This window comes from Citrus sinensis, chromosome 3, assembly GCF_022201045.2.
Source record: "Citrus sinensis cultivar Valencia sweet orange chromosome 3, DVS_A1.0, whole genome shotgun sequence".
Lineage (NCBI taxonomy): Eukaryota > Viridiplantae > Streptophyta > Magnoliopsida > Sapindales > Rutaceae > Citrus > Citrus sinensis.
Window position 1 is genome coordinate 30,422,764 of NC_068558.1, and position 127,679 is coordinate 30,550,442.

Here is a 127,679-nt window from a genome sequence, read left to right on the forward strand (position 1 = left end):
CCTATTCGATATCATCTCTCGAGTAATATAAAAAATACCCTCAAATATTAATCTCTTATATCTAAGGACAACAAAATTTGGATTAGGTTTCGAAAGTAAGTGCATTTGAATCCATATCCGGATTTATATTTTGAAATCCGCATCTGCAAAAACATATGCAAATATGGATGCGGGTAATAACCATGTAAATTACGGGAAAAGTTTTCAAATATTCGAATCTGCATAATGAATTCAAATATAATTTAAAATTCAATAAATTTACCTAACAAAACCAAATAAAATCCAATCATAATTCAGCAATCAATCATTCAACACCTAGAATAATATACAGCAACATCATAAATCTACAAATAAAAATATCACAACATAAATCAAACATAAAAAGTAACATAAATCTAAGTCTAATATCACCACAAATCCACATGGGTTTGATTTTTTTTTCATTTGACTTACATATTTTTAATTTACTAAATAATTTAATTAAAAAATCATGGGAATTTGGATATCTGCAGAATCCCGAATCTTCAATTTTAGCAACCGGACCAGTATTTTTTAATGTGCAAATTCAGATTTTTTTTTAAATTTATATCTTCTAGTGGATCTGGACTGGATCCGAATTTTTTTTTCATCTCTAACTACATCTCTGTATGAATTTAAATATGATAAGGTTCATTAAGTTTTATGGAAATTCTTAGATAAAACTGTACAAAACATGTCGACGCATCTCTGTCTTTTGTTCAATTCATGTCATTCATTACATAGAGTAAAAACACATAAAATTCCTCTTACTCTCATTACATATCCTCAAATCATTCAAATATTCGCTAAATATTTAAAACATTAAACACAATAATAAACACTCAATTGTGGAATAGTAAAACTAAAAATAACACAAATTTATGGAACTAAATCTTTGTAGTTAGGCTACATCATAGCCCTAGCAAGCAAAATTAGTTCATGGAATATAAAGAGAATTTATAGACATTTTATGGAACTTTCAAGCAAAACAATTAGAAAAGGGAAATATAAACTCAAGAAAATACTATTAGTGTCTTTTTCCTCCAAATTGCTCATGTTACGCTTGGTTTTGTTCGAGTTGTTGCTGCTTCTCTTTTCATTCCTTCTAATGCTTCAAGTAATGGGCTCATAAATAGCAATAGTGCTAGCCGCCTTTTTTAATTCCTAAGCTTGTAAGGATTTGAAATAATTAATTAAAAAGCATGCTTCCCTTCTAAAGTTGTGCACATTCTTACCACTAAAGCCACCGTCAATATTACTACATTAACCAAGGCTTTAGTCCAAACTCTTTTGCTTCCCATTTGATCTTCAATACATTCCATTAATCTTTTATTATTCTTTCTTTAAGCTTTGTTTACTTGAATATTTCCAAAATATACCTACAATAAAAAAAGGAAAATGATATTCTCACAAATTTGTGCACAAAGCGTTGTACAAAACGGTGAGTTTTGTGCAAAGTATGAAATGTCTCTTCTGAGGCGTGGGACACCTCACACACGCAACAAACGCACCCAACAGTCACCTTCACGCATTTGGCTCTTTCCTTTCTCCCTCATCACAACTTTTTCTCTCTCATCTCTAAGATGTCAGCAGGTGCAACAAGCTCCACCGCAGCAATCCTTTTTCTCACAACATAATCACAGTAGTGTTTCAAAGTGATTTGACGACTCTTTCTCTCGCATCTGTGATTCAACTCTTTAGAAGTGATTTCACAAAATAGCTTTGTATTTATTTTTTTTACAAGAATGAAGAATGCGGTAGTGCTTTTTTTTTTCCTTTTTTTGGATTGTATTACTTGGTGCTATGAACAAAATTAATTTGTTTACTAAGTTGTGTGCTTTTGCTTAACCTTTTCTGCCCACTTAGATTTAACTTTGTTGAATCTGCAATTCACCTTCAAAGTATCTTGCTAAGGAACACAAAGAAGCAAATTAAAACAAAACACAAGAAGAGGAAGAAAAATAATTAATTAAACTACATAGTCGCTTTAAACACTACAAAAATTACAAAAAATGCTTCACTTTAACTGACAAGCATGGGAAGTTTAATCAAAGTTACAAACTCTAATTTTTTTATGGCAATAGTCGGCAATAAATTTGATAAAAAAAACTAGAACAATTTGACCAATATACATAAAGATCTAAGCTCAAGAGGATGCAAAGTTGATGAAAGAGATAGATGGCGAAGTCAAGAACAAAAGCCGAGAACAACAACGACAAAGGCTCAGTGATGACATTATTGTTAGATTCAAGCTTTTGGAAGTTGGAGTGAACCTTGATCGCCTTAAATGACTTCTTCCTAACCCACCTTCAAAACCCAGCTGATGTTAACAAATCGATTCATTGGATGAGACAGTTGTGTATTTAAGGGTATGAGAGTGAAGAGACTTCTTATTGTACTATTGGGAATGAGGCAACTGCGTACAGATGGGAGAAAGCGACCGTTGCGATGGAGCTTATGGCAGCGACTAGCAGCTTGGAGATGAGAGAGAAAGAGTTGCGATGAGGGAGAAAAGAAAAGCTGTGTAATGAGGGAGAAATGAAAGAGCCAGACGCGTGAACTTTGGGCGCGTTTGTTGCGAATGTGAGGTGCTCTTTGCACCAATAGAGACATTTTATACTTTGCACAAAACACACCGTTTTATGCAAAATTTTGTGAATATCGGTGTTGATATGAGGAAATAAATTGCTGGTCAACTGCTGGTCGTTGGGTTTAAATAGAAGATTTGAAGAAGTCTGGGGGCATTGTGCAGATCGACTTCAGCTGGAGGGGTCTAGTTGAAATATTAAACCTGATGTGGCAGAATTCGTTATGAATACGTTATGGCTTCTCAGAAATACCAGAATATAAATACGTGTGTTTTAGCCTCTGATATGTGATTGTAATCTTCTTTATTTCTTGGTCATTTACCTAGCTATTTGGTTCTTGGTGATCCTTGCAATTTCTTCTACAGAATTAGCTTGTAATTCGTTTATTGAGATCAATAAAAGAGTAGTTTTTTCCTTTTATAAGTTGTGTGCTTGAAACTGTGTTCTGTTCAAGTTCTTTTCTGATTCTTTCTTGATTAGCTTGCTTTGATTAGTTCTTTCTAGATTCAGTATGTTAATAGGGTTATAACAACTGGTATAAGAGCTAGTGGTGGTTCAAAAACATGTCTCTTCCAAAACCCAATATTGAAAAGTTCACCATTGGTGGTGACTTTTCACTTTAGAAGATGAAGATGAGGGCTCTCCTTGTTCATCAAGATCTCGAATCAGCTCTGGAAGAAGATGATCTTGGGGATGCTTCGAGTTCAGTCTCTGATGAGAAGAAAAGACAGATACAGAACAAGGCTCACAGTACCTTGATCTTAAGTCTCAATGACTCAATTCTAAGGGAGATTTCTGAAGAAAAGACTGCCCTTGGTATCTGGAACAATATGGAGGCCCTGTGTATGAAAAAGTCCCTGGCACATCGATTGTTCTTAAAGAAAAGGCTATACACTTTTTCTATGAGAGAAGGGGTCTCGATTCAAGAACACATTGACAACTTCAACAAGATCATTCTTGATCTTGAAGGAGTTGAAAATGTAAAAATTACAGATAAAGATAAAGCTTTCTTTCTACTGAGTTCATTGCCTAAAATCTATGAAGGATTTATAGACACCATGTTGTATGGAAGAACTACTCTCACTCTAGAAGATGTGAAAGCCTCTTTGAACTCTAAAGAAATCCAGAAGAATAATGGGCATGAAGTTAGTAATGGTGAAGGCTTATTTGCCAGAACAGAAAAGAAAAATTAGAAGAAGAAAAATAAGAGTCAAGCTAAAAAGGATGATGTATCTGTAAAAGAAAAAATGAAGAAAAGAAAGTGTTTCTACTGCAAGAAACAATGTCACTACATCAGAGACTGTGTTGAGAAAAATAAGGATGAAAAAGAAAGAACAGTTGATGCAGTAGTGGCCTCAAATGACTCTTTTGATGATGGATACCATAGTGCTGATTTGTTGGTGGGTTCAAATAGCAATATCAAAGGTTAGTGGGTTCTTAATTCAGGCTGTTCATTTCATTTGTGTCCTGATAAAAACCTTTTCCGTACATATAAACCTGTGGATGGTGGTAGAGTGTTGATGGGTAACAACAATGTGTGTAAAATTATTGGAATGGGGTCTGTCAAAATAAAGATGTTTGGTGGGATTGTTCAAACTCTAAGTGATGTAAGGCATGGACCTAGGCTAAAGAGAAACTTGATCTCTTTAGGCATGCTAGATAGTATGGGATATAGCTTTAAATCTGAAAATGGTGGTTTAAAGATTATGAAGGGGACTGAGATGATAATGAGAAGAGTCAAGACGAATGGCTTGTATGTGTTGGAAGGGTCATCAGTGCCTGGGGCAGCTGCAATGCCTGCTGTTTCTGATGTTAATAGAACCATGCTATGGCACCTTAGACTAGGCCATATGAGTATTAGAGGAATACAAGAGCTTAGTAAGCAAGGGCTGCTGTGTGGTGATAATATAGATGAGCTAGATTTCTGTGAAAATTGCATCTTTGGCAAGGCATACAAGTCCAAATTCACAAAGGGCATGCATGTATCTAAACAACCATTAGATTATATACATGCTGATTTGTGGGGGCCTGCCCAAGTACCATCCTTGAGTAGGGGAAGGTATTTTATGTCAGTCATAAATGACTACTCCAGGAAAGTATGGATCCACATACTGAAGACTAAAGACCAAGCTTTAGAGAAGTTCAAGATTTGGAAGACTTTGGTGGAGACTCAATCTGGTTTCAAGGTGAAATGCTTAAGAACAGACAATGGACTTGAATTCTGTAATAAAGAGTTTGAGCAATACTGTCAGAAATGGGGAATTAGGAGGCACAAAACAGTAAGAATCACCCCTTAGTAAAATGGTTTAGCTGAGAGGATGAATAAAACACTTGTTGACAAGACAAGATGTTTGCTGATAAACTCTAAGCTTTCTAGGAATCTTTGGGCAGAAGCTGTTTCTACAGCCAGTTACATGGTAAACAAAAGTCCATCTGTAGCAATTGGCTTCAAAACACCTGAAGAACTCTGATCTGGAAGACCTAGAAAATATGAACACCTGAGGGTATTTAGATGCCCTCCTTATGTCCATATCAGACAAGGGAAGCTTGATGCAAGAACTATAAAAGGGGTATTTGTTAGTTATCCAGATAGGGTTAAAGGCTACAGGGTCTGGTGTAGAGAGGCTAATAAGTGTCTAATCAATAAAGATGTCCAGTTTAATGAAGTGGCTATGATCAATAACTCTGATCAATCTACTTCTGCTAATGACATCACTATAAGTGACACACAAGCCATCACAAAAATTGATCAAGGTGAAAAGATTGAGGTGGAGTTGTCTAAAGACTATGAAGATGAAATACAACTAGATACTGTTAAAGCTGAGTCTCAAGATGAAAAAGTGATAGAAGGTGAAGTACCATAATCAACTGACTTACAACAATATCAGTTAGCTAGAGATAGAGAAAGAAGACATACCAGAGCCCCAGCAAGATATGCGTATGCAGATATGGTTGCATATGCCTTGATGAGTGTAGAAGATGTTGCAATTGAAGAGCCTAATAGCTATAGAGAAGCAATGAATAACAAGATTAGCAGAAACTGGATTAAAGCTATGAGGGAAGAAATGGATTCTCTGGTAAAATCAGACTTGGATTTTGGTCCCAAATCTAGGGAATAGGAAGATTGTCAACTGTAAGTGGATATTCAAGAAAAATGAGGGCATTCCAGGTGTTGAAGACTCAAGATATAAGGCAAGACTGGTGGCAAGAGGGTTCACACAAAATGAGGGGATTGATTTCAATGAAATCTTCTCACCAGTAGTAAAACACAGCTCAATCATAATCTTACTTGCTATGGTGGCTTTGTTTGATCTGGAGCTTGAACAAATGGATGTAAAGACTGCCTTCCTACATAGCAACCTTGAAGAAAAGATATTAATATCTCAGCCTGAAGGTTTTGAAGAAAAGGGACATGAGGATTATGTGTGTCTTCTTAAAAGGTCTCTATATGGCTTGAAACAATCTCCTAGGCAATGGTATAGGAGATCTGACCAGTTTATGATCTCCAATGGCTATCACATGAGCAAATATGACAGTTGTGTCTATCATGAGATTATAAACTCAGGTAGAAACTCAGGTGGAGCAATGTATCTTCGCTTGTATATTAATGACATACTCATTGCTGGTAAAAATCTCAGTGACATTAAAAAGCTCAAGAATTTGTTTAATGGGGAATTTGAAATGAAAGATCTTGGCAGTGCCAAGAGGATTCTTGGGATAGACATTGTCAGAGATAGAGCAGCTGATACCTTATTTCTAAGCCAGTCAAGGTATATCAGCAAAGTGCTGGAAAGATTTCAAATGATGGACTCGAAACCAGTACTGACACCTCTGAGAGCTCAATTCAAACTTTCTGAAGACATGTCTCCAACATCAAATGCTGAGGAGGTAAAAATGGCTAATATACCATACTCACAAGCTGTAGGAAGCTTGATGTATGCAATGGTTTGCACCAGAGCAGACATAGCTTATACAGTAAGTGTGGTGAGCAGATTTATGAGTAAACCTGGTAAGCTTCACTGGGATGCTGTGAAATGGGTCATGAGGTACCTGAAGGGGACCTTAGATTATAGTCTGATCTATGGTAAATCCAAGCATGAGGTCTGTGAAGTCAGAGGGTATGTTGACTCTGATTTTGCAGGTAACTTGGGCAGAAGAAAATCTATCTCAAGATATCTGTTTATGTTGGATAGTTGTCTCATAAGTTGGAAAGCTACTCTACATCACATAGTAGCTTTGTCATCTCCTGAGGCAGAATTTGTTGCTGTAACAAAGGCGGTGAAAGAATCAATGTGGTTGAAAGTGCTGCTAAATGAACTCTGGTTGAAACAAAAAACAGTGGAAATTTTTTGTGACAATCAGAGTGCCATCCAGCTCATCAAAAACTAGGTTTATCATGAGAGAACAAAGCACATTGATGCGAAGTTGCACTTTATCATAGATGAGGTTGCAAAAGGGTCAGTTGCAATGATCAAGATACATACAGATATCAACCCTGCTGATATGCTAACCAAAGTGCTACCAACAGCAAAATTTAAGTTTTGTGTAGACTTAATTGGTGTTGGCAGCAGCTCTAGTTCCTGAAACATGTGTTTTGAAGGTTTTTTTATGCTACTTACTTGAGATGATCAGCTGAATCGAGTCTGCAAGGTGGAGAGTGTAAGGAAATAACATGCTGGTCAATTGCTGGTCGTTGGGTTTAAATGGAAGATTTGAAGAAGTCTAGGGGAATTGTGCCGATCGACTTCAGCTGGAGGGGTCTAGTTGAAATATTAAAGCTCAAGTGGTAGAATTCGTTATGAATTCGTTATGGTTTCCCAGAAATACCAGAATATAAATACGTGTGTTTTAGCCTCTAATATATGATTGTAATCTTCTTTATTTCTTGGTCATTTACCTAGCTATTTGGTTCTTGGTGATCCTTGCAATTTATTCTACAGAATTAGCTTGTAATTCGTTTATTGAGATCAATAAAAGAGCAGTGTTTTCCTTCTACAAGGTGTGTGCTTGAAACTGTGCTCTGTTCAAGTTCTTTTCCGATTCCGTCTTGATTAGCTTGCTTTGATTAGTTCTTTCTAGATTCAATACGTTAATAGGGTTATAACAGTTGATAATAAAAACATAAATTAATGTTAAAAAAGCACATATTGCGTACAAGAGAGTTGCACACTTAGTAAATATAAGTCAAGGACTAATCAACAGTGTCAGTTAAAGGAGTATGTGAAATCAGCAAGTTTGCTAAGCATACCTTACATTTTGTTTTAATTGTTAAGCTTACTGTATTATGTTTTTATTATATTAAGCTCCGTATAAATACTACTGCAACTGTCATTTTGTAATTAAGAAATGAAATAAAAGTTCAAGAATACTCATCTTCATTGTCTTAGCTTCCAAATAAGATTTACAGTTCTTTTTAAGCTTTCAAACATGGTATTAGTGCCGAACAGAGCAAGCTCTAGTAATTAGCAAATAGCTTCTAGAAATTTAATAGCAGTAAATGCAAATCAACAAACTTAAATCAATTTTTCTTTCAATACTTCAATCAAGTTAGATCGATCGAACTATTTGCTATCGCATTCACAAGTCTTAGCCTCTATCATAGGCGATCGATTGGAAGGTTTCTTCAATGGAACAAAACCAACACTTGAGAAACATCTTCTTCTAGATGGAGCTAATGGATCTACTCAAGAAATTGACAATCCTGAATACTCAAATTTGGAGATTACAGGATCAAACTCTACTTGGATGGCTGTTATCATCGATTAGTGAAGGTACTCTAAGCCTTGTTGAGTGCAATCTGAGGCTAGGGTTATTCAACTCAGATATGAATTGAAGATTATTGTATCAAAATGAAATCCATAACTGATAAACCTGTTACTTGCTAGTGCTGGAAGTTATATAAAAGAGAAAGATCTTACGTTAACAATACTTAATGGATTAAGACCAGGTTATCTTGATATAGCTACCTTTATAACTAGTTCTAGAATGGAATATGATGATGCATATGCACTGTTGCTGACACTTAAAGCCAAATTAGAGCAAGAACATGATGAAAAGATTGTGTTTAATGCACATTATGCTTATGCATATTATTCGAAGGCTTTCTATGCTCAACTTAGAAGAAATTTTAGAAAAGGGGGACATATTGGTGGTAACTTTAGTAATGTTAGTGGTAGAAGTCATGCCTTTGGTATAGGGAATATTATTCATCCTCAAAGAATGTTCAATGGTAATTTTAGAAGTGGATATCGTAGATGACAATCCTTTGGTCGGAATAGTCTCCATTCTTTCCAAACACCCGGGAATCCATCTCTATTTGCTATATGTAGATTTGTTGAAGTGAATGGTTCTCAAGGATCTCCTGGCAATATAAAAGAATTAATCTGTCAAATTTGCTTTAAAAGTGGTCATACTACTTAGGGGTGTTCGCAGATCAAATTTTACGGATTGGGCATCAATCCGTATCCAATATACAATTTTGCGGATTATAAATTTTCAATCCAATCTAATCCACGGATTGGTAAAATTCAATCCAAATATAATCCATACGTCTGCGAATCGAATGCGGATTTGACCCAATCTATATCCAATCCATCATTTTACGGATTGGTTTACAGACTAAAAATTTTTAATTATGTCCAATGCATGAAGTAACTAAATAAAAAAGTTTAATATAAAATAATTTTACTGCCGATCAAATTTAAATTAAATAAGATTTAAATAAATTAATTGTTTAAATAAAGTTAGAAAATACATTTAAAGTTTCAAAATATAACACATCAAAAAGAAGAAAATCTCATTTGTTTAGATTAATATATGGAAATTAAATATTTAGGAAGCTATTTTTTATTTAATTATTGTTTTTTATTATCATATATGATATAATATAATGTTAACTATATTTTAACTTTTTTATTTACTAGTAAGTACTAATGCCATATTTACAAGTTTTATTTTTTTAATTAAATAAATACTATTTATTTTTTTATAGATTCGCGGATTTTTATGGATTTATAGAAGTACATCTATCCAATCCATGGAATGCGGATTATCAACTTTTCAATCAAATCCAATCCACTAATCCACGGATCATATTTTTACGGATCAAACGAATTAAGCGAATCAGATTGGATTCTAAACACCCTTTATTACTGCTAACATTTACTGGCATATTTTGTGGAATATTATGTTCCCGTTTCAAGGGGTTTTGGTAAATGCAAAGGACCAAGATCTTAACTTCGATGGTTTTGCTTCTTCACATCAGAGTTAAGATGACTATGACACTTTCAATTACATGCCACCAAACTTTCATCCTGCTTCTAGAACCAACCATTACTTTAGAATTGATGCTTATAGTCCTCGAGCAGCCTATATGGCTAACTTTAAAGGAGCTGCTGATGATGGCTGGTATTTGGACAGTGGAGTAACTCATCATCTGACTAACAATATGGAGTGACTAACAATATGGAGAATATGCATCTCAGAGAAGAATATAAAGGTATTAAACAACTCATTATTGGAAATGGTTAAGGTTTGTCTATTTCTCATGTTGGACATGCTTTTTCTATTATTTAGAGCTTCAAACTATACCCCCACACACACTACCTTAGCACTTCAAGACATGTTACTTATTCCTTTAATCACTAAAAATTTATTAAGTATTTCTAAACTCACCTCTACTAATCCTCTCTCTGTTGAATTTTGTGGAAACATGTGTTCTGTAAAGGACATGAAAGGGCACATTCTTTTGCAAGGCCTTACTAAGAAAGATCTTTACAACCTGTAGCTGAAATCTAATCCTCTATCTTCACCACCTCCGTCCCATCAATCTCAATTTCAGTTGAATAAACTAATCTTTATGCTGTCTTTTTCAAGTATGTCCTCTGCTATTCAAAACTGTAATGTCTTTGTTAAGGCTTTTTTTTCCCCAAAAGGTAAGGGGATGGGCCAAGCTTAAATAGTTTTTATTTTTTTCCTTACCTCCCCCACAAATTGAATGCGAGTGGCCAACGACTCATTATTTATTGGTTACCAACTCAACCATGTCCTTGAAGGCGTCTTTGCTAAGGATATATATATATATATATATATATATATATATATATATATATATATATATATCTGTCTGTGTGTGTGTGTGTGTGTGTGTGTTTGTGTTATCATTCTGTTTTAAATAATTATAAGAAAAAACCTAATAAAATGACTTTGTTGCATAAAAGATTCAGTCATCCAAACTCAATAATATTGATGCATTTGCTTAAGACTTATAAACAGCTTAAAGTCTCTCATTAAACTATCTTATCTTATATATATCCTATGTGTAAAGCTTGTCAGTTAGGAAAAGTTCATAAACAACATTTCTCTACAGTTAAAACCAAAACTACAAAGGTGTTAGAATTGATACATACTGATCTTTAGGGATCTTCACCTACTGTATCTAGAAATGGATACAAATACTACATCAGTTTTATTGATTATTATAGTAGATACACTTTGATTTACACTTTCAAACTTAAATAAGAAACCTTTGAAGTCTTAAAACTATTTAAGCTTCAAGTAGAAAACCAATTCACCGCAACAGTCAAGTTATTATAATATGACTAAGGGGGAGAATATAAAGTGTTTACTAATTTTTTGAATCAAAATATGATCATTTTTAGACATTCATGCCCATACACTCATCATCAAAATGGTTTAGTGAAAAGGAAACACAGGCATATAGTGGAGCTAGGATTGACATTGTTAGCTCAAGCTAATCTTCCTTTCAAGTTTTGGAGGATGTTGTTCATACAACAGTATATCACATAAATAAGCTGCCAACCCCTGCACTAAAACTTGTGTCACCCTATGAAAAGTTGTTTAAGCACAAACAAGATTACAACTTTAGTAAGTGCTTTGGTTGTTTTTACTATCCTTACTTGAGAGACTTTAACAAACACAAGTTTGGTTTTCATACAAGCACGTATATCTTTATTGGATATATTCCTTCGCATAAAGGTTAAAAATGTCTATCAAGTTCAAGTCAAGTTCACATTATTAGACATGTTATTTTTTATGAAACAATATTCCCATATTCAACAAACAATGTCTTTTCTTCTTCTAAAAACATCACATCACCTGAAATTCTAGTGTTAACTTTCTCTAACAAGAAGTCTATCATCATTCAACATTACTCTTATCTAATAGAAGCTTTGAAGACATTTACTCAACAAGATCAGTAAGACATAAACAAATACCTTAATTGTCTACACATAAAGATATCTCTCAACAAGAGCAATCTAATCACTTTATCAGAATCATCATAATCTCATATACCTTCTCAAAATCCAAATCTTTTTCAAAGAATGGTTACCAGATCAAAGTCTGGAATTTTCAAACCAAAATTACACACAACCACCTTAACCAATAAAGAACATGATATAGTCCAATAAGCTCTTAATGATCAAAACTAGCATCAAACCATGAGAGGTGAGTATGAAGCCTTAATTAAAAATGAAACTTGGTTATTGGTACCACCTTCAACCCAGTGTAAAATTGTTGGCAACAAGTGGGTGTTCATAGTTAAATAAAACATTGATGGAATGATAGCTAAATATAAGGCTAGACTAGTTGCAAAGGGTTTTCAACAGACTGAAGGTGTTGATTATTTTGAAACATTTAGTGCTGATGTAAAGGCTTCTACAGTGAGAGTTGTGTCGAATTTGGCTGTAATGTATAAGTGGATGATAAAATAAGTTAATGTAAACAATGCTTTCCTAAATGAAGAACTAACTGAAAATGTTTACATGTGTTAACATGAGGGATTTGTTAATTTACAAAGGTCTAATTATGTGTGTAAGTTAAAGAAGGCATAGCATGGATTAAAACAAGCCCTTAAAACTTAGTATGATAAGTTGAAGAACTGTTTGGTTATAAATTGAGAATTTCATAACTCTAAAGCTGATACATTTTTGTTATTTAAGGAAAACAAGATTCAATGATATTGGTTTTGATCTATGTTAATGATATATTGATCACAGACCCTAATAGTGATGAATTAGAAAAGTTTACTCTGGAGCTCAGCAAAGTGTTTGGCTTAAAAGACTTAGCGGAACTATCATACTTCTTTGTCATAGAAGTTTTTTATGCTAAGGATAGCATTTATCTATCTCAAATGAAATAGATTAGAGATTTGCTAAACAAAGCTGATATACTAGAATGCAAAGGATGTGACACTCCAATGGTTATAGGGTCAAAACTTCATAAAGAAGTTAAGGATTATTTGGGTCAATATTTTGAAGATGCATCAAATTATAGGAGTTTGGTTAAAGGTTTGCAGTACTTAGTTTTTACTAGACCAGAGATTGCTTTTGTAATACACAAACTAAGCCAATATGTGGCAGCCCCTACACTTCAATATGTGGCCAGCTTATCACTCAAGAACAAAACATATTGAATTGAAGATTCATTTTATTAGAGACAAGGTGCTAGCAAAGGAGTTAGAAATCAACCACATTCCTAGTGAAGAGCAAATTACAGACATCTTGACAAAGCCACTCTCACATTCATCCATTTCAATTACTTCATAGCAAAACTCCATGTGCATCCATGCCCCTTGAGTTTGAGGGGAGCTGTTAAGGAAGCACATATTGCATCCAAGAGAGTTGCACACTCAGCACATGTAAGTCAAGGACTAGTCAGCAGTGTTAGTTAAGGGAATATGCTAGCTCAACAAGTTTGATAAGCAAGCCTTACATTCTGTTTTAATTGTTAAGCTTGTTGTGTTCCGTTTTCATTGTATTAAGCTCAATATAAAAACTAATGTAGGTATCATTTTGTAAGTAATAAATGAAATAAAAGTTTCCAGAATATTCATCTTCGTTTTCTTAACTTCTAAACAAGATTTATAGTTCTTTTTAAGCTTTCAAACAATTAAGATAAAAACTAACAATAAAATATAAATTAACATAAAATTAAGTGAGGCAGCAATAAAATAATTATACTAATTATGAACACATCAATTTTAATCTTGCAGAGAGAAAAAGATAGATCCAAATATCTCTCATCTAAAGAGAGAGAAAGAGAGAGAGATTTTTGGAGAAGTAAATGCTCCATCGGAATAGCTAAAATACATTTTCTTGACTGATTCTATTAATTTTCTCATGAACCAAATGCTGATTTTAGCGTCAAAGTGCCTTTTGTAAATGAAAGATTGATGCTCAAAATTTTATGAGCTTGAACACGAAGGGCAAATTAGACATATCCAGACATAAGGGATTTTCAGCTCTTTATATATATATAATGAAATATTGAAAAATTGTGTCGTGCGTTTTTTAGTGTTCACTCTTTCATTGTTTTTAAAGAATCTGTTTTTGAACTTGGTATCAGAGCAAACCTTTAAGCTTTTCCAGAACATGGAATCAATTGATCCAAAACATGGAATGATCAGTTGAGGTCACGCCTGTGATTCAAGAAACACACGCACAAAATGCTGACATAACATCTCACACAAGTTGGGGGAAAAAAAAAAAAAAAAGAACACCATGCACAATTGGATAGTTGCATCAACTCAAGGCACTCAACCTCTAAACACTTGTCACCAATTGAGTTCTTTGCGTTCTCATTGCCTATTAAACGTGACTTAACCAACTTCATTATTTTATTTGGAAAACACAGGTTCTGCCAGCCATACGTCGCAATATGTAGGCTAGAATTATGGTTTCATAAATTGAATCAAGAAAGCACTGTAAAATTTCTTAGGTTAGTTGATGAACTACAAAGTGTAATCACTGCTGACAACCTAGAATGAACTGCAAATTGTAATCACTACTGACAACCTAGAATACATCATGTGGTTAAGACAATACCAATTACAGTTGGTTCTCTGTTATCCAAGCTCCTTTGAACTATCGTCAATGCTTGAAAGGCTGTATTAATTACTGTTATGGTCATGGCCAGAACCAAATTTCTGTAATTGCAACTTCGAACAACCAAAAAGAGCTCCATGTCAGCTGTTGAGTTCTTCCTGAAAATGAGAACTTTATGTGTTGAGTTAGTTTCAGCTGGAAAACCATTCCTTGAAGAGAATCTGGTGAATTTTGTTGAATTTTGTTCTCACAGGATTTGTACAAGATTTTGAAAACATTGTGGTTAACATACTCGCTAGACCAGTCGCACCATAACTAGGATTAAATGATTCATCTAACATGGCATATTAAATGGTATTTCTAATACGACATTAATTAGAGGCTAAGTACCATGTTCCATTTTTTATGTGCAATTTTTTCCCCATTTTCGTACTCTTATTGGCAGTACAAATTTATGCCTACTGATCCCTATTCGAATTATTTGAGATTCAAAAGTAAAAGAAATCATTTTAATTGATAGGCATATATATATACAGGAAAACACATTTCTCACCGTACGTAGTTGTAGATATAAATATTTTAAGAATCTACTTATACCAAGGTTAACAATCTTTGATGGGTGAATGTGATAGAATATGTAATAATGAGATCACTATTTTAGTAAATGATGCCGAGTCTTGAGTGATTTTAATTTTTAGACCGATTGATGATGCGACAGTTTCGATTTTTTTTTTTTTTCTGTGAGCAAGGTATTGGTTATTGGACAAAATTATGTTGCTCCCGGCGCAACATACTCCAAGTTTTACTTTTTTTTTTAGTTTAATTACATATTATAGTCCCTCTTGTTTTCTGAAAATTGAAAAACAATAGGAATTCAATATTTTAACATACAAGTCCTATTTCTTATTATTTTTCTCTCTTCTTCTATCCCTCTTCTTCTCTAAGTTTTTTCCATTGCTCCAGGCCAGGCTTTCAAATTTGTGATTTCAAGAATACCAAATTGAATAATTGAAATGGGTGTATCCTCTTATCCCTAAAAAAAAAAGAGAGAAAGTCTATCCTTTTATACTCATTAAAGTGGTGTTTGGTTCGGGTAGAGGAGATGGGAAATGAAAGGAATCATCATTCATTGGAGGGGAAAAACTAAATTGCCAAAACTTTATACGACTATTCTAGCATTAATTTTATTGGTTATTTTTCAGATATTCAAGATTTTTTATCAAGATCGACAATTTTGGAGCATGTTGACAGTTTCACCTCCCTCACAAACTACATTGACCGACCGGTGCAGCCGGCAGCATCTCCAGCCACGATTTTTTCCCTATTTTTTTATTTATAAAATTCATTTCATCTATGTAACATCAAACTAGGTCAGTGGACCTAAGTGTAAATATTTGAAACAAATTGAGTTTCTTTAGTTTTTATCTTTGTTTTCAGATATTTACACCAGGTGCAAGGTAGCCGGACCCTTCCTTATTTCGGTATGTTTTCGGGGTTTTCAAAACGACAACAATGGTTTGTAAGGTGCGATTAGAGTTGCTGGAATAGGACTGTGAGTGCTTTGGCAACCAAAGAACTGTTTAAGGCTTAGGTCAGAAAGATCTAATACACTCTCATGGCGCTTTGGTATAGAAAGGTCAGGTCAAACCTTCAAGACAGTAATGACAAAAAAAACCTCACCCTCTCAACTCATCTTTTTGACTTTTTCCTTAAGCTGGGGTTTCTCTAAAATCCCTAGCATCACTTTGTACCCATCAATCATTGCATTTACTGATTTGACAGTCACAGTGTTGTCCCCAACTCCCGCTGGCGTGGCCTTCTAACAGCTTTTTCTTTGTTCTCTGGATCTTTCTCAACTGGGACCTTTTTAAAAGCTTAATGACCATGTAATATGATGGCTACCACAATAAAGTTCTCTGGTTTATACCTTTTCAGTAACGTTGCTTAGAAAATCACGCAAGATCATCTCTTTTTATAATCACAGAAGGTAAATTTTTAAATCTTTTAGTTCGTTTTTCACCTAACAAAAAATGACCTAAAAAAGCTATCTTTTTAGTTAAAAAAACAAATCTAGTGAACGGCAGCGCAGATTGTATCAGCATTAAAAGAGAGAGAATAAGACTTCCAAATAAAAATAAACAATTTAATTAGTTTGTTTAGCAAATATATATAACATGGACGAAAGAAATTACAAGATTACTCTTATTATTATTCTATTTGGTGGATTGTTTTTGCATGAAATCCCTCACCTCGTTGATCATTAAAGAGGACTCCAGCACTTCCGGAAAAGTATAAAAAGAGTGAAAGGCATTCGGATACTCAATCAAATACGCTTCTTTCCCGCACTTCTTCAACCCCTCGTAGTATCTCTTTTGCCGATCTTTTAAAGGATCAATTCCCCCAACAATCACAATCGTTGCCGGAAACTTCCGCCCTGAAATATCAACAGAATTCGGCCCGAAAACGTTAGCCGCCGGATGGTCTCTGTCAGACCCTTCCGGCAAGAACGCCTTCACAAAACAATCCAAAAGTCTGGGGTCAAGAAATGGTGCTCTAACAAGCATGATTTCAGATTCAGTCTTTTCTTGTCCGAAAAAACCTGGCTGTATTGCTATCACTCCATTGATCTTCAAATTCGTAAACTCTTTGTCACAAGCCTTGACTGCTACGTGATGAGCTATGTTGCCTCCTGCGCTGTCGCCGCCGATGAAACAGTTCATCAGATTGGCGTTTCTCGGAATGCCTTCAAAACTAGGGTTACATTCGATGAATGTAAGCACTTCGAAGCCATCTTCGTATTGACATGGATACTTGAACTCAGGCGAGAGCCGGTAGTTTACTGAGATCACAACAGCACTTAGTTCTTTAACTAATCTCCTGCAGAGGGTATCATAAGGCAGTGAATCAGCACTCATCAACGCAAATCCGCCGCCATGAAAGAATATGATAACTGGCAAGCCGGAGGCATCGGTTGGGGCGGGGACGGGGACGGGGGCGAAGAGGCGGAACCAGAGGTTGCGAGAGGCGTCAACGATAATATCATAGGTTTTGACGCCGTTAAGGGGTTTAACGGATGGAGGAACTTTGAAATCGAGGAAGTTCACTAGACGGCGGTTGACGGTGCCGTCGGAGCGGCAACAGAATTTCATGACTAAGTTGGTAACGAAAACGGTAAGCTTCATTTTCCATGTCTTCGCAAAGTCTGCGCATGTTGATGGTTTATTATTAGACATTCTTTTCTTCACACTCTCTAGTTCTAGCTGTATGACACTAAACTTACTAATCTTCGTAATTAAATTGGGTTGTGATTCATGGGTGTCTCATTCAGTTACTAAACGAATAGTGTTAAATTTTTTGTTTTGAAAATAAGAGATGTAGATTTGAACTCCGCCACATACGTAGAGAAGAGATTAATTTGTTATTATTTTAAATAGTATGAGAAAATAATGAAGAAATTGGACTCTTGTTAGGTTAAATAATAATAATAAAGATAAATTATTGTTGTTATTATTATTATTATTATTATTATTATTATTATTATTAAGAAAAGTGGTTATAAAGTGTGGTATTAGGTAAAATTTATGATATAGAATTGACAGAATTATTAAAGAATCAAATAAAATGTTAGTGAATAGTTTTATTGTTAAAAAGTATTTAAAAATTTAATTTTTTAATATTAATTCCACAATTATTGGAAAAGTGGAACCCATATGTCGCTAAATTTTTTTTTAACGTTAATCCCACAATTATTGGCAGAGTGGAACCATATGTAGCTTATTTTTAATTTTTGACGCCAAAAAAAGTTACTTTTTTTAAATCTACTTTTTCGTAGTTCTTTATGTTCTGAATTAATATGACATAATATTACAAGAAGTTCCTGTGAACGCAATAAATCATATTTTTTATTTTAATCATATTTTACACTTCTAAATTTTAGCATATTTTATATGCATTACAGAGTTAATTGACTTTAATTAATTGAAGTCGCCGAATAGATTAAAAGAGCAACAATTATATATGGCACGCCCAAGGGGTGTTATTTAACATTTTAACTTCTTTTGTTGTACCACTTAGCATTTTTTTTCCTAAAAGTAAGAAAAGTAAGCAAAGTTGAAATTAAATTTTTATCTCTTTTCTTTCTAAAAATTCAGTCAAATAAAAATAATTATTTAAAAACCATTCATCAAAACTGGCCCTGTAGCCAATTTGCGGTCCTCACGAGTTTGATATAAAATCACAATGCATGTCACAAAACACCATATTATGACAAAGCCTAATTAACATCAACTAATAATCATACTCTTTTGCAAGCAACTTATGCATGAAATTTAAGAAAGAATAATTCTCAAATAGAAAAAAAAAGTCGAATTAACGACAAAGAGAATAATTTGAAATATTATTGATAAAAAAGATTGAAGGTGTTTCAATAAACTGTGAATAACAAGTGTATATATATTAGTATCCTAATCCTTCTCAAATAAGACAAATAACCTAAAATTCTAATTAGTTTAGAAATTATAAATATAACTTAAATAAATTTAGTAAAACAGATAAATTCTAATAAAAATTAAAAACAAAAGATAATCTGGAGGATAAAACTCGTAGTGAAGGAGTTATTGATCTTGTAATGTGAATGTGTGGCACTTTGCATCAACTTTTATTGAAAATCAAAAGTATCAAAACTTTAATTTCTTCTTACTTTTTAGTATGGCTCTTCTAAAAGATGCAGACTTGTAAGAAAAAACTATTAGAAGTTCTCTTTGAACTTTCTTCTTGCTTTGCTAAATATGCTTTTCATTCAATTTCTTCATTTGAGCTAAGTGTTCTTCAAGTAAAACTTTCTTATCTTCAATACAAATAGGCATGACCATATCAATTATCTCAAGGTATTCAAGAACAATTTGCTTAGCTTCACAAGTAATTGGTAAAACCATATCAACTTTATCATCTTTAAGAACAATTAGTGTCTCGTCACCTTCAGCTTCTTGCAGAATTTCAACCACATCGTTAGATATAAAACTCAAATCAAGAATGGATTGTACCTCTTCATTTAAAACTTTAGTCTTATTTTAAATATTTTAAAAAGAACTTTTATAACATTCTTTTCTTCCAATGATGAGACTGGTATGACTTGTTCTTCCATATTTACATCTTCAACTTCAAAATCTTTGATAAACTCTTTGTCACTAACGAGTGTAATGGTTGAATCTTGATTTATCAACACATCTTTAGTAACTTCACTTTCAAGCACAACATTTCTTTCTATATTCAAATTATCAACCTTAAGAGTGAAAGAAATTTGTTTGTCGGCAATTGAATCCTTTGATGATGAGATTTGAACTATAGAATCTTGCTTCGATGAAGAACTATCAAGCTTAGGTTTTGGTAGAACATGCTTGACTCTTGATCTTCTCTTCTTTGATTGTTACGATGCTCTTGCATTCATTCAAATCTCTTCAAAGGCTTGCTTTCTCTCTCTCTTGACTTGAAATTTAACTTCCAAAACAATTTTAATGACATCCCAATATTCATGAATAGCAACAATTAGTAACAAAACTCATTCCTTAATATCAGCACATAATCCTTTCACAAATCTTGAAATTGTATATTCATCATGTTTAGAAATATTCACATGAGAACGATAATTTCGTAGTTGAGATTCATAGAATCAAATATAGTTCCTACTATTATTGACATTTATCAAATTTACGGCAGATTGTTTGAAAATATTCAAGAAGAATGAAATAAGATTTTATCTTCCTTTTCATGCTATGCCAAGTTGGAATCTTGTCTCTTCTATATTGAATTTGTGTTGCTTGTAAGTTTGTCCACCACTGTGATGCATGTCCCATTAATTTAAAGGACATGTACTTGGCATGTTTCTCCTTTCGAATATCTTCAAGAGTATCTTCAATTTTGAAGATCTAATAAAAAATATCCTCAAGATTAATAAATTTTTCATAATAGAAAATATCATCATCATCTCCTCTATATCTCATTGAACTATTTTTTTAATTCTCCTTTTTTGGGGTTTTTTATAAGAACATAGAAAATAAAAGGGCAACAACGTAATTAAAATAAAGTATTAGGTGAAATTGTAAATAAGTAAAAGATGTGGTTACCAGTGATGGTGATCGAGAAATTGGACAAGACAGTATGGATCTGGAAGATTTGAGGTTGGTGAGTATGATGGTGGTGGTGATTTGACTTGGATCATGATGGTTTGATCAAAAAATTAAAATGAATTAGCGGTTGGGGGTTTGTTTTTATTCCAACTGTTAAGACTATTAAGCCTTTAATCTCAGCAAGACTCACGAATCTTGATGAGTAGAAATACCAAGAACACAATCGAATCAAAGATTCCAGAACAAAGAAACAATATTAGAACAAAAACAGAGACACATACTAGCAACCTTAGAAGGAAAATTTACTCTTTATTATTGATCAAGAACTAATCCAAACACAAGTGATTTTACAGAAGATTATGCACATATCACAAAGGAATAGATTCTATGCATAATGATGAACAAATGAAGACAAAAAAGACTCTATAATAGGCACCACCTATCAGCTCTGTTATATACTGATATACTGAACTCGTTATAACAGATTATAATGAATTCATGCCACGTCAGCAGATAATATCTAATAGACCCCATCAACTGGAGTCAATCTGCACAACAGCTCTCAACTTTTTCATATTCTTCATTTCAGTCCACATACACATGTCTTCACATTCTCCCCCTTGCATTTGATTCAATTGATCCCTTCAATAACACAGCACCTAAAAACCTTCATTCAACTACAATTCACGCATGAATTTGGTTAGGTTTGGGCAAGATGCCCATCAGATTCACACATAATTCAAATTTTGCAGTGGGAAGTGCTTTTGTAAAAGCATCAGCTGGATTCACACTTGTATAGATCTTGGACACAATTACATTTCCCTTTCCAACCTCATCTCTGATAAACTAGAGTTTCACATCAATGTGCTTGGTTCTTTCATGATACATCTGGTTCTTTACCATGTGTATGGCACTTTGGTTATCATAGAAAACCTGAACAGTTTTCTGATTTAACCATAACTTATTAAGCAAGCCTCTTAGCCATATGGCCTCCTTTACTGCCTCTGTAGTTGCAATGAACTCAACTTCAGTTGAGGATAAAACAACCACAGACTGAAGTGATGACTTCCAGCTAATCAGGCAACTGTTTAACATAAACATATACCTTAAAGTTGACTTCCTTCGGTCAAGATCTCCAGCAAAGTCAGAGTCTACAAATCCCTTGACTTTATTTATGTCACTCTTAGTCTTCCCATACAATAAAGTGCCAGCAGATCTGTCTCTTGTAATGTCCATCCCAAGGATTCTTTTGGCATTGTCGAGATCCTTCATTTCAAATTCAGCCTTCAGCGGATTCTTCAACCTCTCTATCTCCAACTTGTATTTGCTTGCAATTAACATATCATCAACATACAGAAGCAAATAAGCAACTCCACCTTAATCTGATCCACCAAAGTGAACACAGCTGTCATATTTGCTTTTGTGATAGCCTTTTGAGACCATAAAATCATCAAATCTTCTGTACCACTACCGTGGGGATTACTTGAGTCTATACAAGGACTTATGCAGCAAACAAACATAATCTTCCTTTCCCTTGCACTCAAAGCCTTCAGGTTGTGCCATCAATATCTGTTCTTTAAGATTACCATGAAGGAATGTTGTTTTTACATCCATTAGCTCAAGCTCCAAGTCAAGTAAGGCTACCATGGCTAATAAGATTCTTATTGAACTGTGCTTAACAACAGGGGGAAATTTTCATTGAAATCTATACACTCTCTCTATGTAAACCCTCTAGCCACTTGCATTGCTTTATATTTGGGAGGTTCAACATCTGGAATTCTTTCATTCTTCTTGAAGATTCACTTACAACTGATCAACCTTTTAACACCTGGATTTGGAATAAGTGTCCACGTCTGATTTCTTTGAAGGGACTCCATTTCATCTTGTATTACCTCAAGCCACTTATCATAGTGCACACTTTCCATAGCTTCAGAGAAGTTAGCATGCTCTTCAATTGCCACATCATTAGCACACAATAGTGCATAAACAATTAAGTCAGCATAGTCATACCTCACTGGTGCTCTGACTTCCCTTCTAACACTATCTCTTACTAACTAATAAGTCTGCAAGTCAGCTTGTGGTAACTCTGATGCCTCATGTTCCTCAACTTCAACTATGGTCCTCTCTTTATCATCAGTTGTGTCTTTTTCATTACCTTTATCTCCAAACAGCTCCACCTTAACCTTGGAAGTTCTAGATTGTTTATTAATTGTTGAATCATCTTGTAGTCTAGTAGCATGTTCTGTATTTTCTTTCAGTAATGCAGATTTATGAAACATAACATCTCTGCTGACTATACATTCTCTTGCTCCCTACACCAGATTCTGTACCCCTTAACCACATCAGGATATCCAACAAAGACTCCTTTCAAGGCCCTTACTTCCAGCTTGCCTTGATTGATGTGGAGATAAACAGGGCACCCAAAAACTCTGAGATTTTGGTAATTTGCAGGTTTTCCCTTCCACAGTTCTTCTGGTGTTTTGAAGCCAATTACAGAAGATGGGCTTCTGTTAACTAAATAACATGCTGTATTGACAGCTTCTGCCCAGAAGCTTCTTGGAAGCTTTGAATTTATCAACGTACACCTGGTCTTATCTACCAAGGTCTTATTCATCCTCTCAGCCAAGTCATTCTGCTAAGGGGTGAACATGATTGTTTTGTACCTTTTTATGCCATGTTTTTGGCAATATTCCTCAAATTCTTTGCTATAAAATTCCAAGTCATTATCAGTTCTCAAGCATTTGAGCTTGAATCCAGACTGATTTTTTACCAAAAATTTCCATACCTTGAACATTTCCAAGGCTTGATCTTTGGTCTTAAGTATGTATATCTATACCTTCCTTGAGTAATCATCAATTAGTGACATGAAATATCTACCACCACTCAAGGATGGGACTCGAGCAGGCCCCCAAATGTCAGCATGTGCATAGTCCAAAACTTGCTTAGACATATGCTCCCCCTTGTGAAACTTGGACCTGTGTGCTTTGTGTTGTGCAAATTTTATTGAACTCGCAAGTGCACGAATCTATTGTAGTATAGATCAATGGTGACAAGTGTCGATCCCACGAGGAGGTAGATTTTAATTGTGTGTAGAATTAATTTTGTAAATGGGTGATTGGATTTGTGGTGGAAATGATTTGGAATATGCTAAAACTTAAATTAAAATTGTGAGAATAAATTCTAAAATTGGAATTGAAATAGCGAGAATAAATTGAAGAGAATTCTATTGAAATGACGTACTTGGGTACCTGGATTCGTATCAACATGCATCATGGGCTAAATAATCCTTATTAATGCCAATTAAATTATGAGGGGAGAATCCACACCTCATGAACCACGCTCTAATCAATATAGTGCTAAGGGCTTATCGTGTCAAATAATAATAACCTTGTACTAGGGTGCCGGTGCAACCAGGGCGGTATCTAGACAAGATCAGTATTATTTGTGGACGAAAAGTCAAATCATCCACAAAAGCTAGAGGGGAAGAGAAAGTAAATTTACCAAATAAAGACCATGACACATGTTGAGACTTCACCTTCAACCTAAGCTTGAAAGAAAATTAGCCACTCATAATTGAACTAGAGGTAAAATAGAAATTTATTAAAATATGTAGAAAATACAAGATGGAGAAGGAATTACAGAAAATGGATCCCAAAAATGGACTCAGAGATATCAAATTAGGGGAGGAAGGCCCTCTTTTTATAGATAGATTGAGTAACTCATGGCCATCGGATTAAAAACAGTTTGGACGCTCAGGATTGCGCCACGTCATCAGTCAACAGTACGCGGTTTGACCACTCGGATGAACAGTAACACGGTTTCGTTGAAAATAATCCTGTGTGATGCATGTACCGTACGCGAGATTTTTAGTCCACTGATATGCTGCCACGTCACCATCAACAGTACATAAGAATTTTAGTCCAACAAGATCGTGACACCTCAACAGTCAATACCACATCATCGATCAATGCCATGTCATCGATCAGTCTATGTGAACAGTGTCATGTACAGTAACGTAGACAGTATCGTACACATGAATAGTACCGTACATGTGAACAATGTCATTTTTCCTTTTATGCTCCTCCTAAGGTTTTCGACCGTCCTGAGTTTAAAAGTGATGTCCGTTTTGCCGTCTGATCTCTCTTTTATTGTGAAATGACTATAATTCCCCTAAAATACATAAAATACTTAACTAAAATAAAACACACATAATTAAATCACAAGAAGGTTAAATACATAAAAGTAAGGGTTGTTAGTAAGATTTGAAATGTAAAATGACGGTTTTCTCCTTTATAAATATGCATTTTCTAACACTCAACACACCCCCCAACCAGCTTATTGCTAGTCCCTAGCAAATAAAGCGAAAACAAAATTCAATTTCAAAATGATTTTTTTTTTAGAAACACTCGTGTTTATTCAATCAGATTAATGATAGCAATCAAATAAAAATATAAGCATTATCTCCAGTCTAAAGCAACATCACACCCACATCAACCATCTACATGAATTAACCCAGTAGACTTTATTATAGCTACTTCCAAGAATGACATGTCAAACCCCAAAATCTCACTGGAAGTAGTGACACTCTCACAAAGAAATTAAACCCAATAAAAATAGTCACTTCAATGAATGGTAATTGAGATAGAAAATAATAAAAAAGTGATATCACATGCTCTCACCAAGATGAAATAAATATGCCCTCAGTTTAGAAATAATACGATCTCAAGTCAAACAAAAAAAATGCTAGTTAACCCAATTTATTTATCTTTTTTTCTTTTATTTATTTTTTTTTATTATGCACCACTGCATCTTTTTAGCCCACATAACTAGCTTCTACTTCATATTATAGTTCCCTAAAATCAAGAAGGACTTTTATTTGGATGTAACGTAGGTTAGGGACATGGCTAACAAATAAGGGAAATAAGGAAAACAAAGTGTATGTTTGAGAAAAATGCAGAGATTTTTTGTTTTTTGAAGTTGCAAGGTGGATTTCACCTTTTATTGCTATTATTATTATTTTCTCTCTTTTTTTTTTTTGAAACAACAATTTTTTTTTTTTTGCTTTTGCTTGGCACAACGTCACTGAACAAAATAATTATTTACATTTTTCTCAAACATAAATAGGTGATGGAACTTATAAGACATCGAGTAATACTCCAAATCGGAGTTGGTCAAGATGATAAGTTTAACAAATAAAAGGTTTTTTTTTAAAGGCTCAAACGGATAAAAAATGGCCTTTCCATCGTTTTTTAGGGCTCTAAATAACCTTACATATCTACTAGTTAGATGGGTCTCCAAATGTAGCAACACACATTTTTTTTCTTCCTTTTTTTTTAATTTTATAATTTTTTTTAAGGGTTAACTCAAAAGAAATCTAGAGATCGTGTATACAATAATAAACTACTAAGCTGTATAAAGAATGGGCAAAAGGGTTACTCTCCAAGAAAAATGATAAGCTCAAAAACTCACTTGGCATTTATTTATGACATGTTCATTCCTTCAAGCAACTCATATTTGTTTCCGACATCAACATGTAAAGTAGCAAACATAGCGTAACATCACTTAAGACCAAAGATAATACAAATACTAAAATTTGAAATTAATCATGTCATCCAATGTTAAAACAAATCACACAATTTTTTTTTCAAACAACATCCTACCCCCAAACCTATTCGAAACGTGAAAGGAAAATATGCATGCAGAAATGTGAAAATGATGCAGAAAAACTAATTAGAAAAGTTACACTTAAAAAGAAAATGGTTTTTTTTTTTTAATTAAGAAGATGCGTTTCTAGAGTCACTACACTCTATATTTAGTCATCTTCAACACAAAAAGTTAGCAACAGTTAGTTTCTACAACAAAAAATTAGTAAAAACTTAACCAAGATTCCACAATTGTCGACTATTCCCTCCCCCCAACCAGAACGAAACATTATCCTCAATGTTTGAAAGGAAAGAAATAGAGTTTAGAAGACATCACCTGGGTGGTGCAACACAGAAGAAAATATTTACAAGCGGAGAGTTAAATCTAATTTGTACTTCTTACTGCGGCTACTGTTACCATCATTATTTGGACGCTCCAACACAAAGGTCCAGGGTCTAGCTCCGGTTTATAAGCTTGTAAGAGATTAAGTAGCTCATTAACAATGTAAGCACAAATAAAAAGCTTTTTGGCATTGGAAGGAACGAAATAGTTTTTTATTGCATGGTTAAGAAATGCGATAAAGCCATCATAAAAATTATTAACATTAACAAACCGATGGGTTTCTGGTGAATGTGCAGATGGGCCCAAGATGCTAGTGTGATAAGTGCCTCTAGTGTTGCAAGATCTCCTAGAAGGAAAATAAAAACATCAACATGATTAAGCATTTCAGTTATTCTTTCTTGCATACCTAAGACAACTAACTCTTCTCCAGTCGGTGAGTCAGACAAACTTCCCAAAGGTTTTAGGACTCTTGGGATAATGCATAACATTTGCCTTCCTCTAACAAAAGCTGATTTTGAGACCATTTTTTATAACCCTCGATTACCTCCTCCATACACCAAGTGTAATTTTCTCGCTGCTATGCTTCAACCAAGATCTATGGCTGTCTCAACGAACTCTTTATGTTGCCATAGTTAAATCTAGAAAGCACACAAATGTTCTTGAATTGTCTATTTGGAGTAGCTGCCATTGGGATACTTCTCAAAAACAATTTGTGAGTACTTAACAAAAAGTCATATTTAAGAATCTTGGTGACAGTGGGTCACAGCTGTGTATGAGGTAGCATGTCGGTGTCAAATAATGGGTAAAGCACATGGCTCGCGAGTCAAAAAGGAAACAATAAAAAGCAAAAACCAAACAGTAATAAAATTATTAAAGACAATAATGCAAACAATAAAACAATCGTGAAATAAAATAACAGTAAAGTAAAAGGATATTTACAGGTAGTTGTGACTGTGGCTCACATCGTCCTCTGGTTTTACGCCCAGAAACGGCTTGAACGCCCTCTATGGGTCGAGGATAGGCTTCCCATCTAGTTTTCTTATAAACTGGCAAACAGGGTCGTTTATAGTCAGATTCCCGAGACTATATCGTGCATGCTCTTTCTGGAATAATGGTCATAACTGGAGAATCGCTCCTTGCACGTATCCACTGGGATGCATTTCAAGAGACAAAAGGAAATCATCCAATGACTCCTTATTCAAGCCATCCCTAAAGAATTGAATCTTATCTTCCCTGTTATCAGACACCATTCCTAAAGAACATGGGTTTTTATTGCAACTCATTCTGACACATTTATGACAAGCAACAAAAATTCTTCGAGCTCGTCGTTTTCTTGCCTAATTTCCTTTACCACAACCAGGCATGTATGCAATAAATTTTGGAGGTAACTCACCTGCCGATCATACTTTAGCCTCGATTAACCAACGGATGTCAGCAGGTATGTTATTCCTCATGAGTAATTGCATGCGTTCGGACCGAGCTTTATAGATTGTAAGGAGGGCATTCTGAGGAAATGAAAGGAATCGCTTGTGAAGCTTCGCTAGAATCTCGTTTTTGTCCATACTTTCGCCTCAGAATATTAGTTATTATAGAAAACTGAAGTAACCGACTTGATTGTCACGGAATACCGTTATCCGCTACTTCACCGGGGTAACAAACTAAAGCACACAAACAGAAAAATAAATTAAAACACACAAAGAAAATTAAAATCATCCTCTTATTGAATTTACCTCAAGCTCCAACTGGATGTCGTAAACACTTCTCTCAATGTCTCTGAGTTGGCTTTCTAAACCCTCAACATAGGATACTGACTCTGGTGGTTGTAGAGCCCAAATGCGATGTGTTTTACAAAATTGAATCTGCCTTTTGAGATGAGTTTCGACACGTTGAAGTGGTTTAAGAATGTTCAGGAGGAACGGTCTAAGTATAGTACTCATGATTAAAAATGATTAGAGAAAACTTAATGGTAAAACAAACACACTTATGCAAAAATAATTTCAATTTAGCAAAAGAATAATATAAAGAAAGAAAAAAAATCAAATCACCGAAAAAAAAGAAGAAAAAAAATCAATTCAAATCTGGTGGGTCACTTAAATTTATTTCGGTGTGTTCTCCATGTGGTTGGTACTCTAGATATGGCTTTAATCTTTGACCATTAATTTTAAATGTGACACCGTTCTTTGGGTCCTTAATTTCAATTGCCCCATGTGGAAAAACAGTATGAACAATAAAGGGGCCAGACCAACGAGAGCGTAACTTACCTGGGAAGAGGTGCAAGTGAGAATTGAATAAAAGCACTTTCTGACCTGGAGTGAAAGATTTTCTCATAATTTGCTTGTTGTGGAAGACTTTCATTCGTTGCTTGTAAATCTTGGCATTTTCGTATGCATCATTGCGAATTTCTTCAAGTTCTGCCAGTTGTAATCTTTTTTCTGAGCTGGCTTGCTGCATGTCAAAGTTGAATTTCTTGATGGCCCAATATGCACGATGCTTGAGTTCCACAGGTAGGTGGCAAGCTTTTCCATACACTAGCCTGTAGGGTGACATCCCAATCGGGGTCTTGAAAGTCGTTCTATATGCCCACGATGCATCATCAAGTCTTAATGACCAATCTTTCATGTCTGGCCTCACCGTCTTTTCTAATATGTGCTTTATTTCTCGATTGGAGATCTCAACTTGGCCACTGGTTTGCGGATGATATGGGGTTGCCACTTTGTGAGTGATTAAATACTTTGTCAAAATAGTTTTGAAAGCTTTGTTACAAAAGTGGGCACCACCATCACTGATTATTGCTCGAGAAAATCCAAACCGCGAAACAATGTTGCTTTTTAAAAATCCTATCACCATCTTATGATCATTGGTTCTACATGGAATTGCTTCTACCCATTTCGATACGTAGTCAGCAGCAACCAATATGTATTGATGGCCAAAAGAAGGGGGAAAGGGTCCCATGAAGGCAATACCCCATACATCAAAAATCTCAACCACTAAAATTAGATTTAGTGGCATCATGTTCCTTCGTGTAATGCTCCCCATTCGTTGACACCTATCACATGAAGAACAAAAAGTATAAGCGTCTCGAAATATAGTTGGCCAATAGAAACCACATTGTAAAACTTTAGTCGATGTTTTCTTAGCACTGGAATGGCCTCCACAAGCTTGTTCATGACAAAATGAAAGAATATTCTGAATTTTATTTTCTGGGACACATCGTCTAACAATTTGATCTGCACAATACTTGAACAAATACGGGTCATCCCAAAAGAAATTCTTTATTTCTGCAAAGAATTTAGCATTGTCTTGCTTGGTCCAATGCTCTGGAAGTTGACATGTAACAAGATAATTCATGATGTCAGCATACCATGGTAATACTTCCACACTTATCAATTGTTCATCTGGAAATGACTCATTCAATATTAATGGTTCTGTAATTGTGTCAAAATGGAGATGAGAGAGATGGTCCGCCACAACATTTTTTATGCCTTTCTTATCTTTGAATTCCAAGTCAAATTTCTGTAAGTAACACCCAACGAATTAGTCTAGCTTTTGCATCTTTCTTTGTGAGAAGATATTTAAGAGCAGAATGATGTGTGAACACAATTATTTTACAACCAATGAGATAAGACCGAAATTTCTCTAATACAAACACTACTGCTAGCATTTCTTTTTCAGTAGTTGAATAGTTCAACTGTGCATCATTCAATGTCATACTAGCATAGTAAATAACATGGGGAACTCGATCAACTCTTTGTCCTAATACTGCTCCTACTACATAATCAGATGCATCACACATAAGCTCAAATGGTAAGCTCCAGTTTAGAGGCTGAATAATGGGTGATGATGTCAACAACTGCTTTAATTTTTCAAATGCCACAAGATATGAATCATCAAAGATAAAATGTACATCCTTAGCAAATAGATTGCATAAGGGTCTAGAAACTTTGCTAAAATCTTTAATGAAACGTCTATAAAAACTAGCATGCCCAAGAAAAGATCTTACTTCTCTGACTGTTTTAGGTAGAGGAAGATTAGAAATAAGATCCACCTTGGCTTTGTCAACCTCAATACCTTTGCTTGAAATGATGTGATCAGGAACAATACCTTGTTTTATCATAAAATGGCACTTCTCCCAATTTAAGACTAAATTCTTCTCGATACATCTCTGCAGAACTAGTGTTAAATGATGTAAACATTGATCAAATGAATCACCAAAGACAGAAAAGTCATCCATAAAGACTTCAAGGAATCGTTCAACCATATCAGAAAAAATACTTAACATACATCGTTGAAATGTAGCAGGTGCATTACATAATCCAAACGGCATCCTCCTATATGCAAAAGTCTCAAAAGAGCAAGTGAAAGTGGTTTTCTCCTGATCTTTTGGTGCTATGGGGATCTGATTGTATCCTGAGTAGCCATCTAGAAAGCAATAAAATTCATGGCCTACTAATCTATCAAGCATTTGATCGATAAATGGTAAAGGAAAATGGTCTTAACGTGTGACAAAATTCAACTTTCTATAATCAATGCATATACGTCATCATGTAGTTACTCTAGTGGGTATCAATTCATTATCAGCATTCGTAACTATTGTGACTTCTGACTTTTTAGGGACAACTTGTACAGGACTGACCCATGAACTATCATAAATTGGGTAAATGATACATGCGTCTAATTGTTTAAGGACTTAAATTCTAACAACTTCTTTCATATTAGGATTTAACCGACCTTGTATTTTCCTAGTAGATTTAGCATTTTCATCGAGGTGAATATAATGCATGTAGTCTACTGGGTTTATACCTTTGATGTCTGCTATAGTCCATCCTAATGCTCCTTTGTGCTATTTTAACACATATTCCAATGTGTTGGGAAATTGTTTGAGCTCGAGTTTTGGTGGTGATTCTGATGATGGGATGAGTTTCTTCTCTGATGGTGCTACTTGTTCAACTCTTGACTTCCATTTATTAATGTCCATGGATGGTACTGAGTCAAGTAGGGTGTTGACCTCATCGACCGATCTGTCAATATCAAAATCCAAACCAAAGTGAGTTAAGCATGTTTGTAAATGATCATCACTAAAGTTTGAAACAAAAGTATTATCAACTAATGCTTCTATTAAATCAACATCAACAATTCCATCATCTGCATTGTAAGGTTGTTTGGCAATGTTGAAAATGTTGCCGAAGGACAACTGCATATTTTCAGTCCTCCATTGAATGTGAGCATCCGCAGTTGCCAACAAAAGTCGGTCTAGAATAATGGGGATGTGCTTCCTTGAATCCTGTATTGGTTGAGTGTCAATTACAATGAAATCAACAGGAAAATAAAACTTGTCTACCTGGATAAGCACATCCTCCACAATACCACGAGGTATTTTTTTGGATCGATCTGCAAGGTATAACACCACTGGAGTTGGGTGTAATTCTCCAAGTCCAAGTTTCAAAAATACTGAGTAAGGCAATAAATTTGCACTAGCTCCTAAATCCAACAAAGCATTCTCAATTGTGTGGTTCCCTATACTACACGAGATAGTGGAGGAGTCTGGGTCTTTGCATTTTAAAGGAATTTTATGTTGGAGTATAGAACTAACGTTTTCTGTTAAAAATGTCTTCTTTTGAACATGAATATTTTTCTTTTTAGTACAAAGGTCTTTAAGAAACTTGGCATAAGATGAAACTTGCTTTATAGCATTAAGTAAAGGGATGTTAACACTTATCTGTTTGAAGATTTCAAGAATCTCACCTGTGGATTTTCCCTTCTTTCCTTTAGCTAACCTCTGAGGAAAAGGAGCTTTGGGAACATATTCTCGTGGTTTGGTTTCTTCTTTTTCCTCCGATGGTGAGTCGTCAACATTCACAGGTACAATTTGATTTTCTTTTGTCACCGGCATCTCTACTTTGTTGTCAACTTCTTTTCCTTTTCGCAAGGTCATGACTGCTTTGACCTCTTCATGCTGCTGTGATGAACTGGTACTTGCTTCATGAACTCCTTTAGGATTAGGCATTAGTTGACTTGGAAACTTGCCTTTCTCAACAGTCATTGTCAAGGTCTGAACTGAAGAAGCAAGCTGTCCCACCATCTTCTCGAGGCTTGAAACTGATTGGGCTTGTGAATTGAAGCTTGCTCTCAACTCATTTCGTAGTCCATCAATGGTGCGATTCTATTGCTCAATCGTAGAGTGAATAACATTCTTGAAATTCTGGAATGCATCCTCCCATGGTCTGGGTTGAGAGCAGTTCTGGTTCTGATTGTATGGTCTAAATGGGGGCTGAGAGGCTTGAGGAATTTGAGAAATTTGTTACATTGGTGGAACTGGAGCTACTGGTCCATTATGTTGGAATCCTTGAGACCATGAAAAATTGGGGTGGTCTCTCCATCCAGGGTTATATGTGTTGGAGTATGGGTTGTAATTTGATGGTTTTCTCATTACACTTATGGCATTGGCTTGATCTGAGTATGAGTCATGGTCATGTGGTTCTATTGATTTAGCAGTCGATAACGATGCTATTTGTCAAGCAAGACTTTCAACCATCTCCTTGACTTCTTTGATTCTCGAAGTTGACTCGCCAATGTGAACCTCATTTACTCCCTTAATTCTTCTAGTATTCCTGAGTGACCGACTCCGTTATTGGGAATTATCTGCTTGTCGCTGGAAAAACTCCCAAATTTCTGATGCACTTTTTGACATTAACTCTCCTCCACTTGTTGCCATTAGCCATTCTTACACATTTGGCAATAATTCCTCCAAAAAGTATTGGCATTGGTGTCATTTCTCGTACCCATGATGTGGACACTTCAGGAGTAGCCCATTGAATCACTCCCATGTTTCAAAAAACTGCTCGTCTTCTCTCTGTGTAAACTCTGAGATTTCCCTGCGAATAGCATTGGTTTTATGTACTGGGAATATTTATTCAAAAATTTAGTTACCATTTGTTCCCATGATGTAATGCTATTAGCAGGTAAAGTATTTAACCATGAACGAGCTCTATCCTTTAAAGAAAATGGGAATAATCTGAGTTAACATCATCGTCTGAAAATTTTTCATATTTAAATGTTTGACAAATTGCATGAAAATCATTCAAATGATTATATGGGTCCTCATTTTCTAGGCCATAAAATGTGGGGAGACAATTTAGCACACTAGGTTTTAGTTCAAAACTCCTAGCAGCTACATTTTGGTATCTTATACATGATGTGCTCAAATTAGCTAAGGGACTAAAATAGTCCTTAAATGGCCTCTCCTGTGGTGCTTGTAAATCCATTTCAAATTTATTTTTAACGTGCTTGTGTGTGAGAAGTGTTTTTTCTAATTCAAGGTCTATAGGTTCAATATTAGGAAAGAATGACCTACGACCATGCATGCAAGGAACAAAAAAATAAATGGGGCCAAAACAAATAAAAATAAAGAGGAATGAAAAATTACGATACTAACCTTATCGCGCTATTACAACATTACTATAAAAATACACAAAAAAATACGTGAAATAAATTAACTAAAAATAAATTAATAAGATCAACAAAAAAATTACAAAGAAAAAATAACTTGAAAATTAAATTACAAAATTTTAAAGAAGAGAAAAAAATATTCTTAGCTCAAAATGTAAATTCACTCTTTTTTGTCTTTTTTAAAAAAAATTACAAGAAAACAATCTAAAAGAAATTATTTACAAAAATTAATTCTATGAATTAAAATTACTTACCTCCCCGGCAACGGCGCCAAAAACTTGTTGTGCAAATTTTATTGAACTCGCAAGTGCACGAATCTATTGTAGTATAAATCAATGGTGACGAGTGTCGATCCCATGAGGAGGTGGATTTTAATTGTGTGTAGAATTAATTTTGTAAATGGGTGATTGGATTTGTGGTGAAAATGATTTGGAATATGCTAAAACTTAAATTAAAATAGCGAGAATAAATTCTAAAATTAGAATTGAAATAGCGAGAATAAATTGAAGAGAATTCTATTAAAATGACGTACTTGGGTATCTGGATCCGTATCAACATGCATCATGGGCTAAATAATCCTTATTAATGCCAATTAAATCATGAGGGGGGAATCCACACCTCATGAACCATGCTCTAATCAATATGGTGCTAAGGGCTTATCATGCCAAATAATAATAACCTTGTACTAGGGTGCCGGTGAAACCAGGGCGGTATCTAGACAAGATCAGTATTATTTGTGGACGAAAAGTCAAATCATCCACAAAAACTAGAAGGGAAAAGAAAGTAAATTTACCAAATAAAGCCCATGACACATGTTGAGATTTCACCTTCAACCTAAGCTTGAAAGAAAATTAGCCACTCATAATTGAATTAGGGGCAAAATGAAAATTTATTAAAATACATAGAAAATACAAGATGGAGAAGGAATTACAGAAAATGGATCCCAAAAATGGATTCAGAGATATCAAATTAGGGGGGGAAGGCCCCCTTTTTATAGATACATGGAGTAAATCATGGCCATCGGATTAAAAACAGTTTGGACGCTCAGGATTGCGCCACGTCATCAGTCAACAGTACGCGGTTTGACCACGGGGATGAACAATAACACGGTTTGGTTGAAAATAATCCTGTGTGATGCATGTACAGTACGCGAGATTTTTAGTCCACTGATATGCTGCTACGTCACCATCAACAGTACATAAGAATTTTAGTCCAACAGAATCGTGACACCTCAACAGTCAATGCCACATCATCGGTCAATGCCACGTCATCGATTCGTCTATGTGAACAGTGTCGTGTACAGTAACGTAGACAGTATCGTACACATGAATAGTACCGTACATGTGAACAGTGTCATTTTTCCTTTTATGCTCCTCCTAAGGTTTTCGACCGTCCTGAGTTCAAAAGTGATGTCCGTTTTGCCGTCTGATCTCTCCTTTATTGTGAAATGACTATAATGCCCCTAAAATACATAAAATACTTAATTAAAATAAAACACACATAATTAAATCACAAGAAGGTTAAATACATAAAAGTAAGGGTTGTTAGTAAGACTTGAAATGTAAAATGACGGTTTTCTCCTTTATAAATATATATTTTCTAACACTCAACACTTTGTCAAAAATGCAATTTTCACATAACTCCAGCTGTTGGATTCGATCCCCACCAAGTAGCCCTTGTTTACTAAACTCTTGTAGCCCCTTGATACTCATATGACCAAGTCTAAGTTGCCACAACTTGGTTCTATCTTCCTCATAAACAGCAGAAATTCCTTCTTGAACAGGCACTGATGAGCCTTGCAATACATATAAGCCATTCTTTTTAACCCCCTTCATCACTATCTCAGTCCCCTTTCTTATCTCTAAACCACCACTTTCTAATTTAAAGAAATACCTTAAGCTGTCCAGTATGCCTAAAGAGATTAAATTTCTCTTTAGCCTATGAGCATGCCTCACCTCATGTAGAGCTCTTACAGTTCCATCAAACATCTTGATCTTCACAAAAACAATATCAACAATTTTACACACATTATTGTTTTCCATTAAGACTTTACCACCATCAACAGCTTCATATTTGTAAAATAGGGTTTTGTCAGGACACAAGTGAAAAGAGCACCTAGAGTCTATGACCCATTGACCTTTAGTATTGCTATTTGAGGCCACAAGTAAATCAACACTTTAATATCCATCAGAGCCATCATCAGAGGCCACAGCTGCATCCTCTGACTTCTCTTGACTTTCTATCTTTTTCTTCTCAAGACAGTCCTTGAAGTAATGCCCTTCCTTCTTGCAGTAGAAGCATTTCCTCTTCTTTTTCTTCTTATCTGCAGTTTTTTGATTTTTTCTATGCCCCTTTTCCTTGATTTTTGTTCTTTTGATCTTTTTTCTTTTATGATCTGGCAATCAACCCATCACTATTACTCGTTTCAAGCCCATTGTTCTTCTGAATCTCTTTTGAACTCAGATATGTTTTAACATCTTCAAAAGATAGTGTTGTTCTGCCATAAAGTATTGTATCCACAAAGCCTTCATAAGACTTTAGTAAGGAACTCAGCTAGAAAAAGGCTTTATCTTCATCACTTATTTTCACATTTTCCACCCCTTCAAGATCAAGAATGATCTTGTTAAAGGTATCACTGTGATCTTGAATTTTAACCCCTTCTCTCATTGAGAATGTATACAACTTTTTCTTCAAGAATAATCTGTGAGCCAGGGACTTCTTCATACATAAGGCTTCTACCTTGTTCTAAATCCCTACAGATGTCTTCTCTTCAGACATTTCTCTCAAGATTGAGTCACCAAGACTCAAAATTAGAGTGCTATAAGCTCGATTCAGTATTTGTCTCTTCTTATCATCAGTCACAGAACCTGTAGCAGCCTCTGGATCTTCTTCCTCCAAAGCAGATTTAAGCCCCTGATGCACAAGGAGAGCCCTCATTTTCAGTTTCCAAAGTGAGAAATCACCACCAATGGTAAATTTTTCAATTTCATGCTTCAGAAAAGACATGGCTGAGATTCACCAGGCTCTAATACCACTTGTTAAGACTATTAAGCCTTTAATCTCAACAAGACTCAGGAATCTTGATGAGTAGAAACACCAAGAACACAATCGAATCAAAGATTCCAAAACAAAGAAACAATATTAGAACAAAAATAGAGACACATACTAGCAACCTTAGAAGGAAAATTTACTCTTTATTATTGATCAAGAACTAATGCAAACACAAGTGATTTTACAAAAGATTATGCACAGATCACTATGGAACAGATTCTATGCATAATGATGAACAAATGAAGACGAAAAAGACTCTGTAACAGGCACCACCTATCAGCTATGTTATATACTGATATACTGAACTCGTTATAACAGATTATAATGAATTCATGCCACGTCAGCAGACAACATCTAATAGACCCCATCAACTAGAGTCAATCTGCACAACAGCTCTCAACTTTTTCATATTCTTCATTTCAGTCCACATACACATGTCTTCACACCAACAATTGAATAATTGAGGTGATAGATGATGGTTGGAATTGCTAGAAAGAAAAGGTTGATGATGGGGAATAATTTGGCAATGGCGAAGGCTTGTGAATTGCGACAGAGGGCAGTGAATCTAGTTGCAGTTGGCACCGCAACTTAGTGATTGTTTTGGTGGTGTTTAGGGTGGTTACGATTACGGATCAGAGAGTTTAATGGCCATGGTCAACAGCGTGTGGGTGTTCAGATGGGAGAGAGGATTGTCAGGAAAGAAAAAGAATGGTGGCAACGGCTATAAAGGTGGTTTTTTTTTTTTTGTTTTTTTTCAATTGATGGAATTAATGGATGATGGATGAAGGATTTGTGTATAGAGGGTGGTTGATAGTCATGAAAGCTCTGCTTGATACAGAGAACGTCTCTGATATCACTTGACACAATGCGGAAGCTACACTAAATGTCATTCTAGCATATGTTCTTAAAACTTAAGAAAGAATAACTCTCAAGGAGAGAAATGTTGAATTAAATGACAAAAATCAACCCAAGGGGAATAATCTGAAATAGCATTGATAAAGGAACTTGAAGGTTTACAACAAACTGTGAATAATAGGCTTACATATACTAATAGTTAACTTAATTTTAATCCTTCTCAAACAAGAGGAATAATCTAAAATCCTAATTAGAATAAAATCATAATTATGATTCAAATAAACTTAATAAAACAAGATAAATCTTAATAAAATACTAAATATTAAATTGATTTAAAATATGAAATTTCTAATTTATTCTATCCTATATATTTTTTACATCATCAGCAGGCGGGGCAATGGCCCGCTTCTTCTCTTCTCTGGACAAATTAGGTGGTTACTTAATACACTAATTCTCATAAAGGCCCTCAAACATGCCTCGATTCTTATATAAATCCTAAAAAATGCTTAAATCTTCGTAAGAGTCCCTAATATCTACAATGAAGGGCCCTTTAGTAAAATTTCATTGATTAAGTTGATAAAATATTTATTTTCAAATTTTTTACCATAATAATATTCTTTCCCAAAGAGTACGTGCAACCTTGTATTGTTGTAAGATAATTCATTATTTTCTTCATAATCTAAAAGAAGCTTCATATATATATTTCCTCTCTTAACTAAACATAGATACCCAAGTTTTCGAATTTCAAGTAAGTGAGACTTCAAAGGTCCTATTATTTTTTACAGTGCGAAAGGGCAACGACAGAGATGTAGACTTTAAATTAAACATATACGGTCACACTAATCTTTATTTTAACAAAGGATATTGAAAGTCTAGCATGAGCCAACAACTCTCCTAAATATTATTGTAAAAATCGCCATCGCCAAATGGATTGAAAAACAAGCAAATACTTGTGTATACACACTGCATGTAAGGATATGGCCTCTCTAAATTTTTTTCCTTTTAATCGCAAAATAAATATTCGTAAAACATCACCTAATGAAATTTACAAATATTTTATGACAAAACCTAATACCAAGTGGCAACCAATAATTATAAACTTTGCAAGCAACTTGCACGCATTGACAAAAGATGGAAATATAATAGTCTCTGCCGGCCAGGCCGATCAGTCTTAATTAAATTATAACAGAATTAAGTGTGGTTTAGTCTTATGAATTTTGTGTTGGTAATTAAGTCTTCCACTAATTCTCTGTTCTCTCATTTTTTGATCCAATTAAAAATGTCATCAATCAAACTCCCATGGACTCTCAGTCTCAAAATAACAATATTTGAATTCATCGTAAACGCCTGCCGCCGCTCAAACGGCACCGTAAACCGCCCTCTTTGTAACTTCTTTGATCGGATAGCCCCAACCTCAAAGACCCCTCAAAACGGCGTCGTCACCTCTGATGTCGCCGTCGACAGCTCCCGCAATCTCTGGTTCCGCCTCTTCACACCCACCACAATCCCCAAAGGTATATGTTTATAGAATCTCGTTTAATTTTCTAATTAAGATTTGCATTTAGAATCTTATTTAAGTTGTATTTAATTTGTTTGAAAATTTCATAGTAATTAATAATTTTATCAGTTTATCTTCAGTCTTCAATAAATTTAAGAGCGCATCACTCTTTTTGCAAGTTGTTTATTTTGTAGTCTTTTGTTGTACTTTCTTGCATGCATTATTGCAATTTATTTTTCTAGAGCTCCCATAGAGATCTATTTAGTTTTCTATTTATTTCAAAAAAATTTAGAATTGTTCCTATTTCTATACATAGTTCATATTCGGCCTCCAAAACTTACATATATTTGATAAAATCTATAAAATCGTCTTTGATTATAGCCCCAGCGGTTGGCTTCTCAATTTTAAAATTTTTTATGTAAATAGCGCTTTCAAGTTTATAATTTCGCTATTACGACTCCTATTGAGCCAATCTTGTTAATGCCTCTGTTCCTCAGGAAAGTTTAAAACAAAAGAGTCTATATCACTAGTGTCAGATAACTGAATTTATACAAAGAAAATGTTAATTAAAGTGATAAAAGAACTGACAAAATGCTTACAAGATAACGATAACTGGTGCCGATTTATTGTCGATATTCTGAGATCAATAATTTTTTTACTTTTAAAAATTCTTGTCATGAGAATTTATTGTTGAGATTTACACATGACAATTTTAAATTTTGATATTCTTCTTAATTATGTGAATTTATTCTTTGCGTTTCACGCTTGTTAGGTGGCTATGAGCTCGGCAGCCTGCCAATCATCATCTACTTCCATGGAGGCGGATTTGCATTCCTTTCCGCCGGTTCAATCGTCTACGATGAGTGGTGTCGCCGGGTTGCCCGAGAACTACAAGCCGTCGTCGTTTCGGTCAACTACCGTCTTGCACCGGAGCATCAGTTTCCATGCCAATACGAAGATGGCATGGACGCCTTAAAATTCCTAGACAGTAATCTTCAGGAACTTCCGATCAATGTCAATCCCAAATGGTGTTTTCTCGCCGGCGACAGCGCCGGCGGGAACTTGGCACACCACGTGGCGGTGAAAGCCGGAGAGTATAATTTTAGCAACTTGAAAATGCTCGGACTCGTATCCTTACAGCCATTTTTCGGAGGAGAAGAAAGGACAGAATCGGAAATTAAAAATGATAGGAACCCACTTTTGTCATTAGACTTTACAGATTGGTATTGGAAGGTTTTTTTGCCAAACGGGTCGAATAGAGACCACCCGGCAGCAAACGTATTCGGACCCAAATCGTCTGTCGATATGATTCCGGACACTTTTCCGGCGACATTGCTTTTCGTTGGAGGGCTGGACTTGTTGAAAGACTGGCAAATGAAATACTACGAGGGGTTGAAGAAAGCAGGGAAAGAGGTTTATTTGGTGGAGGATCCGAAAGCATTTCATTGTTCATTTATGTATAAGGAGTTTCCTGAGTATAATTTGTTTGTTAAGGAGATTGAGGATTTCATGCTAAAGCAAATGAAAGGGACTATCAATAATTAAGTTATTATTGTAGTTGTTTTGGTTTCAATTAATTTAGTTGGTAAAAATTTTTAAGATAGAAAATAATTAAAGTACTAAGAAATAAACCTCACTCACATGACTATAGAAAGAATCGTAAATTAATTTTTTCTTTATCTAGAGTAAATACTTTCGAAAATATTGTTATCGACCGTAGACAATATGGTCGGGGATGTCATACTATTGTCCGCTGACTCCCAATTTCTTTTGCAATTATTTTGTCATAACAATTTTTTTTTTTTTTTTTTTGTAATTTGTGAAATGAGATTAAGTTTATGTTAATGTTTAGGCGTTATGAATGAATGGGTGTGTGAGCGTACTATACCTAGTCCATTTTGCTCAATAAAATGCTTTAAAATGCTGATCTTGACCATGATCAAAGCGTTTGTATAAATAATTAACCAGTTGTTGGTTGTGATGGTGATAATCTTTTGACTTTATAGAAAGTTGGAAGTTGTCTAGGTCTAGCTCAGTAGCTTGCATGGATTCTTAGATTAGCAAATTCTAGATTAAAATATATATATATATATATAATTTGGATAAAGCTGGTGAAATGCCCCTTACGAATTCTATATTAATTTTTCTTTTCTAAATTAAATTTCTTTATAACTCTCTAGCTTGCACAGCCATACATGCAAGTAGTTGACTGGTCAGTTGTCACTCATTTTGTTATAAAATTAAGATGTATTATTTCTCTTCTAATAAGGTTGTTGATCACCTACTACTTATTTAAACCTCAGCAACTAATAATTAATTAAAAAACATTGGAGTTACTTTTTTCAGGGATATAACTAGCTTTTCTATTAGCAAATTTTGAGTCGTATTTCTAGTAAACAAATAGTAACAAGAATTTCACAAATGGACGATCTGCAAAATAAATTGATAGAGTATATGTTTTACTTAAGTCCTTGTTTCTAGAAAGAAACTCGAAGACCAAAAGTATTTTAGTAGGGGTATTCGCGGATTGGATTTTGATTAGACATCAGTCTATATCCGATCCACAATTTTACTGATTATAAATTTATAATCCAATTCAATCCACGGATTGATGAAATTCAATTCAAATATAATCCATATGTTTGCGGATCGGATGCGGATTTGACCTAATCCATATCCAATTCACAATTTTACGGATTGGTTTGCGGACTAAAATTTTTTAATTATGTCTTATCCATGAACTAACTAAATAAAAAAATTAATATAAAAATAAATTTTCTATCGATCAAGTTTAAGATTAAATAATAGTTAAATAAATTAATTATTTAAATAAAGTTAGAAAATACATTTAAAGTTTTAAAATATAACACACCAAAAAAAAATCTTATTTATTTAGATCAGTACATGAAAATTTATTCCTTAGAAAGATATATTTGTTTATTTAATTATTTTTATTTTATATTATTATCAGATAAGATATAATATGGTATTAATATAAATATATTCTAACTTATTTATTTATTAGTAAGTACTAATGTTATATTTACAAGTTTAATTTTTTTATTAAATAATTGTTTTTTGTGAATTTACGGATTTTTATTTGTGAATGATTTGATGATGGATATCTTCTTGGTTTGCAATAACATATTAAAAATCTAATTGCATATTCAATAATTGCAATAAATTTACAGCCACAAAACTTGGAGTTGTATCACACCTTTTTCCTCCCAAAAACACATAATTTATCCCTCTTACCCTGAAAGCCTTTGGTGTCTAAATTTCTTTATACAAACAACTAGCACTCAATGATGGCATGCATGGTCCTCGTTTTTGAAAGGCGAGGGAGGGCAGCCTACAGTGGCGGATGTTGGCCCACAACTACGAGTTTTGGCCCAGGTGAATTATATGCCCACCACGTTATTAGTTAGACGGGGCTTAGGTACAGTCGTACAGAGACGGCAATGATGGTTTTGCCAATACCACGCCTACACCTGTAAAATATTGAAATTACCAAACCCCATCACGTCCCCTGCAGGTTTAATTTTTTATTCCAAAAACCCGCCTGCTGCATGTTTAAGCAATTACTAAACCTGTATTGATTTATCCAACAGATTTTTTTATGAATTCTCAAATATAAAAATATAAATTACATAATTCAAATTGTAGATTTAAAAAATTAGTCTCAAAATACACATAGTGTACTAAATTCTAATTTTTAACGATATAAGTGAGAACATAAAAATTTCAAAATTAAAACAAATACATAAAATGTATCAAGCTAATACAGATTCTTTAATTTTAAATATGAATATATAAATTTTTTAATTTAAATAAAAAATACATAAGTCCATCGCAAGTACTTTTGTTTTGAAAAAACAAAAAACAAAGAACCACAATCCATAAATTAGCATCCAGGAGTAGCAACCATGATCCATCCCATTCAATACTAAGCTCCAAGCTTCAAGAATTAAGATTTTTTTTTCTCATTCACCACCACCCCTAGACGATAGCACCAATTCAATATAATTCCTACAATTGCCTTATATATATTGTTTTTGGGTTTGGTGCTACATCTCATTCTTACCTTATAGCTTATATACTTATTTAAATAAATATAAAATTTTAATTATTAAAAGGCAAAAAAAATAATGCATGTATCCAATGGATTTTTTTCCTTTACCAAACCCGCTAGCTATCTGTGGTGTGTCTTGGTTTATATTACCAAAACTGCCTATTACTTGCAAAATTGTCCTCAATGGACAGGTTTTCGCATGGGGGTTTTGTGAGTATATAGGTTTGCAGGCAAAATTTTCATCCCTACTTAGGTAGTTTGACTCATTAAATGTGAGGATAAAGAGGACTCTGTCATTCCTCTGCTAATTATAATTGGGCGGAGATAGACATATCTCTCTCGTTTGTTAGGTAGAGTGAATTTATCTCTCCAATACTAGTGCGTGTAGAAATTTGAGTTAGCCTATGTATAATAATTTAATCTAGGATAATGGAGCAGATATATCCCCACAATATAAGCATTGAAATTTAAGTTGTCTTAATAACTTTATCTAGGATATTGATCCCAAAAAAAATTTTATTGTAAGTATCGCTAGTTTTCTTATTATAATACATATGAAGAAAAAAATATAGATTGATTAAATAAAACTATATGAAAATCAATGGGCTAAGTAGAACGAATAATGTTAGTATGGTAGGAGGCCTATTTTCACATTTACAAGTGTCACAACAACTTCAAAGAACTTTGCATTTAGTTCGGAACCTTCACATCTCATGAGCATAAAGCATATTTTTTTCGGTCAGGCTTTTAACACGCACTCTCCAATATATTTTGATAATAAACTTTTAGCTGAGTATCAATAAATTAAGATGAAGCTGAGGTCTTTTAAAAAAAAAAAAAGAAGAAGAAGAAGAAAAATTCTTGAATAAACTTATCATTCATAAGTTCATAACTGCATCTACAAGCTGAAATAGATTTTTTAGATGTTTCGATTTTAAAATATAAAATTTGTCTTCTTTAAATGGAATCTATTCTTGTTCAATGCTGCCATTGAGGGATGCCATTGAGTTTTACATGATCCGTTAGAACACTAGGCGGAATATTTACCAGTTTAATGTTGTGGGCCAGGTTCATTCAAAAAGGAAAGTCAATGCAAGCTAAAAAAAGAAAAAAAAATCTTGGATAAACAGTTTGAGTTAATTATTTAATTTGTGTCCTTTTTTTTTTAAATTATCCAAAACATCCTTAGCGTATATTTGTTTCTATTAAAGTATGCTCAATTCTTCTCTATTTTTCATTTGTTTCAGATCAAATTCTTTGAATTTTAATTGATATCGAACAAATTCTATTTGTCATCGAAAAATCATATTTAATTACTATAAAAGTAAGGGAAATTTTAGATAATATTTAAAAATATTGACTTACTGAGTAATTTAATCCAAAAGGATTAAATATGAAAAGACATGTAATAAAAAAAAACTGAAAAACAAATTTACTCTTTTTATAAAATACGGTTGGGATATTTCCACCACACTATTTGTGTAAGAGTGGGACTATTGGCACCCCTCTAAATATCTCTTAACACCCCTTTTCTTAATTAACCCCATTAAAATATTTTAAAAAATTATAAAATTCTTTTAACACCTCCATCAATGACAAAAATATCCTTAATTAAAACATATTTGTGTAAACCTCATTCTTTAATTTTTACTATTAAACCTCATTTCAACAATGGGGTTTCTCACCTTTTTTTTTAATTTAAATTTGGCTCTACAATAGATTACGATGTATATTATGCAATTCCCAGGACTTAATTAGGATTAATTTGGAGATGGTGCAATTGATTTTCAGGACTTTTATTGAGTCTGTTCAGCGACTGGAGATACTAAGGTGCGGTGGGGTTGAATCGAGACCTTGAAGATAATTGGCTTGCTTTGCAATCCCAGTTAGCTTTGGCTTGCTTACATGGATTTTGCAGAATTACTGAATTGTGAATCTGCTTGAATTATTTATGTTCTAAATAACTTGCTCGTTAAATTCTTCCTTCTATAATATTTGAATGTATTTTTGAAGTGATTAAACTTTACGCAACTTTCTAAATAATTTGCTCGTTAAACTCTGTCTATGCTTGGGATGTATTATTACAATCTACAAGACATCAACAGACTAAGGAGAACATATATCTTTGCAATTAAAGATGGAACTAATCGTTTTTCTTTAAAAAAAAAGAAAGAAAGAAAGAAAGAATGGAACTAATCGATACAAATGATTACTATTACACTAATGTTTATATTTTTAATGTCTTCTTTGTCAATACTAAGAGAGATATAGCTAGAAAAAAAAAAAGTTTTCATCTCTCTATTGTAGCCATTGGTGGTAAATTCCTTACCTAAAAATTAGAGGAAAAAGCAACCTTTTTAATTTCTAAATTTGTTAAATTTTTTTTAATAAAAAAAATTATTTGACTTTTGAGTGGGGTTTAATTAGAAATTATCATATTATGTAATTTTAATAAGGGTTAAAATTGTACAATAATTAAAGAAGTTTTAAGAGACATTCAGAGGTGTGCCAATAGTCCCACTCTTTGTGTAAACCTACCCTGCTTCTAAAACAATATTTATAATAAGTTCACATTATTTTTAATAAGTAAAAATCAACCAAAAAAATTGTAATTAATCCTTCTTATATTCTTTTTCTTCCTTGGATTTCTTTAACCATCCTTCACCGTTAAGTTTTACTTCACTATTTTACTCTTATGAGATAAAATAACCTAAAAACCCCGGTAAATATGTATTTTGTATCTAGTAGCTTATGTATTTAATTTTGTAATCTACAATCTAACTTTTTAAATATCTAGTAGCTTATGTATTTAATTTTTTAATCTACAATCTAACTTTTTAAATAAAATTGAATAATTTTTAATATTTTAGATGTAAATGACATAAATTTAACTTACTAATAATTTACATGAGTATTGTACTATAAAGATATTATATTAGTTTAAATAAAGATTAAAATCATATTAATAAAGTAGAGTTGACATATCATTTAGAAACAATGAATTTTTTTATAAAATAAAAAAAAATTGTTGAAGCTAAAGTATATTTTTTAAGAATAGTTTGAACTTTCTATAATTATTTTTATAAGTGGGGTAGATACACAAAAATTTTGGGGTGAAAATATATCAAGCTATACAATATTCCTCCTCAAAAATGAGCTCGAGAGTAATTCCATAAAAAAAAACCCTCTTACTTTCACTAGAAAAACAAACAATATACATATATAAACATATTATAACATAAATCAGTTCCTAAAACAGTTTTATTATCAATATATTCCATTTTTTGAGAGGCCTCTTGCGGTTAACGCAATTCAATTCTCCTCGTAACCAACCTTTTTTGATAATATTTTTACAAAGGTATAGAGATCAGTAAAGTTAAAATGAATTTATTGACTCTTATATTTTCAATATTTTAACTCAAATGACTAATTAAATAAATTATTTGAAAAAAACTTGGCCACACTCTTGAGGGCGAAAAATTTGATAGTGACCTTCTCGTACCAACTTAATTTTCAGAACATAAATTTAGTGGTTGTTTGTTTTTCTGACTCAATTACTTAATTGCCTTATTTTCAATCAGTTAAGTCATTAAATTTATTTGTTTTTTTAACTTAATAAAAAAGTTTAGTCATTAAGTTATAAGTAAAGATATCTACACCCCCAAAGTTTAGGGAAATGGTTACTAACAACCCCGAGTTTTCAAAAAAGAATACTAAGACCTTTTTTTTTTTTTTATCATAATCCCCTTTATTTGTATTGTCCCAAAAAAACAAATTGATTCTAATGTTTGTAATAAATAGAAATATAACATTAAAATAAATATAATAATATATACATTTTAAAATAATTTCAATATTTAAAAAATATTTTAATATTTTACATCTAAATAGAATCGTAATATTAAAATAAATCTATTAAAATTTAAATTATTTTGAATATTATGCAAAATAATAATTTTAACTTTATTAGTATATGAAAGAAAAATTAATCGTAAAATGTACTTAATGCAAATATTTATTTAAGGTCTCAACAATAAATAAAAATATATTATTAAAAATAAATATAATAATTTACATATTTAGATTTATTAAAATATTAAAATATTTTATTATTGTTAGTCTACTGCATAGGTTACATTATTTATATAATATTTGTATTTATTAAAAATTTTAAAGTCAATTTTTGGAATAACAAAGGTAAAGGGTGCAATGGTAAAAAAGAATCTTGGTGTCTGTTTTTGAAAACTTTGGGGTGTTAGTGACCATTTTTCCAAACGTTGTAGGTGTAGATTTCATTTTCGCTTAAATTATTAAACCAATTTTTTTTACCTTTTTGTTTAATCTAAAAATTCTAAATGACATTATTAAGATATAGTCTTCAAAATGCCCCTATCTAATTAATTTATTTTCATCCTTACTAAAATAACGCTTACTAATTAGCATTATTATTCATCTCTAAAACTTGTGATAATATAGTAGTAGATTATAATTTTTTTCATCTTTATGTTTTCTTCAAATTTTTATTATTTATCTTTACTATTTTTCATGAATATTTTTCATATAAAATATTATAAACTATAATAAAATTGATTAACATATTCTAATTTAGAAAATTAAAGACGCTGCATTAATCGAACATGATTTATGTTATGATAAATACTATCTTATTGATATTTTTTGAAATGTTTAGTGTTTATTTAACAATGAAATTTTGTAAGAATTTCAAATTATTCAAATTGAAAAAAAAATTACTTAATAATAATTCAGATTCAGATATTTAGTTTTATTTAAAATTTAAATTAATTCAGGTCTGTTTTAATTTTAGATAAAAATAAAAAATAAATGATACCTTAATTTGAGTAGGGTGCATCGATGATGCATGGTAACATGACAATTCCAGCCATGTGATTGGGCCAATGAATAGAAATTGACTGAAAGCATAATGCATGATTGCTCGACTAGGCACCCATCCTCAATGGGATCCACGCGATCGCATAAAAACAACACCAAATTAAATGATCAGAAACCAAATGTACATATGTCACAAAATGTTATGTCAAAAAGAACTAGTGGCGTATATTTCTTGGCAGAAAGTGAAGTAGAGAAAAAGAAGATGATGAAGATCAGAAATGAAGCAAAGATCATAAACGAACAATTATTTGAATGGCCACAATTGTGATAGAGCCCTAACCATGTGGATATTCCTTGAAATATCCAATGAGTTTTCTTCCTGCCCACTTGTTTTCTTTTTATTGTGATTATTTTAATGATGCGTGTAACCTCCCCCAACTCCCAATTCCATACGCTACTACTATTTTTAGCTATGATATTTTTTTTCTAATTTTTATTTTCTTTCTTTCTTTAATTTTATTATCATTCTTTTTCCTATCACACTCTTAGCTATACTCTTTTCTTACACTTTCACTTTTTCTTTTTCTTTTTGCTTTTCTCTTTCCTTTTCTAGTTTTCTGAGGATCTTCATTTTTGTTCTTTTACAATACAAGTCTTTTTTGGTCCAAGTGTTCTAAGTGGATTGTATATTTCTCATTGCCAAATCACCTTTATACTTTTAGGTCTCTAATGTATCTTAGCTCGGAATAAATTGGGTTTATTTATTTGTCTATACATCAAATTATTCCATAAATGCATACCAATTATCCCATATACAAAAGTTTTGATACGCTTTGTCCTCGTTCAGTGAAATTATGTCGTATACAATTTGTATAATTATATTTAATCAAACGTACCAAAGACTTTTTTTTCTTTATATTATTTACTAACTATACATAAATTTTTTAATGTGAATTTATGTCAAAATTTTTAGTAAAAAAGCAAATTAAAATAGTTCGTGTGTGTGTGTATTATATGTGGCTGAAGAATGTGTAATTGCAAAAAAAAAGGTTCTATCATGTCATCTAATTATTTTTTTTTATGATTTTCAATTGTCCTTTTTCCCCTGAATATATGTGTAGATTATATTTATAATTTTTTTTATAAAATAAAGATATTTTAATTTTACAAAATAAACATTTGCATATAATTTTTAAGAATATAATATTGAATTACTATCAAAACAATATTAAACTATTTAAGTTTATCTACAAGTTTGCATGCAAACGTTTGCACATGAGATTAACCCTAGGCCTAAGATAATGCTTCTCACGCATCCTCCCATTAAGTTTGAGAGTATTTTTTACCAATTTGAACCTTTAGTTTTATGCCTTCATAAAAGATGATTTTATAGGAAACATGGGAAAGCTCATGGATAAACTGAATAGGAAGGTCATTTTTTTTTCTTTGGGTGACCACTAAATAAAATAAGAGAAGAGGAAAAAAGTCTCTCATGTTTATAATATTATATATCCTATTAAAAAGTAAAAATGAATCTGTTTAAAAGTATTTTATATTTGAAAAGAATTTTAAAAAAGAATAATGCACTCTAAAACAAAATTAAAATAGTGTAACAAAAAAATAGAAAGAAAATGCATTTTATGGCAATGGGCAGCAGTTATACTTGTAATAAATAGCTTAAAAAACGACTGTGGAAAAGTTTGTCATTTGTTAGGCTTAAGACAAAAGAATACTTAATCAGAGTTTTTTTTAGTGCATCATCATGCGAACAAAATACATAATGATGTTATCATAAGACAATGTCTCATGGATGCGTCATTAATTACTCTTTCCATAATTGTACAATGTCCTTTTTTTAATTTGGGAAAAAAGTCTTTTTCAGGTTTGATACAATAATTCATTTTATCTTTATTTTTTAAATAATAACTCATTTTATCTTTATTTTTTAAATAATAATCCATTTCATCTCTATTTTTAACACAATAATCTAAAATATATTTCCGTGAATTTAAGATAGTTTACTTTCTAATTCATTTAGGGTAAAATAGGATTTTTAGTTAAATAAATGTAAACCATTTTAAAATAAAAATATCAACAGTAATAAATAACATCTGACTTTTTGTATAAATTTAAAATTTAAGAATAACTTAATAAAATATATATGTGTTTGTGTTCATTAAATTTTTTTAGTGAAGTCAATTAAATTTTTTATTATATAATAATAATAGTAATTATTATTACTATTGTTGTTGTTATTGTTATTGTTGTTTCAATCAAGAATCACTGTCTATATCAAGGTAAAAAATAAGCTAAAAAATTAAAAAAAAATTGCACATTGTATGCAATGTATTTTATTATATGGTACTTTTAAATTTGTGTTTTTATATCTTTATTGTGTATTTTATTAAGGAAGTGAAAGAGTTTGTGTTTGCTTTTGGTAGAATAACAGTATTGATTGATTATTTATTTATTTATTTATATTGACCATATTAAAGTCAATGACAAGTAAAAAAATAAAAAAAATACTCTAGTGCCAATAAAAATATATTTTTTTATTTGTCCTAAATATACATTTTACATATTATTTTCTATTGTTATTTTTTATTCATTATGTTATTCTTAAATTTTAAATTTAAACAGAAAGGTAGATTCTTTTAATTGTGTTTTAAAATAGTTTATATATCCTCATTTAAAAATCTTAATTTGGCCTTAATGAATTATACGGTATATTGACGGTAAATTAATGAAAGGGTGTTTTGGGCTATTGTTTAAAAAGTAAGGATGAAATGAGTTATTATCTAAATAGTAAAGATGAAATAGACGGTTACATCACATCTTAGTAACGCAAAGGGCATTTTCCCTTTTTTTTGCTTAAAAACTTATCATAATTAAAGAAATTTTTTAAAGAATATATATGAATGCTTCTAATGCATTTAAAAAAGTACATACATACATACATACATACATACATACATACATACATACATATATATATTGAATTACTGTTGCTTTAGAAGTTTTGTAAAACTTGTAAATTAAAAGAGAGAGAGAGAGAGATAAACAAAAATTTTGATCTTGTACTTAGTTCTACTTACCTTTTTAAGATCTTATGTTATGAATACCTATGATTAATATTAATTATATATTATTTTCTATTCAATAACTACCGATCACCATATTATAAAAAAGCTCTGCACAAAACTTAATCCAACACTAATTCCAAATCGTGGAAACAAACCGTATATGATCCATGACAGGTACACTGATCCAGCTGTTCAAAAGATTTTCCAGAGTTTGTTAGGGAAAAAAATGAAAAAGAAAAAAGGTTAACTATGAGGCTTGAGCGCAACCCCCAAAACAAATTTTTATGAACGAATATTGCTCAATAAAAGTGAACAAATCAAGGAACTGCCTCATCAGCTTTCTTCTACTTTTGCATAAATCTTTTTAAAAAGCAAAAAAATGAACATAAAATTAAATGGTGAAGTTAAATTTGATTTATATTATCATATATGCACGGATTCTCTCTCTCTATATATATATAAGTTTTCAAAGTAAAGCTATATATCTTGGGTTTTAACTTAAGTGGAGAATAAAATAAAGAATATGGATTTTATAGTAATATACTTCGTGAAAGGAATTTGAGTGAGTGAATGAAAGAGAGAAGAGAACAAATGCCACCGAATTCAACAAATCCATTCACAACTTTTTGAATATCTTTTAAATAAAAATTAAATTTTATGAGATTTTTAATCTCAAAATAATATCTGTAATTTTCTCTAGCTATTCCAATGGCCTATAAAAAGCCTAGCTTCTTTGTTTGCAACTCGGTTTCAGAGAGCTTCTGGAAACCACACCTAGCTATCTCTTTCTCTCAAAACCATTTTTTTATTTTATTTCGTGCATGAAATATTTTCTTAAAACTCTTTTCCAATAAAATATCAACCTCAAAACTTCTCTCAAAATTTTCATATTCCTCCATCTATGTTGATGTTTCTTTGTTTTGTGCTTTCTAATGGTTTTTTAGGCTTCAAACATAAAAGTCATACAACAAGAGTTCGATAATAAATCTTTATCTTGGCTTTTAACTTCTCCCGAAAGTGCTTATCTTCTAGCAATCAGAAAAGTAAAAAGAAGCTGAAAAATGGCCGGAAATGAGTGGATAAATGGGTACTTGGAAGCAATATTGGATGCGGGAAGTGGCAAAACAAAAATGAATGACGGGAAATTCAAGCTTTCCAAGTTCGAAGAAACTAAGCAAAAAGAAGGCCAATTGTTTAGTCCCACAAAGTACTTTGTTGAAGAAGTTATTAATAGCTTTGATGAATCTGATCTCCATAGGACTTGGGTCAAGGTTAGTATAGTAATTAATTAGCTTTCTCTCGTTAATGTTATTTTTTAATAATATATATATTTATAAGAAGTTAAACAGAACAAATCATTTTTCTATATGCAAAAGTAATAAACATATCCAACATTTTTTTGCTGTGATATTACGGTTAAATTTAATTTTTTATCTATATAATTTTTTGTATGATTGTTTATACGAGAGTTAGTTTACTTCTATAAAATGTGATCATTTGTTTTTTTGTTTTTGGTCTTAAAGTATGTGTAAGTATGTATTCAAAATCTCTAATCATGTTGAGAGTTAAAGAATCTTTATTGAAAAAGAATGAAGGAATAAGTTATATTATAATTTCTAAGAATTTAATCAAATGATTTTCAAATAATTTTATTTAATCAGCCACCTAAATTTAAATTTTAGGAGACAAGGGACTAACATAATTTGTGTTTCACATCCCATACTTTAAAAACAATAACAATAATAATAATTATTAAAAGTCATATTATAAAATAATAAATAACAACAAAAGGAAATAAAAATAGGGAATGAGAATATATCCCAAATCCAATACTTTTTTGTGTGGCAGTGTTTGCAAGTACAAGATTGGCTGATCTCTTTTGATAGGACCCTTGACAACAATTGGTTCTTAAGGGTCCACATGATATTAATTAATTTATTTTCTTCTTGTTGGTGAAACTAAAAGTTCAAAAAAAATTATTATTATTACAATCGATTATCGGTTGAACAAGTGAAGATTATATACATGATTAAATTGTGTCTATCAGCATTAATTACAGACATGGGTCTCAATGATAACTCTCTAATACTTTTGTATTCATTTGATAAATTTTACAATCCTCGAGGAATTTTGATGAAATTCTTCTAAATTTAATTACTGACTTGTAACTAAATATAAAATTAACATTAAAGAACAATCATAGTGATCCACAATAATAGCATTATAAACATGTCTAACACAACTAAGATCATCTCCTCATTAATTGATTTTATTTAATTTTATAAAATTTAAATTTAGTGAAAAAAAAGAAAAAGAAAAAGAGAAATGAAAATGAGAAACTTGTGAATGAAGTAATGAATGAAGGTGCATGAATGAATGTGAATGTTTTCTTTTGCAGGTAATAGCAACAAGGAATACTCGTGAAAGGAGTAACAGGCTTGAGAATATGTGCTGGCGCATTTGGCATCTTGCCCGTAAAAAGAAACAAGTATATCACTTTCCTTCCAATTTTCAACCTAAAGTTCTTTTTTTTTTTCGTATTTTCTCCTTCACTTTTTTTATTTTCAACTTTTAACTAATGAAAGATACATTTATGTTTAATCTAAAATAGAATTTTTAAATTGGATAAAAATTCTAATATGGCTCTTTTGGCATTTTGTCTTTTACATTCGTGATATGAGCAGGTAGAATTTGGCTCCGTCTAAAAATTTGTAAACCAAACCTGAACTGATTTGTAGAAATGTGTGTTTTTAAGTTGATTTTCTATGTATATTTTAATTTTAATTCAATTGTACCATTAAAAAAACAAATTAAACCGAGTTATCAATTTACTCAATCGGTGAACCCTGGTACATGAAATTGGTGGACGTAAGAATTTTATCTAGAGGAAGCTTAGAACAAATTTAACTAAAATATTTTGAAAAAGTTAATATATGCCGAAAACATTTTTGCGTATTTTTATCTTTAATTTATTTGGTATGTGCTAAAACGGTGAATTTTTGGGATACCTTTGTAAATTTAAAACTGTAAGACGGATAATTGTGTTTTCAAACAATAAAAGCCGGATAATTGAGTTAATTCAATAAATATTGGAATTGGGCATAGTTTTAAAAAGCCCAGAACGATTGAATATGTTGATGATAAGGACCTAAATCTAAAAGGGTGTTAAAATTGAAATCGGGTCAAACTTGAAACAATATAGAAGCCCAGAAGAGACTTATGGGTCCTAATTGGGTTTGGCCGTGCATTAAATGTCACATACATATATTAGAACACCTAGCCTAATGTCGAAATTTTTTACTTTATCCACACAATTCATTATAGTTTGATTTTTAGAACCAAAATTATGAGATATATACTCTCACCAGGGATGTGAGGTATCACGAGTCACGGACATCTCTAGCATAAGCTTATTCTTTTTCCCCCTAAATTTATGTATGAAGGGAGAAGTGTTAAAAGATTAAAATTTATTAATTAAATGCATTCACTACTGAATTTTGCTTACATTTTTGTACTTCTAAATACGTATAATAAATGTGAAGTAATAATATGCAGAGGGTTGCATTAATATTGGCATGTTAAAGAAAGACTATGATATCGTTACAAGCTGCATTGTGGAAACGTTAATAAAACGATAATAGAGCAACCATATTTATTCATTAAAATGTTTACTCCTTGGATTACAAAGATAAATATGGTTGGATTTATGTTCGCAGATTGCATGGGAGGATGCACAGAGGCTTGCGAAGAGGCGGCTCGAGCGCGAGCAAGGTCGTAATGATGCCGCCGATGACCTTTCCGAGCTATCTGAAGGGGAGAAGGAGAAGGGGGATTCAATAAATGCTTCAGAATCTCTCAAGGAAATTCCTAGAATCAATTCCGATATGCAAATTTGGTCTGAGGATGATAAGTCTAGCAGGAACCTTTACATTGTCTTGATCAGGTAGCTTAAGACATTTAATACTAATATTGGCATTTGAGTTTACCACTTATCTTCAATAATTTTTATAATAATTTGTTACCTCCTAAGTCAGAACTTGCACATAAATTTTTTATCATTTATCTAAAACCTTAAAAGCCGTAAAGTGTCAGTCGACCTAACAGGAAGCATTTATCTAAATAGTTGTATAATTTTGTGTCTCGTGCTTAATCCACAAAAGCTCATTCCACATTAAGAAACTTCTTTAGATGTGTCTTCCAACTAATGTTTATTACATTCTCATCTTGTTTGCTTGCTTGCTCAAAGCTTTTGGATCAAACGATTTCAAAATATCTTACCAATTTTTTTTTCTTTTAAAAAAAAATTGCCTTAACTGCTATAATAATTAGAATATAGACTTCACTCTCAAGTTTAAATTTTCTTGTAGCATGCATGGATTGGTGCGTGGAGACAATATGGAAATTGGAAGAGATTCTGATACCGGTGGTCAGGTAGTTTATGTTACACAGACTCCATTTATTTTTTACTAAATGCAAAAATAAAAATATGGGCATTACTTAAAAACTAGATGAGTCTCATACACTCGATAAAAGAGAGTGGGGAAAAAAAAAGTCTTAAGTGGGAGGGTGTAAAATATTTCTATTACAAATACTTGAGTACATTTTTGTTGCAATTTTCAGGTGAAATATGTTGTTGAACTTGCCCGAGCCTTAGCCAACACAGAGGGTGTGTATCGAGTGGATCTTCTTACAAGACAAATTGCCTCACCGGAAGTAGATTCTAGCTATGGTGAACCGAACGAGATGTTATCATGCCCGTCGGACGGCACCGGCAGTTGCGGTGCCTATATTATCCGCATCCCATGTGGCGCACGCGATAAGTAATTGCTTCATTCATTTTGAGTTAGGAGAACGAGAGGATCCGAATTTATGTTATAAACTCTGTACTGATCCAGATAAAAACGTTTTTGGTGCAGGTACATAGCGAAAGAGTCACTTTGGCCGTACATTCATGAGTTTGTTGACGGTGCTCTAAACCACATTGTCAACATGGCAAGGGCAATAGGTGAACAAGTCAATGGAGGAAAACCAACGTGGCCATATGTGATTCACGGCCACTATGCGGATGCCGGAGAGGTGGCGGCACACCTGTCCGGTGCCTTGAATGTGCCGATGGTGCTGACAGGGCACTCATTGGGGCGGAATAAGTTCGAGCAATTGCTGAAACAAGGCAGGCTTCCTAAGGACATAAATGCATCCTACAAGATAATGAGGAGGATTGAGGCAGAGGAGTTGGGACTGGATGCCTCTGAGATGGTGGTCACTAGCACAAGGCAAGAGATAGAAATGCAATGGGGCTTGTATGACGGGTTTGATCTCAAGTTGGAGAGGAAGCTTAGGGTTCGAAGACAGCGTGGAGTGAGCTGCTTCGGACGATTCATGCCAAGGATGGTGGTATGATCAAAATCCTAGCCTTTTGAATTTCCTCAGCCTTAAGTAACGAATCACTTGAGTTTTTAAGCAAATAAACTAAACTATGGCCAGAAAAGATTTGTTCTGATGGAGAAAAAAAAAATTACAGCATAAAGTAATTATTCTCAACAACTAAGCTTCAAGCCACAGGCATATTGCAACCTCTGAACCAAAAGTAGATCACTTCAATGAATTTGCTAAGATATGATAAACAGAGTCACCTTTAGGCTTAGGCACCCGGCTAGATGCCATGAACCCACCTATGCTAAGCCGTGCTGCTAGTTATTTGCATATGGCATCAAATCTCAGATTCAGATACCTGCATTTTATAAAAGAGGAAGAATCTACAGTTTATAATCCACACTAGTAAGCAATGCTCTGGATTTTGTATTTTATGATAATGAAATGCGAGCTCACATGCTATTGATGCAAATATTCAATCAGGTTATACCCCCAGGCATGGACTTCAGCTATGTTACAACACAAGACACAATGGGGGGTGATACTGACCTGAAGTCATTAATTGGCAATGATAGAACTCAAAGCAAAAGGAATCTCCCTCCAATGTGGTCTGAGGTCAAACATCTTTCTCTTCAACAAACTAAGATCTCTCTTTCTCGAATTTTTGTTCCATAAATGATCCTAAATGACATGAACTGCCCTGGTACATTAAAAGAAATTACTTGAATCCTATCCCATTCTCTAATCTGACATTGCATCACAGGTGATGCGCTTTTTCACAAATCCTCACAAGCCAACTATACTTGCATTGTCCCGTCCTGACCCCAAGAAAAATGTCACCACATTGCTCAAGGCTTTTGGGGAATGCCAGCCCCTCAGAGAACTAGCTAACATGGTAAAAAGATGTCTCAATTCAGAAAGGGCTATAACAAAATTGTCAAAATTGCTGACTGATTCTTTATCACTGTTGATGCAGACACTAATACTGGGAAACAGAGATGACATTGAAGACATGTCTAATAGCAGCTCAGTTGTTCTTACAACAGTACTCAAGCTCATTGACAAGTATGACTTGTATGGTCAGGTGGCCTATCCTAAGCATCATAAACAATCCGACGTTCCCGATATCTATCGTCTGGCTGCAAAAACAAAGGTATTTTGCATCTACTAATTGAGCATGTGGTCACCTAAATTAGCTTACTCATATAATATTCATTTATCTAAGTTATTCTAAAATGGCACAGCCTCCACCTGTGGTACATTGTCATAGGTCCAATCAACAACTTACATTAGGTCTTACAATCCTTATAATGCTGTCTCCATCAATACAACTTCAGATGATAAAGTTATCAACAACATATCAGCTTGGTTACTATCTAGAAGTTAGAGAAAAGACACATATTAACACCTTTTTCTTCCCTGCAACATTAAATCTGCTAACAGTAATACTTCTATGGTGGCTTTGTCTCTTGAAGGGGGTTTTCATCAATCCGGCCCTTGTGGAACCATTCGGTCTCACGATCATAGAGGTAAGATTCAGTGTTCTATTCTCAGAAAGCTTACATGGACAACAACTTCCACTAAGCAGTCTTAGGAATCTTTCGAAAAGAGTAATTACAGAACTGCACTTCTAAAGCATCAAAATTCAGCATTTAAGCCAAAAGTTTTAACAATTCCATTCATTCTGAATTACATTCAACTGTATGTCTTTGCAGGCAGCTGCATATGGTTTACCAGTTGTTGCCACAAAAAATGGTGGACCCGTTGACATTCTGAAGGTTCTGAATTTCTCACTCTGTAGAAGCATGTGTCAGTATAAAAAAGCATGCGTTGCTGAAAACTATGCAGAATTTAGAGTTATTTCACCTAAACTCAGTAATTTAATTCTTCCAAAATCCTTGCAGAAAAATCTTATATGAGCCACTAAAATCTCTATAGAATTTTGACCATCCATGATACTGCATTTGCCCACATTAACCGTCCATCTATACTCTAGTTAAATTTCGAAGTAGAAACATGTTCACTAAATACACTAAATTAGCCGATGAAAGGTATTATTCCATCTATATTTTAACCCCAAAATGTCCTAGTCTGTAGGTCAGTTTTTTTAACTGGCCTAAACTTCTTCCTATATAGAATTTCAGCATGCCCTTTGGATCCACTAGTCTATTATAATCTTCATACTGGACTTGCTAGTATAATATTCTACCAAACTAACTGTAACAGAGGAATCTGTTTTACTAGGCACTTAACAATGGTCTCCTAGTCGATCCACATGATCAGAATGCCATAGCAGACGCTCTTCTAAAGCTGCTTGCTGACAAAAACATGTGGAGTGAATGCCGAAAAAATGGCCTCAAGAATATTCACCGTTTTTCATGGCCAGAACACTGCCGTAACTACCTCTCCCATGTAGAACACAGCAGGAATCGCCACCCAAACTCCCATCTCGAGATCATGACAATTCCTGGAGAACCGTTGAGTGACTCTCTAAGAGATGTTGAGGACTTCTCTTTGAGATTCTCCATGGAAGGAGACTTCAAGCTTAATGCAGAGCTAGATGCAGTAACAAGACAGAAAAACCTCATAGAGGCCATCACCCAAAAGGCTTCTTTCAATGGAAATGCCAGTGTCACTCACAGTCCTGGTAGAAGGCAGATGCTAATTGTAATAGCTGCTGATTGCTATGATAGTGATGGCAATACCACAGAGACCTTTCAAGCAACAATTAAGAATGTGATGAAAGCAGCAGGATTGAGTTTAGGCTTGGGCAGGGTGGGGTTCATACTAGTAACTGGATCAAGTTTAGGAGAGACTATGGAAGCAATCAGACGTTGCACAGTAAATATTGAGGATTTTGATGCAATTGTTTGCAATAGTGGAAGTGAATTATATTTTCCATGGAGAGACATGGTAGCTGATGGGGACTATGAAGCTCATGTGGAATACAGATGGCCAGGGGAGAATGTGAGGTCTGTGGTCCCAAGGGTTGCCAGGGCAGAAGATGGGGCAGAGGATGACATCGTTGGGTTTGTGGATGCAAGCAGTTCCAGATGCCAATCTTATAGCATAAAACCAGGAGCAGAGGTAAGATACTTATGACAATGTATAACCTTGATAGAGATGCAATTTAATCTTTAATAAACCTAATGATGAATACAACTTACAATGGACAGACCCGAAAAGTAGACAATATTCGTCAAAGGCTTCGGATGCGAGGTTTCCGATGCAACCTTGTCTACACACGTGCAGGATCAAGGTTAAATGTGGTACCATTATTTGCATCAAGAATACAAGCTCTCAGGTTTGACCTCTTTCAACTAGAAATTATTTTTGCATGCAGAACATTCAGTAAGATTTATCTGTTATAGCGAAGTGGAAACTAAAACCAACTCAAAATTGAATGCTTGTGTGTGTGATGCAGGTATCTATCAATAAGGTGGGGAATAGATCTTTCGAAAATGGTTGTTTTTGTGGGTGAAAAAGGAGACACAGACTATGAAGACCTGCTGGTCGGCCTCCACAAGACCCTAATTCTAAGAGGTTCCGTAATGTATGGAAGTGAGAAACTTCTTCACGGTGAAGATGCTTTCAAAAGAGAAGATGTAGTCCCACCGGACAGCCCTAACATCGCCTACATAGAGGAAAGTTATGAGCCTCTGGATTTGTCTGCAGCTTTGAAGGCTATTAAGATCAAGTGACTGCTACCTTTAATTTCCTTTCCTTTTTAATAATTTCGTGTGCATATATTTTCATTGATAATGCAAACGCAAGAATATAATTACCATATATAGGAGAATACACATATCTACTTCCCAGAAATTCCAATTGTACGATAAAACATATACTTTTAAACTTGCAAGGGTGGTAAATTACATGCATTGATTTCCAGTCTGATTCTTTAAGTTAGTGGGAAAGGAACTCGAATGGATATACTCAAGTACTCATGCGCCATTTAAGTAATCATAATGTACCACTATGCATGCCTATTCAATTATGATCAATTCTGTTAATTTTTCAATTTTATTAATTATACATGTAGCACTGCAAAAAATGTGCCTGCAATAAGTAGGTAACTGTAAGAGACTCGGAAGCAAATTTTCATATCTACATCCAAGAGATATACATTTTTATAATGCAGAATCATATATTTGACAAAAAAATATTCTGCTTGAACAAGAGAAAGTTTCACCACTTTTACCTTATGACATCATCGTGTATTAGTCTTTTAACCAGGAACATAAAGCAAAAGACAGCTAAAATTATTTCCAACAAGAAACCACTTCAAAAGCTAAAACACGCTTGGTAACAACAAAAATAATCAGTTATAATAATTCCTATCAGATTCATATCAAATCGTTAGTTCAGAAGACTCAATATTATGTTCCACTGCACAACCTATCACCTGTATGGTGAGTTGTGTACTCTAGCCAACCACTGATTTCATTTTTAATCCTCGAGATCTCCAAGGTTCATGTGAATCGTGCTCTTTTATGCAGAAAGAGACACTTTCACTTTGTATTCCTGTCCACAAGCACATTTGATCACATGAGAAATTCCCTGCCAGAAGCAAAGAAATCATCAATTAGAAGGTAAATGTTCATTGTGAAATTTAATAAGAGAGAAAAAAGAAAGGAATAAAATACAATAAAACCGAAAAGCAAATACAAATACTAGATTGAGATGGTTTCTAGTAGCTCAAAGGGACACAATCACTAACTTTCCAATTGCCATTGATTTTCTCAATCATAACTTTTATTAGAAACAGAGTGCATGCGACAGCTAAATGCTTGCTGTTGCCATCTAGTAAGGACGCTTCTGTAAACATTGCTTTGGCTACAGCTAAAGGTCATTCTCAGGTGAAGTAAATTATAAAGAGCCTCATTTTTTAATAACAGAAAGCATAAGTGGATAACCATATTCACCTCTAGTTTCTCAATTTGATGCTGCAGAGACTGCAGATATTCAGCTTCTCCAGCTATATCTGATAGAAGAGTTCCATGTTCCTCTTCCAGAGTCTTTATATCCATTTCCATTAGCTCTGGCTATAATTTTCCACAAATTAAATAACTCAAAAATAAGTATTCTATATAAGAGCATATAAAGTAGAATACACTAGAGCCACAACTCACCACACACCCAATGATATAACTTCAAACCATAGCATTTAACTCCGTTTTTCTGGGTAGTGAAGAACACAGTCGTTTGTGGATATTTTTTCATTCTAAATTAATCATCTATGCACTGCTTAATTAAACAACAAGCCCAATCATGTATGCATGAACACGCAGGAATGTACATGAATAAGTTTATCTGTTAATGGGTATAGACACGTTAAACTTGTTTGCCCTGCTCTTCACTTGCTCAACTGACTCCTTTATCTGAAACCACAACTAAGATTCATGAACACATATTTAAGATATAAAATCAAAACAAACAATGTATAAATATAGCCCTTTGAAGAACTATTTTTTGACTGATGGAAACCAGATATATCTATAGACAGTTTCATTTGCATATTTTCACAACTACAAGAAGCAGATTCATTTGCATATTTTCACAACTATAAGAAGCAGAAAACATTAAAATTGTAATAAAGTTGTCCCAATATGTAATGTAGTCCAAAATGCAAAGGCAGTCACAAATTGAATTGTGGAAGAATTTTCCATCTACTCTCACGGCAAAACAAATGCATATATTAGCTATCAAGGTTTTAAAACTATTTCCATTCAACTCAAATAAGTGCATTTACAATTAACTTTCATAAAATCAAAATTGAATTTACAAACAACTGAAATGATGATTGGAAGGAAACAATTTAACTTTTTGCAGAGCAGTTGGCGAAGATTTAAGACAACAATTTAACAAATTGAAATCAAATAAAGTAATGCAGTCTTTCTATAAGCAAGTAGTGCTTCCACAGAAGTCAGCATATGTTCCATTGACCAAAATAGAAAAGAAAAATAAATTCAGGAAAAAGTCTTGTTTGAATTAGTAACCTTGTTGTTGTCTGAAACAAGTTTAGATTTCATCTGTGCAATTCTTTCAAGATTGACTTTGGCTGAGTCCAACCTGGCCATCAGGTTGTTCCTTGCTTCATTCCCCTGTTTTCACAATAATTATTTAGAACATTGCCAAGGCCGCATATATTAAGGACTATTGGCAAAATCTATTACCATATTGTTGATTAAGAGATGGTTGTCAATGCCACTCTTTCCTGCAAGAGAATTATGACATGAGGCCAAAGTGCTAATTCCTTTTGGTTAATAAACGATTCAGATTAGTGATGTTTGCCTAGAAGAACCAGAATTCTTCAAGAATATATTCTGGGAGTTGTATGTTACACCTTTGGGATGAAAATTTTTGGTAATAATCTTTCCTTACTTCTCTTCTTTATTTCTTTCCCCCACATTTCATAACTTGGCAACATATTCAGAAGATTCCAATTTAAAAAACCCTCTCTATGCCTGCCTGTGCAAGGCCTAAACCCTGGATTAGATTTCAGGGGTTGAGAGTCCATGTGCTAGGCCTAAACAAGGAAGAGTAGTAAAAAATGTTGTTCCATGAATGCATATGTTTTTAACTGAAAAGACCTTAAAGATTTCCTTGCCACCTGACAGATGGATAAACCTTCCTAAATTGCTACTAAGAAATGATATTTTCATTTTAATTGACAAAATTTTCTTCATCAAGAAAAATAACTCAGACAGATCAGGTGCACTAGTGATGCCTAAATTTTGCTGAGGAATAAACTCCAGTCAGAATCTTTAGTAAGATCATGCTTTTGTTGTTTCTGAAGAGACCATCAAGCCTCCCTTACACTTAAATCTACCGAAAAACTGACATATATGAAATAAAAGTTGCAAACAACATATATATTACTCCACTCTTCCAAAATAACCCATCTTTCCCATTATTAGTCCAAAGTAGCTGACTGTGATCAATAACCAACAAAACAAATAGTTGGAACTACTCTTTTCTAACAACTGAAAAGAATTTTAATGATCAAATCTCACCATTTTATCAAGGAAGAAGTGCGTAATTCAAAGATGTAATGAGTGTGCCTCACAATTTGTATAATGTCAATGTGAAGCAAGAGATTAAGAGAACGAAAGTACGTTTCTACACATATGGACATGAGTGTGAGAGAGCTTGTTTGTGTTTGCAAAATAAAGATGAGTATAACTTAGCGTTTCTTAGAACAATTGCAGCATATTTCAATTAACAGAACATGTCTAATAGATAAAGATTTTATACTGTGATTCCTCATGAACTTAAGTAATTAAGGAAAACTTATCCTTAATGACCACCCAGAAATAAGGTATGATAAAAAAATTTTAAAAAAAAAGTCTGAGTATGACCTTCAGTTTCAGCAATTTGCACACAAATTTTATCCTTGACCTGCATGATTCAAGTTATCAGAGTCATGAAAATGTTATCTGCACAAAAGTTTGAGATTCTTAAAACAGTTAAAGAGAAAGAAATAGCAAAAACGAAGACGCACAAGCAATAGCAAGTCAGCAACCATAAAGCTCAAACACTCTTACATAATTGTTAGTTAAAGATTGCAAATACAAAGAGCATCATGACAAGAATTCACTGGAAGAAAGAAGAAAGTAGGAAGATCTAAATATCTTCAGTACGATTAAAAAAAAAAAAATACAGAACAAATTTTGTAGGAACTCATACCAAGCTTTTAGTTTATGAGAATAAAAAATATGAGGGGGTTTCTTAAACTTCCAAAAACTGCACACATACACACAAAAGCAGCAATTTTACATGCCTGTTAATTATATAACATTGGGAATATTTGTTTGAGAACACAGCTTCATTTGTGAACAATTTCTTTTGTTAACAGCCAAAATTGTAGCTGTGGTGTTTAATTCCTCCTGTCATCACACTCAGGCAATGCAAATGGTCAAGACAACCACAAAAACTTAGTGGAAAGCTCCTTAAGCAATCTAAAAGGATATTCAACAACCATTAGTTAAGCTATTTGTTTCCTGGAGCTAGCTAGCATGTCCAGTTTGGCTCTTAAACACAGATGAAAGATTGACTTATCATAAATGTGGGGAGCCAATAGTGTAACAACCAAAACCCAACTGTATGCCTAGCACATAACGGAGCCAGAGTGAATCCAAAACCACCATCAAAGTCTCAGAATTACATCTTTCTTATGTATGTGGTCTATATGATATCTTCAAAATTCAACCAACAAAAATTATTCCCAAGTAAAATACCACAAAAGATCATTTACTTTCATATTTCAAAAGATCATTTGCTTTCATATCCATGATCTTTCTTATATAATGCACGAAAAAATACATTGAAGAAAAATTAAATTAAATAAACAAAGATTTAGCAAGAAATTACCATGGGCCCCCCAACTTTTCTTGTCATGCAAAATTTGACCCAGTCCTATCAAGACATAAAGGAGATAGTTGACCGCAAATTGAAGTATTAAACTAGAACAACAAATGAAGATTATTTTGGGAACCTAACCTGTTGTAGCTGTAACTTTTTACCGATATCTTCTGTAACCTTGTTATAGTAAGTGCTGTTACAGCCAAACAAATTAAGGAGATAATAATCCATAGTATTTGGTAGACTTCAATCAATGCAATTTGATTTCGTGAATTACCTTTTCTCAACAAGTTTTGATGATATGCTGACTCTTTCTTGTGTGATAAGCTCTAACGTCTGTATGTCCAAAAAGAGTAGGAACAAGATCAAGAAAACAGAAAAAGTTGGAAGTACATGTTTCTTTGACTAATCATGAATATCTATTTTTCATTTACTTGGAAGAGTACGTGATAACCCTCAAAAGCTAACAACCTCTACCATGACATGGCCTGTATAATGCCAGAAGCCATGTCTAAAATTCAATGTTCTCTTAAACGTTTGCCACCAACCCTCATGATGCATCACAAAGTCAAACCTACACAGATGAAAGGCCCATAATTTTGACACCTTTTTTTCCCTTAAAAGAAGACATTCCTTTCAAAATTCACCATACCATTAAGTCTATTATTTATACAATTGATCAACTCTCAAAGACCAGCAAGGCAACAATTAGACGGAACACCAGAGTAAAAACCAAATAGCAAACAATACGAGAAAACAATGAAATCAGCTCACACTTTTGCTTACTTGAGGATATCTATGATAATATGTCTATTAACTTGCCCATTTCCCTCTAAAATAGGTAACAGTACAAAACCATATTATTTATGGCAGAAAAAAGTTAATATGTTTTCCTCAAAAGTAATTTTAATTTTAAACCTTTTACTCTTTTGCCTACGAGTGGCATCTCAAAACAGTAGCAATCTATAACTGTAGCTTCCACCAAAGTTGGCATAGAATTTGCTTTTTTTGTTTTGATTATATTTTACAAATATAATGCAGTTAAAACTACAAACAGCAGCTTAAAGCATAAAATTCACCTTGATTCCAAACATACCCTAAGAAATAGTCTTTCTAACTTACTTTACACAGTACAATTAAATTTAGAATCATGAGTACCTGGCTAAGGGTGGATGAATCAGACTCGAGAGAGGCAATTTTCCTTTGTTTTTCCAATATCTGAGCACATATTTGACCCTTTTCCATTGTCATCTTCTCAGCATCTTCTTTAAATTTCTTTGTTTCAGTTTTTGCTGCAAAGTATGAAAAAACGTTCATAAATACAAACAATGACTATAACAAAAAGCTTCTTCCATAAGAACTACTGTGTCTAAGATATGATAAATTCAAAATTTTGAAATGCTGAAAAGAAGGACTAAAATTGTCCTTAAAATAGCTATCCACTTCCAAGATCATTAAAATTACTTTCAACTAGCCAAAAGCAAGGTTTTCTTCAATTTCTAGCGTTCACTTAAAATACACAAAATATCTTCAGGATTAAAAAGCACTGGAAAAATTATTTAGGAAAAAGTGCTTTTTTATGAAGCAGCAAATAAGTGCTTTTTAGTTTTCCTAAACCCTAATCATAAAAGCACTTTCAACCAAACCAGTTTTCAAAAACAAAAAGTAATACCACAACTACTGCATACACTTCATAAAAGAATAAAAACAATTTTTAAGAATCACTTTCAAAGTAAACGAGAAACCGGAGAAGGACAGAGAGTGAACCCGAAACGAGGTCGTTTTCCAGGGACTGAATAGTGGAGATCTGCGTTTGCTCTTCAACAGAGACCTTAGCTGCTTGGTCTTCCACATCTATTTTCCAAACATACATTCGAATAATTCAACATTTCAATTTCAATTCAAGGTAGATTTAAAAGCAAGAGAAAGAGAGGTACCGTTCATTTGAGAGCGAAGAGTCTTCATGTACTGCAAATACTCCTCCATTGTTTGTGATTTTTAGATCGAAAATGGAAATGAATATTCAATGATTTTGAAAGAATTTTGAAAGAGACAGAAAGAGCGAGTGAAGAAGAAGAAGAAGAAGACGACGAAGGGGGGTGTGTTTCGCGGTCTTAATTTGAATTTTGAACGATTTATTTAAAGGGGCTGGTAATTTATTAGTATTAATTTTTAAATCATTTAATTAATATTATACAAAAAAATTATTTATTCAAGTATCTTATCATTACATTTCTTCAAAAGAAAAAGATACGATAAATTTATTTTAAAAAATAAATGGAGTATTGAGAAATGAGAAGAAAAAAGGTTAAATATTGAATAATAAAAATAAAATAAAAATAGCAAGTATTACCATTTTTTATTAACGAATTTAGTTCAATTTGATTTTTAAAAAAAATAATTGAACGAAATTCTATAATATGATCCAATTTTCATTTGATTTCAAGAAATTGGATTGATTAAAATTGAATCGACTGGTTTAGATGGATTAATTTAAATTTGAACGCTATAATAATTGTCGAAAAAAATCCTATTACTATTTAAATGAACTGTATACAATTTAAATACTCTAATTTAATGGTACATAAATTTTGTTACAACTTCTGTACAAATATATTAGAAAAATATTGACCTTGAATGATGGTGGTTGTGGTTGTGCCATTGTATTGTATTAATATATTATAATATCATGTTTGGCTTCATCACTTGTTGTATTAGAATAAGATTTTAATACGGCAATACCTGTGTAAACTAATCCCGCGGAGTTGGGGCTTATCTTATACAGGTTTGTTGCAATCTTAAAAAAAAATTAAAAAAAAAGAAAAGAAAATTGAAGAACTAGTAGACAACAATTCCCTAACACCTCAGACCCACTGATTAAACCAGCATCTGCTCCCTAGCCACTTCGAAGTAACAATTTAACCAGCCCCTTTGTCTTGGGGTAGGGGTAGACATGAACCCACAACCCATGGATTTACCTAAACTCAAACTAAATTAAACGGTTTGGATTGGGTAAATTATGAAAATGGGTTAAATGTGAATTTTATATAAAAAATCATTTCATTGTGGGTTGAGTATGGTTTACCCATGGACCATGAACAAAACTCCAACACCCCAACTTATCAAATGAAATAAATAAAAACAAAAACAAATAAGTGAAAAGTCATTATTAAATTGTTCACAGCGTGATCAATTGTTAACAATTAGAAAAGGAAAGCAACATGTAAAAACAAATATGAATTAAATAAATGCTATTGTAAATATTTAAATGAGATGAAACTGGTGTTTGATGAAATGAAATCTTTTTTTTTAATTTATGAAATCATATTATACTTACATAATTACCGTTTTTATGTTTCTAACAGTAATAAGAAAAACACCAAATCTATATTGTTGTTTTCGTATTTAAATCAAGAAAAATTATAGTAATAATGCTAAGATGGTTTTTGAGGGCATAGTTACCTATCCCACTGGAAGGAAATAATTAATAATTATGAGAAGTGATATTTCCACTAATAAAATATTATTGTGACAAAAATTATAAAGCCTTATTATAAATAAAATTAACATTTTGTGCGCTATATTGATATTGTAGCATAAATAATACTCCGCTTTTTATTTTGATGAGATTTATTGACATTGATCCTCCATCCTGAAATTCATGAGCAATCAACCTATTGAAAAAAAAAATCATTTGATAGAAAATTATCATCTCAATAATTATAAGTCAAAGGATACATTTTTTTTAGTTAAAGAAATTTTATTATTTTAACTAAATGGCACTCACATAAGTTGTTTTCTTTCTTTCTTTGAATTTACCTGTTGATGTCATGTTTGTGGAAATTTATTATTAGAGTTTACGTTCTTATTTATTGAAAATTAATGGTTTTTGTGATTAAACTTTATTTTAATTTTCTAGTATTCTTTAATTTAAGGATTAAGTTATTGTAAAATTTATTATTTATAATTTTTATCCACTATATTTTTTTCATATTTTAGTATAAATTTAATAATTAATAAAAATTAATTTTTATAATTTTTATATAATTAAATTTATCAAAATAAAAAATATTTTGATAATAAAATTCAAACTAAACTCAAATAGGTTGGTTTGAGTTGAGTTAAAAAATATTTGGGTTAATTTGGGTTGAACCCAAATTTTTATGATTTGGTTTGGGTTAACTTAAAACTCAATCCAAACCAATCAATGCCCACCCCTATCTTGGGCAACATCATCACTAGTTGAGCAATAGTTGGTCGCCTCTGATAATGATGGAGGTAGGTTGTTGTAAATAGTGATGAGATTGTTGATGATGATAATGATAAATAATGAAATTGAGGTGCCCTAATTTAAAAGTTATAATTATTATAATTTTAAAATAAAAATTAATTGTGTATAATAAATATAATTATTTAATAATAACTTAATAAAAATAATAAATATATTATAAAATTTTCTTCATACAAATATGAAATTAAATTAACTTAATTTTTAAGTTACAGTAGTTAATATTTAATAAATACTAGCTCAACTTCCACCATTGTAACCTTTTTTTTCATAATAAAAAATAATCAAGAGCAATCAAATTGTAACACCCAATTTTTCATTATTTTGTTTTGTTTTATTGGAATTTCTAAATGGCATTTATTAATAAGGATTATTCATGGGGTAATTTTGGAAAAGACTTACTTTTCCAAATTTAATAGGGTTTTTTAAGACTCCCCATAAATTTATATTTTTCCCCCTTCCATAACCCTAAGTCCACAATGTTTCTTCTTTTTCTCTACTGCTCATTATGCTATTACCCAAACCCTAGGATTCAAACATTTGTTTAGGAGAGAATCAAAGTGATTGGTAAGTTTATTCTATGTATTCTCTGTATTCTCCACAAGTTTTCCAAACCCTCTATCTAGGGTTTGAATTAGCATAATTTTAGATTATTACAGATCATAATACATGATTTAGGATGTGTTTAGGTTATGCTTAGGGCTCTTATTTATTGTGAGTCTTGTTAATAAATCTTTGGTGCATTAAGCACGCTGGACAAATCTAGACAGCATGAGTATCTCGAATTTAAACATATATTTTCTGAACGATTTTTCTTAAGAATTTTATCTTTTTGAAAACTAGACATGTAGGGCTTATTGAGTAAATTTTGTTTCATAAGATTTGACTTTATTTTCAGTTTTATATGGATTTTCGAAACTGACACTATCGTACTGGAAAACTATGATTCCACCAATGCGACCAGATTCACAAAATTATTTGTACTACCAAATGAACTCGAAAAATTCTGAAATTTTATATAGAAGTTAATATATGTGTCTAGTATTTCCAATTTTAATTGCATAATTATTCGATTAATATATGATTTTATAAAAATCTCAGAACCCATTCTGTTCAGTTAAGGTACTGTGAAAGAATTTCGAATTTGTCAAGAAATAAATAGTTTTGAAAATGTTTTTGGTATCGGATCCTCTTAAAAATTTTACATGAGATACCCATGGATGTCCAGAATAGTTGCATAGAATATTATGTCATTCTGATTTTAGATTAAGAGTTAAAATTCTGAGGATAAAGTTTGTACGGGTCTGAATAAGAAAACCAGATTCTTAAAATAAGTTCGTAATAGTTCTATCTTATATTTGTTTAAGGTGTTGGAGGTCTTTGAGGCTCTTAGAGGCTTTGAGGTATGTTGAATCAATTCTTTTATTGAGGTAAGTAACTCCATTTCTAATGTACTGGATATGTATGATTATTTTGATATTATTATTAGTGTTTTCATGTTACTTAAAGATTACTTGAGTTTCATAACAAAATCAGTTTATATAAATGTTTTCAAATCTAAATTCTTTTAACAAAATATTTTATTATTATTTTTAAATACGTAATTTATTTTGTTATTTGATTACTTTTCATAATTTTGTTTATAAAATATTTTGCAAGCCTAAATTACTGTTATGGACATTTATGAATTTGATATGAATGTTTTGTGCACATGTATGATTTAAATTATTTATGATTGTGCAGGCACAAAACATAATTTGAATTATCAAAAGGTGGTCCCCTTACAATTATAAATCATTTAAATCGTACATGTGCACAAAAAATGCATATCAAATTCATAAATGTTTATAACAGTAATTTAGGCTTACAAAATATTTTATAAATAAAATCATAAAAGGTAATTAAATAACAAAATAAATTACATATTTAAAAAAATTTATAAAAGATTTTGTTAAAATAATTTAGATTTGAAAACATTTACATAAACTAATTTTGTTATGAAAATCAGTTAATCTTTAAGTAATATGAAAACACTTATAATAATGTCAAAATAATCATACATATCGAGTACATTAGGAATGAAGTACTTACCTCAATAAAAGAATTGCTTTAACACTACTCAAAGCTTCGAAGAGCCTCAAATACTTCTAACACCTTAAATAAATACAAGATATAACTATTAAGAACTTATTATAAGAATCTAATTTTTTAATTCATACCCATACAAACTTGATTCTTAAAATTTTAACTCTTAATCTAAAAATCATAATGACATAATATTCTACAGAACTATTATGGACATCCATGGGTACCTCATGTAAAATTTTTAAGAGGATCTGATACCAAAAATATTTTCAAAAAACAGTTTCATAGTATCTTAATTGAACAGATCGAGTTCTGAGATTTTTATAAAATTAGATACTAATCGGAAAATTATGAAATTAAAACTGAAAATACTAGACACATATATTAACTTCTATATAAAATTTCAGAATGTTTTGAGTTCATTTGGTAGTACAAATAATTTTGTGAATCTAGTTGCCTTGGTGGAATCATAGTTTTCCAATGCAATAATGTCAGTTTCAAAAATACATATAAAACTGAAAACAAAGTTAAATTTTATGAAACAAAATTTACTCAATAAGCCCTACATGTCTAGTTTTAAAAAAGATACAGTTCTTAAGAAAAATCATTCAGAAAATATATATTTAATTTGAGATAGTCATACTATCCAGATTTGTTCGGTGTGCTTAATGCACTAAAAATTGATTAACAAGACTCACAATAAATCAGAGCTCTAAACATAACCTAAACACATCCTAAATCATGTATTATGATCTGTAACAATCTAAAATCATGCTAACTCAAATCTTAGATAGAGTGATTAGAAAACTTGTGGAAAATAAGGAGAGTAAACTTACCAATCACTTTAATTCTCTCCTAAATAAATGTTTGAATCATAAGATTTGGGTAAGAGCGCAATAAGCAGTAGAGAAAAAAAAAAGAAATGTCGTAGTCTTAGGGTTATAGAAGAGGAAAAAATATAAATTTATAGGGAGTCTTAAAAAATTATATTAAATTTTAAAAAATAATTTTTTAAAAAATTATCCTGTAAATAATCCTTATTAATAAAGAAAATAATATCATTTTTAAATTCCAATAAAACAAAACAAAATAATAAAAATTTGGGCCTTACACAAATAATCTCGCGCGTAATTGTCCATTGATGGACATCCTTCGGGAGTGGGTCCCTGCTCAGTGTCAATGGCACAACGACAACCACCATCATCATGAGATCAGCATTCGGCATGGCTTCTTTTACTTCATCACATTCCATGACCGTGAGTATCAGAGCCGATCCTTTTTACTACTCTAGCATAAACTGCCGGATCGGCGATGTAAGTTTCAAGTTCCGGCGGGAAAAATTGATAGTTCTCGAGAATGAGATTGAATGTAGCTTTGATTTCTCACTCAATTTTCTCAATTTCCTTGAAAGATGTATTTTTCTTTTCTTCTTCCGTTTCAACTGCTGCTGCTGCATTAAGCTTAACCATCGGTTTACGGGATTCAAGTTCTTCCAAAGCAGCCTCTTCTTTCCTTCGTGTTTCCACCAATAGTTTTTAATACATCATTTATGGCTGCGTTTCCACTTCTTCTCTGTCGTTCCACTTTCTCTTTCTGTAACAAAACAAGCGAACCACCGCGCCTCTCCTTTTACAGACAAAGGTGATTTCCTAGTTTAAATTGGAAACCAAACTAAACCCAATTTGGAAATCTTATTGCTAGTTGGATTCGAAAGTAACCTTTTGAAAGCAAAACTCTATAGGTGTACTTGCAACGGATGTGCGTCTCAGAAGTATAATTTATAGAGAGCTATTCGAGCAAGGTTGTTGGTAAAATGTCCTTTTTTTATTTATAACTGATTTTTAAGTATTTATATTTAAATAAAAAATAATTTTATATGATTTTTATTTAGATGTATGATTTTTATTTGAATGAAAAATAAATATTATATTTTAAAAATATTTTTAAAAATATATTTATTTCTTATCTTAAAAATTTAATAATTTCTATTTTGATTTACAAAGACATAACTACTAAATAATTATGTTTAAAATTTTTGTTTATAAAAATAAAAAATATTCATATTTAGATATTAAAAAATAAATATATTATTTACTATTAAGGCTTTTTTTTATATACACTTATATATTATAATCTTAATATTTACAATCCGAAATCTGTCGGGATCCTACCCCAATGTGGGGAGCCAATTAACTCTCATTTTACAGGGAGGCAAGTCCTAACGATGACCCTACGTTGGGACTTGAACCCATGCCCTCAAGGTTGTTGAGGGCATGGGCACACCAATGGGCTTGTAGCCCAGTGGCAAGGCTTGTTTAAATTTTAGATAAAAAATAATAACACTACCTAAGCTAAAAATTGATGAGTGTGTATTTAATTTAAATAAATAAATATAAACTTTTGTGTATTAACATTAAAAAACATAGCTCTTCTGTAATATTACTCTAATGTATAGTTTTTTTTTTCTTAAAAAAGAAATAATATATATGGTTTATTATTTCAATGTTTCACAAAATATGGAATTCATATAATGGGTTTTTTATTTAAATATCCTCAATTTACCCTTAAATGCCAAATTTATATCCTATTACATACATATACCTCATGAAGATAGGAAAAGTAAAAAATAACCTTAAAAAAACTAAGAATTCACATTTTTCTTCCCCCCATGGCTTCTCTTTTTCGGGCTTCTCTCACCATTCTCTATTTTTCTTCTCAACATTTCCCTCTTTATTTTCTTCTCTTCTCACCATTTTCCCTCTTTGACAGTTTCCTTCTATCTCTCCATTTCATTATTTGACAATTTCCTTACTTGACTTTAGCTCCAACACAAAGGTTTTTGATAAAAATAAACAGTTAAGAAGGTGTATTATCAAGGTATGTTTGAAATACATTCTATTTATATGGTTAGGTTTTGATTTCATTTCATTATAAGTGTACTTGCTAATGATTTATGAATTTTAGTAGTACATTATTCATTTTTTGTGCTTGCACACACACACTATTTCACAGAATGTAGAGATTTAAGATTATATTTAAGTTATGAGTGATTGAAGAATCAATGCAGGAAGAAGTCGGGTAAATCGAGAATTTAATCGAGTAAGAATTAGAGATAAGTAAGTCAAGTATATGGTCGGGTAAGAAGTCGAGTAAGAATATTAAATGAGTCGAGTAAGCATATTAAATAAGTTGAGTATATGGTCCGGAAAGAAGTCGAGTAAGAATATTAAATGAGTCGAGTAAGCATATTAAATAAGTCGAGTATTAAGGGTCAAGTAATAAGTAAAAGTCAAGTAATTTTTTTGAACAAGTCGAGTAAGATTTATGTAATTTTTAAAGAGGTCGAGTATTAAGTCAGGTAATACATTGAGTCGAGTATTAATATTTTTAAAGAAGTCGAGTATGGAGTCTGGTAAGTTGAGCATTCAGTCGAGCAAGAAGTGAAGACAATTGAATATGTCGATTATCTAGTCGAGTATAAAATTGGGTATGAAGTCTGGTAAGTTGAGCATTTAGTCGAGTAAGAAGTGAAAGCAATTGAATAAGTCGAGTATCTAGTCGAGTAAAAAGTCAGGTATGAAGTTTGGTAAGTTGAGCATTCAGTCGAGTAAAAAGTAAATGCATTGAATAAGTCGAGTATTAAGTCGAGTAATGTTTTAAATAAGTTAGGTAAATGTCAAGTAAGTTAGGTAAATGTCAAGTAAGTTTTGAACACGTCAGGTAAGAGCTACGTAATAATGTTGAGTAAAATTTCACGTAATAAAGTCAAGTAAGTGTATTGAATAAGTCAAGTATTAAGTCGAGTAAATGTTTAAACAAGTCGAGTAAATGTCAAGTAAGTTGTTTAACACATTGGGTAAGAGGTGAGTAATAATGTTCAGCAAAAAGTCTCTTGATCAAGTTGAATATGTCAAGTATTAAGTCGAGTAATATTTATAACAAATCAAGTAAAAGTTGAGTAATTTATTACAATTAAAGTAAAAGTTATGTAATTTTTTAAAGAAGTCGAGTAAGAAGTCAGGTAAGTCGAGTATTTTGATGAGTAAGAAATGAGTTGAGTAAGTCAAGTAAGAAGTCGAGTTAGTGTGTTGAATGTCGAGTATTAAGTCGAGCAATTTTTAAAAATAAGTCGAGTAAACGTCAAGTTATGAACAAGTCGAGTAATAAGGTCGAGTAAGTCACTTGATCCATATTTTTTTACTAAAAGTTTTCTAATGATGGCAGTTGAAATTCTAGTTACGCAACCCAAGAGGGGGGTGAATTGGAATTCTAAAAATTATTCAATTTATAAAGAAAAACTTAATGTAAATATAAAACAAATTCAAAGCAATAACAAATAAGTTAATCACAATATAAAAAGAAAAGGGAAGAGAAATTCAAACACAGAGATTTTTACGTGGTTCGGCCAACCTCGTCTACGTCCACGCCTCCAAGCTTTCCGAGCTTGAGGATTCCATTAAGCAAGCCTCTAAGGCTTCAAATGCTTAGACTTGACTTCCAAGGTGTCAATAACCTTTACAACAAGAGATTATCCCAATCTCTTAACCCAAGTGTATCCCAACACTTACAATCACTCAAAATAAAAGATTACAAATTTGTTTTGCCTCTCACAATATTTAAGATTACAAAATGATGCCCAATATGTGAATAGATAAAGCAAGAATGTGTTCAAAGCTCTATGAAGATTGTATTCTCGAGTATAAGCTCAATAATTGTGTTGTGATAAACTTTTGTTTGAATTTGAATGAACTTATTTTTAGATGGAGATGAAAACTAACCGTTATTGACTTTCTGCACACTATCGGATCGCCGTTAACTAAATGTCGGATCACCGTTTGACTGATCAATCTAACCGTTGGGCTGATTTTCAAATTGTCGGATCACCGTTATCTAAATGTCGGATCACCTTTTAGGTCCAGAGGCTAATCCTCAGTTATGTTCGATATCGGCGAGCCGTTTATCAAAATTGTTGGATCGCCGTTTAGGTCCAGAGGCTAATCTTTAGTTCTATTCGATGTCGGCGAGCCGCTATCAAGCTTGTCGGATCGCTGTTTTCCACAGTAACTACTGCAGTGAACGATTTTGCAAAATACTAGTTTGTCTCCAAATCTTTATAAAAACACTTTATAAAATTTGTCAAAATAGATCCATTTACAAGATTTGAAACAATATTTGTTATTATCAAAATTCTCAAAACTTTTTCAATTGAAAACCATTTACATAAAAATAACCAAAAAAACATTTTCATAGAATAAAAGTGAGAATGGTAATTTAAAAAGTATATGAAAATTATTTTCAGCTTTTAAAAGATTAATCAATCTTAATCAAGTTTGTTATCATCAAAATCAATAATAAAGAAATATTTATGTTAACAACAATGTCTTCACTCGTTAATGGCAACTGTACGTGTTCCTATATTGTATAATGGTGAATGGACTCAGGAAAATGGTGAATATAGATTTACCGGTACTCAGATACGGGGTATTAAAGTGCCACATTCAACTACATTTGAGCAACTTGTCGAAAAAGTGGGAGAAGTGATTTCTATGGACCTTTCTGAATTTGTTATTAGCATGAAGTTCAAGTTCAAAACATCGTCAGAGCCTTTGCCATCTATGAAAATTTTGAATGATTGTGATGCAGAATGTTTTTTGGAAGAAGCTAATAGCGGTTTCAGAAATCCTCTTTGCATCACTTATGAACGTAGCATAAATATTATCAAGCGTAATGGCGATATAAGGGCAGAGAATAGTCCACCTGCAAGATAGAGCCTTTGCCATCTATGGAAATTTTGAATGATTGTGATGCAGAATTTTTTTTGGAAGAATCTAATAGCAGTTTCAGAAATCCTCTTTGCATCACTTATAAACGTAGCGTAAATATTATCAAGCCTAATGGCGATATAAGGGCAGAGAATAGTCCACCTGCAAGACACCTTTCTTGGAAGGAGAGTCACTATTATCCAACCGTTGATTTATCAGTTTCCCAACCTGAAGTTGACAGAGTTAGAATAGAAGATGATAGTTTTATTCCTCATCCAACCGAGGTCCATCTTGATGTCGAAGACAGAATGGTATCGGATATTGAAGCACGAACTGTCCATCTTGATGCCGAAGACATAACACTACCGAATATTGAAGTAAGAACTGATAGTCCACCGGTGTTGACCATAATTCAGCCACAGTGTAATAACAACTATTTGCTGAGACTTGGTTTGCTGGCTAGTAGTAATTCAATTAGCACAAATGATTCGTTCTTTAGTGTTGATAATTTAGTATCAAATGAAGTTGGTGATGATAGCGATGGATTTATAGAAAGACAACAATTTTCTTCCAAAGAGGTCTTGCAAGGCAAGCTCAGTGCATATGCTATAACAAGAAATTTTGAATATAAAACCTTTAAGTCTGGTAAGAATCTACTTGTTGTCACTTGCATGGATAAAAACTGTAAATGGCGTCTTCATGCTGTTAAGGTCAATAATTATGGTATGTTCGAAATTAGGAAGTATTGCAATGTACATTCTTGTTCCCATGATGTCTCAAAGAAAGATCATCGCCAAGCTTCTACGAAACTAATTGCCCAAAATATTCAGTTTAAGAATGATGGTTCATCTTCTTCATATAGGGCTGCAGACATTAGGCAGGATTTTCAGCAACAATATGGTTACGATATAAGTTATCACAAAGCATGGAGAGTGTTGAGTGTTAGAAAATGCATATTTATAAAGGAGAAAACCGTCATTTTACATTTTAAGTCTTACTAACAACCCTTACTTTTATATATTTAACCTTCTTGTGATTTAATTACATGTGTTTTATTTTAATTAAGTATTTTATGTATTTTAGGGGCATTATAGTCATTTCACAATAAAGGAGAGATCAGACAGCAAAACGGACATCACTTTTGAACTCAGGACGGTCGAAAACCTTAGGAGGAGCATAAAAGGAAAAATGGCACTATTCACATGTACGGTACTATTCACGTGTACGGTACTGTATACGTTACTGTTCACGACACTGTTCACATAGACGGATGATGACGTGGCATTGACCGATGATGTGGCATTGACTGATGAGGTGTCACGATCCTGTTGGACTAAAATTCTTATGTACTGTTGATGGTGACGTGGCAGCATATCAGTGGACGAAAAATCTCGCGTACGGTGCATGCATCACACAGGATTATTTTCAACCAAACCGCGTTACTGTTCATCCGGGTCAAACCGCGTTACTGTTCAAAGTCGGGTCAAACCGTATTACTGTTCATCCGCGTGGTCAAACCGTGGACTGTTGACTGATGACGTGGCGCAATCCTGAGCGTCCAAACTGTTTTTAATCCGATGGCCATGATTTACTCCATGTATCTATAAAAAGGGGGCCTCCCCCCCTAATTTGATATCTCTGAATCCATTTTTGGGATCCATTTTCTGTAATTCTCTCTCCATCTTGTATTTTCTATGTATTTTAATAAATTCCCATTTTGCCCCTAGTTCAATTATGAGTGACTAATTTTCTTTCAAGCTTGGGTTGAAGGTGAAGTCTCAACATGTGTCATGGGCTTAATTTGGTAAATTTACTTTCTCTTCCCCTCTAGTTTTTGTGGATGTTTTGACTTCTCGTCGACAAATAATACTAATCTTGTCTAGTACCGCCTTGGTTACACCGGCTCTCTAGTATAAGGTTATTATTATTTGGCACGATAAGCCCTTAGCACCATATTGATTAGAGCGTGGTTCATGAGGTGTGGATTCCCCCCTCATGATTTAATTGGCATTAATACGGATTATTTAGCCCATGATGCATGTTGATACGGACCCAGATACCCAAGTACGTCAATTTAATAGATTTTCTCTTCAATTTATTCTCTCCATTGCAATTCCAATTTTAGAATTTATTCTCGCCATTTTAATTTAAGTCTTAGCATATTCCAAATCATTTCCACCATAAATCCAACAACTCATTTACAAAATTAATTCTATACACATAATTAAAATCCACCTCCTCGTGGGATCGACACTCGTCACCATTAGTCTATACTACAATAGATTCGTGCGCTTGCGAGTACATTAAAATTTGCACAACAAGTTTTTGGCGCCGTTGCCGGGGAGGTAAGTAATTTTAATTCATAGAATTAATTTTTGTGAATAATTTCTTTTATTTGTTTTCTTGTATTTTTTTTTATTATAAAAAAAAAGAAAAAAAAAGTGAATCTACATTTAAAGGTTAGTATTTCTTTTCTTTTTCTCTTCTTTAAAATTTTGTAATTTAATTTTCCATTTATTTTTCTTTGTAATTTTTTTTTTGTTTATCTTATTAATTTAATTTTTAGTTAATTTCTTTCACGTATTTATTTTTGTGTATTTTTATAGAAAGGTTGTAATAGCGCAATAAGGTTAGTATCGTAATTTCTCCCTCTTCTTTATTTTTATTTGTTTTGTTCCCATCTTTATTTTTTGTTTTGTTTGCATCTTTATTTTTATTTTATTTATTTTGCATGCATGGTCGTAGGTCATTATTACCTAATCTTGAACCTATAGACCTTGAATTAGAAAAAACACTTCGCACACACAAACACGTTAAAAATAAAATGGATTTACAAGCACCATAGGAGAGGCCATTTAAGGACTATTTTAGTCCCTTAGCTAATTTGAGCACGTCATGCATAAGATACCCAAATGTAGCTGCTAGGAGTTTTGAATTAAAACCTAGTGTGTTAAATTGTCTCCCTACATTTTATGGCCTAGAAAATGAGGATCCATATAATCATTTGAATGATTTTCATGCCATTTGTCAAACATTCAAATATGAGAATTTTTCAGATGATGATGTTAAACTTAGACTATTCCCATTTTCTTTAAAAGATAGAGCTCGTTCATGGCTTAATACATTGCCTGCTAATAGCATTGCATCATGGGAACAAATGGTTACAAAATTTTTGAATAAATATTTCCCAGTGCATAAAACCAATGCTATTCGCAGGGAAATCTCAGAGTTTACCCAGAGAGAAGACGAACAATTTTTCGAAACTTGGGAGCGATTCAATGGGCTACTCTTGAAGTGTCCACATCATGGGTACGAGAAATGGCACCAATGCCAATACTTTTTGGAAGGATTATTGCCGAATGTGCAAGAATGGCTAATGGCAACGAGTGGAGGAGAGCTAATGTCAAAAAGTGCATAAGAGATTTGGGAATTCTTCCAGCGACAAGCAGATAATTCCCAACAACGGAGTCGATCACTCAGGACTACTAGAAGAATTAAAGGAGTGAATGAGGTTCAAATTGGCGAATCAAGCTCAGAAATTAAAGAAGTCAAAGCGATAATTGAAGGTCTCTCTCGACAAATAGCATCATTATCGACTGCTAAATCAACAGAGTCACATGACCATGACTCATACTCAGATCAAGCCAATGCCATAGGTGTAATGAGAAAGCTATCAAATTACAACCCATACTCCAACACATATAACCCTGGATGGAGAGACCACCCCAATTTTTCATGGTCTCAAGGATTCCAACAGAATGGACCAGCAGCTCCAGCTCCACCAATGCAACCAATTCCTTAAATTTCTCAAGCCTCTCAGCCACCATTTAGACCATACAATCAGAACCAGAATTACTCTCAGCCCAGACCATGGGAGGATTCATTCAAGAATCTTAAGAATCGTACTCACTCCACGATTGAGCAACAGAACCGCACCATTGATGGACTACGAAATGAGTTGAGAGCAGGCTTCAACTCACAAGCTCAATCAGTTTCAAGCCTCGAGAAGATGGTGGGACAACTTGCTTCTTCAGTTCAGACCTTGGCAATGACTGTTGAGAAAGGCAAGTTTCCAAGTCAACCAGTACCTAATCCTAAAGGAGTGCATGAAGTAAGTACCAGTTCACCACAGCAGCATGGAGAGGTCAAAGCAGTAATGACCTTGCGAAAAGGAAAAGAAGTCGACAACAAAGTGGAGATGCCGGTGACAAAAGAAAATCAAATTGTTCCTGTGAGTGTTGAGGACTCACCACCGGAGGAGAAAGAAGAAACCAACCCACGAGAATATGTTCCGAAAGCTCCATTTCCCCAGAGGTTAGCTAAAGGCAAAAAGGGAAAATCCACAGGTGAGATTCTTGAAATCTTCAAACAGGTAAGTGTTAACATCCCTTTGCTTGATGCTATTAAACAAGTTCCATCTTATGCCAAGTTTCTTAAAGACCTTTGTACTAAAAAGAGAAACATGCATGTTCAAAAGAAGGCATTTTTAACAGAAAATGTTAGTTCTATACTCCAACATAAAATTCCTTTAAAATGCAAAGACCCAGGCTCTCCCACTATCTCATGTAGTATAGGGAACCACACAATTGAGAATGCTTTGTTGGATTTAGGAGCTAGTGTAAATCTGTTACCTTATTCAGTGTTTGTGAAACTTGGACTGGGAGAATTACACCCAACTCCAGTGGTGTTACAACTTGCAGATCGGTCCACAAAAATACCTCGTGGTATTGTGGAGGACGTGCTTATCCAGGTAGACAAGTTTTATTTTCCTGTTGATTTCATTATAATTGACACTCAATCAATACAGGATTCAAGGAAGCACATCCCCATTATTCTAGGCCGACCTTTCTTGGCAACTGCGGATGCTCACATTCAATGCAGGACTGGAAATATGCAGTTGTCCTTCGGCAACATGACTATGGAGCTGAACATCTTCAACATTGCCAAACAACCTCACAGTGCAGATGATGGAATTGTTGATGTGGATTTAATTGAAGCATTAGTTGATGACACTTTTCTTTCAAACCTTAGTGGTGATCCTTTACAAACATGTTTAACTCACTTTGGTTTTGATTTTGATATTGACAGATCGGTTGATGAGGTCAACGCCCTGCTTGACTCAGCACCATCTATGGACACTAATAAATGGAAGTCAAGAGTTGAGCAACTAGCACCATCAGAGAAGCAACTCATTCCATCATCAGAATCACCACCGAAACTCGAGCTCAAACCATTGCCCAACACTCTGGAATATGCATTTTTGGGAGAAGAAAGTACTCTGCCGGTAATCATCTCATCATCCCTAAACGATGAACAAAAAGGTAAGTTGTTGGATGTTTTGAAAGATCACAAAGGGGCATTAGGATGGACCATAGCAGACATTAAAGGTATAAACCCAGTAGACTGCATGCATTACATTCACCTTGATGAAAATGCTAAAACTACTAGGGAAATGCAACGTCGGTTAAATCCTAATATGAAAGAAGTGGTTAGAACTGAAGTCCTTAAGCTATTAGATGCAGGTATCATTTACCCCATTTCTGATAGTTCATGGGTCAGTCCTGTACAAGTTGTCCCCAAAAAGTCAGGAGTCACAGTAGTTACGAATGCCGATAATGAATTGATACCAACTAGAGTAACTACAGGATGGCGTGTATGCATTGATTATAGAAAGTTGAATTCTGTCACACGTAAAGACCATTTTCCTTTACCATTTATTGATCAAATGCTTGATAGATTAGCAGGTCATGAATTTTATTGCTTTCTAGATGGCTACTCAGGATATAATCAGATTCCCATAGCACCAAAAGATCAAGAGAAAACTACTTTCACTTGCCCTTTTGGCACATTTGCATATAGGAGAATGTCATTTGGATTATGTAATGCACCTGCTACATTTCAACGATGCATGTTGAGCATTTTTTCTGATATGGTTGAACGATTCCTTGAAGTCTTTATGGATGATTTTTCTATCTTTGGTGACTCATTTGATCAATGTTTACATCATCTAACACTAGTTATGCAGAGATGTATCGAGAAGAATTTGGTATTAAATTGGGAGAAATGCCATTTTATGGTAAAATAAGGTATTGTTCTCGGTCACATCATTTCGAGCAAAGGTATTGAGGTTGACAAAGCCAAGGTGGATCTCATTTCTAATCTTCCTCCACCCAGAACAGTCAGAGAAGTAAGATCTTTCCTTGGGCATGCTGGTTTCTATAGACGTTTCATTAAAGATTTTAACAAAGTTTCTAGACCCTTATGCAATTTACTTGCTAAGGATGTACCTTTTATCTTTAATGATTCATGTCTTATGGCGTTTGAAAAATTAAAACGGTTGTTGACATCATCACCCATCATTCAGGCCCGAAACTGGAGCTTACCATTTGAGCTAATGTGTGATGCATCTGATTATGCAGTAGGAGCAGTATTAGGACAAAGAGTTGATCGAATTCCCCATGTTATTTATTATGCTAGTATGACATTGAATGATGCACAGTTGAACTATTCAACTACTGAAAAAGAAATGCTAGCAGTAGTGTTTGCATTGGAAAAATTTCGATCATATCTCATTGGTTGTAAAATAATTATATTCACAGATCATGCTGCTCTTAAATATCTTTTCACAAAGAAAGATGCAAAAGCCAGACTAATTCGTTGGGTGTTACTTTTGCAGGAATTTGACTTGGAATTCAAAGATAAAAAAGGGATAGAAAATGTTGTGGCGGACCACCTCTCTCGTCTCCATTTTGACACAATTATAGAACAATTACCATTAAATGAGTCATTTCCAGATGAACAATTAATGAGTGTGGAAGTATTACCTTGGTATGCTGATATAGTTAATTATCTTGTTACAGGTAAACTTCCAGAGCATTGGACCAAGCAAGACAAGGCTAAATTCTTTGCAGAGATAAAGAATTTCTTTTGGGATGACCCGTATTTGTTCAAGTATTGTGCGGATCAAATTGTTAGACGATGTGTCCCAGAAAGTGAAATTCAGAACATCCTTTCATTCTGCCATGAACAAGCTTGTGGAGGCCATTTCAGCGCTAAGAAAACAGCGACTAAAGTTTTACAATGTGGTTTCTATTGGCCATCTATATTTCGAGACGCTTACACTTTCTGTTCTTCATGTGATAGGTGTCAACGAATGGGGAGCATTACACGAAGGAACATGATGCCACTAAATCCAATTTTAGTGGTTGAGATTTTTGACGTATGGGGTATCGACTTCATGGGACCCTTTCCCCCGTCTTTTGGCCATCAATACATATTGGTTGCTGTTGACTACGTATCGAAATGGGTAGAAGCAATTCCATGTAGGACCAATGATCACAAGGTGGTGATAACATTTTTGAAAAGCAACATTGTTTCACGCTTTGGATTCCCACGAGCGATAATCAGTGATGGTGGTGCCCACTTTTGTAACAAAGCATTCAAAGCTCTTTTGACAAAGTATTCAATCACACACAAAGTGGCAACTCCGTATCATCCGCAAACCAGTGGCCAAGTTGAGATCTCCAATCGAGAAATAAAGCACATATTAGAAAAGACGGTGAGGCCAGACAGGAAAGATTGGTCATTAAGACTTGATGATGCATTATGGGCATATAGAACGGCTTTCAAGACCCCGATTGGGATGTCACCCTACAGGCTAGTGTATGGAAAAGCTTGCCACCTACCTGTGGAACTCGAGCATCGTGCATATTGGGCCATCAAGAAATTCAATTTTGACATGCAGCAAGCCAGCTCAGAAAGAAGATTACAGCTGGCAGAACTTGAAGAAATTCGCAATGATGCATACGAAAATGCCAAGATTTACAAGCAACGAATGAAAGTCTTCCATGATAAGCAAATTATGAGAAAATCGTTCACTCCAGGTCAGAAAGTGCTTTTGTTCAATTCTCGCTTGCACCTATTCCCAGGTAAGTTACGCTCTCGTTGGTCTGGTCCCTTTATTGTTCATACTGTTTTTCCACATGGGGCAATTGAAATTAAGGACCCAAAGAACGGTGTCACGTTTAAAGTTAATGGTCAAAGATTAAAGCCATATCTAGAGTACCAACCACATGGAGAAGACACCGAAATAAATTTGAGTGACCCACCAGATTTGAATTGATTTTTTTTTCTTTTCGTTGATTTGATTTTTCTTTCTTTCTTTTTATTATTATTCTTTTGCTAATTGAAATTGTTTTTGCATAAGTGTGTTTATTTTACCATTAAGTTTTCTCTTATCATTTTTAATCATGAGTCTCATACTTAGACCGTTCCTCCTGAACATTCTTAAACCACTTCAACGTGTCAAAACTCATCTCAAAAGACAGATTCAATTTTGTAAAACACATCGCATTTGGGCTCTACAACCACCAGAGTTAGTAGCCTATGTTGAGGGTTTAGAACACCAACTCAGAGACATTGAGAGAAGTGTTTACGACATCCAGTTGGAGCTTGAGGTAAATTCAATAAGAGGACGATTTTAATTTTCTTTGTGTGTTTTAATTTGTTTTTCTATTTGTGTGCTTTAGTTTGTTACCCCGGTGAAGTGGCGGATAACGGTACTCCGTGACAATCAAGTCGGTTACTTCAGTTTCCCATAATAACTGATATTCTGAGGCGAAGGTATGGACAGAAACGAGATTCTAGCAAAGCTTCACAAGCGATTCCCTTCACTTTCTCAGAATGCCCTCCTTACGATCTATAAAGCTCGGTCCGAACGCATGCGATTATTCATGAGGAATAACATACCTGCTGACATCCGTTGGTTAATTGAGGCTAAAGTACGATCGGCAGGTGAGTTACCTCCAAAATTTATTGCATACATGCCTGGTTGTGGTAAAGGAAATTATGCAAGAAAACGACGAGCTCGAAGAATTTCTGTTGCTTGTCATAAGTGTGCCAGAATGAGTTGCAATAAAAACCCATGTTCTTTAGGCATGATGTCTGATAATAGGGAAGATAAGATTCAATTCATTAGGGATGGCTTGAATAAGGAGTCATTGGATGATATCCTTTTGTCTCTTGAAACGCATCCCAGTGGATATGTGCAAGGAGCGATTCTCCAGTTATGGCCATTATTCTAGAAAGAGCATGCACGATATAGTCTCGGGAATCTGACTATAAACGACCCTGTTTGCCAGTTTATAAGAAAACTGGATAGGAAGCCTATCCTCGACCCATAGAGGGCGTTCAAGCCGTTTCTGGACGTAAAACCAGAGGAAGATGTGAGCCACAGTCGCAACTACCTGTAAATATCCTTTTACTTTATTGTTATTTTATTTCACTATTGTCTTATTGTTTGTATTATTGTCTTTAATAATTTTATTACTGTTTGCTTTTTCCTTTTTACTGTTTTCTTTTTGACTTGCGAGCCACGTGCTTTACGCGTTATTTGACACTGACATATTACCTCATACACGACCATGACCCACTATCACCGAGACTCTTAAATGTGATTTCTTTTTTGTCAAGCACTCACAAATTATTTTTGAGAAGTATCACAATGTCAGCTACTCCCAATAGACAATTCAAGAACATTTGTGTGCTTTCTGGATTTACATATGGCAAACATAAAGAGTTCGTTGAGGCAGCCATAGATCTTGGTCGAAGCATAGCAGTGAGAAAATTACACTTGGTGTATGGAGGAGGTAACCGAGGGTTATCAAAAATGGTCTCAGAAGCAGCTTTTATCAGAGGAAGTCAAGTGTTAGGCATCATCCCAAGAGTCCTAAAACCATTGGGCAGTTCGTCTGACTCATCAACTGGAGAAGAGTTAGTCGTCTCAGGTATGCAAGAAAGAATCACTGCAATGCTTAATCATGCTAACGCTTTTATTTTCCTTCCAGGAGATCTTGCAACACTAGAGGCACTTATCACACTAGCATCTTGGGCCCATCTGCACATCCACCAGAAACCCATCGGTTTGTTAAATGTCAATAACTTTTATGATGGCTTTATCGCATTTCTTAACCATGCAATAAAAAACTATTTCATTCCCGCTAATGTGAAAAAACTCTTTATTTGTGCTCACACTGCTAATGAGCTACTGGATCTATTACAAGCTTATAGACCGGAGCCAGACCCCTGGACCTTTGTGTTGGAGCGTCCAAATAATGATGGTAACAGTAGCAGCAGTAAGAAGTACAAATTAGATTTAACTCTCCGCCTGTAAATATTTTCTTCTGTGTTGCACCACCCAGGTGATGTCTTCTAAACTCTACTTCTTTCATTTCAAACATTGAGGACAATGTTTTGTTCTGGTTGGGGGGAGGGAATAGTCGACAATTATGAAATTTTGGTTAAGTTTTTACTAATTTTTTGTTGTAGAAACTAACTGTTGCTAACTTTTTGTGTTGAAGATGGCTGAATATGGAGTGTAGTGACTCTAGAAACGCATCTTCATCGTTTAAAAAAAAAATTAAAAAAAAAACTTAAAAAAAAATTAAGACATTTTCTTTTTTCTTTATTATGTGTTTATGTTTATTTTTCTTCTTTTTAATTTATCCTCTATAAAAATGCATTTTCCAACTTTTGAGTCGAAGATGGCTGAATATGGAGTGTAGTTCCTCTATAAACGCATCTTCTTTAAAAAAAATAATAAAAAAATCATTTTCTTTTCTATCATTTTAAATGTAACTTTTCTAAATTAATTTTTCTACATCATTTTCACATTTCTGCATGCATATTTTTTTTTTTTTATGTTTAGAATAGGTTGGGGGGTAGAATGTTGTTTAAAAAAAAAAAATTTTTTTTGATTTGTTTTAACATTGGGTGACATGATTAATTTAAATTTTAGTATTTGTATTATCTTTGGTCTTAAGTGATGTTACATTATGTTTGCTACTCTACATGTTGATGTCGGAGACAAATATGAGTTGCTTGAAGGAATGAACATGTCATAAATAAATGCCAAGTGAGTTGTTGAGCCTATCGTTTTCTTGGAGAGTAACCCTTTTGCCCATTCTCTATACAGCTTAGCAGTTTATTATTTTATACACGATCTCTAGATTTCTTTTGAGTTAACCCAAAAAAAAAAAAAATTGTTGTAAAATAAAAAAAAAGAGAAAAAAAAAATGTGTTGCTACATTAGGAGGCCCATCTAACTAGTAGACATGGATAATTATTTAGAGCCCTAAAAGACGATGGAAAGGCCATCTTTGATCCGTTTGAGCCTTTCTAGCCATCCCTTTTATTAAATATCCATAGTTACCCCTTTTGAGCCTTTAAAAAAAAAAAAAAAAAAAAACCTTTTCTTTGTCAACTTATCATCTTGACCCACTCCGATTTGGAGTATTACCCGATGTCTTATAAGTTCCATCACCTATTTATGTTTGAGAAAATGTAAATAATTATGTTGTTCAGTGAAGTTATGCCCAAAAAAAAAAAGCAAAAAAAAAAAAAAAACAACAAAACAAAAGTTGTTGTTTCAAAAGAATAAAAATAAAAATAACAATAATAGGTGAAATCCACCTTGCAACTTTCAAAAAAAAAAAAATTCTTTGCATTTTTCTCAAACATACACTTTGTTTTCCTTAATTCCTTTCTTTGTTAACCATGTCCCTAGCCTACGTTACATCCTAATAAAAGTCCTTCCTGATTTTAGGGAACTATAATCTGAAGTAGAAGCTAGTTATATGGGCTAAAAAGATGTAGTGATGCATAATTAAAAAAAAAAAGATAAATAAAGTGGGTTGACTAACATTTTATTTGACTTGAGATCGTATTATTTCTAAGCTGAGGGCATATTTATTTCATCTTGGTGAGAGCATGTGATATCACTTCTTTATTATTTTCTCTCTCAATTACCATTCATTGGAGTGACTATTTTTATTGGGATTAATTTATTTGTGAGAGTGTCACTACTTCCAGTGAGATTTTGGGGTTTGACATGTCATTCTTGAGAGTAGCTAAAACAAAGTCTACTGGACTAATTCATGTGGATGGTTGATGTGGGTGTGATGTTGCTTTAGACTGGAGATAATGCTTATACTTTTATTTGATTGCTATCATTAATCTGATGGAATAAATACGAGTGTTTCTATTAAAACAAAAAAAAAATATTTTGAATTTGAATTTTGTTTTCGCTTTATTTGCTAGGGACTAGCAATAAGCTGGTTGGGGGGTGTGTTGAGTGTTAGAAAATGCATATTTATAAAGGAGAAAACCGTCATTTTACATTTTAAGTCTTACTAACAACCCTTACTTTTATATATTTAACCTTCTTGTGATTTAATTACATGTGTTTTATTTTAATTAAGTATTTTATGTATTTTAGGGGCATTATAGTCATTTCACAATAAAGGAGAGATCAGACGGCAAAACGGACATCACTTTTGAACTCAGGACGGTCGAAAACCTTAGGAGGAGCATAAAAGGAAAAATGGCACTATTCACATGTACGGTACTATTCACGTGTACGGTACTGTATACGTTACTGTTCACGACACTGTTCACATAGACGGATGATGACGTGGCATTGACCGATGATGTGGCATTGACTGATGAGGTGTCACGATCCTGTTGGACTAAAATTCTTATGTACTGTTGATGGTGACGTGGCAGCATATCAGTGGACGAAAAATCTCGCGTACGGTGCATGCATCACACAGGATTATTTTCAACCAAACCGCGTTACTGTTCATCCGGGTCAAACCGCGTTACTGTTCAAAGTCGGGTCAAACCGTATTACTGTTCATCCGCGTGGTCAAACCGTGGACTGTTGACTGATGACGTGGCGCAATCCTGAGCGTCCAAACTGTTTTTAATCCGATGGCCATGATTTACTCCATGTATCTATAAAAAGGGGGCCTCCCCCCCTAATTTGATATCTCTGAATCCATTTTTGGGATCCATTTTCTGTAATTCTCTCTCCATCTTGTATTTTCTATGTATTTTAATAAATTCCCATTTTGCCCCTAGTTCAATTATGAGTGACTAATTTTCTTTCAAGCTTGGGTTGAAGGTGAAGTCTCAACATGTGTCATGGGCTTAATTTGGTAAATTTACTTTCTCTTCCCCTCTAGTTTTTGTGGATGTTTTGACTTCTCGTCGACAAATAATACTAATCTTGTCTAGTACCGCCTTGGTTACACCGGCTCTCTAGTATAAGGTTATTATTATTTGGCACGATAAGCCCTTAGCACCATATTGATTAGAGCGTGGTTCATGAGGTGTGGATTCCCCCCTCATGATTTAATTGGCATTAATACGGATTATTTAGCCCATGATGCATGTTGATACGGACCCAGATACCCAAGTACGTCAATTTAATAGATTTTCTCTTCAATTTATTCTCTCCATTGCAATTCCAATTTTAGAATTTATTCTCGCCATTTTAATTTAAGTCTTAGCATATTCCAAATCATTTCCACCATAAATCCAACAACTCATTTACAAAATTAATTCTATACACATAATTAAAATCCACCTCCTCGTGGGATCGACACTCGTCACCATTAGTCTATACTACAATAGATTCGTGCGCTTGCGAGTACATTAAAATTTGCACAACAGAGAGCAAGGGAATGTGTAATGCAAATTGTTCGAGATTCACCTGAAGAGTCTTACAAATTGCTTCCACAATATATGGCAATGCTTGAGAAAACGAATCTTGGGACTCGAACTTTCCTTGAGGTTAATGCCACAAATCACTTCAAGTACTTCTTCATGGCAATAAGTAGTTCTTTAAGGGGATTTTCTTTTTCCATTAGGCCAGTTATTGCAGTTGATGGTACCTTTCTCAAAGGAAAATATAAAGGAATTATGTTCATTGCCACATGCAAGGATGGTAATAATTAGATTTATCCATTAGCTTTCGGTGTCGGTGATAGTGAGAACGATGCATTTTGGTTGTGGTTTTTCACAAAGTTAAGGGAATCAATTGGGGAAGTTGAAAATTTAGTTTTCAACTGTGTTTCCGAATGCAACCTATGGAGTTTGTACATATCACTTAAAGTAAAACCTTAGGGCTCACTTTAAAGATGTTGATGTTGGTGGTATATTTAAAGCGGCTTCAAAAGCTTATCGACTAACACACTTCACATATTATATGAATGAGATATATAAGGTCAACGAAGCAATTGGAAAGTATCTTGAAGAGGCAAGGATTGATAAGTGGGCACGTTCGCACTTCGACGGACGACGTTACAATATTATGAATACCAACATTGCTGAATGCATAAATGAGATTTTAAAATCTGATCGATTGTTACTTATTCATAAACTTATGGATGAGATAATTGACAAACTACGAGAGTGGTTTTGTAAGCGTCATGAAGAGGCCGCGGCTACAAATAATCGGCTGACAAAATGGGCGGACAAGGTAGTGAGAAGTAGATAAATTACCTCTCAAAATTTTTGAGTGATCAACTTAAATCTATATGAATTTATTGTCAAAGATGGTGATCTTGATGGGCATGTGAACATGTTAGAAACAACTTGTACTTGTCGGGAATTCCAACTTGAACAATTACCATGTGTACATGCTGTGGCGGTGTGTAGGCATCGGGATTTTTCAATCTATGATTACTGCTCTCATTACTATTCAAGTGATGCATGGATGTTAGCATATTCTGAGACTATTTATCCTATTAGTCCTTAAGAGGGGTGGGATGTTTTTGGTGATGTATGTGCCCGCGAAGTACATCCTCCTCTAGAAAAGCGGTCAAGTGGGCGTCCAAAAAATAATAGAATACCATCTAGCGGTGAGGAAAAAGGTGCCTCGTAAATGCAGTCGGTGTGGTGGTCGTGGACATAATCGACTCAAATGCATGACGCCAATGTCATTACATGAGTGATATCTTGTTTTAAATTTATATATAATGTAAGTGTCTCAATTCTTGGTATTCATTTATGTTTTATTTATTTCGTTAATGCTGTTTAAATATGTACTAAATTTAACATTATGTGTACAGGGCTTGACGGAGGATTTAGCTTGTATGTTATCTTTACATGGTGGCATCGTAGATTTTTGGGTTATGACTTGAGTTCTTGGAGCAATTAAAGGACTATACTAAGTAATTGTATAAGGATTTTCGTATTGAAACTGGATAAGGATCAATTTACTAGTTGCTATTTACTAGTCGAAATTGTATAAGGATGAAATAGAATTGTATTTAATGTTTCCTGGATAATTTAAAGTTGTTGCAGAAAAAAGTCGAGTATTTCCCGTTATTTACCCGACTTCGATGAAAATAATCTACATTTACCCAACTTCGAGGAGATGAGAATTTTTGTTCAATATTTGGCAAGGTTACATCAAAGTCGAGTATTCTCAACCTCATACCTGACTTGGATGAGTTGAGAATTTTTGTTCAATCTGACGCAATGTTACATCAAAGCCGAATATTCTCGACCCCATACTCGACTTTGGTGAGAGGAGAATTTTTGTTCAATGTTAGAGAAGATAGCAATATAAGTCGAGTATTCTCGACTGTTTACCTGACTTCGATGGGGAGAAATTTTGTTTAATGTTAGGCAATATTACATTAAAAGTCGAGTATTCCCGACTATTTTCCTGACTTTGCTGAAGGAAGTCGAGAGTTAAGTCAATCAGAGGAGAATTTTTTAGGCAAGCTTACATTGAAGTATGGGAATCAAAATACCAGACTTTGATGAAATAAGTTGAGTATACTCGACTCTTTACCCAACCTACATAAAAAAGTATAAAATTTCTTAGGAGACTTAATGCTGACTAAATAATAACAAAAACCAAAATATTTAACTTATTCACACATTTACAACAATACAAGTCAGTTCATAAGGTTTTGATTAACATTATCCCAAAAGTTAAACTACAAACTAATACAAAGTCGAGTATTCTTGATTATCCAAAACAATGAACTTCTTATCATCATCAATCGCACTCCTCTAGCAACTTCTTGTCAGAAAACAACCTTGTTGCCACTTGTTTTCGGTATGAATTAATGCTTGCTTGTGTACGAACGTCATATGGAATGTCTAGACCATATACAAGTGCCTCCAAATAAAACATAACAAAAACCCCACAATCATTACTGCAAGAGATAAATAAAAAGTGATAGTTATTTGATATTACATAACTCAAGGGATAATATAAAAGAGGCGACAATATTTCTTACTTGTTTTTTTGTTGTGGGATGTCTGAAACTCGCACGGCTTTCCACTTACGAGTTAGAGAATTATCATCAGAATGTGAATTATATTATGATATCCTATCTAGAATCAATGGCATTATAACTACAAACGGCAATAATTCTTTCTCAAATGCATTGTCATTCATATAATCTAACATGGAGTCATACACAAAAATTATCTCCTTTTGAAGGTCAAACTGTGCTAGTGCCCAATAATCTTGCTTAGGATGAAGTGGAATATATACCTACAGAAAAAACCATGTAAACCACTAAATGGAGAAAAAAAAACTATAGTCAACATGTCAAATAAATATAAGCAACTTACTTTGGAAACATCTTTCCAATGAACAACACATTTAAGTTTTTCACCCTTGGCATAATCAACGACATAATTAATACATTATTTGTCCATACTTTTTCAGGGTTGATCACGTAAATTGAATATAGATGCTCTAATTTTCGCTATCATTACAGAAAGCAAAAGTGTAAGTGTCTTATATATTTTATATTGTCCTATATGTTTTATAAATATAATAACAAACTTACTTGATATATAGTGTCCATTATGGCACATCATTGCATACTACAAGATGGGGAGTTCACCAAGTTGTGTCGTACAACATAAAAAAAAGAGTCCAAGTGCTGTAGATAATAAACAATAGTTATTATATGCATTGTTTAACATATTCATTAAAGTACATAACAAAAATTATTATTGTGCTAGATATCGATGATCTTAATTTGCATAATCGACGGAAGAAGTATTTATCTGCGTTGTGGACGGGCCACCTTATTGTCAAACTACCATAAAAAAACAAGAAATATTATTACATAGCAACTTGAATAAATATAATTAACCCTAAAACAAGAATAAAAGAAATAAATATAATTAACCCTAAAACAAAAAAAAAAGAATAAAAGAAACTTATGGTTCCATATTGCCATCACGCATCCAATCATCAAAGTTTATTGGACCTTTTGATTCAGTTACTGCATCCTTTCGTGACTTTTTATAAGGGTCAGTGTAAAGTGTGCTAACATATACTGATTTTTTTCTCTTTTTTCTCAGATAATGTTGTTCCAATGGAACACAATCTTGTTCTTTGCATGCTTTTTGTAGTGAGATTTGTTAGAAATTTCATCAGTAATGTTAATTACACCATGTACAGGTGGCTGTATTACAGGTAAATAAAACAAAATTTAGAATTTTGTATATAATTGCTAGTAACTAATTTTAACACAAACTAAATTTAAATTTACCAACCTCAACATCAATTTTATCGGCATCTACATGAGCAGCCCCTGCGGTTTGATTATCATGTGTAGGTGGCTGTATTACAGATAAATACAATCAAATTTAGAATTTTGTACATAATTGCTAGTAACTAAATTCAACACGAACTAAATTTAAATTTACCAACCTCAACATCAATTTTATCGGCATCTACATAAGCAGCCCCTGCGGTTTGATGATCATGTACAGGTGGCTATATTACGGATAAATACAATCAAATTTAGAATTTTGTACATAATTGCTAGTAACTAAATTCAACACGAACTAAATTTAAATTTACCAACCTCAACATCAATTTTATCGGCATCTACATGAGCAGTCCCTGTAGTTTAATAATCATGAGCGAGTGACTATATTACGGATAAATACAATCAAATTTAGAATTTTGTACATAATTGCTGGCAAGTAAATTCAACACAAACTGATTTTAATATTACCAACCTGATAATCTATTTTATCATGGTCTACATGAGAAGCCACTGAGATATGATGATCATGTGCAGGTAGCTGTATTACAGATAAATACAACATAATTTAGAATTCTTTACATAATCGTTACCAACTGAATTTAACTTCAACTAGATTTAATATTACAAACCTGAACATCAATTTTATCTATGACTACATCATAAGCCACTGAGGTAGGAGGATCATGTGCCGGTGGCTGTATTATGAATAAATATAACAAAATTTAGAATTCGCTTGTAATTATTGTCAACTGAATTTAATTTCAATTTTGTCTAAGCCACTGAAGTAAATGTAAAAATATATAAAAAATAAAAATCGCTTCTAAAAGTATTTAAAATGTTGCAAACCTGATCAATGAGACTATCTTTGCCTACATTAAAATATGCTAGAAACTCCTCGAGTAACTTCGTCGTTCTCTATATGTCTTTTGTAATGTTGTCAAGTTTTGCTTCCAACACATCAATCTTTTGCACCTTTTCCTCGATTTTGCTTAATCTATCATAAATTTTCTAAAATGTTGGAGCAACATGATCGCCTATGGAGACACGACAAGATGGAGTGACCTACGAACATATTTTAAGATATACTGCTAAGTTAATTTCATAAATAAAAATCCCAAAATGTCTTTAAACAAATCAACTAACTTCCATTTTTGCTTTTTTTTCGTGGAACGGTGTTGTCCTCTGAAAAGTATATGCATTACGTGGCGAAGGAAAAAAATCCTGGGGAGGGTGCATTGAATGGTGTGTGTGAAATATCATCAGTGATGGTTGCATGCTTATCATCCATAACAACATCAACTTGTTGTTGCATTTGCACATTTGAATGTGCAGAATTTGGTTCATTGTTAGGCTTATCACCACTCACAGCGTTGAGTTCACCAAGCTCTTACTTCCACTCAATTTCCAGAGCCAAGAACCATTGCATGTAATGTTGTGCAATCTCATTACTTCCATCACTTCCGGTGGCATGCAATGTTGTCGCTACAGTAAACTATATAATATAGATGTTAATTAAATTATACCAAGAAGGTACTAATGCTTTAACTAAATAACTCAAGTTAAACTAAATAATTCATGTTAATGGTTCGCACTTAAATAAGAATGAAACACTTACGGTGTCTTCCTCTTTCAAGACATTATTAATTACATCAGCCATAATCTTGTTCTTACAAAACCACTTAAGAATTCTTGGAACCTTTAAATCACCCTTATTGGTTGCAAATTTTTGGCTGAATAAAAAAATGGCCTCGTATGTCCACACCTGCAATATTACAACACTACATCAATATCATATAAAATTCATGTATTTATTATAAAATACATAAATAAGCATTCTCACCTGAAACGCAAATGGAAAACCATAAAGGTTGTATTTCTCTTCTGTGTTTGGATCTAATGAATCAATTCTTTTGCTTCTCCTTGTAACTGTGTTCTTCAAGCTTAACATTGTTGCCTCGAATGACAAGCGACCCCATGGATAATTATTAAGTTCTTTAAAGTTGTCTAATAGACGAATATGGAGGTCATCAATCTTATTCTTGGGCTCCTTTCCTAGCAACACAGACTCCAAGAAATATAGCATGGCGAACTTGACCATCAAGGTATCATCATTGGACTGGGCTGTTGAAAAAGCTTTTTGTAATTGTTTTTGAGTAAATTCATGATTGCCCTCCATGAACACATCACATATATTATCAGCATTGTCTTTCTCATGTACTAGAAGATCATGTTCTTTATGGCATTTCAATCCCGTAATTAAGGCAAACTCAAGCATAGAAAATCTGCACTCTTTTTGTCCTATTTTGAAGTACATTGCCTTATCAGTTGATCTCACATACCGTAATAATAATGCATGAAGAATTTGGCCAGCGAATTGTAGATCTTGAAGGTACACAAAATGACCAAAGCATGTTTCCTTAAACACTTCATATTGTTGTTCTGTGAGACGTTGCTTTATAAGTGAAAGTGTTTTTAATGATGACATATTAGACACTTTTACTAAAACCGCCTTCTGATCGTCGTTATCTAAATTATCATCGGATGGCATGGTTTTTTTGGTATATAGTCCAGAACCTACAGGATCAAGCAAAAAGTTTTATCTAGAGGTTAAATGGGTTATAAACTAATCATATGAAGTATGATAGTAAACAATTCAAATGTTATTAGGCTAATAACATGCCAACAACTATTTTCCAGTTCATAATTGAACTCTAACCCTGATTTTAGAACACAACACATATAGATTCTTACACTACAACCTTAATTTCACAAATTTCTAGAACAATATGTTTATAACAAAATTCAAAACAATAATCAATAAAAGACAGATCCAATGAACACAATCAAATAACCTTTAAAATTGAATCATAATGTTTCAAAACTAAACACATCCTTTCTCCAACCACAAAGCAAAAATTGGAAAAACTAACCCACATGATTCTTTAATCAACTTTTCTTTAACCACATTGTTTCCAAATCTTAATTGTTGCACTCAAACAAAAATAAGAATACAAAATCCATAGAGGAAACAAAATAAATTTGAAGTTATTCAAATAAAAATATGTTATCTGACATTTGTTTTTGTATGTCTCTTCGTGATATATTGTATTACATTGTTCATATTATACTTCTAATTCTTTCCATTTTCAATAATCCTATAAATTATACCCAATTCACTAAATCACTTACTATTTTCAGCAAAAATCTTAAAATTTTTCTTTGAATATTTGTAGGAGAAAGAAGAAATTGAAAATTACTTACCTAATAACCAATGACGGAGGCAAGACAAGGTGGTGGTGACACGGCTGAGGCGGTGGTGATGGCTGAAGTGTAGAATGGGTAGGGGGCCGCTTGTTCTTCAAGGAGTTTTCTCTCTTGTTTTTGTTTACTCGACTTTGTGATTTTGGATGCGAATCAGTTCTGTTTTGTTGGCTTTTATTAAGGTTATTTTTGTATTTTTCTTGATCTTTTTAAGTATATATATGTAAAGTTAACGATTTTAATAGATGGAGGTATATTTGGATATTTTGAGGAAACCAGGTATATCCCACGCAATTCGCTCGAATTTTTTCATAAGCTAATTTCTAAAATAATAAAAAAAAGAACGCAGCGAGTGCAAGTCTTTGTTCCGTCAGCGAGCGTGATTCATTCTGCTGGTACTGGTAACATAAAAATGGTGAGATTGGGAAGAAGGCAGCAGCCATTCGTGCAAAGACAGAGTAATCAGAGCAACATAAGAAGATTAATCGCTCCTTCGAAGAGATCGTTTCGTTTGATTCTCATCTGCCTCGCTTTTGTAGCCTTCTTTCCTCCGATTTTCTTCCACTTCAGACTCCGCCGCTTCCATCAAGTATCAATTCTAACTCGATCTGCTGCTTTCCGCTTTTAGGTCTAATTAAAAATTGTGGAAATGTAGATCTTATTTTATTGACTTAATATTTAATAAGCTTTCGTTTTTCAGTTATGGTGATGTCGTAAAAGTTTAAAAAAAAAATGTTCATCGAATTCTTGTTGCTGCTTAGCTTTTTTTATCTTTTTTTTTTAATCATAGTTTCTGGTACTAGAGATAAATATGCTCTTTTATGAATTAACAAAAGCATTTTTATAGTAATGAAAGCATTTGAAGTACTCCGTCACGAAGCAATTCATAATTGTTTTCTGAGAATTGCTTTGACGGGCTTTTTTAAGACTGAAGAAGGATTTGACAGGGTGCTCTTTAGCAAAACACTTGATACTGCACTCTTTTAGACAGCTTTTTCAGAGAGTGAAAATAATTTGAAGCACCTATAGAGAGAGAATAATTAGAAGTGCTTAGTCAAGTAGCAATTCATAGCTGTTTTTCTGAAAGGTGCTATTAAGCATTTTCTAAGACTGAAGAAGCTCCTAGGGTATATTTTGGGAAAACACTTGTTATGTACTCATTTAGAAAGCATTGTTAAAGAAAGAAAATAATTTGAAGTTCTTTCCAAGAAGCAAATCATAAGTGATTTCCTAAAAAGTGTTTTTGTCGAAGGCATTCCCATATAAACAAGTACTTTTTTACAAAAAAGCATTTCCAAATGCACTGCAGCCATATTCTTTGAGTAGCCTAGTGTGTAATTATTTTCCTCATGCCTTGGGTTAGAAATTAGGACTACGGGCATATTTGTTTGTAGTTAGAGGAATGTTGTATTCTTTGTTGACATATAGATTTTGAAACATTTTCACAGGATATTACTTGGCCCTGTATTGGATGTTATAGACCTCCATGGATATGAATATTCACTTTGTAATACCTTCCACTGTGTGCAGATGCAATTAAAAAAGTGTGGATGGCTGGATGGTTCTCCTCTTGTATGTGCTCATGGCGGCGACTCAACTAATGAATTTCCCAACTCGGTAGGCATTGTATTTTAAACGTTGATTGCTTTATATCTGTATTCCCATTTGGATGCTTAGAACTTCAGTTAGAGCATAACTGATTCTAGGTTTTGGATTTCTTGTCTTCCATAGCGTAATCTTTTTTTAGAAATGCATGTCCAAGTCACGGTTTGTTCAACCTGCACATGTTGCAACCAGTGTTCAGAGATCTATTGACTGGTCTTTGTTTTTGATGATTCTGTTATTTTTTGCTTCATAGATGGCTGCATATCGATCTGCCCTTCGTTCTCAAGTAGACTGCGTGGAGATTGATGTTTCTCGTTCTTTAGATGGAGTCTTGTTGGCTCTTCACGACAGGTAATGGACCACTGTTTCTATCATGATTATCATTTTTCACTAATCATCATCAATGAAGTAGGAATGCTGTACTGCATGAATAATTCTTCTTCGTTTCGTGGAATGGACCTTTCATTTATGTACTATTCCCTATGATGAAGACTTTGGATATATTTTTGAATAAAAGTATTAGTCAAGTTGTTGCTCAGTTGGAGATTGTTGATACTCAAAGTTAAGTGGAAATTTTCTGCAAATGTTTTATTTTTTCTGAATTGTGCATGATTTAAACAGCATTCTCTGGTGAACATCTTGTAAACATCATTTAGTATTCATGTTGGAGTCAAATTATAAATTTGATGATTGTTCTTGAAATTTTTTGAGAGTTGATTTTCATATGACACAGGCAGGGATTTGCAGCGGATATCTGGTAACATTACTTCTAAAGTTGGGCACTTGAGCATGAAAGAGGTAAAAGACGCTGACTTGTACTTTTATCTAGATTAATTATCGTAAACATCTGCATGTTTCTTATTAGAACTGTACCTTGTCCTGAAAGAGGGGAAAGAAAGATGAAGAAAGAATACACACACACACACACAATTCTTTATGAGATATTTATCATTTTTGTTGATTGAAAAAATACAAAGAGTATGTTAAAATTCATGCCGTAAGATTTTTATCAGTGATGTTGATTGAGATTATTTATTAGTTTGTGGTTGTAGATAATAAAACTAGGTACCTCATTTCAGTTTGCGCAGAAGTCTCATGATCAAGTAATTACTACTATCGAAGATGCCTTAACGGTAATTACAGGATCCACTTTGACACATTCTCTTTTTCTATTTATTTATTTTTTGTTGGGGATGAAGTGATGTTAGCGACATACTACGTATCTTTGACCATTTCTGTGTATGACATCTAATTCGAAAATAATTGCACTGGCACTATCTTTTTATGGAATTGTTATTTTCATTTATTCGTTTAAAGCAAAGAGAATGAGTTTCTTATTGTTTGTGTGGCTTCTCAGTTGGTGTCAAACTCAGTACGGAAAGTCATTCTGGATGCAAAGGTTGGTCCTCCGTCATATGAAAAGGGGCTTGCAAAGGATATTCTTTCTGTTGTGAGTTTTCAGTTTTCTCCCCTATCCCTTTTGATCTTTGTTTATATTTTAAGCCTCTGGTCTGAAAATGCAATTTTAATACATGATACTTTTTTTAATCCATTTTTTGTTTATTTAGTGGAGAGCTACAAATTGTTAATGATAAAACTATTATAGCTATATGTGTATCATCTTAAGATGTCTCAGTGTTTTTTCCTTTGTGATATTTTGATCATTTTCCTTTGTTTTGGTACATGGTTTAGAGTTCTTGGGAGTCTCATTGATAATTGTTAAACTGAGGTTTATGTTGAAGGCTGGTGCACTTTTGCATTTACTGTTGGACTATGCTGCTTAGCCATTATTTCTGTTGGTTGTTTAGAGAATTTTGTGCAGAATGTTGCTTACTGGATATCTGTGAGGATTTGGTAATACTGTTGCTATAGTTTTATACAATTGTACCCTATCATAACACATTCTTTATTGGGCATTGTTAACTTTGCATTATTTGTTATGGGTTTTAGTTATCTATGTGGTTGATTTGCTCTCTGATGGTTTTTGTTGTCTCTTCTTGAAACCTGACATATGCAGTATCCAGTAGGAAGAGAATGATGATTCCAAAAAATTCATTTTGCTATATTTCTAATGAATTTATAACGTAGCAATTACTGAAGATCTCATTTTCCGGTCATTTAGCATTTCTGAATGTGGTTATATTTTTACCATCTGTACAAATATTTCAGATTGAAAGGACAAAATGCTACAACTGCCTTGTTTGGGCCAAAAGCGACAATTTAGTAAGGGACATAATGAGATTATCATCAAATGTTTCGGTAAGAAACTGTATTTATTGTTAAGCTTTGTTTTGTTATGGATATGTTTGATGGTTATAGGTTATAAATGAATTTAGTTTTAGGACAACACTAGAAGGAAACATCCCCCCCCGCCCCTTTGAAGGTGAAAGAAACATTACTGGCTTAGAGGCTTATTTTAATTACCTACCTTTTAGAAATGACTGAATAGGCGACGTTACTCCTGTTATAAATTCAGCATTGAAACAACATTCATGAGGCGTTTTATAATTACACAAAGTGTGTAGATGTGCTTTATAAGGTAGTTGATCTCCTCCACTAAAACTTGTACATATAAGTAATACCACAGCATAACCTATTTGACTATACCCTATTAACACATATTATTATGATTTGACTCTTAAAAATATTAAAAGCTATAACTATTATTAATAAAGCCAAGTCCATTACCCCTTTATGCATACTATTAAAGCATAATATAAAAAATAAAATAAAATAAAGAAGGGAAAAGAGGCATTTTCACTTTCTTTTCAAAGAGGGTTCATGGGAAAGAGAAGAAGCGTTAAACTTTGCTTGAACAAAAATTTGGGATTTGAAGTTTTGATGAACCAAACCTTAAAATAATTGTTTTCTCTTGCCCGCGAGCTCTCTTTCAAAAGAAAGTGAAAATGCCTCTATTTTTCTTTTAATTTTTTACACAGTAATAATATGTTTGAAGGGGTACGGGAGTTGCTTTATTAATAATAGTATGGACTTTTAATATTTTCAAGGCTGAAATCATAATAATTTATGTGTGTGTTAATAGGCTAAAATCAAATGGCTTTCATAATGTGTGTGCGTGCGTGCGTGTGTGTGTGTGCGCATGCGTGCGTGTGTGTGTAAGTTGGGGTATTACAGCGTACATATAAATGTTCAGGTGGGAGGCGTCGCTGGAACATACCAACATATGTGGTGCGTTGATACCATGCCTCATGAATGGTGCTTTAAGCATTGGATTCAATAATCCCACACCATGTACCTATGGAGTTCACCATAATATGAGCAATTTTAAGTTCAACCACTAGATAATTCCTTTCTCTTTTTATATAGCACTCTTGAAGTTTGACTGTCTATAATTTGTGTAACAAGCTGAAATAAATTATCGGCTTTATTGGCCATTCTATTCAGATGACTCAAGTGTGAACATTACTCACATGGTGCCTACTTATTGGCAACATTTGACAATAATAAATTACTTTCTAATGTAGGACCCGCATGAAGTCAAATATTTCTAAACAATAAATTACTTATGTTTTACTTTGTGAGGCTTTTTTTTTCTTCTTTTTTGGGTCTTTACATGACAAGAAAACTATGGAAAGTCAATGTTTCTTCACTCTTTGCATGCAAATTGCTTGTTTGTAAGCAATTGTAGGAACATTTAGGGATGGAAAAAAGGCTTGACCTGGCCATGTGCCCGATTGAGGAAGACTCATTAAATTCGGGCCAATGGTCGGGCTAGGTCTTGAGTTATCAAGGCTCGATCCTATTAGGTTTAAGGCTAAGGCCTTGCCAAAAAGCTCTGACCCGACCTTTAGCCCAATAATTAATTATTATATTTTAGAAAAATAAAAACACAACACATTCACATTACAGTATTATACTCTTTCAGTGTATTACACTCTTACACGTTACTCGTGTGACACACAATACAGATGCATTATAGTTCATTTTTTCAAAATATTAAATATTTTGATATTTAGGGGGAAAAAAAAAGAAAGAAAGTCGTTGCCTTGCCCATTGGTGACTGCAGTGCAATGACTAGTGCCTTTTCTTTTGCTCTTTGAATTGGTAGTGGCCTTTTGGGCAATTGAAACAAATCATTATTAATTATGATTTTTTTTTAAATCTTCAGAGATGAAAAAGGACCATGATACGATAAGGGCCCGGCCTGGCCTGATCTTTAGTTTGACTGGTTAGGTTTTTCAAGGGCTAGGGCTCTTCGTTTTAGTAATAGTAATAGGCTGAGTTAGGGCTTGACCATGCCTGAGTCTGGCCCGGCCCATTGCCATCCCTATTAATGAACATGGAATTGCTTAGCAAAGGGATTCGTTCCATTTAGTGTTCATCTTCATCATAAGTAGGACTGATGAGAAATTTATTGATTTTGAGTTTCTGGTTGATCATTTCTTCATTCATCCCTCTGCATCTATTTTTAAAACCATTTAAAGTTTTTACTCTACTCTTATAAAGATCTAAATGATTATCATATTCATAAAAGTCTATGAATTCTGAATACGCCTTAGCACCTATATTTGTCAATCCTAATATTTCTTGGGTCATTGATCAAATTTTTTCTTTTAACATGTTTATGTATATTTCTAGTCTATTTTCCCATCAAGATACATGCCATCAATGCTCTCATACAGATATTGCAATATAAATTCAGCATTTTGAATTAAGAAATTCATATGATTGTTATTATTATTATCTATTTATGCAAGTTGTATTATTCTAGAAATTTGATATGGACGATCTTGGGTTCTTCCATTTGTTTTACATCTATCTTGAACTACTTCAAGATTGCTTAAGATAGATTCTGTTAATGCTATTCTATTTTCCTCTTCAAAGGTATCAAATAATTCATTTTCATCTTCAATATTTATTATTATCATATTTTCATATAAACGAATTGCCTTTCTTAGGGTCAAGTAGGAGAATGTAGTAAAACCTTTTGAATTTTAGTCAAAACAGAATTAATTAGAGCAAAAAAAAAAATGAGGATTGGCCTGATAAAAAAGTATGTGGTACTTGGTGCACCTCAGTTACATTTATTTATGGAGGATGTAGATATGGATTTCATTTTATGAATGTACCGCTAAGTTTTGTTAATTGCATACAAGTTGGCAAGTAAACCACCTAGACAAAAAATGACAACTTGGAATTCTTCTCAGGAATGCATTTTTCGCCTTTTTTATCTACTTGTTTTCTATACGGCTATTGGGATCTTGGGGAAGACTTTCTTCTATTAAATCTTGCATAATATTTTCATTTTTTCATCTCCATCTCCATCACTATAATTATTCCTATTCACAAAGATTCAAATATTAGGGTTAGGCTTGATCCTCTTATGTTGGTGATGCATTACTACTTGCTTGTATTGGATTATATATACTGTGGAAGGCTTCCCTGTTCAATAAGTGACCAAAATTGTCAAAACTCATCTCTTATTATGAGAAGGTTGATGCATTTTAGATTTGTGCAACTATGAGGAACACAAAGAGGCATATCTTGTCCATTTCATTACTCTTTATTGTCTATCTTATCGTCAAACGGTGCTTTTGCAGGCGGGCTACATCATAATGGTGGATCGTTCTACTGGATTTCGAACCAACCTATTGCGGATTAGAAAAGCTGGAGTGGTTGGTGTGTATCACCCCTTGATCGATGAAAAGCTAGTAAGAACTTTTCATGGGTACGTGCAAACTTATTCTTACTCTCGTTAAACTTTCGTACCCATTAATTTCGTTAATCTGATGTTTAACAATTAGCCATTAACAGGAGAAATAAAAGGGTATTTGCTTGGACTGTGGATGACGAAGATTCAATGAGAAAGATGCTGCATGAGCGTGTAGATGCTGTCGTTACAAGCAACCCGATCCTCTTTCAACGTGTTATGCAAGATATCAGAACACAGTGCCTTGAAGAAGGTTTTTCGCTGATACGATAACGTTTTAAGTTCTGAAAATCAGCTTTTTTATGCTAGTTTTTGAGGTTTACTATGACGGAGTATTCTTTTTTTTTTTTTAATATTGATTACACATCATATTATTGAATTACACAGATATTTATAAGTGTTACTACAACGGATCATTATACTAATATTTATAACTAGATATATAAATGAGATTTACATTATTACATTAAATTATATGAAGTACATAACTAGACAAATAATCCTCACAGATGAGGGATGTTTCGGTTGCATTCGCATTTCGAAAGAGAGAAAGACTTACAAATTAACTGCATATAATTATAATTAATTGGGAGAGCTGAATCCATGGGAATTCGAATTACTGCCTTCATAGTTATGCTTAATTTTTTTCGCTTAATTTTTTTTAAATCTCTGGCTCTATGCCTTTATGTCGTGAAATTTTACTAGTTGGAAAATAAAAAGGCCAAAGTAGATGGAAAAACCAAAAGATTGTGCTTGGGCAGGTTCTCATTTGTCTAATATTGGAGAGGATGAATTCAACAGATAAACATTAAAAGCCACTATTTTAAGTTTTTAAATTTGTTAATATTTTTCAAAACCACATGACGACATAATCCCTGTTCAAGCTCTCATCAATTTCAATTCAAATACAATTAAACTCTTTAAAATAAGTCTATAAACGAGCCAACAACACAATATATTTACTCGTATGGTTAATTGTGTTAAGATTTATAAATCTGAATTGGGTGTAATTATTAAACAACTAATGCAAGAGCAACATTATCTATAATCTGTTAATTTTGTTTTGATTTAACCTGATTGATTGGTGAATTATTTTTACTTAAAATTTTGAACCATTGGTTTAATGAAAAACAACGATGAAAATAATGGATGAATTCGATGTTATTTGCTCGTTAGTCTTGATTTTCAGTAATTTTATTGAATAATAAGGTTAAAATTTAAATCAAAATTTTGTTTTGACATAATCATTTGGACGTCGACGCTCCACGTATAAATATAATCCCACGTGCGTTCTGTTATCTCATTTGCCACGTGTCACTCGCATATTTTTAAAAAATCATATTCCCCAAATTTCAAAACTCTTGTGTCACGCAACCACACGATGCCCAACCAAACATCAGATTACAAGTCATACTTTACGCGCCAGAGCTTTTATCTCCTGCATCCGCTAGATACGATTCTGCAGTTAATGTAACGACGCGTCTGATTTCAATTGGCTGTAGCAAGATAAAATGTTGATTATCGCTGCACATGAATATTCCTCCTAAACAAATTATGCTCCGAACAGAAGAAGAACAGAACATGTTACAAAACCAAAACTGAGAACATGTTAAAATTAAATTCACTGAGCAGATCACAAAAAATAATAAAATATTTTATAAATTCAAGTGAAATAAAAAAAAGAATCTAATCTCCTCTACCTCTGGCTCTGAGAAGCTAATTAATAATTCAATTAACGCCCCGAATTAAATTCAATTAAAAGTGTTCATTTTCATTTCTTCATTCTTCCCTTTTCATTTTGAACACAACTGTTAAAAAAAAAAATAAAAATATGGGAATCGGACTTTGGCTTAACAAAAGGATCGTTGAACCTCTTCTCCAAATCCTCCGCAGGTACTCAATTGTTTGAAGTTTCAATCTTTTTCAAATATTATTACTTTTTTGGGTTTATTTTGCTTCTGGGTTAATTTTACCTTTTGCTACAGAGGTGCAGAACCAAATCAATTGGCATTTTCCACAGCTCTTGGGATCACTCTTGGTCTATTTCCGATTTGTGGTATGTTGTTATTTTTGTTATGTTAAATATTTAAATAATGAGAATTAATATTTTTCTGGGCATTTAAAAAAAAAATATTGATGTGAGTATGTCAATGTAGAGTATTGTCTTGGCAATGCCTGTGAAAATAGCATATGTGATTGTTTTTTGAACAGGGGCTGCTGTCTTTCTATGTGGGATGGCTATTGCAGCACTCAGATCTCGCTGCCATGCTCCTAGTGTTATGCTTGCTAATTTCATTGCTACTCCAATAGAATTGAGGTAATTGATAGTCATCTCTTACTCATTTTCAATATGATGATGGTTGCATGACGAGTTTGATGTGAGATTTTGTGAAATTATGATAGTTGCATGATTTCGCCTTTGTTAAGTCTTGGTTCTTTTACTGGTTTATGTCGTGAGAAAACCTTGTACATTCTGCTATAGCGGCTAGAGCTTAGTTGCATGCTTGCCTGTGATCTGATTACTTTTCGTACTTTTGGGTTTCTAGTTTGGTCGTGCCCTTCTTGCGATTTGGTGAAGCTCTCACTGGTGGACCTCATTTTCCATTAAATTCTGATGCATTGAAGAGGGTTTTGACTGGCAAAGCTTCACAGGAGGTCCTATTGAGCATTGCACATGCAGTAAATTGCTAAACTCTTTAACTCTCTTCCTCTTTCACACTTGCCTATGCATAAGAAATCTCACAATTGAACTCTTTCTTTTAAGCATTAGGATATTTTCTTGTGGCCATGGTATTCACTTGTGAGAGAACCCGGATAATTTGACAGGAAGAACGAATTTAGAAGCTTTGAACTTTCTTATTGTTGAAAGTGATTGTATGCCATTTATGCAAAAAAAAAATTTAAAGCGGCATTCTGTCAGCTTTGACAATTTACCCTTATTATCTACTGAAATCTCTGATCTCTTCAACTCTTAGTTCATAGACCAAAGTGCTTCAACTGTTCTTGATTAACCAAACATGATTTACAAGCTTATATTTTAGTAGAAAAGGAGGGGCCTAAACAGCTTCACATCTTTGACCCTTTGTATGTAAACTACAGACGTAAGTCCTGACAGTCTTTAGAACTTGCAATGAGTGCCTTGTGGTCTTTATAAGGATTTTCATTCGGTGGGTGTATCAAATATGCCTATAGATCTATAAAAGATGCTTGATGGTGTGTGATGCATCGTCTGATGGATCAGAGTTTGTTATTCTTCTTTGTTTAGTGAATTAGGATGAGACGAGTAGCCTGAAGCAAGTTCATGGACTTCAAAGTGTACATGCACTAATGTTGGTTAACTTATAGATGAAGATATCTGATATTGGTTTGGATTTAGAAACTGCGTGTGGGGAAGAGATAAAAAGCCAGGGGCAGCACAGGATATATGGCTGTGAATATGTTCTTAACAGTTTGAATTTTGCATTGCAGTTCATAATATTTTAAGATATCTCTGGTCTATGGATGCTGAAAATTATGTTTTCTGATGTTCATGGAAGTCACAAAACACTTGTCATCTCCTGTTAATTGATTTGGTAGTGCAGACTATATTTTCCTCAGTTGTAAAATTGACTTGATAGTGCAGAGATGAATTATGCCATGTATATATAAAGTCTATGAGAATGAGAAAAAAACTCATGGATAATCGGGTAATGCAACTGGAAGTAGGTAGTATGTATAGATTGGGTTCTGTGTGGAGGTTGCTGCATGAGAATGTTGCAACCTTATGTAAATTGGAAGTTCGGAATGTTTATGCTCTTTGTTCTACTCTTGGAATTTTATCTCCTCTTCATTTTTCCTGTTTCCTTTTGACTCCAATTTGTAACAATCAAGCTGACATCTACTAACAATCTTTGCAGTTGTTGGGATGGCTTGTTGCTACACCTTTTATTTTGACTGCCCTGTACATAGTACTTTTGCCGGTTTTCAAGATATTGGTTCGCAAGTTCAGCTCTGCAGCTTTAAGCTCGAAGAAAGAACTCCATTCTTACTCAGAAATCAAACTCAAGGTGAGGGATGCTTGATAAAGATTGTAAAAAGTGTAACACAATAATATTTGTTGTACATAGAACTCATTAAGCTTAGCCTGTGTAAGTGTCATGCATTTTCTTTGTCAACTCAGAGATGAGTTTATTTAGATGGGAAGAAATTGTACATCCATGATTAAGAGAACAAACTGATGCAAATTTTTTTCAGTTTTCTATATCATGCATGTATTTCGACGTTTGGAACCTTAATCATCAGATGAAGAATTAAATCATTGGCATTCATGGTTTGGTTGAGAATAGATAAATTTACACATTGGAGTCTTTTTCTACAGAGTTATGGCCCAGCTACCCAAGATTAGTATCCATACTTCTGGAACACCTGCTTCTTGTTATTCCATGGATTGACAAAACGAGTCCTGTAGCCATCGACTGATGCAGTGGAAGTGAAATGTGTGGTTGCTAACATCCCTCAAGGCAACGGCACACTCATCGCTCCTAGAGCTAGCCCTGGATTATTTGACACGAGATGTAGACATCCATTATTTGATACTTGTATATCATACAGATAACAATAAAAGCTCAAAGGATGAGAAAGTTCCACTCTTTGATATGGCTTTCGTGTCAGATTAGGCTTCTTTGAATAGTATTTCTTATCCTTGCTTCAACTCACTAGGACTCCTAAACTTTCTTGCCAACTTAGGACTTACTCTTAACACTCCCCTTAAATTGGAAAACATCAAGTTTTTCCTGAATGTATGAACATTTTGCTTCGCTTTTTCCCGAAGCAGGCTTTGCTAAATTTAGCTAGCAAAATCAAAAGAGAGATTTTCAAATCATGCCCAAGTTCAAAAGTTAACTGTTGGGATTCTTGGGAAGAGTTTACATATTCCCACAAAGATAAATCAAATAATCTCTTCAAGAGCAACTAATCTGCAAGATCACCAAATATACATTTCAGCTTGATGATGCATATGACTATTGATAAAAACTTCGGATTAAGCTATACCCTACATGCGTATAACATTTAAATTAATAATTTTACTGAATTTCTCAAGATGATGGTAAAACCTTTATAATCTTAAAATTATTTATTTAACAATCTCATTCTTGAACTATTCTTTCAATCCCACATGTTTTTAAATGTCCTGCCAGAAAATGCATTTGATAAAGGTTAATTTCATTACCTCGATGAAATTTAATGGAGGCTAAGATGTTTAGGTATTCTCTTATTTATTAGTGAATATAGACTCCACTTAACAAAATAACAATACTTCAACGTCTCCAAACATACTGAAAACATCACCACTACCTCTCTAGAATCAAACTTTTTTTACCCTCTACCTTTCTAAAATTCGATGGATAACTATTTAGATAAAATTGCTTGGAAACTATAAGGCCAGAGGTCAGAATTTGCCCATATTGTCCGTATTAAAGTAATTTTAATGAAATAGTTATATTTTACCCCCTTAATTTATTTTAGGATGGGGGCTATTTATACTTACCAAACTACTTATTTTATTCACTAAATAAACTCACCCTTAAAATTTGAGAATTCAAACTTTACTCACGAACCTATCTAAATACCTAATATATATCACTATTATAGTAGTGTTTTTACTAAGTAAACCCATTAAATTCATATGTAAACTCATTAATAAATGTTCAAATTCTTTAAATCGGAAATTGAATATGTTTAGATATTTTACCCTCAAAATCAACAATATTTCCATAGAACGTGGTTGGGTATGTATTATCATTGAAATTAAGATATTAGGTAGTACAAAACTAAAACATTGAGCATGTTTATTTATGTACATTGTAATATTTGCTTAATATTTTTAGCTTTACGTCTCTAGATAGAGTAGTTATTTTGGACTAAACGTCTACGCTTTATGCTTTTGTTCAGTTATTTTCATCAGTACAAATAGAAATTGGTTATAAGTTTTTGGCTGAATAAATCTTGAATGTCTTAAAAGAATTAATAGTAGAAATGGTTGGTGTTAATAAACTATAAATTCATATTTTCTTTGCTATTTTATATCCAAACAAATGAATTTTCTTCATATTTTTTCAGCCAAACAATTTCGAACGCCTCAAAATTAATAATCAAGATTCAATTTTATTAGTCTATACGTTCTAAATTTATTTTGGTATTTTTAACCCGTTTGAGAGTGTGGTGAGGTAATTAGGCTGCCAAAGTTCAGCTAATAATTAAGGTATTTGGTAACACTTATAGCTGGACTTTAACACCTTAACAAATTTTTTTTTCCAACTTTTACTCTACAGCTGTAGTTTTTACTCTACAGCAGCTGTTTTTTTTACTCCACAGCAGTTGTAGCTTAAAAGTTACAGCACCTTACTCTCAAACACACCCTTTATTTCCAAACAAACAAGAAGCATTATTTGTAACGTTTCGGCTAAGCATAGCTCGAAAAGTAACTAATATCTAGACACAAGTTTTTATTATCCTTTGCTCCTCCAAAAAAAACAAACCAATATGTATATTTGTTTTGTGTTGTGTAATGTGTGGTATAATAAGATTAATTTCAATAAAGATCAATTCAGGGATTAAATAAAATAATTTATAGAATTTGAATGCACTTATGGTTAGTTAGGCAATTAAGAACTTATTGTTTGAATGAATTTGGCAAGCATCTATAAGAAAATAACTTATAGTTTGTCTCATCTCTTAAAATCATTTGCAATCTATCACTAAAAATAAATGTAAAAAATGATGAAAAAAACTAGACCAAGAGACGAAAAAAATAAGGAAAGAGAAAATGTGATTAATTCGGTAATTTGATTAAAAAAATTATTAATAATAAAGATTAATTTAAAAGAGGACGTAGAGGGAAATTAATGTATTTAAATAGCCCTATCTTTTTTTGAATATTAAATACAATATCTTAAAGTCTAAACATAGAACATAAGCCCAATTAAAGTATAAACTGAAGGCCATGATATAACCAACATAATCCAATTATATGATCAACATTATATCGACATAATTTACAGTTATTTAGGAGATTTGAAATCTTTACCTTAAGAGAAGGAAGTTTCCATTAGTCTAACCATAGATTGTTGACATAAGAAAAATTACTTTTACAGATGAATTTAGTAAGTAATTTGGTGCTTTAATAGAGCACCACCTTTTATTACTCAAAACTAACCCCAATTTCAACTCTCACCTATTTTATTTATACCATTAGAAAAGGGAACCCCATTTTTTTGACACATGTTTTGACATAAAATTTTAACTATTAAATTATAATAAACTGTTAAGAATAATGCTAACATAAATTTTTTTTTTAGGGTTGGCAAAAAAGTCTCGGTCAGCTTGACCTGCATAAATTGTGCCTGGATATGTGATAAAAAATATAAAACCCGCATAAATTAGGCATAATTAAAGGCCTAGGAAAAAAGCCCGAGCTCATCCCAAACTTTTTTATTTATAAATAAAAAAATAAAAAAATAAGAAAAAAAAACTCAAAATATCTTATTAATATGTTTTTCTATATCAATATTTGTGATTTATTATATTGAGTTACCAATATTTTGTGTATTGAATTATTATTCTTTACTTTAAAATTAATGAAAAGCCTAAGTCTTTTGGACAAGCTTCTAAAGGGTCTGGGCTTGTTAACAATAACATGAGCTTTATCTTGAACAGGATCTGTTCTATAGGCTCGTACCTCTGTGTCCTTGAGTTCTAAGGAGACAGGATATCAAGTCTGGTGGATGAATCATGACCGTGTGATCAGAGCGTGAGTAACGGCCGTCACCGACCCTTGGGTTGTAAAAGGAGACAATGAGTAGTGAAATCCTAAGCAAAGAACCTCCACCGCCGCTGGTGGATGACCGTTCAACAAAAAAGGCAAGGTTTAGGGAGCAAGGTGTTGATGCTGACAATCCACCGCCCTTATCCTTTAAAGATAAACTGATGGAAGACCAAAATGAGCTTGAAGAGGAGATCTTGGGTAGAGAAGAAGACCTGGAATTTGAGCCTGAAGACGTGATTGTAGAAGACAAGAATAGTATCCCATCCATCTCTTTCTCAGGAAAGATACAAGCTCAGCTCGTTAAGCCATGGATGAACACAATTGTTGTCAAGTTGCTAGAGAGGTCTACGGGATATAGGGCTCTCTGTAATAGGCTGAATGATCTATGGAGAACGTTGCAAGGCTTCACAGTTATAGACCTGGAGAATGACTTATTCCTGGTTAGATTCAAGTCTGAGATTGATGCCCAGTATGCTCTCACACAAGGGCCTTGGACCATTCTTGGCTATTATCTCACTGTACAACAGTGGACACCGCATTTTGATAGTTCTAACGTCAATATTGAAAACATTGTGGCTTGGATTCGCATACCGGGTATGCCTCTACACTATTACCATAAAAGGATCCTTCGCATGATTAGAAACGTCGTGGGAAAAGTGATTAAAATTGACTACAACACCGAGTCAGCAAGGAGGGGAAAGTTTGCTCGCATTGCAGTGGAAATTTCATTAAACAAGCCTCTCTGCTCACAATTTTTTCTGGATGGGAAGTTGCAAAATATTGAGTATGAGAATCTGCCTATTATTTGCTTTAATTGTGGAATTTACGGTCATAAGAATGATGATTGCCCACAGTCAAACACATTGAAAAATCCGATGGAGAGTTGTAAGAATAATGTTGCGGAGGATAATCCCAATGGTAGTGGGGAGGAAAAGTCAACATCTTCTGAAGTTCCGGTTAACCCTAGTTTTGGTCCTTGGATGATCGTCGGCCGGAAAGGGAGGGGAAGAGTCAGCAAGGGAGGGGAAGAGTCAGCAAGGGAGGCAGCTACACAAAAAATTTCAACCGTTTCCGAAACGGCAAAAGTGAAGGGGGCTCTCGTTTCGAAGTTCTCAAGAATGAGGAAACTGAAGAAAGAGAAATTATTCTCCCTCGAAACCATAATGTTCCCACAGCCGAAAATGAACAACCAGTTACCCACTTTAAATATAAAACCAAAAGCAACCCTAAGACCCACTCCACTATGCACAAACCACGAGTCAACAATGCCAAGCCCCAATGTTTGAATATTGAACACTCTTTGTCCCCACCAGCTCCCACGCATGCAAGAGCACTACCACGTACCCTTTCAACTAACCATGCACCCTCCACCGATTTACCAGTTCCCACCACAGTCTCTACTAGCTTGGATCCTGCAAAGCACACAGCCATTAAATTTATTCCCCCAAGAGTTGAACCTTCATCTCTAAATGAAATTATTGATACATCTCAATCCAATTTGAGGCTTGCTGTCCCCACCATCTATTTCGGAGACCATGACAAACCCCCTGATGATAAGTTGGCCATGGACGCTAATGAAGAGAATGACCCGGATGATGGGAACTCAATGGATGATGATAGTGAATATGATTCAGCTTCTGTTGATAGCAGGGCCTCTTTGGAGGAGAAAGATAACATGGAATGTTAATGATGTCTCGTATGGCCAATCCTTTATCTTTTTTTCCCTCAATGATGAATTTATCTATCCTTTTTTGGAACTGTCAAGGGGTATCTTCACCGGGTTTTGAAAGCACTTTTAAAACCACGAGCAAGATTTACAAACCTGATATTGTTATTATTTTGGAGCCTAAAGTCAGTGTGGTTAAAGCTGATTATTTTATTAAAGGAAGTGGCTTTGAATTCTCACATAGAGTGGAGGCTGAGGGCTTTGCTGGGGGTATTTGGATATTATGGAATAGAGGTTTCGCAATGGAGTTTGTCATTAACCACAAAAAGTACATTCATTTTAAAGTTACAAACTTTTCTGGTAATTGGTCGTGTGTCACTGCAGTATATGCCAGCCCCAATCCCAGCCTTCGAAGGAAATTTTGGAACGAGCTAAAGTCAATAGCTAAATCGATAAAGGGACCTTGGATGTTGGGTGGCGATTTCAACTCAATTCTTCATGCTTCAGAGAAAAAAGGTGGCTCACCAAAAAGCAGTGGTATTTGTAGATCTTTCAATAACTGGTTTTATGACAATCGCCTTATAGATTTGCATTTTAAAGGGCCTTGCTTCACTTGGTCTAGAGGAACCCTGTTTAAAAGACTTGATCGTGCCATTTGTAATGATCATTGGAATAGTTTGTTCACAGAAGCTTCGATCTTACATCTCCCAAAAATTCACTCTGATCACCGTCCAATTCTTGTCAGCTTCAAGTCAAATTTGAATAGGAGGAATAGTGTAAAACCATTTCGTTTTTTAGCAGCATGGCTAATGGACCATTCTTTTATTTCTCTCGTTGCTAAAGAATGGAGGGATTCTGAGGGGTATTTTCAAGCTGCTCATGTTTTTGTGGATAAAGTCAGCAAGTGGAATAGAGATAATTTTGGGAATATTTTTAAAAGAAAAAGGAGAATTCTTGCAAGATTGAATGGCATTCAGAGAGCCCTGGAGTGCTTTGATTCAGGGTGCGTTTGGGATTGAGGTTGGGCAGCTGTAGCTTAAAAGCTACAGCACTAAAGTGTTTGGTAAACACTAGCTGCTGTAGCTTTTAAGTTATGTTGATATGATTTTTCACTTGTATAATATAAAATTTATTATATCTTTAATAATTTTATCAAAATTATTATTTAAAATTTATATTTACTATATATTATTAACTTTTGTTTCATAATTACAGCTTTTTTTTCACAGCAGCTGTAGCTTAAAAGCGACAGCACCTCAATTCCAAACGCACCCTCAAAAGGGCTTCTTAAACTAGAATCCAAATTGAAGACGGAACTTGAAAATATTTTATCCCAAGAGGAAGTATTATAGTACCAAAAGTCAAGGCGTGATTGGATTGCTTGCGGGGATAGAAACACGGCCTATTTCCATAGTAAAACATAGCTAGAAGAAGAAGGAATCGAGTGGATGCTATTCAAAATAGTGAGGGCAAGTGGATTTATGACAAGGAAGAAATTAAAACTCATGCCATTGATTTTTTTCTCTAGACTTTTCAACTCCCAAGATGAAGAGGTCCGATTTTACTCCGTTTCAAATGCCTTTCCAAAGATTGAGGAAGACAGAATATCTGATATCTGCAGAGCTGTTCAGAGAGAGGAAATAAAAGCTACTATTTTTGAAATGAAACCATTAAAGGCTCCAGGAATTGATGGACTCCATGCTCTCTTCTATCAGACACGATGGAAAGTGGTTGGTGCTTCAGTTTGCGATCTGGTGAGTAATATTTTTAAAGGCAATCCTCTTCCCCTAGAACTAAACAGGACTCTTATTGTCCTTATCCCAAAAACCAATAACCCCACCAACATGAAATTGTTTCGTCCTATCAGCCTTTGTCCAGTTCTGTACAAAACAGTCACAAAAATTCTGGCAAATCGGCTAAAGGAGATTTTACCTGACTTGATTGGTCCAACTCAAACTAGTTTCGTCCCCGGAAGGCATATCACAGAAAATATTGTCATGGCGCAACAAATCATCCACACAATGAAAAATAAAACGGGTAAAGTTGGGCAAATGGCTATCAAAGTAGATCTTGAGAAGGCTTATGACAGGCTTCGATGGGATTTTATTCATGATACTCTTAAAAGATGTTGGGTTGCCTCAAGAGTTTATTCGAATTATAATGGAATGCATCACCACAGCTAGAATGCAAATCTTATGGGAATGGGAGCTCACTGAAGAATTCACTCCTTCTAGAGGCATTCGACAGGGAGACCCTCTTTCTCCCTACATTTTTGTTCTTTGTATTGAACCTCTTAGTCACGGAATTAATCAGGCAATGTCTGACGGAAGATGGTGTCCTATACGTCTTTCACATAATGGTGTCCCTCTAACACATCTCTTTTTTGCAGACGATTTGCTCATTCTTGCTGAGGATTCTTGTAATCAAGCCCAAGTTATAAATAATGTGCTTGACAATTTCTGCAGTTGCTCAGGGGAGATGGTTAGTAAACAGAAGACCCGTGTGTTTTTCTCCAAGAATGTTGAAAAGGCTATGGCAAGGAAAATAAGCGAGTCTTTAGGTTTCTCTGCTACGGACAATCTTGGCAAATATCTTGGAATGCCGCTGCTTCATAACAGAGTTACCAAAGCTACTTATCAAGAGATTGTGGACAATGTTGATAAAAAGCTGTCAGGGTAGAACTCAATGCATCTCTCTTTAGCTGGAAGAATTACTCTTGCTCAATCAGTTATTCAAGCGGTTCCTATTTTTGCCATGCAAACGACAAGGATTCCTCAGGGAGTGTTAGATAAAATTGATCGGATTTCTCAGAGATTTATTTGGGGAGGAAATAATGAAGACCGTAAAATCAATCTGCTTAATTGGGAAATTGTTTGTACACCGAAATCTGGAGGTGGTCTTGGCTTGAAGAATCTTCCTGATATGAATAATGCTCTGCTTATGAAAATTGGATGGAATATGTTGGTTTCTCCTCACAGTTTATGGGTTAAGGTTCTGAGATCTAAATATGGGCTTACCTCAGACTCTATACCTATAGCTATTGACAACAAGTGCAGTTCTTATCTTTGGAAAAGCATAAGCAGAATTTGTGATTATGTGTTATGGGGCATGAGATGGACGATTGGAGATGGAAATAAAATTAACTTTTGGCATCAGCGTTGGGTTTCAGAAGAAATAATTATTGCAGATTATATTACAAAGCCAATTCCAGCTGAGTTAATAAATAAACGAGTGGCTGATTTTGTAAATGCTGAGGGGCAGTGGAACTGGAATATGATTAGTACTTTTATCCCCAATCAAATTCTTCTCCAAATTGCAGCGGTCAAGCCCCCGTCTGTTGTCAAAAGTGAGGATCTCCTATATTGGGCTCACTAAAAAACAGGCAGGTTCACATCTAAATCAACTTACCTTTTTCTGAATAATTTCAATTGCAGCAAAGATGCTCATTTTTGGAAATTAATTTGGCAATGGAAAGGGCCCCAACGAGTTAAAATTTTTTTATGGTTGGTGATGCATGAAAAAATTAAAACTAGAGAGGAGCTTTTTAAGAGGCATATTCTAGATAAAATGAATTGTGAAAGATGTGGCCATGAGAGAGAAAACGTGATGCATGCACTTAGGGACTGTTTTGTTGCAAAGAGAATATGGAATTGTTTAATTCCAGTCAACTTCAGACATCATTTTTTCTCCTTTAATCTTCGTGATTGGCTCCTTTTCAACTTGGGAAAGACTGCTATCAATGAAGTGGGGGATGAATGGGCATTTTTATTTGGAGTGGCTATCTGGAAAATTTGGTTTTGGCGTAATCAATTTCTTTTCTCACAAAAATCCCCTTGCTACACTCATGTTGTTGCTGAAATTAAATCTTGGGCTCAGGACATTCAAAATGCACGATCAACTCTTAGTTTCGGTCAGAGTAATAAGATCATCAAAGATGTGAGATGGCAAGCTCCCCCTGAATCTTTTTTTAAATTAAATACTGATGGATCACGAGTAAAGAATGGTCTAGCCAGCGCTGGGGGCTTGGTGAGGGATTGCTCTGGAAAGTGGCAGTTTGGCTTTGGCATGAATATTGGATTTGGATCGGTGACTACTGCAGAACTTTGGGGTCTTTTTCAAGGACTTAATATTGCTTGGGACCGTGGCATTCGTTATTTAATTGTAGAGGTGGATAGCCAATGTGTTTCCCAACTTATTTCCTCTACTAGCTTGATGCATAATGCACATTTTTCTCTCATAACTGCCATAAAGGAACTGATGAATAGACAATGGCTCATTACCATAAAGCATATATATCGGGAAGCCAATTTTGCTGCAGATTCCATGGCGAAACTTGCTGGTTTCTTACCCCTTGGACTTCATGTCTTTGAACCCCCCCCCCCCCCCAGAGGTCTTGGTTATTGGTTATGTAATGATATATATGAGACCTCTATTCCCCGTTCTGTTTAGCCTAGTTTTACTAGGCTCCAATGTATCAAAAAAAAAAAAAAATAACATGAGCTTTAAGTCTAAGTTTGAAAAACCCTGGCCCAAGCCTATAATTTACCAACCCTATTTTTTTTCTTTAAAATAAATATACAATGGATTTGACCCTCAACCTCATTAATAATACTCTTATTTTCTGTACTTTTTGTTCACTTCATTATACTCTCATCTTCTTTCCTTCTCTTGTTTGCATATTTCCAACTTTGATCCTCTAAATTGAAGGAAAAAAGAGAGCGAGGGGAAAAAAAAATCACATTCCCAAACTTGATGTGTATTTCATGAGGCATTATTTAATTTACAAGTTGATAGAGAAAATTGCAATTGAACCAGAAAAGATGATGAGAGTGAACACAACCTGCTGTGCAATTACTTTTAACTCATGAATTTAATAATTTTAAAATTTTAAAAGATTGAACTTGACTGTTTTATATAAAGTAGAAATTCCCTCATAGAAAACAATTGAGCAATGTGGTTAAAAATTATTTCATATTGTATTTACAATAAAATTATGATCCCTTTTTTTAAAGTATTAGGAGAAGGGTTGCTGACTTGTTGTAATGTAAAATAGGATGAAGAAGTGAAAGACTTGTGAGGAGAGTGATTGGAAGAATGAAAGTGAGAGAATCAAATTATATTAATTATAACGGGGAATTTTCTATGATGTTGTATGTGTTTTTTACAACAGTAATAATTGGATTAGTATGGAAGCTTCATCTTATGGTTCTAAAACAATCTGTCGGCTCTTACAAATCGATTGGACACTTAGATTTAAGAGTTTTAATGTGAATCATTCATTTAATATAATGGATAATTAAATAATTAATCAAAATATATCAAGTAACTTACATGTTGCTGGTAAATATTAATTTTTTTAATTTTAAATTAATATTAATTGAGAAAAAAACTACCTACACTCTAAAAGTTTGCTTAAAGGGTCATACAACTCCCCTTTACTTTCATAAATGGTTACATAAACCCCTTAATTTCAAAAACAACTATTATTCATTTTGATTAAAACAACCTAAATAAATATAAAAATAGTAATAGGATAAAAATAATAGATAAATATTATACGATACAAATAAAATATTACAATAAGTATAATTAATAAAATAATGAGTACAATGAAATTTTTGTTAATATTAAGTTATTATTAATCTATCTTGATGGATTTACTGAAATCTGGTAATCTAAAAATTTATTTTAAGATTGATATTAATGTAGACAAAAATAAATAAGATACTGTAAAAAAGTAATAAAAATTTTATAAATTACTGTGAATGTTAGGCATGAGGATTTCTCTATAATGCTATAATACGCTTTTATGACATTAATAGTGGGATTAGTATGGACCCTTAGATTTAAGAAATTTAACATGAATCATTCATTTAATATGATGAATAATTAAATAATTACTTAAAATGTAGCAGGTAACTTATAGGCTGTTGGTAAATATTATTTTTTTAATTTTAATTTGGGAAAAAAATCACCCACACCTCTAAGATTTATGGTTGGCAAATTACGGGCTTGGGCCGGGCTTTTTCAAGCCTAGGCCCAAGCTCATGTAATTAGTAACGAGCCCAAGCTTTTTTAAAGCTTGTCCAAACTTGAATCAGTTAGTCCTAGACCAGGCTTGGGCCTCCAATAAATTTTTAAATAAATTTATAATAAAACTATAAGTAATAAAAAAAACACACTTAAATTAAGATGATTATCCAATAAGTGATAGACTTATGGTCCAACACACAAAATAATAGCAACACAATATACTAAAGAGTTGCCATGCATAGTAAATATTAAATGGTTGACAACTAATTTTATTTTGTTGCTGTTATAGCGCAATAATATTTTTCATATTATTTTGATTTATTCATCACTTCTTATTGAACCAATTAATTCCTATAAATTCAAAAAAATCTATTATTCCTTTCATAGTTCATACATATTAAACGTTTCTTTAGTTTTAAAAATTATAATTTAAAATAGGATAAAAACACTTTTAGTCCCCATATTTTAAGATTAGTATTTATTTAGTCCTTATAGTTTTAAAAATGTCTCAAAACATCCCTACCGTTAAAGTATTGATACACCTACCGTTATTTTTTATTTCTTTTGGTTTGTTTTTACAATATTACCCTTTTATAATAATTTTTTTGTTTGGACATTAATAAAAAATAATAATTAAATTACCAATTTAACCCTAAAAAATAAAAAAATTATATTAATTTTTTTGCAAGCACCATTTGCACACTTGGTGGTTTGCATACAATTTTTGATAATTAAAAATTAATTTTTTTTATTTTTAGGGTTAAATTGGTAATTTAATTAATTTTTTATTAATGTCCAAGCAAAAAAAATTATTATAAAAGGGTAATATTGTAAAAGTAAACCAAAATAAATAAAAAGTAACGGTAGGGGTATCAATACTTTAACAGCATGGATATTTTGAGACATTTTAAAAAATATAGGGACTAAATGAACACTAATCTTAAAATATAATGACTAAATGAGCTTTAACCCTTTAAAATATGTTTAATTTAAGTCAATGACTATGAAAGGAAAGAAACAAAATGTTGCTTCAAGTTTCAACAGTGACAAAATAAATAAAAATAAAAAGAAAAGAATAGAAGAGTGTCCTTATCATTTCTCCCGAAAAAGAAAAAAAATCCTTATAACCAAAAAAAAAAAAAAGGAGAAAGATAAAAAATAAAGGACCCTTGTTTCCAAAACAAAACCTGCCACATGTATTGGCCCGGCCTGCGTTACATTGGGATTTATTAAGATTGGCCTAGTTAGCAATTCTAGAAAGTAGAAACATGGGCTATGATGTATACCATTAACAATTATAAAAATGTCCATGAACTTTTTTTTTCAATTTGATTTTATTTTTTAATTTATAATTTAAAGTCCAGGCTTGGGCCCAGGATTTTTGCAAAAGCCCCTATCCAAGCCTATTCCCAATGGACTTTAAAATTTTGATCATATATTCATGATTTCATAACTTGGGCAGGTCGGCCCAAGTCACTTTTTTGCCCACCCTACTAAACTTTGCTTAAATGGTCATATAAATACCCTCAGTTTCATAAATCGTTATTAATTTCATAAATAATTATTACACCTTTTGATTAAAATAATTAAAATAAACATAAATATAGTAGTGGGATAAAATTAATAAATAAATATCATCTTATACAAATAAAATATTAAAATAAGTATAATTAATAAAATGACATGTATAATGAAAATTTTGTCAATATTATGTTATTATTAGTCTATCCCGATAGATTTACTAAAATCTATTAATCCAAAAATTGATTTTAAGATTGATATTAATGTAGACATAATTAAATAAGATATTGTAAAAAATAATATAAATTTTATAGATAACTATGAATGTTAGGTATAATTATTTAATATTATTAGAAATTTAAATAGATTTTTATATTATTAAATGAATATGACAAATTAATAATGTTAAAATAAAACTTTTAATATTCAAAACATTTTATAAATTCAATCTTATTTTAATATATATATATATATATAATTATGTTCTTGATTTCTGCTAGAACATATATAATTATGTTCTGGAAAAACTTTCCTCACCGTGGATCCAAGGGGAGGAAAGTGTTTTATGGTTTAGAATTCTGTGTTTAAAAACTTGTGTTTTATTTTGAAGTTTTGTTGTGTGGTGAATCTTTTACTGGTAGTAAGTCTTGTTTCAGGATAAGGATTTCCGCTTAGGGCAGTAAAACCATACCTGTAGCCATTCTGACTAAACCAAAAGTAGACCATAGGTTTTTACCCGTGGATCCTCCACTCTGTAGAACATCATCCTTTTCTAGCTCTTCTTCCGGGAAGACTAGTGATTCAAAGCATGTTGTGAGTTCAGAAGAATTTATTATTGAGAACTTTGATAAAACAATTGATTGTTGGGAACTTCCAAAAATTTCTAAAGAAAAGATTTACACAACAAAAAAACTTGATTTTCTAAAGAATGATTATGTCATAAAAACCGAAGAACATGACATAACTCTTTCAGAACCATTTGAAACAATTCATTTGTTTTCAGAAAAGTCTTTAAAGAAATTAAGAGAAAAGAATTTTAATTACATTCACATTGGTTTAATTCAAGTAGGAATAAAACCTTTGACTAAAGAAGGCCTTGATACTTCCATCCTCGCTGTTTTAAGAGATGAGCGATTCATCTCTTTTGATGATTCATTACTAAGTAGCATTGAATCCAGTCTCTGTAAAGGTCCGATTTCCTTTGATTGTTATCCAAACATAACAATTTCTCTTAAAGATAAAAACATTTTGAGAAGCATGATTTTAGAAATTAAGACACATAATTATAATATGATTAAGGGATCTGTCCCAGTTGCTTTAATTTTCAAGATTTCATACAAAGCAATGCTCTCTGCTTTCAGTACGCAACATAAATTCCAGTCAAAAAGAGATGAAACTCTTTTCTTGCAGACTGACCTGTCTAAAGCTAATACTGTTATTCCAAAACCAATCTAATGGAAAGATGTCAATCTTCCAAAAGAATGGATTCTTGAAGGAGACGCTCCACCAGTGATTCTAAAACAACTCGAACCTAACACAGAGTTGCAAAATGTGACTCAGTATTCTGATGGTAAAGTCAAACTGTCTTTCAGGAGATCTAATTCAACCAGATTTTTTGATAAAGAGTCGTGTTCAAGTATTCCTTCATTAGAAAGAAAATTCACAAAAATCCCTTCTATTATAAATCTTCCTTTCCAACCAATAAAACCTAGATTTTCCACCTAAGATATACCCAGGTCTTCTATACGTTCTGTTGACTATACCACTAGTGTCCTCCATCCAATCTACACTAGTAGTCAACAAGAGCAAAGACAGGAAGAGAAGGAACCTTCTCCTCCAATTTCCCCTACATTCTCTGCAGTCACAGAAAATGTTATAAATGTTATTGAAAAAGATTTTGAACTGGATAAAACTCTTCTCCATAATGATTTTTATTCAGATAATAATAAAGAAAAAAGATTTTGGTTTTTTAAATATTTTTTAAACCAAAGAAAAGAAATCCAACGAATTTACTATGAATTTGTTAATTTACATCAAGTTCATATATTGTTTTTTGATTGGTTCGAGATATATTCTTCTGAGAACAACATAAATTATCCTTTCAAAGAGTCAAACTCTATTACTATTAGGAAGAAGATTCATGAGTGGAAACTTTCTGATAGTGATAGAACCATAAAATCTGAGCATCCACCCCTTCGGAGTGTAACTGTTAACTACGGTGAACCTCCTGTCTAAATTAGAGCCTCACATTATAAAATCCCAAAACCAAATGATTCAGATGCAAATTTAAGTAGTATTATTCAACAGAATAATTTCTGTAATACTAACTTAAATACAATAGGAACACAGCTGACTAGGATAGAAAACCAGTTCCAAAAGTCAACCATAGCTGTTTCTCCTGTTTCATCAAAATTAGATTTTCACAAAAAGCTTAGGGAACCTATTTTCAAACCTTTTCAGGTTTCGAAAACTAGCCAAAAGCTTGTTCAAGAGTCAAAGTCAGATTTTGCTAAAGCCATTAGAGACCAACTAGATAGGATAAAAGCTGCATCTTCCTCATCTAGCAAAGTTCAAATAGCTCATGATACTCCCCAATCTAGTAAGATTGGAGTATTAGAACAAGACCAGATGTCTATAGCTTCTTCTGATCTAGAAGCTTTCAAAGAAGAACCTATCCCTAACGCCAACAAAATTCATTGGGAATTAGCCCTACCTACTGTCAAGTCTCTACCTGATTTGGCCATAGACAATAGGCCTAGTGCATTAAACCAATTGCGTTTTAATGCATCCTCTGTCTATGAGTAGAATATTGATGGTATGTCTGAATATAATGTCTTAGGATTGTTGCAACAGATGACCATGGCAGCCAATGCCTATAAGACCCAATCAGGAACCTCTGACAAAGCTATTGCAGAAATCCTTATTGTAGGTTTTACTGGTCAACTTAAAGGTTGGTGGGATCATCTTCTCACCAAACAGCAACAATTAGATATCCTAAACTCCATTCAAGTCGATGAGAATGGTGCCACCATTCTAGATGAATTCAATAATCCGATTCAGGATGCTGTTGCTACCCTAATTTTGACTATATCCCTTCATTTCATAGGTGAACCTTCGCACTTTAGAGATAAAAATGCTGAGTTACTACACAATTTAAGGTGTAGAAAACTTAGTGAATTCCAAAGTTACAAAACTACTTTCTTCACCAGACTCTTTCTCAGAGATGATGCATATCATATAACTTGGAAAGAGAAATTTCTAGCAGGTTTACCTACCATTTTAGGTGAAAATGTTAGGAACTCCATTAAAGCCCTGTATGATAATCGTATTCCTTATGATGAGCTCACCTATGGCGAACTCGTCAGTTTTGTCAATAAAGAAGGTTTAAAGATCTGTCAAGATTTGAAACTTAAAAAACGGCTAAAGTGGGAGCTTAGGAAATCTAAGCAAGAATTGGGCAGTTTCTGCAAGCAATTCAATTATGACCCCTTTAAAACTTCTACTTCCAAAGATCCTAATGGTAAGTGTTCTTCAAAACCTTACAGAAAATATTACAAATCAAAAAGCCATAGGAAACCCTTTCAGAATTTTAGAGAACTTCCTTATAAGAAACCTTCGAGGCCTTATAAGAAACCCAACTTCTCTAAAAAGAAAGAGTTTAAAGCCAAACCAAAAATCCCTTTTAACTACAAAGAAGCCACATGTCATAAATGTGGAATAAAAGGCCATACTGCAAAATATTGCAGAATGAACAGGAAACTTCATGAGCTTCGCTTTGATGAAGAAACCCTCTCCAAAGTTGCCTCTCTTCTTATAGAATCTTCTGACTCTGAGTCTTCCATGACGGGAGATAGTGACCCTCTTCAGGTCGATGAGTTAATTGACTCAGACTCCTCTGCATCCAGCAGTAGTGATTCTGAATCAGAATCTTTTTTAAAGAAAATCAATGTTTTGACTAAAGACCAAGAGATTTTTCTCGAACTTGTAAAGCATATTTCTGACCCGAATCTTCAAAAGGAATATCTTGATAAGCTTTTAAAAACTTTAGATTCAAATAAAACCGAAACTTCCAAAATTCCGATTGTTAAAAAGAATTCTTATGATCTTACTGAAATTTTGGATAAAAAGAAAACAAAGAAAACAAAGAAAACTATCCCCAACATCCAAGACCTTCAGAAAGAAATCAAAGAAACCAAACTTGAAATTAAAGAATTAAAAGAAAAGCAAAAGAGTGATTCTCAAACTATCCAACTTCTTTTATAAAAGCAATTACAAGACAACTCGGATAATGAATCCAATTCTGATAATGGTGATAAAGATGATCAAAACCTAGAAAACATTGAGTCTGTACCCAATGATTTTCTATTTTTTTTAAAACAAATCACTACGAGAAAATATTTAATTAAAATTACCTTAATTTTTTCTAATGATTTTGCAATTGACGCCATTTCCCTTTTTGACACTGGTGCCGATTTGAATTGCATAAGAGAGGACATTGTCCCCAAAAGATTTCATGAGAAAACAAAAGAAAGACTTTCTACCGCCAACAATTTAAAACTTAAAGTTAATTCTAAAGTTGAAGCTTCAATTCATAACAACGGTTTTGAATTTAGAACTTCTTTTGTTCTTACCAATGACATACACCATGCTGTCATTTTGGGAACCTCTTTTATAAATCTTATTACTCCCTATACTGTCAATTACGATAGTATATCTTTAAAAGCAAAAAACAAAAAATTTATTTTCCCATTTATTGAAAAGCCAAAAACAAGGAATTTGAATATTGTTAAAGCTTGCTCTGTTTATCAGAATCAAATCAATAATCTTCTCAGATCAAGACAAAATGATTTAATGTTTTTACAAAAGGATTTAAGTTTAAAAAGAATTGAGAGCCAATTACAAAGTGATTTCATAAAAAGGAAAATTTTCGATTTCAAAACTCATTGAAAAAGAAATTTGTGTTCATCTACCTTCTGCTTTTTGGAACAGAAAACAACACTTGGTAGATTTACCTTATGAAAATTCTTTTGATGAAAGAAAAATTCCCACAAAAGATCGTCCTATTCAAATGAACATTGAATTGGAACAGCATTGTAGAAATGAGATAAAAAACTTCGAATCAAAAGGTTTGATTACAAAATCAAGATCCCCGTGGTCTTGTGCCGCTTTTTATGTTAATAAAAATTCTGAAATTGAAAGAGGCACCCCAAGACTGGTCATAAACTATAAACCCCTTAATAAAGCATTGAAATGGATTAGGTACCCGATACCTAATAAAAAGGATTTGCTTCAAAAACTGCATTCTGCTTTCATATTTTCAAAATTTGACATGAAGTCAGGTTTTTGGTAAATTCAAATCCATCCAAATGACCGTTACAAAACAGCTTTTACTGTTCCTTTTGGACAGTACGAGTGGACTGTCATGCCTTTTGGTCTAAAAAACGCACCCTCAG

General features: G+C 33.3%; 7 protein-coding genes and 3 non-coding genes across 16 annotated transcripts; 6 read left to right on the forward strand and 4 right to left on the reverse strand.

Annotated features, from left to right (window-relative positions):
* Nucleotides 1–16,572: 16,572 nt before the first annotated feature.
* LOC102610588 (probable carboxylesterase 18) lies at nucleotides 16,573–17,688 on the reverse strand. Its single transcript, XM_006478301.3, has one exon. It carries the CDS (start codon nucleotides 17,683–17,685, stop codon nucleotides 16,666–16,668), a length of 1,020 nt encoding a protein of 339 aa, XP_006478364.3. The 5' UTR covers nucleotides 17,686–17,688; the 3' UTR covers nucleotides 16,573–16,665.
* Nucleotides 17,689–33,338: 15,650 nt separating this feature from the next.
* LOC127901574 (small nucleolar RNA R71) lies at nucleotides 33,339–33,442 on the forward strand. The gene has a single exon (XR_008053818.1). It is a non-coding gene; the product is annotated as a small nucleolar RNA R71 (small nucleolar RNA).
* A 5,678-nt stretch (nucleotides 33,443–39,120) lies between these two features.
* On the forward strand, nucleotides 39,121–40,984 carry LOC102610282 (probable carboxylesterase 18). Its single transcript, XM_006478300.3, has 2 exons — nucleotides 39,121–39,428; nucleotides 40,185–40,984. The coding sequence occupies exons 1-2, from the start codon at nucleotides 39,125–39,127 to the stop codon at nucleotides 40,955–40,957; spliced, it is 1,077 nt and encodes a 358-aa protein (XP_006478363.3). The 5' UTR covers nucleotides 39,121–39,124; the 3' UTR covers nucleotides 40,958–40,984.
* An 11,034-nt stretch (nucleotides 40,985–52,018) lies between these two features.
* LOC102624502 (sucrose-phosphate synthase 4) lies at nucleotides 52,019–60,682 on the forward strand. Of its 2 annotated transcripts, none has more exons than XM_025098592.2 (14): nucleotides 52,019–52,689; nucleotides 53,817–53,906; nucleotides 55,135–55,361; nucleotides 55,786–55,849; nucleotides 56,039–56,238; nucleotides 56,335–56,812; nucleotides 57,275–57,406; nucleotides 57,555–57,686; nucleotides 57,768–57,944; nucleotides 58,267–58,401; nucleotides 58,507–58,569; nucleotides 59,036–59,878; nucleotides 59,968–60,095; nucleotides 60,216–60,682. In XM_025098592.2, the coding sequence occupies exons 1-14, from the start codon at nucleotides 52,480–52,482 to the stop codon at nucleotides 60,490–60,492; spliced, it is 3,156 nt and encodes a 1,051-aa protein (XP_024954360.2). In that variant the 5' UTR covers nucleotides 52,019–52,479; the 3' UTR covers nucleotides 60,493–60,682. The 2 variants fall into 2 exon arrangements, with proteins under 2 accessions (XP_024954360.2, XP_006478341.2); XM_006478278.4 differs by having other exon boundaries at nucleotides 52,023–52,689; nucleotides 58,267–58,320.
* Nucleotides 60,683–61,032: 350 nt separating this feature from the next.
* On the reverse strand, nucleotides 61,033–67,260 carry LOC102624775 (uncharacterized). 3 transcript variants are annotated; one of them, XM_025098593.2, is made up of 12 exons: nucleotides 67,093–67,260; nucleotides 66,923–67,009; nucleotides 66,314–66,447; nucleotides 65,433–65,491; nucleotides 65,294–65,348; nucleotides 65,165–65,209; nucleotides 64,153–64,192; nucleotides 62,968–63,008; nucleotides 62,791–62,895; nucleotides 62,125–62,172; nucleotides 61,717–61,836; nucleotides 61,033–61,315 (listed from the first exon to the last, which is right to left on the reverse strand). In XM_025098593.2, exons 1-12 carry the CDS (start codon nucleotides 67,139–67,141, stop codon nucleotides 61,283–61,285), a joined length of 816 nt encoding a protein of 271 aa, XP_024954361.2. In that variant the 5' UTR covers nucleotides 67,142–67,260; the 3' UTR covers nucleotides 61,033–61,282. The 3 variants fall into 3 exon arrangements, with proteins under 3 accessions (XP_024954361.2, XP_006478342.2, XP_024954362.2); XM_006478279.4 differs by having other exon boundaries at nucleotides 61,033–61,351; XM_025098594.2 differs by lacking the exon at nucleotides 62,125–62,172 and having other exon boundaries at nucleotides 61,033–61,351.
* A 13,238-nt stretch (nucleotides 67,261–80,498) lies between these two features.
* LOC127901661 (small nucleolar RNA R71) lies at nucleotides 80,499–80,602 on the reverse strand. The gene has a single exon (XR_008053905.1). It is a non-coding gene; the product is annotated as a small nucleolar RNA R71 (small nucleolar RNA).
* Nucleotides 80,603–96,238: 15,636 nt separating this feature from the next.
* LOC127900725 (uncharacterized) lies at nucleotides 96,239–98,055 on the reverse strand. The gene is made up of 3 exons (XM_052435930.1): nucleotides 97,927–98,055; nucleotides 96,506–97,239; nucleotides 96,239–96,427 (listed from the first exon to the last, which is right to left on the reverse strand). Exons 2-3 carry the CDS (start codon nucleotides 97,211–97,213, stop codon nucleotides 96,239–96,241), a joined length of 897 nt encoding a protein of 298 aa, XP_052291890.1. The 5' UTR covers nucleotides 97,214–97,239; nucleotides 97,927–98,055.
* Nucleotides 98,056–98,183: 128 nt separating this feature from the next.
* On the forward strand, nucleotides 98,184–105,611 carry LOC102625068 (glycerophosphodiester phosphodiesterase GDPD4). 4 transcript variants are annotated; one of them, XM_025099133.2, is made up of 9 exons: nucleotides 98,184–98,515; nucleotides 99,457–99,543; nucleotides 99,785–99,882; nucleotides 100,269–100,329; nucleotides 100,584–100,664; nucleotides 100,889–100,981; nucleotides 101,701–101,790; nucleotides 105,093–105,220; nucleotides 105,319–105,611. In XM_025099133.2, the coding sequence occupies exons 1-9, from the start codon at nucleotides 98,339–98,341 to the stop codon at nucleotides 105,473–105,475; spliced, it is 972 nt and encodes a 323-aa protein (XP_024954901.2). In that variant the 5' UTR covers nucleotides 98,184–98,338; the 3' UTR covers nucleotides 105,476–105,611. The 4 variants fall into 4 exon arrangements, with proteins under 4 accessions (XP_024954901.2, XP_015385730.2, XP_006478344.2 ...); XM_015530244.3 differs by having other exon boundaries at nucleotides 105,297–105,445; XM_006478281.4 differs by having other exon boundaries at nucleotides 98,188–98,515; nucleotides 100,611–100,664; nucleotides 105,307–105,611.
* A 1,181-nt stretch (nucleotides 105,612–106,792) lies between these two features.
* Nucleotides 106,793–109,892, forward strand: LOC102625813 (uncharacterized). Its single transcript, XM_006478283.4, has 6 exons — nucleotides 106,793–107,095; nucleotides 107,188–107,258; nucleotides 107,414–107,519; nucleotides 107,749–107,881; nucleotides 109,099–109,248; nucleotides 109,560–109,892. The coding sequence occupies exons 1-6, from the start codon at nucleotides 107,034–107,036 to the stop codon at nucleotides 109,584–109,586; spliced, it is 549 nt and encodes a 182-aa protein (XP_006478346.2). The 5' UTR covers nucleotides 106,793–107,033; the 3' UTR covers nucleotides 109,587–109,892.
* A 2,985-nt stretch (nucleotides 109,893–112,877) lies between these two features.
* On the forward strand, nucleotides 112,878–113,135 carry LOC127901700 (small nucleolar RNA U3). The gene has a single exon (XR_008053944.1). It is a non-coding gene; the product is annotated as a small nucleolar RNA U3 (small nucleolar RNA).
* The last annotated feature ends 14,544 nt before the right edge of the window (nucleotides 113,136–127,679 follow it).

What these genes read in the sequence shown, in the direction of transcription:
- LOC102610588 (XM_006478301.3), bottom strand. Translation starts at nt 17,685, where the DNA reads ATGTCTAATAATAAACCATCAACATGCGCAGACTTTGCGAAGACATGG.
- LOC102610282 (XM_006478300.3), top strand. Translation starts at nt 39,125, where the DNA reads ATGAATTTTGTGTTGGTAATTAAGTCTTCCACTAATTCTCTGTTCTCT. An exon ending in ACCCACCACAATCCCCAAAG is followed by an intron (nt 39,429 to 40,184) that starts GTATATGTTTAT and finishes CACGCTTGTTAG; the next exon opens with GTGGCTATGAGCTCGGCAGC.
- LOC102624502 (XM_025098592.2), top strand. Translation starts at nt 52,480, where the DNA reads ATGGCCGGAAATGAGTGGATAAATGGGTACTTGGAAGCAATATTGGAT. An exon ending in GACCCGTTGACATTCTGAAG is followed by an intron (nt 58,570 to 59,035) that starts GTTCTGAATTTC and finishes CTGTTTTACTAG; the next exon opens with GCACTTAACAATGGTCTCCT. An exon ending in TCAAGAATACAAGCTCTCAG is followed by an intron (nt 60,096 to 60,215) that starts GTTTGACCTCTT and finishes TGTGTGATGCAG; the next exon opens with GTATCTATCAATAAGGTGGG.
- LOC102624775 (XM_006478279.4), bottom strand. Translation starts at nt 67,141, where the DNA reads ATGGAGGAGTATTTGCAGTACATGAAGACTCTTCGCTCTCAAATGAAC. An exon ending in GGAAAACGACCTCGTTTCGG is followed by an intron (nt 66,448 to 66,922) that starts GTTCACTCTCTG and finishes CATACTTTGCAG; the next exon opens with CAAAAACTGAAACAAAGAAA. An exon ending in GCAGGGCAAACAAGTTTAAC is followed by an intron (nt 61,837 to 62,124) that starts GTGTCTATACCC and finishes GGAAAATTATAG; the next exon opens with CCAGAGCTAATGGAAATGGA.
- LOC127900725 (XM_052435930.1), bottom strand. Translation starts at nt 97,213, where the DNA reads ATGCCATCCGATGATAATTTAGATAACGACGATCAGAAGGCGGTTTTA. An exon ending in GTTTTCCATTTGCGTTTCAG is followed by an intron (nt 96,428 to 96,505) that starts GTGAGAATGCTT and finishes GTAATATTGCAG; the next exon opens with GTGTGGACATACGAGGCCAT.
- LOC102625068 (XM_006478280.4), top strand. Translation starts at nt 98,339, where the DNA reads ATGGTGAGATTGGGAAGAAGGCAGCAGCCATTCGTGCAAAGACAGAGT. An exon ending in GGCACTTGAGCATGAAAGAG is followed by an intron (nt 100,330 to 100,583) that starts GTAAAAGACGCT and finishes TTGTGGTTGTAG; the next exon opens with ATAATAAAACTAGGTACCTC. An exon ending in CAAAGGATATTCTTTCTGTT is followed by an intron (nt 100,982 to 101,700) that starts GTGAGTTTTCAG and finishes CAAATATTTCAG; the next exon opens with ATTGAAAGGACAAAATGCTA.
- LOC102625813 (XM_006478283.4), top strand. Translation starts at nt 107,034, where the DNA reads ATGGGAATCGGACTTTGGCTTAACAAAAGGATCGTTGAACCTCTTCTC. An exon ending in CTTCTCCAAATCCTCCGCAG is followed by an intron (nt 107,096 to 107,187) that starts GTACTCAATTGT and finishes CTTTTGCTACAG; the next exon opens with AGGTGCAGAACCAAATCAAT. An exon ending in ACTCAGAAATCAAACTCAAG is followed by an intron (nt 109,249 to 109,559) that starts GTGAGGGATGCT and finishes CTTTTTCTACAG; the next exon opens with AGTTATGGCCCAGCTACCCA.